This window comes from Lygodium microphyllum, unplaced genomic scaffold (assembly GCF_053477565.2).
Source record: "Lygodium microphyllum isolate KBCC unplaced genomic scaffold, Lygodium_microphyllum_v1.1.10 scaffold_57, whole genome shotgun sequence".
NCBI lineage: Eukaryota > Viridiplantae > Streptophyta > Polypodiopsida > Schizaeales > Lygodiaceae > Lygodium > Lygodium microphyllum.
Window position 1 is genome coordinate 239,834 of NW_028229540.1, and position 144,179 is coordinate 384,012.

At 41.4% G+C, this 144,179-nt stretch overlaps 1 protein-coding gene and 1 pseudogene across 1 annotated transcript; one reads left to right on the forward strand and one right to left on the reverse strand.

The window, feature by feature from the left end:
- Positions 1-29,710: 29,710 nt before the first annotated feature.
- LOC148008862 (peroxiredoxin-2E-1, chloroplastic-like) lies at positions 29,711-84,053 on the forward strand (annotated as a pseudogene).
- Positions 84,054-103,713: 19,660 nt separating this feature from the next.
- Positions 103,714-105,786, reverse strand: LOC148008863 (uncharacterized). Its single transcript, XM_087673976.1, has one exon. The coding sequence runs from the start codon at positions 105,544-105,546 to the stop codon at positions 103,930-103,932; it is 1,617 nt and encodes a 538-aa protein (XP_087530102.1). The 5' UTR covers positions 105,547-105,786; the 3' UTR covers positions 103,714-103,929.
- Between the last annotated feature and the right edge of the window lie 38,393 nt (positions 105,787-144,179).

Genomic DNA, 144,179 nt, shown 5'->3' on the forward strand with positions numbered 1-144,179 from the left:
ATAGCTTCCATGCTCTAGATCCGTGTTTTCAACATGGTACTAGAGCTCAGTCGAGCATGGCTCAGATCTCCTCTTACTCCTCTCAGCTCTGCTTAACCTTAGGACAACTTACTTTGAATACATGACTTCAGTTTCTCACTTGAACTCACACTCACTCTTTGGCAGCCATAGCCAGACTGGACCTGTAGCACTTGGATCTCCTCAATTAGAGTCTATCTTAGCTAGCTTTCTTCTAGAGATTTTTTCCCTTGTTCAAGGTGCATCACTGCATCACATCAAAGGTTGACATTACATGCTCCCTGCCCCGACATTCCGAAAAATTTCAGCTTGCTGTAATTCTGCACCACCTGGTCTTAGTTGTACAGCTCAATTTGTTTATGGGATGCCATTGCTCCTGTGAGTAGAGGGCATTTGAAGCTTGGCTTATAAGCTTCTTGCACATCAAATATTTCGACACATTATTGCATCTAGAAGTTGCAATAGCAATTGGGTTTGTCAAAAACCCTAAAGACTCCATAGTTATTTTGCTTCAAGCTCTTTTCCACTCCATTTTCTAACTTCTCCCAGCACACTGAAGGCCCTACCACTCTGATTTGACTGAGCACTGAAGTTCCCAGCAATATTTTCCCTCCAAGTTAGCAAGAAAAAGATTCAAGAGAAAACCAAACATCCATAGCCTTGAATTTCAAGCTCAAAATTTCCTCAATTTTTCATCCTTCTTAGTCAACTGGAGTTTCCATCAATCAGATCTGATAAGTTCCAGCAGCAGCAGAGCAGGCGCAAACTTCAAGAAGAAGATGTGGAGCAACCCATCTGAATTCAAGTAGTCCACCTGAAGATCAAGAAGATCACCTGAAATCAGGCAACATCAAGCCTGAAATCAAGCTAGTATCTCTTGATACTAACCTAATGCTTATTGGCACCTATGTTTCTTAACACATCCAAGAACAATTCATTTGCTAGTTTTAATTCAGTTCTTGCAATGACAAACATGAAGATTTTTAATGTGGAATGCCCAATTCATTAAAGCACTTGTAAGACTCAATCTCATTGTGTAAAAGGATAGACACTGCATGAGTATACTCGCATAAGACCTCCTTCAAAATGTTTGAGAACTTGGGCAAATAGCCAAATTCAATGGTGAAGGCTTTCATGCCTGGAAAGAAAAGACAATGTACCATCTCATGAGGAAGGATATTTGGGATCTATTCGAGGATGATACAGGAGATGCAAATAGCAAGAAGGAAGGTGATGAAGATGGATTCATTGAAGAAGTGGAGTGGAAAAAGATGAACAACAAGGCTCTAGGCATCATTGCTTGGGGACTATCTGATGATGTATTGCACCATATCTCCAGCATCAAAGATGCAAAAAGGGCACGGGATGAGCTTGAGAAGATTTTTGAAACTCAAGCTAAAAACTCTAAGGTAAAACTACTCATGCAATTCTACTAACTGGATGTAAAAGATAGTTCTTCTATGACCATGCACATTGATAAGTTCAAGAGTCTAAAAACTCAACTTGCTACTCTAAAGAAGAACATTGATGAAGATGAAGCCATAGCATTATTACTAGCAAGTGTAAATCAAGAGCCGTATGAGAACCTTGTATCTACCTTAAGTAATGTTCCAAATCTCTCACATAAGGACATTGAGCACTCTCTACTTGATGAAGAAACTAAACATAAAAACAAAGATGCAAAGGGAGTCAACACAGAAAGACAGTTTGTTGTAAACCAAAGGAAATTATGGAGCAAAAGGCCAAGGCCGAGGATTCAACTTTGATAACAAAGATCGGATGACATGTCATTATTGTGGTAAGACTGGCCACATAGCTAGTGAATGTTTCCACTGTAAAAGAGCACAACAGGTGCAGAATGGTAACCATCATCAAAATTAGTTCATGACTAAAGAAGATGTTTCCGCCATCAACAACAACTCTAATAGATTGGTTTGAAGAAATTATCTTTCCCATCGTGGATCTTATGTTTTTCCATAGTGGATTTTGTTTCCCTTAGTGGACTTGCTTTGTAAAACAAAACCCTTGCCAAAGATGTAAAGTTTCAAGCTTTAACTTGACTAGGCTGCCTATGAGCTAGTCTCTCGGGCCATGTCATCATGTAGGGGGGGCAAAAACTAGCAAGTGTAGAAACTCATCATTTGAGGGGGGTTGTTGAAAGATATGACAAATGATGTATACTCTAGGAAGAGACATCTTGAATCCCATATGCATAGTGAGGAGAGTGGAACAACCCAACTAGTATAAAGCATTATACTTGACTATCACTTTCAAGATGAGTAATGCAATATCATGCTGCTTTGTACTTTTAGTTAGTGTCATTGTCATTATCAGTCTCTTAACAAGATTGTGTTTATGAGTCCAAGCTTCCATCTTGGAACCTAATTTACTTGTGTAACATTTGATCTAGTCATTGTCCATGTCACTATTAATCTGGTCTTCATCTTCCAACCTCCATAGCTGCCATGCTCGCTCTAGATCCGTGTTTTCAACAATTTGGTATCCTTATCCTTGGCATTGAGATTAATTGCACTAAGGTGACTCCTAAAAGGCTCTTTAGTGGTGCAAATTGGTATCCTTATCCTCATTTTAATGAGTTTTCAAAGTTGCACATAGTTTGAATCCTTAATAATGGCTTCAATTTAATACCTCAAGAATATGATTACTTGGCATTGAGATTAATTGCACTAAGGTCACTCCTAGAAGGCTCTTAAGTAGTGCAATTTGGTATCCTTATTTCAATGAGTTTTTGAAGTTGCACACAGTTTGAATCCTTAATAATGGCTTCAATTTACTACCTCAAGAATATGATTATTTGGCATTGAGATTAATAATGGCTTCAATTTACTACCTCAAGAATATGATTATTTGACATTGAGATTAATTGCACTAAGGACACTGCTCTAGAAGGCTCTTCAATAGTTATTGGCTTAAGGCATCTTCTACTGTATTCTCCTTCCCTTTCGGTGACACCTAATCTCAAAATCAAATTCTTGAAGTACTTTGATGCATCTCTTTTGCTTCATAGTGAGGTTTGGTTGAGTGAATGTCCACTTCATGCTCTTCTAATTTGCGATCAAGAAAAAATTTCTTACCTAGTAAATAATGACACCAAAGCTTTAATACATGAATGACCATGAGAATTTCAAGATCATGTGTAGCATAGTTAGGTTTATTGGGTTTCAATTTGCAAGATAAGTAAATGTTGGTATATCCCTCTTGACTAAGGACACATCCTAGGGCAAATGCACTCACCTCAGTGATGATAACCTCGCACTATCTGGACAAATCTGGTAGATTTAGGGTAGATGATTTGGTTAAGCATCATTTTAACTTGCCAAAGATCTTCTGGTTTATTATCTAAACAATTTGGGCTTGCTTCTTGAGCAGTAAGGGGTGTTGTGATTAGAGCATAGTCCTTTATGACGATATGGTACTAGCCCGTAAGACCAAGGAATCCTTTGACCTCTTTGACAACTTGTGATGCTGGCCAATCTTAGATATCCTAGACTTTAGTTGGGTCAACCATAATTCCCTCTTTTGACACAATGCAGCCAAGATACCCAATTTGCCTTTTGCAAAATGCACACTTGCTCTTCTTAGTCTACAAGTTATTTTCTCTTAGCATCCCTAGGACAATTCTCAAGTGACTTGAATGTTCTTCTTCTTTCTTGGAGTAGGTCAAGACATTGTCAAAGGAGACCAAGACAAATTTATCTTGTCTTGGACTAACTTGTTGAAGATAACAAGGGTACTAGTTAGACCAAAGGACATAACTAGGAATTCATAGTGTCCATACCTAGTGTTGAGTGTTGTCTTTATTATATCATAATCTTTAATACTAATTTGACAATAATCAAATCTAAGATCTACATTGGAGAAAAGTTTTGCTCCCTATAGTCAATCTAGGGGATAGGGTACTTATTCTTGAATGTGACTTGATTTAGCCCTTTATAGTCTATGCATAGTCTAAGTGGTTCATCCTTCTTTTTAGGGAGTTGATCTAGGAGCTCATCAATCTAGGGGATAGGGTACTTATTCTTGACTGTGACTCGATTTAGCACTATGTAGTCTATGCATAGTCTAAGTGATCCATCCTTCTTTTTTGGGAATAGAATTGGCATGCCCAAAGGAGAATTGTTGGGTCGGATATTTTATCCTTGATCCAAAAAAAAGAAATCGATCCTTCATGTCATTTGCTTCAGGCATGGATATTTTGTATAGTCTCTTTACAAGATGGGTCTTGTACTAGGGACTAATTTGATTCCATGATAAACTTCCCTTTTTGGTGGTAACTTTGTTAACTACTTTGACAATATATTTGTATATTCCTTGATCCAAGAGGGTTCTTCATCTTCCTTAGGTGTTTGATATACTTTATTTAGCTTAATGAGATAAATTGGGAGTCCTTGCCATAAGCCTTTGGCTATTTGGGATGCCTTGGCAAGTTGGATCTTAGGCCTTCCCTCTTTTCCTTGAGCTGCTACTAAATCGTCATGTGGATTTTGGAAGGTTATTAATCCTTTTCCACATGAATGTTGACATCCTTTGGTAGGAGTCAATCCATTCCCAATAGGAAATTGTATGCTCTTATTTTCATAACCTTGAATTTCACACTGGTTTGCTCTATCTCTAGCACAAACATAGTTGCAAAACTTTTGGGTAAGATGTATGTTTCTCTTAAGGGGATTCCCCTAGATTCTCTCAAAAAATTAAGAAAATGACTCCTTTTAAAAAATTGCATAAAGATAAACATACAACTTTTTAAAAATTTCAATTCTGTGCATTTTTAAATAAAAACTACTATGCACAGTGGTGCACCTTATAGAACATGTAAGATACCATGTGATTTCAAAAGAAAAGGTATATTATTTAGTAAAATTTACAAGATTATATTTACAAAAAAAATAAATTATGATTTGAAAAAAAATTCTATAAGTTTAGTAAAGCAAAGGGGTCATTTTATGGCCTTATAGTATGCCAAGAAAGGGTATTCCTTAATATCATTTGAATGCATATTTTATAGATGATTTTTTATAGGTGCACCCCCCGAGTGCATGACATATACCATCAACAAACATAGAGAAAAATAGCCCTCTTGCCATCTCTCTTGTCGACAACAACACCTCCAACAAAAGATTTCACACATCATGTTTCCTACAGCATAAGAAAGGAAAAGAGAAGTTGAAACCAAAACCTTGATGTTGTAGTCAAAGAGCAAAGGAATTACAACAATAGATTTCATCTCATGATTCCCTTCTTCAACACATTGTCATCACCTCTCAAAATCACACAGGCTTCAATTCCCTATTTTAGGTCTCTTTCCTCACACTGTGTTTTTTCAATTCTTCTCTCATCTCCCATGTTTTTCCTTATTATTAAGGTCTCTCACCCATGCCAGTGGCAAACATGCCATTAAACACTTAAAAATTCTACTTGGGGTCACAAATATTGTAATGGTTAGTAGGAATGCATTTCAAAACTAAGGGAAAAAACACATTGTGAATGTGCAAGCTATCACTTGAGATTAGAAGGCATCAAAGTCAAATTCCAAAGATTTTAGCCCCAAAAAATCTCTACATAGTGTGCAATTTACACATGGGCATATTTCAAAAAGTCAAAGTGAATTTTTTTATGGTGGGTAATACACATAATCATATTGATCAAATGTTCATTACATTTGGTAAGTGTTTATCTTGGCACAATGCTTTTAGCTTATTTGAAGTGCATTATCTAGAATGCTTATATACCAAAATCAATTGTCATGAACCTAAGAGAAACATATGATTTCAAGCTTTTTGCATATGGATCAAAGGAAGAAAAGGCAAAATCTTTACACAAGTTAACTGTCCTAAGCTTTTAATTGCATTTCTAATAAAGAGAAAAAAGAAAGGTGGTAGAGTACATCTATATGGAAAGCAATTCTTTTTCAATAAGGAGTGGTTGTTTTTAAGGGGACCTAAGTTCTTGATACATATATGAAATACAGTAATGTTTGCAACAAAACAAGGACCCCTTGATTTCATCAAAGAAGACAAAGAAGAGTCCAAGAAGAGATGGAGATTGACCATGCCAAATGTATACAAGAACAGAGGCAATTAAATGAAAAAGTAAGAAAGTGTGTAGACACACACGATATGATTTAGTAAGAGGATTTTTTTGAGGATTAAGAAGAAATACTTACAAAGCTACAAAATGATAATTGGCAGCTAACAAAACCTTTTGCATGGCCTAAAAGTTTATTGCAGATCCTCTTACAAGCAGCGATGTGCAAATGTCAGAGGAGATCCAAAATATCATATATCCCAAGGAGCGAGAAATGTATATTAGTAGTGGAAGATCGAGAATAAGTGAGAAGCTATAAGAAATAAGTAGGGTGATATTAACAATATTAAGATAAGCTCACTTGTGGCAACAATGACCAAGGATGATGAGATTGATAGTATATGGCAAAAGTTTTGCAAGTTCAGAAGGTTAATACTTTACGTAGGATATGCTCTATAGAAGTACATGTAATATTCCCGAGCAATAAAAGTTAGTTGATTAGTTCAAAAGTTAGTTAGTCAATTAATAAGTTAGTAAGGTTACTAACTAAAGAAAATAATTAACTAACATTAAAAAAATAAAAATAAAATCGAGAGTTGTAACTCGCTATTTCTTATGAATTAACAAGGACCTAGCCACCCTTCATGGAAGTTATAACGTGAACAAGAGATATGAGCTATATTAATCACTAATATTAATGTGCGCAGTAAGAATGGTCTAAGAATATTAGACTTTTGGATAAGACTAGAATAATTTAGATATTTTAGATATTATCACTTAAACAAAAAGGAGATATGAGAAAATAAAGAAAAGTGATTGGCGAAATCGCGTGTGCCGCGATCGCAGTCTACAGGTAATAGACAGCACTTTGAACAGAGAAAAGAAGAAGGAGTGAACTGAGAGCTTTCTAACCAAGCGTCTTAGGGTTTTACCCCCCTTTCGGAGCCAATGAACCATCAGATTTATGATCTGAGCATCAGGTCACTAATCTTTCCAAGATCCCTCTCCACAAAGAGCTCCTCCTCTTAGCCACAACCTTTCTTCTCCAATTCACTATAAATAAGAGGCATGGGGGGCACTTAGGGAGACATAAGGAGACCCCGAGAGGCTGCGAGAGAGAAGAAGAGAGAAAGAAGGATACTCCTTCAAGAGGCTGTGAGAAGGAGAGAGAGAGAGAGAGAGAGAGAGAGAGAGAGAGAGAGAGATCAAATCCCTTGTCTCGATCTTTAACTAAGCCATATTCTCTTACGCTCTCTCATCTCAAATCTATTCCACCTTCCCTATCTCTCGAACCACTCGTGGACAATGGCTCCAAAGCGACGAAGTGGAAAAACCATGTGGACCAACGCAATCGGTCAAGCAACGGGTATTGCCAATGATACGGGAGTGCCCGAGGTTGCAGGAGTTGCCACTACCAATGGAACATCAGGTGTGGCTAATACGAGCACGAGTAAAGACGAAGTTCCTAATGTCGTCATGCTGCCAAACCAGGTTATTCATTACTAGATTATTATTTTGCTATATAAGATAATTACATAAGATATTAGCTTCCATATTCTTCACTTACAAAAATTGATAACTCATCTAGAAAACATATTAGTACAAGCATAAACAATTAATCACTATGATTTGTAGCTAGATTAATTGAGATTCTAAGTCATAGAATCAGGATAGAATTAATTGCCAAAGGTTATTGTACATATGTCTTTATGCACATTCCATATAGTTACGGTCAAATGAGACAAGGTTAAGAGTTGACTAGTGATGGTTATAGAAACTGATTGTCTATTTAGGAATCCTATAGGTCATCTCGTTGAGTTATTGACACAATATATTTCCTTAAGGGATTTTGCTTATGTTGGATAAGTGAACCCAAATGGAAAATTCATGCCTTGCTTAACATGTTATAAAAGGTGTACTCAACACTTCTTTATGGGGAGGAGAATCCTCATTAGAATGTAAGGTTACCTTAGGATAAGGTCTACCTTGGCTATGTGAAACTGTGAATTACATGTTGGGGTGATTGTCATTGCATCATTTGATACACATTTGAAATGACTGTTTGTGTTTGCTTATTGTCAAACAGAATAAAAGGAAGGATCGCGCTAGGCTACCCCCAAGCTACCGGCGAGACCCTACTCCAAGGGGGTCATGATTATCGCTACGAGAGGCTTGGACCAGCTCCGTAGGCGAAAGTTCTATATGTAGGGATAGTCTCGGACAATAGGAATTGTAGGTGCCAGAGGGGGCTCTGGCTGTAAATCCTGCTTTGTTCCAAGAATCTGATGAGCCCCTTCGTGACCCAGGATGGGATCCTGGAACCCTAAATACTAGTTATGAGGGTGGAATCTTGGTGGACAGAATATCCTTATGGAATTCTGTGTATCTTCTGCTGGGATGGAATGATGGAAATTGTAATAAACTTCCAATATAATAAAGAAGTTTTCTTTACTGTTCGAATTGCATGCGTGTTGGTGAGATAAATTATGTGAAGGAACCTGTGACTTAATGGACTAATTAAGGAAGCTAGTTGTATATGTTCCAATAAATGTGTTGTAGGTAATTTAAAAACTAAAGATGACCCATCATCAGAGGAAAGCGGGTGGGTGTACCCCTGACGGGTCCGTCCAATGGTAGGGTGGTCCCGGTTAGCTGGGAGCTTTTCTAAATCAGCAATAGAAATAGGAAGACGGCGGTAAATTGACCAACTAGTCATTAGGTAGAACCGACTTGCATTGTTTTAGGGGGTCGGAATGGGATTTTGCGTTATGGGCAAGAGGGTTGATGTACCGCACTCCCCTCCGTCTCCCATTCTCTTTGAACCAAGTGCAATGGCAAGTCTGCTTCAGATCGAGTAATCCTCCAAAAGTGAGACTTGAAATTACTGACGCTAGCTGGCTGCTAGGAGACCCATCTGATTATAGGAACCCAAATCTTCAGGTCGATCCTAGTAGGTTCAGCCGAAACTCTCCCGTTGCGAAGTAGACTTGATAGGGTCTAAGTGACAAACCCCGTGATGTTCCAAGGAAGCACCGGGCGGCATCAGTTACGGAAAACCTACTGATGGACTACTAAAAGGTGTGCAATGTATTGAGACTAGCGGACGCCTCACAGTATACTTGTTTCAAACAAAGCATAAGGATGCATTGGCAGGTGAACACATACTAGCCATAAACTTTACAGGAAATCCTAAAACAAAAATATAGTGAAGAAAGTCAAGCTAATGCACAAACACATTGAAACTTGATGAGGTGGAGATAGTAGTATATGATTTTTTCCTTATAACAACTGGACACCTTAGGAAGTCTTGCAATTCTTAAAGAGAAAGTTCCTTGTTTACATAAAGATGATGATGATTATACTAATCATGATGAGCCTAGGGAAAGAAGAAGAAGATGATGATTATGCTAATCATGATGAGCCTAGGGAAAGAAGAAGATGATGATTTTTTTCCTTATAACAACTGGACATCTTAGGAAGTCTTGCAATTCTTAAAGAGAAAGTTCCTTGTTTACATAAAGATGGTGATGATGATTTGCTAATCATGATGAGCCTAGGGAAAGAAGATATACTAGAAGCAAAGTCGAAAACTTGGAAAAGCAAGGTCTACATATAGATGAAAGCAATGCTCTTGTTGATAGTAGAGAAAATGATGCATCATGTAGCTCAAAAGGTGAATGGATAAAAGCTAGTGACACAAGAGGAAGATGAGGAAAAGTAAATGCCTTACAACCATTAAATTTATCTTTTTTAAAAAGTCTATTCTTATTGAAATTTATATCGTTTTCAAATTAATATAAATTTAGCAATTGCTTTCAAATCTCACCAACATGTGTATATAGGATCTCATAGTGAATAGTAAGTTTCACATGATGGATAAAATTTGTGTACTTCTCTTATGGTACCTTTTTAATTATTCTTTCAAAATCAAGGTACTTTTCAAGATGACAAATATGATAATGTTCAAAAAATGTAGTCGTTTTTATATCATTTTTTAAAAACATCGATGCAAAAAGTGTGATTTTGAATAATAATATAAAAAATTGGATATTTTTAAAGAGAATATTTGAAAATATTCCAAATGTTTCTCTAACCTGAAATATCATCCAAAAGGTTTGCAAAGTGTGTTCTCAATTTTAGTTGCTTTACTTTGTTGGGTAGACAGAACTTCCTTTTTATTGGGCTAGTTCAACCAGTAACTTTTTAGTAGACTAGCTGCAACTTATTAGCACACTTTGAAGAAATGAAAGAGTGGGTACTATGATAATCGATCAAAACATTAACTAGCATTTGTATTATCGAATATCGATGATTTGCACCCTTGTTGTCTAGAGCTATGTTCCTCTTTCAATTTCTTCTCAGATGGCTAGATCTTCTTCTTCATCTAGATATTTAAGGTTGGCTTGTGCTATTGCATAGGGTCCTACCTTTCTCAATGCTAGGAGTAGTCTTTTAGTCCAATGTAGTCCATGGGAATATACCTTACCCTTATCCACAAATGCCTAAAGTGCCTCAATATGGTACTCCAACCCAAGAATGGTCATAAATGGTTCCTCCAATGATGGTTGATCAGCCATAGTAGCAATGGCCTCAGATGGTTCCCCTAATGGTAAATCAACAATAAAGGAACCCTATCAACTTAGAATCAACAACAACCAATCTAACCAAGAGCTCTGAATTAGAATCAAAGTTGAAGCCCTTTTGCATCAACCTAGTTTCTACCAATGTCTTTGCCGGGATCCTGTAAATCACTTGGCCATATAGATAACAATGTGCACTCAAGGATGACTACGACCTTAGTAGAACCTTGCCACCTAGTCTCTTTGTATCCATTAGTGGGGTATATTTCATTAGGCTTACAAAGTGTGAGTAATATGCTTCTAGAGACAAGTTTTATTGCTATGTTGGAAATATTTCTTTGAGTATGTAGGATGGTAAAACTAAGTACTTGACTGATGTGTTTCATGTACCAAATATTACAAAAAACTTGGTTTTTATTGGTCAGATGGTAGAACAGGGATTGTAGGTTCGGTTCACATTTGGTGGTTGTTATGTAGAAAATGAAAAAAATGATTTATTGTAAAAGGAAAAAGTTTTATCAGGTGATATTGACTTGGTTTATGCTAGCAACAAAAAGTATCAAACTGATGATATTTTCACCCAGGCCTTGGGAGCTGAGAAGCTTCAACACTTCAAGGCTATGCTTGGAGTTCATAAGCTCATGTTGAGCTCAAGAGGGAGTGTTGAGATGCCGAGCTTTACATGAGCTGGCATCCACTACGGGTCTTGGTGATAGGATACTATTCACTAGCATGTTAGGAGACCAACATGAGGATATGCCAATGGTTCTATAGCTGGATTACACCCACATAGTCCATTCTTGGTTATGACACATTCATTGTGTCACCTTTTCTTTCCTTAGCATGTTCACACTTAGTGATCGCGTGTATATACATTGTGGTATTGTCAGATTAGTCTTTTATCATATTGGACTTATCTGTTTTGTGTGGAAGAAGAAGAAGAAGTTGGTATTGTATCCCCATTATTTTATTTTCCCATCTCTTACAAAATCCCCTAATCATGTTATATAGGCAACTCTTATTTTTTGGTGATTTTTAAAAACTTATTTTTAAACATATAAAATAATATAAAAATAGAATATTAATGTTTTATTTTTAAAAAATTTAAAAAATTATAAGATATTTGTATATTATTTATTTATTTTTTCACAAGTGTAAGGCCTCATAAAAAATTAAAATCATACCATAATCACATAATTAAATCTAGTAGTGATCATTATTTTAAATGTGAAAAACATTAAAAAAATTAAAGTTTTTAATTATAGTTTAAAAATCTTGAGAAAATCATGAAAAAGAAAACATATTTTATACTTTGTGGATAGGGGATTCAACCATTGCTAAAATCCCTTATTTGCGTTATATAAAGGCATTTCTTTTTTTTCAATGGTTTTTTAAGATACTCTTAATATGGCTTGATTTATCGATTGTTAACTAGTTTGAAGTGTAACTTAAGGAAATATCATTATAGGTAGTTTGGAGTATCTTAAGCATTATAAGGCCTGGAAAAATGTTGGCTTGTCCTTTGCTATTTTTTCTATCTATCATTACATAAATTGGATTCAAAGAGGGACTATATTTTTGAGAAGGTATTACATTAATATGTCTTTGTTACATAAATTTTATCTTCTTTAGGTACCAAAAAAATATACAAGAGGTGTTGAATAGTTACACATTTTTTGGATAATTTTATCAAATTTTTACTAATTATTATATTAGTTCACTAAATTATTTATATATACCAGAGACTATCTTTGTGAAGAGTTATTAAATAAAGTATATCTTTGCTAAATGATATATCCTATTCTTTTGAGCGATAGAAAAAGATTGAAAAGATGTTGAATAATTATATCTATTATCGTGGGCTTCTTGTAAGAATTTGACTACTAATGACTTATTCATTTAACTCCTTTGACTTATCAAACATTTGTATTATTGAATGTGAAACTATTAATGATTTATTTATCTAACTCCATTGACTTGTCAAAAGTTCATATTATTTCATATAGAAAACTTTGTATAACATCTTATAATACTCTTTAAATCATTTTTAAAAAATAGAAAAGATCATGAATGCTATACAGTAATGGAGATCTATAATCATAAGGCGTATTTTGACAAATATTTTTTGGTGAAATGTGAGATGTATTACATTTGAAGAAATATATATAATGATAAGGCATCAATAGTGTAGTGATGCTTCCAATCCTAAAATCAGTATTTGCATTTGAATTAGAATTCTGAGAGGAAGAAATAGAGTCAAGTCCTTTTTATTTCTTCCTACAAATCAAGGGGAGAGATCTTAAGAGATCGGTAAGGATAGGATAACATAGGCAACATCATCCCATGACATCAAGTCACCATTCAAGCATTGAAATCTGATAGTGCTATTAAGAATCACAATTGAGGATATTGAAATATGATAGCTTCAAAGTATCTTGCACACATGAGATCCTCTCAGTCCTAAAACTAGATATGATATACAATGTCACTAGTACTTTGATCTATTGCTAGGTTAATATTTTTGATATTTTAATATATTAAAAACTAAACAAGGAGAAGGTTTACTAGTAGTAGGAGGATTATTTGAATCAATATTTTTGTCTCCTAGAAATCCAAGTACTTCCTTTCTTCTCACTATAATATGTTGCCCTTGTCTCAAAAGTTAACATTACAACACAATAAAATGAAGATATTCTATTTTCAAGTGCCAAGATCAAGGTGAATGTTTTCACATTCTATTCTATTAGTTTGAGGTTTATCCTTAGTATATCTATCCCTATCAATTTGTGTCAACACAATGAGCCTCTTTTAACCATTTTCTTATGAATCAAATTGAAGAGATGAAAGAAAAAGCTTGGATTTGGTTAAAGTAGGATCTTATTGAATATAGGAGACGAAGTCAATAATACAACTTAGGTGTCTCGAGCTAGTTATGTATGTTAGAAATTAACGAGTTGATCTCGTTTAAGATTCGAGAAGGCCCATATCTATGTAGCTAAGTTGACAAGTTGGTCCTCTAAACTCTTTTGATAGCTGATAATCTTCTCAAGGTTTTGTGATAGGAGACAAAAGGAGACCAAAACAAACTAGCCATAAGAAATGGATGTGATTTTGGTGATAAAATTTATGATAGAGCATAATTTGTTATATGAGAATTTTTTAAAAAAGTGAAGAGGAGAGAATAGTGGTTTAAATGATTGTAGATGAAAAAACAAAAGTGTTTTTGGTGGAAAAATGTGATAGCATAATATTTAACCATTAAAAAAGAAAGAATAATGTCCGAAAAGTGACCCCTAATATGAATTAACGTCCTAAAGCATTTAATGGTTGACCTCCTAAATGAACAATATATTCTCTCATTAAGCACATTTGAATGGCCAAATTTGGAGGGTTTATCCTTCTAAAACCTTAGCTAATTAGTAACTTAACCATTCTCTTACAAGTATTTTTTTGAAGGGTTTTGGCCCTAATTTGCTTTATCTTTGCATGAAAGACAAGATTCTATACCAATTGGATGGCATAGTGACTATCACCTCAATGTGCTTTATCTTTTCATGAAAGACATGATTCCATGCTAATTGATATGGCATAGTGACTATCACATTCCAAAAAATGGATACTTGTACTATAATATCCAAATCTCCCACTAGATGAGTAAGCTACATGGATCCATGCCTTAGTGATTGCAATATACTTAGGCTTAGTGTGGTAGATAAAGCCACATATTGCTACAATCATGGAAACTCATGAGACTGTACCACCTATGAATGTGAAGATATAACCTATCATAGACCTCTTAGAGTCTACATTCCTTGCAAAATCAACACTTGCATACCCAAAGATAGATGCATCATTCCTTTTAAAGCATATGCATATAGCTTTAGTATAGTTCAAGTATCTCACGATGCTCTTCACTACTTCTCACAATGCTTCTTGCCAAGTTTTGCTATAAACTTACTTGCTACATTCCCATGGCATAAACAATGTTTAGATGTGCCCACTATAAACTTGCTTGATGTTCATTCCCACTACATAGACAATGTTTGAACGTGTAACAACCATACCATTGCTTACATCAAGCTAGCAATTGTAGATGCATAAGGAACCTTGGCCATTTCAGCCTTTAACTCATTTGACTTAGAGTTGCCCTCTTAGCTAAGTTTCAAATATGGAGACAATGGAACACTAATAGTATCACCTCTCTCCATATTGAAATACTCTAGTACTTTCCCAATGTACTCTTCTTGAGACAAATAAAGTATCTTCTTATCTCTATCATGCGTAATGTACATATGAAGAATGTGACTTGTATTTCCTAAGTCATTCATGCCAAAGGTTTCATATAGCATTTTCTTTAATGCATCCACATCCATGATAGACTTCATAGTGATTAGTATGTCATCCACATAAATTATTAATATCATAAGGCTACCATCCATAGCCCCTCCCTCCCCCCCCCACACACACACAAAGAATATAAGTAGTAATCAGTCTCACTCATATACTTATGCTACTAATTCTTGGGAATTTGTTTCAAGTCATATAAGCTTTTGTGGACCATGCATACCAATAGTTCCTTTCCTTCCACACACTAAGTTATGCCCTCCACAATAAATCGTACAATATGGGGTTTATCTTAGAAGAAATATTTTTAAAGGTTAGATATAATTATTCTTTTCTATAGTAAAGAGATTTAGATTAATTAATAAATAATTTTATAACAAAAATTAAGAGATGATACATAATATCAAAAAACAATAAATTTTAGTAGAACTAAAGTAAAATAATTATGATTAAAATAATTAATTAATCAATGGATTAGGAAAACTAAAATATGTAATGAATGAGACTGAGAGGAAAGAGAAGAAGAACTAAAAAGAGAGAAAGAGAGCAAGAAGAAGAGAAAACAAGACTAGAAGAGGAGAGAGAAATATAGAAAAGATGAGAGAAGGAAGAAAGAAGCCATGAAAGTTGGAGATGAAGGTGAAGAGTATGTTCTTGATGATAACTGGTTGCCCTAATCTGGGACTCTTACACCTTATATACCCTGATCATTGTGACTGGGTGTCTAAACCCTAGTTGGTATGTATCCCGCTTGTTACAATCCATCCCCACCTTGAAGGTTTTTTCCCTAAAAAACAAGGAGAAGTAGAGGGAGCGATGGGTGGGCTAAGGGGGGGTTGTAGAGTATTACTCTATGCCCTTTTACAATGAAAATTGGGTGGGTAAAGACTAGGGATAACATGTTGTCCAGGACCGCGGCCTGTTGAAGTAAACGGGTCATAACTTTTGATATGTCGAAACGGAGCTTATGACGAGCACTTTTAACCTATGTAGGATTCTTATGCCTAAGATTTGAATAAGTACAAAATTGTTCTAAAACAATGTGCAGTTTGCAGATAGAGGGTGGTCAAATGGGACATGACCGGCTAGTCATTAAGTTGTGGGGCCTCTTAGAGGTAGGGAAATTCATTGACAATGGTTTCTGGGCACCAAGAGGCTTCTTCCAGGGGTAGGCCTTGCCATTTGATGAGATATTCTTTAATGGATTGAGACTGTAAGTGCTTATCTTACTGCCCAATGATTGCCTCAAGGATATACTGAGTGATGCCTTCTTCATCTATATGGGGGAAGTTCTTCCAAATAGTCCACTAAGGATCCCATGAAGGGTTTCAGTTGGCTGACATGAAACACATTGTGGATTTTGGCCGTAGGGGGAAGTCCTAAGCGATAGGCCAAGTCACCAACTCTCTTTAGGATCTGGTATGGGCCATAGAAGCGATGGGCCAGCTTGTTACTGCTACCCTCTTTGAGAGTCGAGTAGCGGGACTTAGGCACTTTCAAAAGAACCAATTCCCCTTCATGGAATTCCAAATGCCTTCTTTTCTCATCAGCATAGAGTTTCATGTGTGTTTGGGCCTTTTGAAGGTTCATTTTACATTGTTGAAGTAAGGCTTGGATGAGATCCAACTCGGCCTGACTAAGGATTGATCTTATCATTAAATGAGACTGTGGGGACGGGAACATTAAACCCATATAAGCCCTTAAAAGGGAAAACTCCAATGCTAGAGTCTGTGGAGTTATTTTATGCAAACTCAGCTAAGTGGAGCCATGTATCCTAATTGTGTTGTACATCATAGCAAAAGTGACTCAAATATGTCTCAAGCCATTTGTTCACTCTTTCAATCTGGCCATAAGTTTGAGGGTGGTATGCAGTGGTTGTGGCAAGCTTGGTCCCCATGGAGGTGAAAACTGTCTACTAGAAGTTGCTCATAAACTTTGCATCCCGATCATGTACTATGACTTGTGGTAAGCCATGCAACTTGAAGACATTTTCCATAAACTGAGTGGCCACCTGAGAGGCAGTGTACTGGGTCTTAGTGGGGATAAAATGGATAGCTTTGATGAGACGATCAACTACCACATAGATATTGTTCCACCCTTTCTTGGTCGCGGGAAGGCCAGTGATAAAGTCCATTGTGATGTGAGTACATTTCTCTTCAGGGATAGGAATTCCTTATTCTATTGGCATGGAACACATTTGGTCACAAAGTCCTTGACATCCCTTTATAAGCCTTTCCAATAAAAGCTCTTGGCAATCCTATCATATGTTTTGAAAATACCCAAGTGACCAATGTTTACCGCAGCACAGAGGAACAAAAAATGGAGTAGAAGTGCGGGAGAAATGGAAGAAGGAGACAACCAAGAAGGCACAGGACAAAGAAAGGAAAAGGTGTCCTGGATGGAGGTCAGACTCTGAAAATCTGAACGACGGTGTCGCCTCGAGAAAAGAAAAGAGTAAAAGCGCGCCATTAAATATGAAGGCGCTCCCGAATCCTTGTAAAAAGAGCACCGGGTTCACTCCCGTGCCAATTGTATGCATAAGTGGGAACGGGATAAGTTAGAATGGTGGGAAATAGGAAAAGAGGGCCTAGGCTAATGGCCGGCCATGTAAAAAGTGGGGATGACCGCCCAAAAAGTAGGGCATGTATATAAAGTTCAAAACTGAATGAGAAGTTCATTCTTGGGTATGGCTAAAGCTTCTTCTTCCTCTTCTCTTGCTTCCTACCTTCTTTCTTGTGCTTGAGTGAGGGATTGAGGGCGTGTGAGAGGAAGTGAGGGAGTGAGTGTGTATGAGTGAGGGATCATGAAGAAGAAGCTCCCTATCTTCTCTCTTCATATTTCCTCCCCTTCTTCTCTTCTCTCGTCTTGTGCGGCTATGGAGGATGGAGCTTGACGGAGAGGGATTGAGGTTGCTTGAGCTTGCCACAAGGATCGTGGAGCTACCGGAGTGTGAGAGAGAGGAGGGAACTCAATCGAGCATTAAGGTAAGCTCACTACACCCACAAGGTAGGCATTGTGCGTCGGCTATGTGAGAGGTAGCCATGGCCGCTCGGCTTGAAAGGCTTGATCAATAAGCGGTCCGTAGGTCTCGGGGTAGAGCTTCGTAGCTCCCCTACATTTTGGTTCCATTGTCGGGATCGACGGAATCGAGCCTTGAGTGCCACACGCATCGTATCGAGCATGGCAGTAGGGTTTGCAGCCTAAACCGGTGCTTGAGATAGTTAGGAGGATTAGGAGGTTTTAATCCCTGGAGCAAGTAAGTATTTTGATTTGCTACTGAATGTAGAGTAGGACCATCTGTCTTTATTTCTGTTTCTGTTTTTTGTTGCAATAGGTTAAGGATAGGATAGGAAAAAGAAGGGAACACAAGGGTTCTGCTGTTACTGGAGACAGGGAAGTCGGGATGCAGATTCAGACATTTGGCTGGTGAAGTGCATGAGATTAGTCTCTGAGTCTACAACAGACTAGGGGAGGTAATAAGGGGCCCAATAGACTAGGGTGCCCACATTTGACACCCTATTTTTTGAGATGACTGTGAGACTGGGAGCCCCGGAGAGAGCGAGAGAGGGAGAGAGCTGCGGGAGATCGCGAAGTGCTGACCAATTGAGCGCCCCATCGCTTCGAGGTATGAGAGACGTTTCCCTCTGTTGCTCACATTGATTTGGAAAGTGCGGCACGATTTGATAGAGTATGCATTGACCTAAAGGCACCATGCGCAACTTGCGGGCCGTTGACCACGCCATCGAACCAGTCCGTTCGATTCCCAGAATTGAAGAACACGTCCGCTGAGCAGGGCGTGGCAGCCTTAGCCATGGCCTTACTCTCAGGATTAGGGGTCACACAAGGGGCAAAGGGACAATCTAGGATCCCTATAGTGGCGAAACAGCTAGACAAGTATGAACCTAGCAACAACCCATATAGCTTTGTGGAGCAGTTCGAACAGGTTTGTGAAGCAAATGGCCTCATAGATCCTGCACAGCGCTCCCAAGATTTTGGGCTGTGCTTAGGTGACAAAGGGAGGGTGTGGTACACCTGCCTGGATGCAACCGAGCGCGCGAACTTTGCCCATCTTAAGGACCACTTTATCAAGAGGTTCTATGAGGCAGGATACTCTGACAACCTCATCGTCCGCTTGATGAATGTCAGCCAGAGAGAAAAGGAGGACGTAAGAGACTACATCACACATGTGCGTAGCCTCTTCAAGAGGATCCCGTCCAATGAGCGACCTAATGAAAAGGCTATGTCTACAATGTTCATAAATGGAATCTGTAGCGAGGAACTCTACAAGGCCTTGGCTAGTAACTCCACCCTACATAGAGATGTGCTAGCTAGGGTGATGATGAAGCAATAAGGGTAGATGACCAGCTTAGGGAGCGAAGCATGAGGAACACCAGTTGGGACGGTGCATGCGAGAAGGCTTCAGAGCGGTCAACGACGTTGGGTGAGAGAGAGAGCTCTAGTGCATGGGATAAGGGAAAGGGAGCTGACAGGACCTGGCTGAGGTGAGAATGGAGCTTGCGCATTTGCAGGAACAAATAAGGAAGCCCACGTGAGCCCACGTGTAGTGTATACACTGTGGGTGGGGGAAACCACCTTCCAGCCGAGTGTCAAGATCCTAGATCTAGGCCATGTTCAAACTATGGTAGGTTCGGACATGACGCGTTGCACTGCAGATTGCATAGGAGGTTTCCATATGCTCAGTAATAAATTCCCTTACCTAGGCAACATGCCATCTAACTTCCTTGGCAGGGGAGCCCAGCTGGCCCTCCCAGCACCAAACGGCATGAGACCATCCATCCCTAGGCTAGAGATGAACCCAACAGGCATACCTAGACCACCAGGACCCTACGTGACCCAACCACCGAGTGATGCTCCTATTCATTATGTGGAGGAACCTAGTGAAGAAGAGAGCTACATAAACCCATACATCTCCTATGACGAGGAGGGCAATCCAGTCCTGATGGACTATCGACCAGTGCTGGTGATGGCACTAGGTAGATGAAGAGGCAGAGGCTTTGGAGGACCAAGCCAGGACCCAATCTCATGTTGGACCTGCGGTCATCTAGGCCATATATCATCATGCTGCCTAGAAAGGGAACAAGCAAATCAGGACAAGGCTGACCTTAGGTGCGCTGAATGTGGGATTACACACTTGTTTCCTGACTGCCCTAGGCGGAAGCCATCGGCGAGTCCAGCCAACGTGCCCTCTGTGCCCTTGGGGCTATTTGGGGTAGAGACCTTTGGCAGGGAGGATACACCCATCCCACTACATGTCATGACGCGAACGCAGACAAGATGAACATGCATCTCACTGCCTGGGCCAAGTAACTTGGACGCAGCCTCACTGGGAAAGAAAAGCCAGAGGAGAAGGAGAAAGAGAGCAGACGCAAGGATCACTCTTAAGACTGAGGAAGCTACAACCTTAGTGGTGGGAAGGGGGGTCACAGATGCTGAGGTAGAGACCTCCGCCCCCAAGACGGTGGAACTAGGTAGTGCCAAGGTGGGGGAATACCCTCATCCCAGGCGGCAACTCGAGGCTATCGCCAAGGTAAAGGAGTGGGTCAAGGATGCCCAAGAACACCTTAAAGATGTAGAACCCATATTGGAGGATCCGATGGAGGACCTTTCTAGTGCAAGCACACCCGATTCGACATCGCGACCTCAATCGGGGAATGTGTAACACCATGAGAGATGTCACAAAGGCAAGACCGGGAAGAAGCTTATCAACAAGCTAGCCACGACATGTGGCCAAAGAGTGGTGACCGAGGAGAAAGCCAACTACCCAGCAACCTCCTCACCACCGTAGTAACCACCCCAATGACCATTAATTTGGGAGACTTGCTTCGGTAGCACCCCCCATTGTGGCGAGAATTGAGGCACTGGGTGGAGGGGAAGGGGGAGCATGCTGACTTGCACGAGCAGGACGCAGTCACGCAAATTGCAAGCCTAACGCTGCACTCGGCTCCAAGGTCATTGCACATCAACGCCTTCTGGGAAGGCACGGATATGCATGCAGTCCTACCTGTCTTAGCCTTAGGGGACGCAACACGAAAAGGAATTGTGGACACCGGCGTAGGGGTCAGTGTCTTGAGCCACGCAGTTCTACAGGCCTAGGGAAACCCACTTGTGGAAGCGGCTAGGTTCAATGTTATATTGGCCAATGGAATGAAGGTCAGACCATTCGGGGTCTTAAAAAACTGGCTAGTAAAGATCGCAGGAGTGCATTTCTCCGTAAATTTCATCGTCATGAAGGGGGTGGACTACGACATACTGCTAGGCCAGCCATGGATGAGGAATCCATGAGTGGTTGAAGAATGGGGAAACAACCTCATATTCTTGGGAAATAGGATGGAAGCGGTAAGGGTTGAGATGGACACATGGAAAACTACCCCAGTCGACCTCGATGCTATCTCAACCATGCTAAAAGGCGATGCCCAGGCGCGCAAGCCTTATGGGATGCTGACCAAGTACATTCCCTACCCGAAGGACGAGAGGGATTGGATGCATGTCTTGGAAACCATTGACCTGCCATTCTCGGATGAGGAAGAGTTGTATAAGCAAGTGGCTAAGTCACCAAGCATGCCAGCAGAGGAGCCCACGGTGCCGCTCTGCATGATGGCGGGGAGCTCACGGGAACCAGGGAGACCGGTCTCATTCCACACCCCCACGAACAAGCTCAAGCTTCAGGGAATCGTAGAGTACCTAACCACGGAACTGAAAGGTAGCAAAGCAACTAATCTAAAGTCCCTAAGCAATCTCTTGGCTCGGCCTGAATGGGAATGGACCAAAGTGCACAATCTCAACCTATCATACAACTGGGCTTTAGTCACCAATGAAGAGGAGATCGGAGAGGAAAACCTAGGGGATGATGAGCAGTCGGAGGGGCAAGATTCTGGTGATGAGGAGTATGAGCACTGTCGCTTTGAGACGGATGAGAGCGAGGAAGGGTTTAACACGATAGATTATGACATTGAAGGGAGAGCAATTGAGCAGATTGAGGCAGACTCTACGCCGAAATGGGAAAGGGATGGAAAAGGAGTCGTGCGGATGGAATGCGATAGGACTTGGCTGGAGTAGGTGGGAGCTATGGACTATGTGCAGGCAGGGGTGGCACAATCGCTGGTAGTCCCAATATTGAAGACGGAGTCACCTACTGAACTACGACCCCCAGGTGAAACCCCTTCCTCAAGCGAGGGATGCGAGTTTAACTCGGAGTCTGAAGTCAGTATAGAGAGTGATCCCGAAATACCCCAACCCTCTAATGTCAGACACACTAAAAGGGACTTGCCAATCCACTTAAGGCGCAAGCGGATTAAGGAGGGGACCAAGAAGAAAACTAGAGACTTAGAAGGAGAGAGGCAAAAGAAGCCGCAGGACCTACCCAAATGCTTCACAAAGTTTAAGAAGGGTGATAGAGTGGTGGTTCTGCTAGGAGCAAAGAGACAAGGGCAAGCCAGGGAACCAATTGAGGGACCCGCCAGGGTCAAGGAAGTCGACCTGGGAGAAAAGGGAAAGAAACCACAACCCGTGTTCATTGCTGATGACCTGACCAAGGAGGAGGAGGCTAGGCAGGTTGCCCTCCTGCGGGACTATGTCGATGTGTTCACCTGGTCCTTGGAGGAACTGAGAGGAGTTGATCCTAGGGTTGTGACCCATAACATTCCCATGGTCCCAGAAGCGGTGCCAACAAAGCAGAGACCTTACCTTATGAATCCCAAACACGCTCATGCGGTGAAGGAAGAGATCGATAAGCTCATGAAGGCGGGATTTATATATGAGATTGAGCATATAGATTGGGTATCGCCCATAGTGATAGTTATGAAAAAGAACGGCAAGATTCGAGTGTGCGTGAATTACAAGAAGGTGAATGCCGCTACGAAGAGAGACAACTACCCTTTGCCATATACCGAGCACATGCTGGAGAGAGTAGTAGGCAAAGAAGCTTACATATTTCTGGATGGATTCTTAGGCTACAATCAAGTGCAAGTGCATCTTGACAAGAGGCACAAGACTGCCTTCGCCATGGAGTGGGGTGTCTTTGCCTACATCGTTATGCCCTTTGGGCTAATGAATGCTCCTGCAACCTTCCAACGATTGATGTGCACAATCTTCAAGGATATGCTACAACGCGAGCTGGAGGTGTTCGTGGACGACCTATGCGTACACTCCAGTTGGGCCGAACACTTAGAGAGGCTGGGAGCCATCTTCGAATGATGCGGACTATACAAACTCTCGCTGAACCCCTTGAAGTGCCACTTCTGGGTGACACACGGATGCATCCTAGGGCATGTAGCGTCACGGAATGGCATTGCCACTGACTTTTCAAAAGTCAGGGCCATTACTGACCTCCCACCGCCCACCAATTACAAGGGCGTCCAGTGTTTCTTAGGCCACACAGGATACTATCGACGCTTTGTGCTAAACTACGCACTGATTGCTAGACCATTGTACAATCTACTGATTGTATTCGAGTGGACTGAGGAATGCCAACACGTGTATGAATAGTTAAAGAAGGCTCTCACCACTGCACCCATCTTGCGAGCCCCAGACTGGAGTGTAGCATTCCATGTACACATAGATGCCTCCAAATTTGCCATCGGAGCCGTTCTATGCCAACCTAGTGAACATAGTCTTGATTACCCCGTGAGCTTTGCTAGTAGGCAGCTCACCAAAATAGAAATGAACTACTCCACTACAGAAAGGGAAGGGCTAGCCATGGTGTTCGCCGTGAAGAAATTTAGGCATTACCTGTTGGCCACACCCTTCGTTTTTTATGAGGACCATCAAGCCCTGCTGTATCTCGTAAACAAGCCATGCGCCACAGGTTGCATAGCAAGGTGGTTACTTCTCCTGCTGGAGTTTGATTTCTCAGTGATTGTGCATAAAGGGAAGCAGCACTACATGGCAGATCACATGTCCCGTATACCCATCGGGGAAGCTGCTGGCCAAGGCATCCCTGACGATTTATCGGACGCGCACCTCTTTGGCCTGTCTAGTGAAGGGGACTTGTTTAGAGCTGATTTGACACCCTACTAGGCAGACGATGTTGTCCAAGTGTTAGAAAACGGCCTGCCAGAGAGACCTATTGAGAAAGCTAGGCTAAGGAGACTCATCTTAAAAATCTAGCCATACCAATTAATTGCTAGCCAACTCTATAGGTTGGGACAGGACGGGATGTTACGTAGACGTGTGTGCGAGCACGAGATGCACGATGTATTGAGAGAGGCGCACGGCGGGATAGCTGGCGGGCACTTTAGTGGGGACACAACTACCCGTAAGATATTACAAACCCAACTCTGGTGGCCCACCCTATTCCGCGATGCCGCTAAGTTTGTCAAACACTGTGATGAATGCCAGAGGACTAAGATACCTATGCGCAAAGATATGATGGAGTTAACCCCCATAATAGCTCGACGGCCCTTCGAGAAATGGGGCATTGACTTCATCGGACCTATTAGTCCAGCGGCTCAGTACTCCCAGGCGCGCTACATCATTGTGGCACAACGGACTACCTGACGAAGTGGGCGGAGGCACGAGCCACCAGAAGGAACAACGCTAGGACCACTGCGAAGTTCCTGTGGGAACATGTCTTTTCACGGTTTGGTTGTCCAATCGAACTAGTGAGTGATCAAGGTGCACACTTCGTTAACGACGTAATATCCCACCTGCTCTCAACCTTTTTAATCATGCATAGAAGGTCTTCCCCCTACTACCCACAGGCAAATGGCCAAGCGGAGTCCACAAATAAAATCCTGGTCAACGTGCTTACTAAGTAGTATCCCCACATCACGAAGAGACTAGGATAATAAGCTGATGGCTGCCTTGTGGGCTTATCGGACAGCTTATAAGACGGCTGTCTCGCGGGCAAACACCCTTTAGGCTGACCTACGGGACGGAGGCCATTCTACCTCTAGAATTTTTTGTCCCTAGCTTGAGAATAGCAGCACAGGAGCATTGGGAGGGGAGAGAGGCTTGGACTAACCATTTAGAGGAACTAGAGCATCTCACAGAAACTCGGCTTTTATCCACCCACGCTCTAATCTGTGAAAAGGCACGACGAAAGCTGTGGTATGACAAGCACGTCAACCAGCGCAACTTAGATCACCGAGACCTCGTATTACTCTACTCGGTGAAAGGGCACAAATAGAAAATGAAATTTCGAGGGCTGGGGCCTTTCCGGGTGCATGCAATTAGCAGAACGGGCAATGTCGAGTTGGAGATGCTAGAAGGGGAAGAAATAGGCTTCTTCAATGGCAGTCGCATGAAAAAGTACTATCCCCCTTCCCATCCGCTGCACAAACCATCGATGCGCGAACCCCCCGTCACTGTCTACGTGGCCACAATCACCGAACTAACCGATAACGATGAAGAAGTAGTGGCACACGCCTACCTTCGAATCATGGTCACTGCAGAACGGACGAAGGGGCCGACTGTAATGTCTTAACACACGACCATTGGACACGCATTGGTCAGCCCAAATTACAGCCCACGAAAGCGAAACTTAGCCCATTTGGGGGCAACACTTACCCTCTCTTAGGGAAATGCCAAGCGTCTATCTCCGTCGAGTCTGGGAGTATTCCAGTCATCTTTTATGTGTTACCAAACACTAAAGGGGCCGGTGATAAATCACTACTAGGGCGCACTTTCAAAAAGCAGACAAGCTGCAATGTGGACTACAACCTAGACCGCATTCACCTGACCATGAGCAGTGTGCGTATGGTAACTACTTTCAGCAAGGGCCATCTTGTGCCTTCTACAACTGCAGAGCCATCGATGGAGACCCCCGTAGCCAAGCCTAAGGAGAAGGGTATGGATGTCTTACCCCGTACCCCAACTGCCAGAAGCAAACCCACCCTAGCCGGCCACATGGCCAGGGAGCCCACGCACATATGGGTGCCGAAACGGCGAGCGCCACCTCCTGGTAGACCACAGAAACACACTCCTAAATGCAAAAAGTATTAGTCGCAGCCTAAGAGGAAGCCCAGATGCCATCAACTTGGGTGCACCGCCACGCCACGATGGATATCGAAAGATCTCCTGTGAGCGCAGGGATACTATGAGGGCAACCCCTGGATATGGGTGCCTAAGGCCAGACACCCGAAAGAGTCAACTTTGGATAGCCCCACTCCAGCTGGACAGACCGGCAAAGGCAAAGCACAAGTCGCACGGAACGTCAAACCAACAACGGTGATGGTTAAGGCCACCCAAAACTTTCAGTGTCCCAAATCGGATGATCCATCACCATCCAGGTCAGAGGAGGGGCACACCCCCATGCCTTCTCAAATGAATTGTAGCATGCTCCCTAGGGCACAGGAGCCCGCCGCAGCGCTCCCAAATGATCCAAAGTACACAATCCCATTAACGACGCCTGCAAGGGAGTCACTACTGTCCAACTCAACTGCTCCATCACCACCAGCGGGTCTGAAACCTTCATACGAAAGATGATCCTTCCTATTAGCGGCCAAGGATCTCGCTAAGACCTCTGGGAATGACGCAATGACATGCATCAAGGAGTTGGACGACACCTTCACTACATTCGCTAGAAGCTATGAGAGACTCGACCTAGGACTTCTTGACGAACCCCTTGCTTCTGATGTTCGCTCATTGCCATGCACTTGGGAGGACTACGAGTTCATGACCATCAAGTTTTCCAAGATTGCGGTCGAGCTAATCGCTAATGGAGAGATCTTGAAGGAACAAGCTGTTCTCAGACGACTAGTCACCTCATACCGCAAGCCCACTTTCTCTACGTCGAAACGTGAACTGGAGGAGCTTGTGCAGCTTGCCAGCTCTGCTTCTCCATTCCTGCAAACTGTGGTACGCTTTATGACTCCAATGGGAGAAGAAAGGCCGTCGGATCATGACTAATGCTGAGCAAAGGAGGGCAATCAAAACAATTGAATGCGACCCTATGTACGTGGCACCTCTTTCATTCAGAGTTCTGGCCATTACACGCAACTTACACTTAGATGATCAGGTGTTGGCCCACCCGTACATTGACCAATTCCTCACAGAGGAGGAGTTGCACATTGCTAGTCGCCTCAACTCAGGAGACATCTTCCATGATGTCTTAATCTACATCACTCAAGCTTCCCCAACCAGGCGAACTTGATCACCATGCCCAGTTTGAATACAACCCTAACCTGTATACCTAGCTTATGGCCAAGTAGCTCACCCCACACAGCCCATGTGAGCCTTCCCTCCCCCGTGCCACTTAGAAAAGAGGGGGGAAGAGCATGTGATGACCAAGGGACTGACCAAGTGAAGTAGCAAGAGTGTGAAGGCTAACAGCACTCTACTAAATTCAAAAAGGAAAGAAAGCAAGGAGGAAAAGTTGTTGGTTGTTCATTATTTCTAAAAAAGTTTCATCTCCTTAAAAATCTACCTGGTAAACTGGCGCACATATTTTTTCTTGGGATATGCTAGGAATGAATCAAATCGTAACTCTAACGTTGGCTGACAGGCACATACCATGGCAGGACTGGGCAGACTTCCATTTACAGAAGTAGAGATGACAAACTATGGAATCACCATCGAAACATGGGGATTCAACTAATTTACTTTCAAGCATACCATGAACCTGGATGAGGCTATCTCGGAGGAGCTGGCCGTAAGAGAGCTGGTGAACAAATGTAGCCTCCAAAAGTATGTAGAGAAAGTCGGTCAGGCTGTCGACTACAGCATGTGCGCGGAGTTCTTGGGAAATTTCAATGAAAGACGAAGCTGTAGCATGGTCACGGTAAGGGAAGGTGATCAAGAAAGACGGGTGTAGGTGCCCCTTGATGTCGCCACTGTTGAAAGAGTCCTGGGACTCATGCTCAAAAAAGAAAGACCCCCCAAAAAGGGACGTGTACGCCATGCTGGGAGTCAAATAGGAAGATGTACACACGGTCGATGGAATTAGTCTAGCCGACATTCCGGACTTGAAGATAAGAATGCAGACTAAGATGATCCATTCTCTCTTCTCCAGCCACAGGTACAATGCCCTCATGAATAGGATCAGCATACCACTACTGGAAAGCATTGTGGCAGGAGTCCCAGAGGAGGTGGACTGGAACGGTTTCGTCCAGAAGACTATAAAGAGTTCAGCCGCCCTTCTAGCTCCAGCCGCAACGCCAGCCAGTGGGGAATCCCCAGCCTCCACTGCGCGATCCAGAAGGAAAAAACCTACCATCAGGGCCTCCACGATTAGGTATGGGGGTATACTTACAACTATCATTGACGAGGCCATCAAGGGTGCTGGCGTGGAGGGAGAGCAGATTGAGCACCAGGACTCACCACGTCGAGAGGAGGAAGTCTCAAGTGAAAGGACAGCTAGCGATGCAGGGGACCCTGAAGTACCACCCCCGCAAAAGGCCGGGCCTCAAATGCAAACAAAGGACGGCAAGGGCCAAAAGAAGGTGAAGACACTAAGCAAAAGGGAGCGAGCTGAGGTGAAGAGAGCTCAGAAAGAGTCATGTGGGTTGGAAGAACAACTGTAGAAGGAGGAGGAGGAAGAACTCGCAACAGTTAAAGAGGAGTCTAAAAGGGCAGAAGAGGAACGACAAAGAAGGGTGGAAGAGGAAGCCTACGAACTGAGCATGAAGGAACTGACCGAGTTGGCTGAGGCCACTTGCAAGTCTGTTGAAGAAGCTCACAGACCAGGAGAAATCAACCCCTATGGTCCTCACCATGAAGGCGAAGCGAGTGGCAGCGCGAGGGCAGCCCCGATGATCGTAGGCAAGGGAAAGTCATCGTTACACCCCCTACCTCCCTCCTTTGTGCCGACGCTAAGGACCCCAAATGCCCCATAGCCACCGCTTTCTCCGAACTGATGAGCATGATGCAGATGCTTATCAGTAAGGTGGCAGAGATTGTCCTAAAACTTGGTGCGAAAAGACCTGCCACCACTGATGCTGAATCCAGGAAAGACCCTAAACGACAAAAACTCGAAGCATCGACCACAGCTCCCATCCCCCTATCACCGGGAGCAGACTACGATGCCTACGTGGTTGAGCTCTTAGCGCAGCTGGAGGCGGAAAAGGAGGAAAAGAAGGTGGCCCTACTGAAGCTGGAGAAAGAAAGGGAAACCTTGGCGGCCCTGAAGCTCAAAGTTTCAAAGCAAGAGGCTAACTGATGAAGGGAGGTCAAGGCGTTACAAGACCAGCTGGAGGCAAAAAAGAAGGAGGCCGGATGAAGAACAGAACCTGGTGGCCAAGCAACTGAGTTTAAAGTTGCTGGTGCAGCAGTATGCCGACCTAGAGCAAAGAACGGCTAGACTAGAGGGGTACGGCCTATTGGCAACTCACGAAGGTGAACCGAGCGAGGGGCAGGGGGACGCCATGGCAAAGCTTCAGTATGAGCTCGAGGAGCAAAATAGGCTAGAAAGAGAGATAGAATTCCTGGCACAGGGCCGGTCCACAACCCTTGCAATGGAAGTGCAAGAACAACAACAGGAGATACAACGGCTACAAGGGGCGTTGGAAGTTGCCAATGAAGATACTGAGGCCCTCATGGCCATGGCCTTCATGCAACAGAGATTGCACCTTGTAGAAATTCAGAGCCATGAGCAGCTAGCACAGGAGAGATCAAAATGAATTAATGAGGCAGAGCATAAATTCAGTATCACAACTCAAGCGAAGGAAATCATCGAAGCGCAGCTGGCTCGGAAGTCCAGGGAGTGGCATCAACTCTGGGCTTTAACAAACGAACAACAACAGATGATGACCACATTGGCGAGTGCGATGGAAGAGGAAATAAAAAATATGGATGAAAGGGCCAACGCTTGGGAAGCAAATAACTTTGACAGAATCAGGCAATTAACAGAGTGCTTGGCAGTGGTAGAGTGTGAGAGAGTGCTTGCCCAATCTAGAGCTGAAGCAGCCAATGTATGCACCCACGCACAAAGGCAAGCCTTCCTCAGCACTGTGCTACATGTCACCCAAGCATAGGGTGATGATTCAGTGGAAAGGGTGAGAAGAAAATTGGAATTGACCACCCGGGCGCTAAGGTACAATCTTCAGGAACGGGAGCTCCCTGCTAGCACCGGACTCACCAAGGAACAAAATTCAGCTACTTGCGCAGTGCCGGCCTCTCCACTGTTGAGCTCAAGGACCTGGGATTCGAAGAGCAGGAGCTGCCCGCACCACGATCACAAACAATCCCAGCTGTGGTTGAACAAGATACCGAGTGAGGGCATCCCTCCTCCCTTCCTTTTGCTTGGAGCTCTTAGAAAACATGAATGACACCCGCTTCACAAGGTGTAACCATCCCTTTTTGTCATCCACACCTCTGAAGGCCCGAGGTGCAATTAAAGAATATCTCCAAAGCCGTGCCTTTCTATCCCAATGTCTGCGACCTCCCCGTGCTTCAACTGAGGTGATCAGCACTAGCCAAACCCCTTCCAAAAAAAAGAAAAAAAGAGAAGCACACACTTTGCTCACGGCACCTAGGGATCACCCCTAGCCCCTCTCCCCACTCCACGCTTAGGGCACATCAAGGGCAGGACTTTCAGACCTATCACCCTAAGCTCTGCACTGCACTACACCTCCAACAACGCATGAACTGGGTCCTTAAGTGTGAGACATTACCAAGGGCTTGCCCAAGGTTAAGACCCACCTCCCAGTTCCACTGCACATGCACTTACACCTCACCGTGAGACAGATACCCCCTTAGGGAGTGCACAACTTTCTCTTGTAGGCTATTCGTAACTCAGTCGAGCCGTCATTGGCTACATCTTGGCACCATATGTTCTTCAACTGATAACGGAGCCCCGATTTTTGCAGTCATTGCCGACGACAAATTCCAACTGTGTAAACAAGGCCGAGCATCGTCATGCAGATCAAAGCAAGCCGGAACCTCTCCAAATCACCAGGAACCAACACCCCACCATCTCTCATTGCAGCTCCACCTTTTTGACAGTGATCATCTATCCACCATTTCCACTTAACACCAATCCCAACTACCCTGCTGCTCCCCACCCCAGTGCCATGGGACTGGCACTCCGCTAGGAGGGGGGTAATGTTTACTGCAGCACAGAGGAACGAAAAATGGAGCAGAAGTGCGGGAGAAATGGAAGAAGGAGACAACCAAGAAGGCATAGGACAAAGAAAGGAAAAGGCATCTTGGATGGAGGTCAGACTCTGAAAATTTGAATGACGGTGTCGCCTCGAGAAAAGAAAAGAGTAAAAGTGCGCCATTAAATATGAAGGCGCTCCCGAATCCTTGTAAAAAGAGCATTGGGCTTACTCTCGTGCCAATTGTATGCATTAGTGGGAACGAGATAAGTTAGAATGGTGGGAAATAGGAAAAGAGGGCCTAGGCTAATGGCCGGCCATGTAAAAAGTGGGGATGACCACCCAAAAAGTAGGGCATGTATATAAAGTTCAAAAGTGAATGAGAAGTTCATTCTTGGGTGTGGCTAAAGCTTCTTCTTCCTCTTCTCTTGCTTCTTACCTTCTTTCTTGTGCTTGAGTGAGGGATTGAGGGAGTGTGAGAGGGAGTGAGGGAGTGAGTGTGTGTGAGTGAGGGATCGTGGAGAAGAAGCTCCCCATCTTCTCTCTTCATCTTTCCTCCCCTTCTTCTCTTCTCTCGTCTCACGTGGCTATGGAGGATGGAGCTTGACGGAGAGGGATTGAGGTTGCTTGAGCTTGCCACAAGGATCGTGGAGCTACCGGAGTGTGAGAGAGAGGAGGGAACTCGATCGAGCATCAAGGTAAGCTCACTACACCCACAAGGTAGGCATTGCGCATCGGCTATGTGAGAGGTAGCCATGGCCACTCGGCTTGAAAGGCTTGATCAATAAGCGGTCCGTAGGTCTCGGGGTAGAGCTCTGTAGCTCCCCTACAACCAACAGTGGGGCAAGAATGCATCTCTTCCATGATCTTTTGCATGAAGAAGGAAGTGTATGGGATGACAATCTTGACATGGGACCAAATAAGGCCATGCTTGAGCTAATATTGGGAGTTTTTAGCCATGACCCCATGTTGTGATTTCTGGAATATTTGGGTGAAGTGATCATCTAACAAGTAAGCCTCTTGAAGATCTTCAACCCAATCACTGTGCAATTCAAAAATAGAAGATACTCTGCATGCCCACATTCGAGATAGTGAATCAACCATAATATTATCCTTGCCTCGAGTGTGCAAAATGTCAAAATCATAGTTTTGTAAGGTTGCCACCCATCGCCTTTTCTTAGGAGTCAAAGGGGATTGAGTCAAGAAGTATTGGAGGACATGGTGGTCACTTTTTACTTGGAATCGACTGCTATACAAATAGTGGTGCCATTTCTTGATGGCATGGAGGCCAACATCTCCTGGTTATATACATTCATTTGCATCTGTTACCGGGTAATGTTACCGTGTTTTCTGCAGCACAGAGGAGTGGAAAACGGAAAAAGGAAAATAGCAAAAAAAGGCGCAGGATAAAAGCAAAAAAAGGCACCTTGATCGGTAATAACCAGGCCCTGAAAAATTTAAATGCTCGGACACGACACTTAGAAAGTCTCAGTGTCGCCCTGAGACAACAAAGGAGTAAAAGGCACACCATTAAATATGGAAGTGCTCCCGAATCCTTGTAAAAGAGCGCCAGGCTCGCTCCTGTGCAAAATGTACGCATCAGTTGGGAATCGGATAAATTAGAATGTTGGAAAATGGAAAAAAGGGCCTAGGTTACGGCCGGCCATGTAAAAAAGGGAAAAAGGGGATGACCGCCCAAAAGGGATTTAGGGTTTTGTATATAAAGTTGAAAAGTGAATGAGAAGCTCATTCTTTGGTGTGTGGCAAAAAGAGTCTTCTTCTTCCTCTCTTCTTCTCTCCTTCTTGCTTGTGTGTGTTCTTGAGAGAGGGTGAGGGAGTGAGTGTGTGTGGGAGTGAGGGATCAAGAGGGTGAAGCTCTTCACCATCTCCTCTTCTCTTCTTCTCTTCTCTTGCATGCGCGGCTATGGAGGATGGAGCTTGGAGATGGAGGAGGCTTGAGGATGCTTGAGCTAGCATCAAGAATCATGGAGCTACCGGAGTGCAAGAGAGAGGAGGGTACTCGATCAAGCATCAAGGTAAGCTCACTACACTCGTAGGATCGACGGCGTGTCGGCTAGGTGAGAGATAGCCATTAGAGCTTGCTTGAAATGCTTGAAACAATAAGCGGTCTGTGGGTCTTGGCGGTTGAGCGAAAGCTCCCACAGCATCTCCTTCGCATAAATCTTGCGGCTCTCAAATGCAATCACACCATGCTCTTGCAACAATATTGCACCAATACCCCTGCCATTGGCATCACAATGAATGGTAAACAGTTTAGAGAAGTCAAGGTAGACAAGGAAGTAAGCACATCCTTTAACTATTTGAAGTTATGATCAGTAGTGGCATCCCAAAAGAATGACTCCTCTTTTAAGCGATCAGTCAAAGGTTCTGCAATGGTGGTATAATGCTTAATGAAGTTTCTATAGAATGAAGAGAGACCAAGGAAGCCACGCAAAGAAGTGGTGTTGGAAGGAGTGGACCAGTCTCTAACACATTGCACCTTCTTTGGGTTAGCCTGTATGCCATTTTTGGTCACAATGGGTCCCAAGTACTCCATAGATGTCAGCATGATGGTACATTTTCCCTCCTTAGCAAAGAGTCGATGCTCTCTATGTGTTAGTCAACCCAAAAGGCATCACTAGAAAATGATAAAGTCCATGATCAGTCCTAAAGGCCGTTTCGACCTCATCTCCCTCCCTCATATGAATGTGATGGTAGCTAGAGCACACTTCAATCTTAGTGAAAAATCATGCCTCTTTCAACTCATCTAGCAAATCATCAATGCGTGGGATGAGGTAGTGGTTCCTCACTGTGATTTTGTTCAAATCTCTATAGTCAATGCACATGCGAAAGAAGTCATATTTCTTCTTGACTAATAGGATAGGGGATGAATAGGGGGAAGAACTCGTTTCAATGAAAACCATCTCTAACAACTCCTTGACTTGCTTTGCAACCTCTTCATGCTCACACTTGGAGAGTCTGTAAGGGGGACTTGTTTACTAGCTTGGAATGGGGCTCTAAATCAAGTGGGTGGTCCACTTGTCTCTTACGAGGAAGGGCTGTAGGCATCTGAAATAGGTCATTGTATTCCTTAAGTAAGGCCTGCAAGGATGAATCATTATATATTGTAGAGAGATGATTGGAATTATCCTTATTCAATTGCAAAACAAAGATTTGTGAGCGTTTCTTCAACTCCCTTTTGAGTTGCTTTGCTGTAATGAGCTAAAAATCAGCATGATCTTGAACTCCCTCTAGGTGGATAGGTTGTCCATGCATCATAAACTCCATGTAGAGCTGAGAGAAGTCCATAGAAAATTTTCCCAATTGTTTCATCCAATCATGGCCCAAGACAACATCAATGGGGCCCATATCAAGGGCAATTAGATCAACCAGTGCCACATAATTGTCAGCCAAGCATAAGGGAACTACGGGACATACATGTGTGCTGATTTATTCTTCTCTATTTGCTACTTGGACCTTCAAGGGTGGTGTAATGCCATAGGGATGCATTTCAGCCAATCAATGACTGATTTATTGACAAAACTATGAGTGCTATCACTGTCCACAAGGATGAAGACATGCTTTCCATGGATACTTCCTTGAATGCGGAGGGTGCTAGGGCTTCACGAACCCGTCCAAGCATCCAAGGAGATAGAGCAAACAAAAGTGGTAGGTGGGTGGGATGCCAAATCAAGTATCCATGATGGATCACTGCTCGAGTCAAAGGGAAACCCATCCTCTGGGTCATAGAACTGCTCATGATCAACATCCTCCGTAGGCTCAGCCTGGTTGGTGCGCAGGCCATCCTCATCATTGGGCCAATCTTCCATGACATACATGCTATGAACTTTAACCTTAGTTGTCTTGTACAAGCATTTGGAGGCCTGATCAACAATGTACTTATCTCCACATTTAAAGCATAGCCCCTTTTTCTTTCATTCCTTCACAACATCCGAAGAAATGAAGTATTTGCTACTGGATCCCTGGGAAGGTGATGCGATGGACTGTTTATTTTCAGCATACTTATTCTCAACATTAGAGCCAAATGCTGTCCCAAAAGTGCCCATTTTTCTTTTAGCATGGAAGGTAGGGTAAGTGGGTACTTTGGGGCTATTATTAGGCATAGAAGTGCCTCAAAAACCACCTCCGTATGGGGCTGATCGTGAAGGGATGAAGGGCTGTCCAAAACCTTGCTGAAAATGCTCATTCTTGCGGTACTTTTGTGCATATCTCTTAGCTAGTTCAATTGCATCAAACAGTGTGGTGTGTTTTTGGGCCATGACATTTGCTGATAGGCTTGGTTCCAATCCCTATATATACTTGTACAATTTAGCATCATTGCTAATGCTCTCCACATACATGGTCAAGTTCACGAACTGATTTGTGTACTCACGTACAATGAGGTTACGTTGGTCAAGAGTGTACCATCATCTTGCCAACCACTCTTTTTCCATAGGAGACATAAAAACTTGGACCATATGCATTTTAAAATCTTCCCAATCAATGAACTAATGATTCTCTCGATTGATATAGCGCCACCATGTCTTCCAACTGGAGAGAAGCAAAAAGTATTTTCTGATCATCAGTGCGAGGGTAGATATTGAAGTAGGACTTCAACTTGGACATCCATTCCTCTAAGTTAGATGGTGAGGGGGATTTCCCATTGTACTTTGTGGGGATGATCTTGTCACACAATTCATTAGGGCCATGCTGCCCATGAAACCCTTGCTGCCCATACATCCTTTGGTGGCCATACATGCCTTGTTGTCCATACATCCCATGTGGTGCATTCATCCCATATTGTCCATTATAGCCAAGCTGTCCATGATTGCCAAGCTTGCCATTGGTACCATATTGTCCATGATGGGGTTGATTCATATAGGGTTCATGGGGGCTTCGAGGGAGAGCAGGGGAATTTCGATCAAGGGTGGGGGAGGACCTCAGTGGGGTGTTGGCTATATGGTTGATGAGGGAATTCAACAGGGACTCATCTTGTACACGAGAGGGTTCACCAATCTTGTAGGTAGAGGGGGAAATTACTTTAGCACCAAGTATACCCTGTGGACCATGCAATGGCTCCTGATGTAGAGGATGTCTAGACTCATTGACCTTCTCTTGGGCTAAAGCGGTAGCTAATTGAGCAACAAGAGTAGTGAACTACTCCAAGGTTTGTTGAGTCTTCAGTTTGAGAGAGCCATGTGCTCGATTGTTTCATCAAACTTGGACATCATTTGGCGATGGTTGGTGACCATATCATTATGCCGTTCCATATGACGAAGCTCATGTTGACAGAGGGTGTGATTGAGCAGGGTGTATAGGTGCGTTTTAGGCATTTTCTCCTATATGTCACCATGATAATCCTGTGCCAAGCTTGGTTCCTCATTCATGGAGGTCCGGCAGCATCTAATCTCCCTCTGGAGTTCCTCTTGGGCCTTTCTTTTGCCCTTCTAGCCAGCCATTTGGATGTAGTCCATAGGACCTACTTTCAGTAAAAAGGGCGTAACTTTTTGTAGGAAAATCCAATTGATGAGATTTTTGGCTCAGGCTAGAGGGGACAAAGTCCTCTTTGAGATGAGCTATTAACCTTTGTGTCAAAAAATGATCAAAAATTTTTGCAATGGAATTACTATGTCCTGTCCTGGACCCTGTCCACAGTGACCCTAGTGCACAAAAATGGGCATAACTTGCAAATTCTAGCTCCGATTGGCGAGGTTTTTGATTCAAACCAGAGGGGGAAAAGCCCTCTTAGAGGTGAGCTATAGGGTTCACTCCCAAATTCAAAATAGAAATTTCTGCATTAGGATCTTCTTGGCTGTCATGCAGGACTGTGACCAAAAACATTGCCTGGCTATTATTGCAAAAGCCTTATATGGATGGGGGAGCATAGTTAGAGAGGCCTAATCAGCAATATAAATAGCATCCTGAGCATACTGAGCATTATCCCAAGCATCATTGCATACCCATCTTCTCTGCCATCAATGCATAAGTAAATTCACTACCATACATCTCTTCTAACTACATACACTTCAAGTGTATGGGTGCCATTAGCATTGAGGAGGTGTCCAAGGGGAATCATTGCATTAGGGAAAGTGGAGATCATGGGGAAGTACCTGCACCTGCATACAAATATCGGGCTCCCAATCACTAGGAAGTGAGCAAAGTTCCCCTCGGGCTGGATTGTGCACCCCTTCAAGGTCTTAAGTGGTAAGGGAGGGTCACCTCTCTTTTGTCTTACCACCTCGCCTAGCATCGGCCTTTTTCCTTAGCCACCGAAGTATACATGGCAGTCATTTTTATTAAGTACTCAGTATGAGATGCATTGGAAAGGAGACATTGGGCCGTTTCATGAGACGCAAGGAATGGACAAGGGTTGGGTTAGGGGTTACCTTGGCAATCCAGTGACTCATTGGCTGCTATTTACCCAATTTATAATGGCTATTATTCACTTTGAGGCTTATCCTAGGGCAGAAGACAAAATGGGGTTTTATGTCAGCCAATACAATGAATTTTCAGGATAAGATATGAGGCATTCATGTAAAGGGGATTGAGTTACTGAGCCTATGCAATCTTTAATCTCCCCAACAAGGGATTAAGCTCAGCAAGTAGCTAAATTTAAGAGATTAAGATCAGATTGACATACCTCTACAATGCTTGGAGAGACCGTTGAATTATAGCTCATCATGATGTTAATTTTCTCTGTCAATCAAGCCTGGTTGGTTGGGGCATTCCCATGGAAGAAGACTTCAGCATTTGAATGCTCCCAATGATGATGATAGCTCACGTGCTTGTTCCCGAGCTTGAGCTTCAAAGAAGGAAAGCTTCAAGTGAAGCTTTCATGGCTGCCCACAAAGCTCCCATACATGTCGAGCTTCATGTCTTCAATCCGGGTAAGGAAGTCATTCACGGGCTGAAGGGCTTGTGGGGGTTGAGGTCTCAAGATCAGAGATAGCTTCAGTTGAAGAATCCATGGCTGCCCAAACTGTCCCAAACTGTCCAGCTTCGTGGAAGTTGATTCCGGGGCTCAAGAGTGGCAAGGGGGAAGAGAGAGGTGTGCTGAATTAGTGCCCAGGAGTGGCAAGGAGTGCCAAGGATAGCAAGAGGGGAAGGGCTAAAGGACTAGAGTAGGCAAGGCAGGCAGTGCAAAATGCACTGCAAATTGCAGGGGTTGCCCTGTAGGCCTTTTGGGCAGCAACCCTACCACTCCACTACTTGATCTATAGCTTGTGGGGTCAGGAACAATGTCCCAGGGCTGGTTGATGCTGGGGAGAAAACCTCATACCAAGTCTTGGGGGTTTTTGGGATTGGCAGCCATGGTAGCTTGCAGGAGAAGAGAGAGAAGGAGGGCTGGAGCAAAAAGGAACTGGGGTTTTGCCCTCTTCCAACTCTTGGAACTCTAAACTTGGTCTAGAACCATGGCAACCATGGTAGCTTGCAGGAGAAGAGAGAGAAGGAGGGCTGGAGCAAAAAGTAACTAGGGTTTTGCCCTCTTCCAACTCTTGGAACTCTAAACTTGGTCTAGAACCCCTACATTTTTCATGAAAAGAAGTGACAACCTACTATTTTAATTGTTTTACCTCTATATATGTCGGAGTCTATATATGTCGGAGTCTCCAATCATAGCTCCTGCTTGCTCCAAAAAACTGAAGTTAATTGCAATCCTTCTTGTTGTACTTGTACTTGTAAGCTGAGTAACTAGGATTTTTGGGATTTGAAAAGGAAGAAAGGGGAAAGAAGAAAAGGACCAAAGCTTGAAGCTCTGATACTACTTGTAATAAATGAGACTGAGAGGAGAGAGAAGAAGAGCTGAAGAGAGAGAATGAGAGCAAGAAGAAGAGAAAAGAAGACTAGAAGAGGAGAGAGAAAGATAGAAAAGAGGAGAGAAGGAAGGAGGAAGTCATGGAAGTTGGAGATGAAGGTGAAGAGTATGTTCTTGATAATAACTGGTTGCCCTAATCTGGGACTCCTACACCTTATATACCCCGGTCCAGTGTGACTGGGTGTCTAAACCCTAGTCGGTGTGTATCCCGCTTGTTACAAAATATGCTATTTATTAGAGTAGATAATTTATTTAGAGAATAACATTCTTGAAAAATCATGTGAATGAAATTTATAATGGATTTATTATAAAGTATGATTAAAATAACACAATAAAAATGATTATAACAAAATGTCTAATAATATAAATAGTTTATGTGTAAGTAAATTATTTATTAAAAAAGTCTACTTAATTTAATTGATAAGTAGAATTGCTAGGAAATGAAGAACATTGCTTGAAAATTCTAGTTGTTGTGATTTATAATTGAAATATTCTAAGTTAAGTCCATGGTTTAGATATAGACAACATTGATTTGCATTGTGTTTGCCCAAGGGCTTCACTAGGTTTTTTACACTTAATCTGATTTTTTTCACCTACAAGTGCCTAACCAACAATAGATAGGAGGTCACATGTAGAAAGTTTGTTAAGATGACAAAAGCTCAACATGTGCAAACATTGATGATGGATTGTCTAGTTAGATGGGTCCCCATATCTGCACTTAGCACACTGGTGGTCATTATGATCCTCATATGGCCATTGACTTATCACTTATTATATTAGATTAGTTATACTTATCTACAACTGGCATATATTATAGTGTCAATCAATTAGTATAGTCAGTTATGCAGTGTTTAACTTAATAGATCGCTTTTCTTTATGTTGTATTTATCAATACTTTGTATATATTACATTTTGTAAGGAAGAAGGAAAAAAAACTAGCAAAAAAACATTTTTGCCTCCATCTCTATTTTAGTGCTCTTGAGTGGGCTTCCTCTTGTGTGTATTGTGTGTGTTTAGAGGTATATGAGCTCAAGCAAGTCCCCCCATGGTGTGATTTGTGACATGGTATCAAAGCAATGTCATAAGAGAGGTTGGTTTTGAAGAGTGAAGTAAAGGATAATGAGCAAGGATTCAAGCAAGCAAGCAATTGGTAAGAAGCTCTTTCATTCTCTCTCTCTTTCCCATGGATAGTGCTTGTAGAGGAACCAAAAGTAGAGCAAAGTAAAAATCTTAGATTGTTGTGAGATTTGGTGTGAAGAGAAATGGTCTGCATTTTTCAAATCATTCCTTTAGAAATGGGAACTCCAACAGTCACAATGTGTGACCAGGCCTTCCTTTATTCAAAATGTCATTTAAAAAAAAAGAATTAAGTGACGATGATGTGCACCCACCACCTATAGTTTGCAGTGGCGGGTACTGTCAGTGTAGTAATACATGGGTGGCTAGGCAGAGGCGCCTTTATGTTAAAGATGCGGGATTTAGGACATGGCAGTGAGTTATGGTGGATGGAAGGAGAAGTGTGGACTCATGATGGAGAAGACAAAGACACTGTTTGTTACACAAGTGAATTAGGTTCCAAGATTGAGACTTGGACTCATAAACACAATCTTGTGTATGTGGACAATGACACTGACACTTCACTAAAAAGAAAAGAGTACTATCATTGCATTAAGAAAAGGAAGCAAGTACAATGCTTTATAGGAAAGTAAGAAACTACAGTAGGCACCACTGTGCATATGGGATAGGTAAGCCTGCATGTCCTTGGCCCTGAAGCTCCATACAAAGAGACTGTCAATGAGTGTGATTGCTGAATCTCAACACCCCTCCTCAATCACAACTAGAAAGGCACAAAGTGTGTAGAGGCTGTAATGAGAACCACCTGCAAAGTGTAGGCACACCACAAACATGGTAGACACCAAAGGCTGTCTCGCAGAAAAGGCTAAGTGTGGGCACCAAAACATGATGGACATCCAGAGGCTGTAATAGGGGCCTCATAAAGTGTACAAGGACTGTAATGCCAAGTTACATGAGGAGTTTTCAAAGCTTATGACAATAAGCATTAGGGCAAGGAAATACAAGGCTTTTAAAACAATCTATCAGAGTAATGAGAATAGAAGGACTGATTCGTTCGATCGTTCTTCAATCTTCTCAGGTCCTTCCCCTCCTTGATTTGGTGCCGGGACAGTGGGTCAGAGTGGGCTTTAGCTTGGTTTAGTGGCAGGAGTGAGAAAATGAGAAAAAATGAGCTTGGAAGATTTTGGCTATGGTGGAATTAGGGTTTCTGAGACAGGGGCCTGGTTTTTCAGCTGCTGTGACCTCAATACTTGATCATTTTCAAAACTTTTTACATGTCTAGGAAGCTTATGTCAAGGAATATCAAAGCCCCATGGAGATAGTCCAGATCGCGGGCAGTACGGCGCAGGCAGAGCACTCGATCAGAATCGACGCAGTTCAGGACAGGCGCAGTCGATTTCTGTAATGCCGGGGCCAGAGAGCAACAATGTCATCAGTTATTGTGATAGGGAGTTGCGCCTAGTGTTGGGGAACATCTTCCAAGAAGTGGTCATAGGCTGATTTGACCTGTAGAGGGAGATCTCAGCCCTCTATCAGAGGTATGTCTAGGCTAGCTATGGTGGCCATAGGACAGAAACACAGAAGAATGACAATGCTGGAGCTATAGGAGCCCAATGTTGGATTGTTATGCAACAGAGGGAAGCTCAGGGAGTTTAGAAACAATCCTCTAGAAGAGAGCTTGGGGAGATATTGCCTGGTTCAAGAGATCTAAGAGCTCAAAGGCAGGTAGGTGTAGGTTTGGCTATGGCTGCCAAACAAGGCAGTGAGAAAAAAGAGTAGAAGATGAAGTCTTGAGCTAGACTGAGCTCAAGCTGAGCTAGATGAAAGTGAAATGGAGCTGAAGGAGTAGCGCCATGCCCGTCTGTGCTCTGATACCATGTTAAAGATGCGGGATCTAGGACATGCTAGTGAGTTATGGTGGATGGAAGGAGAAGTGTGGACTCATGATGGAGAAGACAAAGACACTGTTTGTTACACAAGTGAATTAGGTTCCAAGATTGAGACTTGGACTCATAAACACAATCTTGTGTATGTGGACAATGACACTGACACTTCACTGAAAAGAAAAGAGTACTATCATTGCATTAAGAAAAGGAAGCAAGTACAATGCTTTATAGGAAAGTAGGAAACTGTAGTAGGCACCACTGTGCATATGGGATAGGTAAGCCTGCATGTCCTTGGCCCTGAAGCTCCATACAAAGAGGCTGTCAATGAGTGTGATTTGCTGAATTTCAACACTTTACCCCCAACAACCTCCCACTTAAAGATGAATCTGCCCCAGTGAGGAGTGAAAAAGAGAAAGAAAAGATAGTACAGTGTACACATGTACAACGTGATGAGGAAAAACGTCATCTTATCCAACACCCATCAATCTCCTGAGGAAGGCAAAGCACTTAGTAGTGAGGCTTTTCTTGAGCAGATCGATAGGATTTTCATCAGTGGAGATCCTGACAAGGTCAACAGACTTGTCCTCCATGACCCCACGTATGAAGTGATACCTCATCTCAATGTGTTTCATCTTCTCATGGAAGACTAGATTCTTGGCCAACTGAATAGCACTCATAAAATTCGAATGCAGTGTAGGTATAGAATCAATCCCAAGGTCATGAACTAAACTGCCCAACCATATGGCCTCCTTGCAAGCCTCAATGACTGCAATATTCTCGAACTCAGTGGTAGAGAGAGTCGTACACTTTTGAACCCTGGACATCCAAGAGACAGCACCTCCAGCATAGGTGAATACATAGCCAGAAGTGGACTTAATGGGGAGGTGGATCTAACCACAGACAAGCCTAGGTGACATCCCACACTTGAGGACCCCATTCATGCAAAGGGAGGTGCGGTGCAAGTAGCTTAGGGTGACAGGTCTAACCATAGGCGAGTGTTACCTCCCTAGGTATGTTCTACCCTTGATGGGCCCGAAGCGTGAAGTGGGGGATCAAAAGGGCTAGGGGTTTAGGAGCAGAGCCCCGACCGAAGCCACCGGGCATGCCTAACTTGAGGACCCCTAGGTGCAGTGATCGTGTTTTATGTGGTGCTAAGTGCTTCCTCAAGTGAGTCATTTTTTCCATGTCCTTGTGTGATGTTCTTCTTGCTTTTTCTTTCATGCTTTTCTTTTTCTTCTTTTGCTTCTTCTTCTTTAAAAAAATATATAAAAAAAGTATTACACTAGTAGGATGATAGCTAGTGCCTAATTCTCATCGTCTGAATTAGGTGGAGAAGGGGATCGGATGGATTTGCTAAAAAATTTCTAGCTTTGCATGTATCCTTTAAGATTCCTTTATTTTGCTAGAATTCGGCTTCTTTAGTTCCCCAAAGAGTGGGGTTTTTCTCTCTTTCTTCCAGTCACTTTTGTCCTAGTCGGCTACCAATCCCAATCACCTCCTCCATCACCTTGAGTGGTAAGACCCTCCATAGACTGTTGGGCATGAGAAAGTTGAAAGTGAATGGCTCTTTTTCTCTTTCATGTCGCTCCCAAACTACCAGTTCTGTGTGGAATCCTACGGGAATGTCATCAGGGCATGGTGGGAGGGGCGCGGATGGCTGCACGACTGGCTTGGCCCTTAGCTGCTTTCTAGTTTCTTCTACTATTTTTTTCCTTCTTTCCCTGAGCGCGGCTTGTCTTTCCGTAGATGTGTCTACTAGTTGTTGCTCTTGGGAATGCGCCGAGGGGGGCTGTGAGATCACCTCTTCTCTAAACTTTTCCATATCGAATTGAAGTTCAGCTTCATCCCCCTGCCGGTCTCCTTGTTGTGTTCCCTCTTCAAACCCTATTGCATCAATTTCTTGGGGGGTTAGGTACTTTCATTGATCATCCAGGCTCAGCTTAACCTTCACAGGTTGGGGTGGCATCTGTAGCCCTGCGTGCAGAGCTCTGCGTGTGATACTGAGTTTCTTCTTAACCACCTCCAATAACTCTCCTTTTTTTGGGCGGGTGATGTCCATCAGTGTATCTAGGAAGGCCCTTTGCTGGTATTAAAGGCTACATGGGCGGCTTCTGCTTTGCTCTCTGCAAGGATCTTCTCTTTCTCTACTAGAGCCAGATGCCGTGCCAGTGTCTTCACCCTTCTTTCATTTTGCCTTGCCCATTCCTCGGCTCTCTTCTTCATCTCTTCCATGTTCTCACCTTGCCTTTAGACCAGGGACATGAGTTTCTGCTCTTGGTCCTTTAGCTCTTTGCTCATGGTTTCCTGTTCTTTCTTTCCTTGGTCTAGCTTGTCGGTCATGGTTTTGATCTCTTTCTGATGCTGCTCTAACTCCTACTTTCTTTCCTCGTCCCTGGCGGTAAACTCAGCCATAAGCTTTTCGATCTGATCGGTTTTTGCAGTCAACTCTTCATGTTGCACGATCAGGAGCTTGTATTCTCTTTGCATCTTCATGAGTTCCTGTGTTTCATCCTCCAGCTCTGCTGCCTCCAGCCCTCTTTCTTGTCATCCTTAGCCTTCAGCTCCTGTTTGAGATCACAGATCTCCCTTTATTGCATGGCTATTACTCGGGTCTTTTCAAGTTGAAATGCAGTCACCGACTCTTTTTCTACCACCAACTCAGCCACAGCTATCTTTCTTTCCTCCTTAGCCTTCTCCAATTGAGAGAGCAGCTCAGTGACGTACTCGTCATAATTAGCTGGTGGCGTCATTTTTGTTGAGATATCGAGCTCCACTCGTGATATGCCAGGGTGAGATATCGAGCTCCACTCGTGATATGCCAGGGTGACTGTTGTTGAGATATCGAGCTCCACTCGTGATATGCCAGGGTGACCGTTGTGCATTTATGTCACCGACTTGTTAGTTGCAGATGCGGTTGGTACACCGCCCATGAATAATAGCTAGATGACAGCTATCCTTATCTACTCTAGTTCGTGGCTCAGTTAGTATGCCACCTTAGTTAGTCGAGTTTGTTTTGAGACCCATATATAGGGTTCTTCTATTTCTATGTACTTGAGTTCTTTTGGCTTACATAACTAAGAAGAGGAAAACTGTTTCAGCCTCCACCTGTGTGTGTATTCCCCCATTGTGCAAGCAAGAAAGCTACAAGTGAGACTCCTTCCTTCTCTTCCACAATCTTGACATGGTATCAGAGCCTTGTTCGTGGTAAGGAGCTCAAGAAAGCAAACCAAGTTCGCGGTGTTCTGGTAAGAGGACCAGTGTTGCTTTCATTTTTCTGTTTTGGGAGCAAGTCTCTGAAGGTAGCACAACCGGAAAGTGCAAGAGTGCATTGTCTCAGATTGAGATGCCCTTCGCGGTGTAGCAAGAGAGCAGTATATGCTACGGGAATGGGCTTTAGCCCGGGGTTGCTCTGTTTTTTTGATTTGAGGCCATTTCAGGGCCTGTTTTGGAGGCGGAAGTTTTCTGCACACACTCAGGAAAAAGCCCTATTTTATGCTGTGCGACCACTGTTCTACAGGTCAGTGAAAAGTTACTGTAGAAATTGCATCGTATGCCTGTGCGCAGAGACATTGGGAGTTACAAAATCATCCTTATTGCTTGTTGATGCAAAATCGTCACTAGGAAGTGACTGTGTGGTCAAATATCACTTTCGTAAGTTTTGCAGATTTGCTCTTGTGAGGTTGAAGCTGTGTTCTTTGCAATGATAACATTTTTTGCAGTGTTCTGTAATGGCGTCTGATTCTCTTTCACAGATTGTCACTGAAAAGCTTGACAAGAACAACTTCCAAGCATGGAAGTTCAGAATGACGAATTTCCTTATGGGAAAAGGATATTGGGAATTCGTTGCAGGAAATGAAGAAGAACCAGTTCTTCCTGATGTTCCCAATCAACAGCAAATGCAGGCATTTAAAGCATGGCATGAGAGAGCCATGAAAGTTATGTACTGGCTATCTATCAACATTTAAGACTCTATGATTGTGCATATTCAAGATGCAAGTACGCCAAAGGAGGCATGGGATACTTTGTCAAAAATGTATAGCACAAATACGCAAGCTAGGAAAATGCAGCTCAAGCAAGAGTTGCACAATGTGCAAAGAGAAAGTATGAGCATCAATGACTACCACATGAAGGTGAAGAAGATTGCAGATGCACTTGCTTCCATTGGGTCGCTAGTGGAAGATGATGATTTAGTTTATGTGACCTTGAATGGTCTAGGAAAGGATTATGCACAGTTCCGAACATCCATTTCCATCCGTGAAAGATTTCCTGATTTTGAGGAGTTGATTGCTCTTCTAATTTCTGAGGAGCAGAGAAATGGTGGTACATCTTCTTCAGGAGGAACTTCAAAAGAAGCTGTCTTCTACTCAAATGCTGGAAGAGGTAGAGGCAGAGGTAGAGGAGGCTGATCTAGAGGCCGTGATAGAAATCAGAATATGCAGCAAACTCAAGAAAACCAGTCCTATGGAGGAGGACATGGTAACTCTAAAGGTAGGGGGAGCCAAAGAGGTCATGGTGGATGGCAAAGAGGCCAAAATGCAAATAGCAATGTTGAATGCTACTACTGTGGTAAAATGGGTCATATGGCTAAAGACTGCTATAAAAAGCAGAATGACATCGTGAATGGAAAATTGCAACAAGGAAATTATGCATCTTCTAGTAGACAGGGTGATGACAGAAATGAGCATTTGTTTATGGTGCAGCACATGAACAATTCTGTGACAAGTGCAAAAGAAAGAAACGATGTGTGGTATGTTGACTCAGGTGCATCAAACCACATGACATGTCATGCAGAATGGATGCAGGATACAAGGAAAATGGAAAAACCAGGATTTATGGAGACTGGTGATGATACTGCACATCCTATTGTGCAGATTGGAAAAATTCCTTTGTCTATGCAGGATGGGAAAAAGAAATACCTCTCGGATGTATTTCATGTTCCGAATATCACCAAGAACCTAGTTTCTGTTGGTCAAATGGTTGAGTAGGGCTTGCAAGTCAGATTTAATTCTCATGGACGCTTTGTTGAGGATATGAAAAATAAAGGTTGCTTGATAGCAAAAGGAAAAAAGAAGGGCAAAATGTTTATATTGAATGCAGACATGCCTGAATTGAGTATAGCAATGTTTGCACATGGGACCAGTGTAGTTGCAGATATTGAAATCTGGCATAAACGCATTGGTCATGTTAATGTACAGCGACTTAAATCAATGCAAGCCCAAAATATTGTTGCAGGATTGCCTAAATTCAAGGTTGCAGAAATGCATAAAGTATGTGAAGCCTGTCAGTTTGGAAAACAAGCAAGGAAACCATTTCCTAGACATGTTCAAGAGAGTAAGAAGCCATTGGAATTAATCCACTCTGATGTGTGGACTACTAAAGCTGCATCTCTTGGAGGCTGTAATTATTTTGTCACTTTTATTGATGACTATAGCAAAAAAGTTTGGGTGTATTTTATGAAAAAGAAAAGTGAAGTTTTTGGGCATTTCAAAACTCTTAAAGCTATGGTTGAAAAAGAAATAGGCCTGCAAATAAAATTCCTAAGGTCAGATGGAGGGGGAGAGTACCTCTCAAATGAGTTTGCAAGGTTCCTGCAGGAGCATGGCATAAAGCAGCAATATTCATGCAGTCATACCCCACAACAAAATGGAATTGCAGAAAGGAAAAACAGGCATATTGGAGAGGTATCTCGTGCATGCTCAATGAAAAAGACCTGCCAGATTTTTATTGGGCTGAGGCAGTTGCTACAGTAGTTTACATAATGAATAGGACTCCCACTGCAGCAATACATGGGATGACTCCAGAGGAGAGGTACACTGGTAGGAAACCAGATATTTCTCATTTGAAAATTTTTGGTTGCATTGCCTATGTTCATGTGCCAGATGAGTTGAGATCCAAGTTGGATCCAAAAGCTGATAAGTGCATCTTTATTGGTTACTCTTTGCAGCAGAAAGGGTATAGATGCTATAACCCTTCTACTCGTAAGTTTACAGTGAGCAGATGTTGTTTTTGATGAGATGAGTAGCTGGTATAAACCAGTAAATGTGATTGATAATGTAGATGCACAAAATAGTAATGCTGCACAGAATTCATAGCAGCAGTCATAAGATATTAGTGGACATGGAGCGTCCTCTAGCAGTGGTTCACATTCTTCACCATGGACAGGCAGATTGACATCGGGAGAATCTTCTCAAAGCAATCCAGATAGTGGTATGCAAGTATCACGAAAAGGAAAAGAGAAGGTAGATCAGCCCATGTTTGATGTGAATGCAGGTCACTCTTATGTGGATGGTGAATCCAGTGGCTCAGAACAGAGCATTGATGATGAGTTGGGTATTCCTTCTATTGTTACACCTGGAGTAAGGAAGACCAGGGATGATTTGAGAGCACCTGGGAGTGAACCTACTTTGCGCAGGTCTACCAGAGCTAGATATCCTATGGATAGGCTGAAATATGATGGATTTACAACCACTCACTATGCATATATGGTCAAAGTGATACAGGAACCAGAACCCACTTCTTTTGAGCAAGCCATGGGAAAAGAAAAATGGGAGAAAGCCATGGATGAAGAAATGGATGCCTTGGAAGCAAATGCTACATGGGAATTGGTACCTTTGCCTAAAGATAAGAATGCAATTGGTTGTAAGTGGGTTTATAAGGTGAAACACAATGCAGATGGTTCTGTGAATAGATACAAGGCAAGATTAGTAGTCAAGGGGTATGCACAAACATATGGCCTTGATTATGAAGAAACATTCAGTCCGGTTGCAAGGATGGCAACCGTAAGAGCAGTCATTGCTATGGCTGCATCAAAGGGATGGTCTTTACATCAGATGGATGTAAAGAATGCCTTCTTGCATGGTGATTTGCAAGAAGAGGTCTATATGGAGCAGCCACCAGGTTATGTGCATGCTGTTCATCCTGAGTTTGTTTGCAGGTTGAAGAAAGTCTTGTATGGCTTGAAACAAGCACCTAGAGCATGGTCTTACAAGATAGGACAATATCTTGTCACTATTGGCTTTCAGATTTCCAAGGCAAATTTCTCACTTTATGTGAGAAAAACAGAGAAAGGTATTATGCTACTTGTCATTTATGTTGATGATTTGATTATGACAGGTGACAGTGATGAAGATATCCTTCATGTGAAAATGCTATTGAAGCAGAAGTTTGAGATGAAGGATTTGGGAAAGCTGCGTTATTTCTTGGGCATTGAGGTGATTAGGTCACCAAGTGGGATACGGCTCTTGCAGAGGCAGTATGGATTGGACATGTTGTCCAAATATGGGATGACAGGCTGTAAGCCTATTTCAGTTCCTTTGGAGTAGAATGTGAAGCTGAGCGCAGATGCAGGTGAGCTTCTGGAAGACCCTATTATGTACAGACGCATAGTAGGAAGTTTGATTTATATGACTATTACCAGGCCAGATTTGAGCTATGCTGTTGGATTGGTAAGTCAGTTTATGCAGGCTCCAAAGAAACCGCATTTGGATGCAGCTAGACGCATACTCAGGTATGTGAAGTCCACATTGCAGTATGGACTAGTTTATGAGATTGGGGTTTAGATACAGTTGTATGGATACACTGATGCTGATTGGGCTGGTAGTATTTCTGATAGACGATCTACCAGTGGATATGTGTTCTCTTTTGGGAGTGCTGCAGTCACTTGGAGCAGCAAGAAACAGCCTACAGTTGCCTTGTCGAGCAGAGAGGCTGAGTACAGAGGCGTAGCAATGGCTGCATGTGAGGTAGCTTGGTTGCATAAGCTACTTTATGAGATGCATCAGCCTACAGATGGACCAGTTGTCATTTATTGTGACAACATGAGTAGTATACACTTGGGAAATAACCTAGTCTATCATGCTAGAACAAAGCACATTGAGGTGCATTATCACTATGTGCGGGAGAGGGTTTTACTAGGTCTTATTGATCTAGTTTATGTCAGCATAGAGGATTAGGTAGCTGACATATTCACGAAGGCATTGGGCGCAGAGAAGCTGCGCAAGTTTAGAGACCTGCTTGGTGTGCAGGAATTGGGATTGAGCTTGAGGGGGAGTGTTGAGATATCGAGCTCCACTCGTGATATGCCATGGTGACCGTTGTGCATTTATGTCGCCGACTTGTCAGTTTGCAGATGCGGTTGGTACACCGCCCATGAATAATAGCTAGATGACAGCTATCCTTATCTACTCTAGTTCATGGCTCAGTTAGTATGCCACCTTAGTTAGTTGAGTTTGTTTTGAGACCCATATATAGGGTTCTTCTATTTCTATGTACTTGAGTTTTTTTGGCTTACACAACTAAGAACAGGAAAATTGTTTTCAGCCTCCACGTGTGTGTGTATTCCCCCATTGTGCAAGCAAGAAAGCTACAAGTGAGAATCCTTCCTTCTCTCCCACAATCTTGACAATTGTTGTGTGGATGGAAGTGGTTGAGGCCTCCACTTTCTGGCGCTTCAGATCCTGCCTTGACTCGGCATGCGTGGCCGGCCTTTTCTGCCCTATGGTTGTGGTCTCGGTGCTCTTCCCTTGGGCCAATTCTTTGTTAATAAAGTACTGCATCCACGCCACGAAGTTTGAGACATCTGCGCTGGTGGGGATGCTTGGGGTGAGGGTTGTTGCTTCGGTGGAAGGCACCAAGAGGGTCGGAATAGAGTGGATGGGAGCCTTGCCTTTGCCCTTAGTGACGTCCAACGGTACAATTTCTAGCACCTGCATGCTAGAACCGGACCCCTCCTCTCTAGGTGCTAGAATCGGATGGGAGTCTTGCCTTTGCCCTCAGTGTGACAGCCAGCGGTACAATTTCTAGCACTTGCATGCTAGAACCAGACCCCTCCTCTCTGAGTGGGCTCATAGCCCCTAGGTCATCTGCCTTGCTTTACTTTTCGATTGACCGGCATGTAGCTTCGGCCAAGTCTTCCTCCTCCTTCCTTCTTAGCTCCTCCTCTTCTTCAGCAGCTCTTCTCTCACTCTCTTTCTCTGTTTTCCTAGACTCTTCTTCCAATCTATCTGCTTCATGTTTTTTCTTCTTCTCCCTCTCTTCGGCCTCCTTGAGGGATTCCCTCTTTGCCCTCTCTAAATCCTCTTTCTCTTTTTTCTGGCCTTTGTCCTGCTTCTTCTTTTGTGTCGTCTTTTTAATAGGTTTCTTTGCTGTCTTCTTGCTCATCTGTTCCTTCTATTCTTCCCCTTCTTCTTCACTCTCAGTTCTGTCTCACTGGTGGATACCTCTTTGTCCTGGTGAGGAAGCGATCTCTCGGGTGTTTCTCCTTCTCCTTTCTCTGCATCCTGAGCCTATTTTATTGCCTCCTAAATGAGGGCAGTTAAAATGCTTTCATAGCCAATGAATGAGGCTTTGGATGAGGCCTTCTTTCTTTCTGTGGTCCTGGACATTGGGGAATCCCCATCTGCTAGTTTACTGCCCAAAGTTAGCGCTTTTGCCGCCTGGTCAATGGTCTTACGTACACTGGCATTCCAGTCGACTTTGTCCAAGGTGCAAGCTGCCACATTCTCCAGCACATACACACTAATTCGATGCATCAAGAGTTGTAGTGTTGGCTGGAGAAGAGCGCTGGGCTGGAGAAGAGTGCATGCATTAGCTTTGCTTGTAGACGGGCTTTCAGATCAGGAATGTCCTGGATGCTGATGCCATCATTGGTCAACACTTCTTTCCTCTTCATCTTAAGCATGGCATAAAAATCTCTCTTATGCTTTTTCTCTACTTTCGGCTCCAACCCCAATACCTTTTCCACCAAGGCTAAGTTTAAGTGTACATGCACCTGCTTGGCCTTTTCTCCCCTTCCCACCGTCACGGTGCCGCACTCCTGGTCTGGGTTGTATGTCCTGAGGAACTCCACACACTTCGTGTGGTTAGGCTCTTGTGCAAACTTCTCAAGGTACTTTGTGAGGTTGCACTGCTTGACAACTCTCTTGCCTTTTTCCTCCTTGGCCACCACACCCTCTATGTTATGGACGGTTTGAAATTTGAGCTGGTTGTAGGCGTGGTTTTCTAGGGTAATGCGATATTGCGTCCTTTCCTCCTCCGTGAATGGGAGTCGGTGGGCACGGTCTTGCTGCGACATCTTTCATTCTTGTCATGAACCCAAGTTTTCATTAGTGCTTTCAAAATAATAATTTGCTGGAAAAGAAAGGTGTTTATTGAATGAAAGCATTAAAATCCAATGTAGATTCTTCCCTTCAGATCTGACTTTTTTTCCATTTATTTCAAAGTTCTCGTGCCATTTTCCCTACCTCACTCGTTTTTTACATGTTTATGCATTTGCTTGATTTTCCTTGGTTTTGGTTTGATTCACCTTACCCCCCTCCCCTTCGAGCTTGAGAAGAATCCTTCCTAGGATTGAAAGTTAGGAGGTCAAGGGCATTCTGCAATGTGGTCTAGGATTTACCTGCATAGGAGCCAAGTATAGAAATTGGGATTGTACTCTAATTGAGCTTTGTGGTTTAGATCAAAGGGTCGAATGCCTACCTGTGTGATGTATGTGAGAACATCTATTAGGAAGTCACTGGAATCGACATGGCTAGCAATATGTAACTCTTCCTCAGTCAATAGGTGATTGAGGTAGGGGTGTCCTTTGATGTGCTCTTCCATGGGTTGGCCACAAAGAGTGGTTAATACTCTATACGAGGTTGGTGCAACGTAAGTGGGGTCGTACTCTGCTGTTTTGATTGCGCGGCGCTGCTCAGCATTGGTCATTATTTGGCATCCTTCAACTTCCCATTGCAATCGAAGAGTGTACCAGTGCCTTAAGAACGGGGATTTAGTATCAGCAAGTTTTGATAATTCTGGGATTTCTTGGTCAGTAATGGCAGAAGTGGTTCATTTATCATAGGATGTGATGAGGTACTATTTGATGGCTTGCTCTTTGGATATCTCGCTGGTGAGCAATTCAGCAGCGGAGTTAGAAGTTTTTGCGAATGCAAATTCAAATGTCTCCCAAGAACAAGGCATCGTTCGAACTTCATTTGCAAAGGGTTCTTACAGTAGGCCTAAATCCAAGCGATCATAGCTCAGAGCTAACGACATGAAAGTGGCATCAAGTCATCTAATGCAATCAACCACATCCTCCTCTGTGTCCTCAGCCAGATCAGTGGCTAGTGTAAAGAATGATTTCGGCTCATAAGGGGGTCGAAGGCCTGTTGGCGGTTGGGGTTTGATAGAACTAGAGCCTTTGACAACAAATAGTTGCGGTTGCGAGTGTTCTTGAGATTGCGGTTGGACCTCTTGAATTAGGGCTGGGGTAGTAGCAGTGACGTCTGACGGACTGCTGCCTTCGGTATGGATCAGGGAAGTCTAAGCGGCTCTATCGAGTGTTGATTCATGTGACAGTGTTTGTCGTTTGGGTCGACAGGCTTGTTCGACTTTCTTGGGCATATGTACAGATGAGCTTGATGAATATGGGTCTTGAAAGTGATGCGGCTTCTGGCTTTGAGGTTTTATGGGGCTTGGTGTGATCAAACTTGAGGGCGGTGTGCGAGTAGTGCCTTTGACTGTGCTGGCCTTAGGAATCCATATCCAGGCATTTCCCTCATAGTAGCCTTGCACATGCAAGAGGGCTTTAGGGACCCATCTTGAACATGCATCAATTTCTATAACTGCACCTTGGCCTCCTAGGTTTAGAGTTGCTGGTGTTATGAGGACATGAGTGTCGACTCCTAGGCGGTTGTTGTAGTTGCTTTGGCCTCCATTGAAGCCTAGGCTGTTGGACCTTAGCCTTTGTTGCTGTGAGCGGCGATTCTAGAGATTCGGTGTCCTCCTTAGACTTGGCTGCAAACAGTTCTACCGGTGGTCTTGCAGAATTTGACGAGGTCGTGTAGCCCTTGCTGAAGGCTATAACAATGTGAATATTACCTATGGTGAGGTGGATACACTGTGATTCATAATCAACATTGCAGTGAGTTTGCTTCTTGAAGGTTTGCCCTAGTAGCGATTCCGTGCATGCGTCTTTAGCATTTGGCAATACATAGAAGATCATTGGTAAAGTCTCAGACCTCGATAGAAAATGACGACCCTGCACTTGTCGAGAAGTGCGTATGAGCGGCCCCCATATGGGCTTAATTTGGCATTGGTGGGCTGTAGTGGTGGTTTGCCCAATTGGGTCCAATGATCACGAGTTAAGACATTGAAGTCTGCTCCCTCGTCGATCAAGGCACTGAAAGCGCATGTTCGCTTGGCAGTGACCATGATGTATAGGTATGCAGGTTCTATGGCTTCCTCATCCTCATCATCCATTTCAGTGATCGTGGCTACTCATACTTTGACAGGTGGTTCTAACATTGGTGGCTCATGCAGAGGATGTGTGGGAGGGTAGTACTTCTTGAACGACTACCATTGAAGAAGCCTATGCCCTCGCCATCTAGAGTCTCGAGCTCAACGCTGCCAGTTTGACTGATTGCACGAACTTTGAAAGGTCCAAGACCTCTAAACTTCATTTTCTACTTATGCCCCTTAATTGAGTATAGGAGTACTAAGTCTCCCTATTCAAAATCGTACTGCTTGACGTGCTTGTCAAACCAGCTCTTGCATCGTGCCTTCTCACATATGAGTGCGTGAGTGGCTAGAAGACAAGTTTTTGAGAGGCATTTGAGCTCAACGAGGCATTGCATCCATGCCTCCTTTCCTTCCCATCATTCCTGAAGTGCTATTCACTCAGGCTAGGAACGAAGAACTCTACAGGGAGAATTGCTTCAGTTCCGTAGGTCAACCTAAAGGGAGTCTGGCCAATAGTCGTTTTATAAGTTGTACGGTACACCCACAAGGTTGCCATCAGCTTGTTATCCCAGTTGTTGCGCGAAGCACAGACTACTTTGGTCAGGACATTTATAAAAATCTTATTTGTGGATTCCGCCTCGCCATTTGCTTGATGGTAGTATGGAGAGGATTTTCGATGGATAATTAGAAAGATGGATAGAAGATGCGCTATCACTTCATTGATGAAGTGTGTGCCCTGGTCACTGACTAGTTTGATGGGGCAGCCGAATCGTGAAATCACCTGCTCCCAGAAGAACTTGGTAGTCGTTCTAGCAACTTGGTAGTCATGCTAGAACTTGGCAGTCGTTCTAGCATCGTTCTTTTGTATCGCTCTCACTTTTGCCCATTTTGTTAGGTAGTCTGTTGGCCACAATGATGTATTTGGCCTAGAATACTGTGCAACTGGGTTGATGGGTCTTATGAAGTCAATTTTTCATTTTTCGAAGGGTTGTCATGCGATGATTGGGGTCAACTCCATTTGATCCTTGCAAATCGGGACCTTTGTCCAATGCTTAACGAATCGTGCTGCATCATGAAATAATGTTGGCCACCATAGTTGAGACTGCAACACCTTGTGGGGTGTCATGTCTCCACTAAAGTGCCCACCAACGATTCCACTGTGCACCTCTGAGAGCACATCCTGCATCTCATGCTTGCACACACATCTACGTAGTAGTCCATCTTGCCCTAGTCAATATAGCTGGCCTGCTATCAACTGGTAGGGTTGGATCTGGAGGATGAGTCGCCTAAGTCTTGCCTTTTCTATCGGTCGCTTAGGCAGTCCATGTTCAAGCACTCGGACTATGTCATCTGCCCAATATGGCATTAGATCAGCCTTAAATAAATCTCTCTCTCACTGGAAAGGTTAAAGAGATGGGCGTCAGGCAATTCATCGGCAATGCCTTCTCCAACGGCCTCTCCCGTGGGGATGTGTGACATATGGTCAGCCATGTAGTGCTGTTTTCCTTTCCATACAACCACAAACAAGTCAAACTCCAAAAGAAGAAGGAGCCACTGAGCTATGCGTCCTGTAGCACAAGGTTTATTCACTAGATATAGCAAGGCTTGATGGTCCATAAAGAAGGTAAATGGTGTAGCCAATAGGTAATGCCGGAATTTCTTCACAGCAAACACCATGGCCAAGCCCTCTCTCTGTGTCGTCGAGTAATTCATTTCCATCTCAGTGAGTTGTCTGCTAGCAAAGCTCATTGGGTAGTCTAGGTTGTGTTCGCTAGGTTGGCACAACACTGCCCTGACTACTATGGTTAGAGCCTTCTTCAACTCTTCATATGCTCGTTGGCATGCTTCACTCCATTCAAAGACAATCAGTAGCTTGTATAAAGGTCTGGCAATCAACGCATAATTCAACACAAACCGTCGATAGTATCCCGTATGGCGTAAGAAGCATTGAACTCCCTTATAGTTGATTGGGGGCGAAAGATAACCCTGACTTTCGAGAAATCAGTGGTGGCAATGCCGTTCTTTGACACCATGTGCCCTAGGATGCATCCATGCTTCACCCAAAACTGGCACTTTAAGGGGTTTAGGGAGAGACGATATAGGCGACACTGCTCAAAGATTGCTCGGAGTTTGTCTAATTGTTCTCTCCAGGTCGAGTGAACACACAAGCCATCTATGAAGATTTCCAACTCTTTGCAAAGCATGTCTTTAAATATGGCGCATATGAGGCGTTGGAAGGTGGCGGGGGCATTAGTCAACCTGAAGGGCATGACTATGTAAGCAAAGATGCCCCATTTAGTGGTGAAGGCAGTCTTATGCCTGCCGACAGGATGCACTTGCACCTAATTGTATCTTGAGAAGCCATCCAAAAAACTGTAGGCTTCCTTGTTAGCCACTCTTTCAAGCATGTACTCAATGTATGGCAATGGATAGTTGTCCCTCTTAGTAGCAGCGTTCACCTTCTTGTAATTGACACACACTCTGATTTTTCCATCCTTCTTCATGACAATGACTATGGGTGATACCCAGTCCGTGTGCTCAATTTTGTAAATGAATTCATCAGCTTGTCAATTTCTTCGTTGATCGCGTGAGCATGTTTTGGATTCATAGGGTATGGTCGCTGCTTGACCAATGTAGCATCTGGCATCATGGGTATGTTATGAGTCACTACACTCGGATCTACCCCCTTAAGCTCTTCTAAGGACCAAGCCAATACGTCTATGTACTCTCGCAAGAGAGCGACAAGACTCGTTTCCTCTTCCTCAATCAAGTCATTGCAATGAAGACTAGTCGGGGTGTCTCCCCTTCCTAGGCTAGGTTCACCTCCTTGACCTTGGTTGGTTCGGTTCACTCATTTTCCCTTGATGTTTGGCACCCAACAAGATCACTATCCTATCCCCTTTCTTGAATTTCGTAAATCTTTTAGAGAGGTCCTGCGGTTTTCTTTGTTCTTCCGTTCGTGTGTCCCTGGGTTATTTTATCATTTCCTCTTTCAACTGTCTGCATCTCAAGTGGATGGGTAGGTCCCCCTTGGTGCGTCTGGCTTGGCCGGCCTAAGTATCTCTGGATCGCAATCTAAACTTACCTCGGACTCAAAGTCAAACTCCCCGTCTTCGCTAGAAGAGGTGGTCTCCCGTGGTGGTTGCAACTCAGATGGTGACTCTGTCCTAAGCACTGGTGTTGTACCGGATTGGGCTAGGCCTACTTGATCGAAATCTATGGCTCCTATGTGTTCCAACCTATTTCCTGTCCCTCAGTGTCATATTCTATAGTATCCATCTCATCCTCGCTTTCATCACTCAAAGATCGGCAGTCTTCATATTCATCGTTGGAGTCCTCTTCATCAGGCTGCTTGTCGTCTCCTAGGTCTTGGTATATCTCTTGTCTTTGATCGAGGTTGTATATGAGGTTCAAGTCATGCACCCTGGTCCATTGCCACTTGGATTCATCTAAGAGATCCTCGAGTGGTTTGAAGTTTGCTACTGGATTGCTTACTAGCTTGCTCATTTAATATTCCAGAATCTCCTGGGGTTCCCTCTTGTTATTTGGCACTTGGAAGGTGACATGTTTAGGTCTCCCCTGAAGGGTTCCTGCCATCATGCAAACTGGTACGAAGTGTGCATCTTTAGACTTACCGATTGTCTTGATGGCTTGCTCATATGCCTCATGATTCGAGAATGGCAAGTCGATTGTAGCAAGGACATGCATCCAATCTCGCTCGTCCTTTGGGCATGGAATATACTTGGTCAAGGGTCCATAGGACTTCTTGACTTGAGCATTCCCTTTAAGCATCACGGAGATGGCATCCAAGTCGACTGGTGAGGTCTTCCATGTGTCCATCTCTACCCTCACGGTGTCCGTTCTATTGCCAAGGAAGATTAAGCCGGTACCCCAATCTTTGATGACTTTGGCATTGCTCATCCAGGGTCGGCCTAATAGGATATCGTAGTCCACACCCTTCATGACTATAAAGTCAACCGAGAACTGGACACCTGCGATTTTCACTGGCCAGTTTTTTAGCATCCCGAATGGTTTCACTCTCATACCATTTGCTAGTGTGACATTGAACTTAGCAGTCTCAATTGGTGGGTTTTCCCAAGTATAAAGCACTGCATGGCTAAGCACACTAACCCCAGCTCCCGTGTCTATGATCCCCTTTCTTATTGTGTTGCCTAGGGCTAGTACTGGTAAGACTGCATTCATCTCGGTGCCCTCCCAGAAGGCATTAACGTGCAAGGAATTTGGCATAGAGTCCAGAGTCAGTATTTGTGTCTTTGTATCACGGTCATGCAGATCAACATCTTGCTCTCGTGATCCTTCAACCCACTATTTCAGGTCTTGTCATAGGGTGGGATGCTGCTTAAGCAGGTCTCCCAGACTTAGTGTCACAGGGGTGATCACCAACGTGGTAAGGAGGTCGTTGGCTGCTCGTCTCTCTCCTAAAATCCAGATTGTCCTAGCCAATGGCCGTGATTGATTTGCGGGCCTGCAGCATCAAGACTTGGCCTAAGCGGTACTGCTTGTGGTGCGATCGCATCCCCTAACTTTCGTCGAGGGGGTGAGACTAGCATGCTTATGTTGGAGAGATCATTGATCTTGTCCTCTAAGAGGGGCTCAGCATCCTTTAGGTGCCGTTGGGCCTCTTTCACCCATTCCTTCACTTTCTCTATGGCCTCTAGTTGGCGCTTCGAATGCGGGTATTCCCCTATCTTAGCACTTCCCTTTTCAACCATCTTAGGGGCCTGAATTTTCTGCCTCTGCATCAGTGACCTTCTTTCCAGCAGGTAGAGTAGTAGCACTCTCAATTTTCAGTGCAACCTTAGCTTCAGGCCTCTTTTTTCTTTGCCTAAGGCTCTTCTTCCCTATCGATGTTGCATTGAGGTTGCTAGGCCCTGGCAATGATATGCCGCCCTGCTTCGTCTGGGCACGAGTCATGATTCGCAATGGGATAGGTGTGGCCTCCCCATTGAGATTATCGACACCAAACAGTCCCAATGTGACAGATGGCACGTTGGCTGAACTGGAAGATGGTTTTCACTTTGGGCAATCGACGAAGAGATGAGTGATCTCACACTCAACGCACCTTAGGTCAGCTTTGTCTCTGTTCTACTGCTCCCTCTTAGGGCAGCGTGATGAGACATGCCCTAGGTGACCATAAGTCCAACAGATGATTGGATCCTGCGTCTGCCCTCCTAGGCCTCTACCTTGTCCTCTTCCTAATGCCATCACCGGTACTAGTCGATAGTCCATAAGGACTGCATTGCCCTCGTCGTCGTGCGAGATGTAAGGGTATATGTAAGTCTCTTCCTCATTCGGCTCTTCCACATAGTGGACTGGAGCATCACTTGGTGGATGGGCCATGTAGGGACCAGGCGGTCTAGGTATGCATGTAGGGTTTATGTCCATCCTAGGAACAACCAACTTAATGTCGTTAGGCACAGGAATGGCCAATGGGGCTCCCCTTGCGAAGAATGGCTGCAGCCTATTCACTAGGTAGGGCTAGCCGTATGGTTGCGAGTATGAAAGTCTTCTTGGTAATCTACAATGCGCGACGTCGTGAACCTACCGAAATTAGGCAAGGTCTTGACCTAAGGTCTCGACACTCAACTGGCAAGTGGTTTCTGCCACAGTGCACACATTGGACGTGTGGGCTCGTTGGTCGTCTCAACATGTCTTGCAGCTTGGCTATCTCCATCTTTACATCAACCAAGTCTTGGTTTGTCTCGGTGGCTTTCCCCTTATCTTGGGTGGTTGGGCTTGATCGTTCACTAGAGGTTGAATCTCTCTCTGAGATCCACGAGTTGATTTCTTTTGAGTTTAAGCTGCTGGAGCTTCTCTCTTTCAGCTGGTCATCAACTCTGATGGCTTCCTAAAAAACCCTAGCTAGCGCGTCTCATTGCAAGCTTGAGTTGCCTGCCAAAGCCTTATACAGTTCCTCATTTCAAATTCCGTTGATGAATATAGTTGACACTGCTCTTTCAGTTGGTCGTTCACCCATAGGGATTCTCTTGAAGAGACTCCTCACGTGGGTCACGTAATCGCGAATTTCCTCCTTCTCCTTCTGCTTGACATTCATCAGTCACACTAGTAGATTGTCGGAGTATCCAGGCTTGGAAAATCTCTTGACGAAGAGATTCTTGAGGCCGTTGAAGTTGGTTCACTCTGCGGCATCTAAACTCGTATACCAAGTCCTACCCTTGTCACCTAAGTAGAGCCCGAATGCTTGAGAGCACCGACTCAGGTCGGTGAGGCCGTTGGCTTTGCAGACTTGCTCGAATTGCTCAAAGAAATTGTATGGATCGTCATGGGGCTGGTACTTGTCGAGCTGCTTTGCAACGATTGGGATTTTGGACTGGCTCTTGGAGCCTTGGTTTGCTCCTAATCCTGCTAGCAGTGATGTCGCTAGTGCTGCGGCACTTTGCTCTGCCTACTGTGTTGTCTAGCAGTTGCTTTATGAGAAGCTCGCCTAGTGTTAAGTCTCCTTCCAGGGCTCTCTCGTGATCAGTTCGGTTTCTACCGGCTAGGTTCAGCACCCGTTGTACCTCACTCAATTCTGTGCTTTGCCTTTGGCTCATAGCCTGCTAGTCTCTTTTGTACTCTACTATGCTTTGCAATGCCTTGTGGGCTAGCTTCCTCTCCTCTTCTAAGTCTGCGATAATAGCATCTGCTGTCCTACCGCAGTGCTCATACTGGGCGTATGCATCGTAGCTACTAACCAACTATTGAATTGCCTATGGGAAGACTCCTAAGTCGAGTTCCTCGTTCGGCCTATAGTTTAGGTTTTCTTCTGCCATCGTTGTGTTCTCGTGCTCTACCAAGCTATCGATTAGGTTGAGTGTCAAATCCACCTCTTTTGCGTCGCTTGCTTGGTCCTACTCCATGTGTCGATAGTCTGTCTATGTCTTTGGGTCTTCTCCTATTGGTGGGTTCCTTGAATTGTTTATCTGAGTGAGTTCCTTGACTTATTAAATACAATCCTCAATTTATCTCCTCTCAGTGTGTGTGTTCCTTCCCGTGCACTTGTGATCAATCATGCTTTCAGTTTTCCTTAAGTGTACTTCAAGTGCGAAAATTCAAGGTGAGTGTGGCAAACAATATCTAAGCGTCTTACGCACTCGTGCTTCATTTTGGGCCTGATAGACTTGTCGATAATTCTTTGGCCGTCTTGACAGGGTTTTGGGTTTTCTTGCTATGTTGCCTTGCTCGTTCTTGGTTCAGTCATGGTTTATGGCTCAGCTGGTTGTCTCTAGGACTCTAGGTCTCACGACAGCCTATGCAAGTTGCTAAGCGGCTGCACCTTATGATTTTGCCTATTCCTTGCACTAGAATCGAGTTTTGAGAGTCAAGAGGACTCGCGACAGGTTGTGCGGCTGAAGCTCTAGTTGGGTCTGGTCAAATGTTTGGAAAATTTGGAAAAGTCCACACTCAACCCAACTTGTCCGAATTGCAGGGGCCGAGTGGGTGACTTGGATGGGTCGAGGCGCATGGGTTGAGGGCCAAATGGATGACTCGAATAGGGTGGACTCGGATGGGCCGAGGTGTTGACTCGGATGGGCCAAAAAGGTCCACTCAGACGGGGTTAGCCGCTTGGACAGGCCGAGTTGCACACGACGAGACAGCACCGAGGGGATTTTGATCAAAACTGACGATTTAGCTAACCATTTTGCACACCTTCCAGATCACAACTAGGGTACCAGGGGAAGTGATTGATCTACCTAAAGCGATCGGTAGGCTCTCTGGCAACAATTTCAAATCGATTCTCTGCGGGCTCTCTCTCTCTCTCTCTCTCTCTCTCTCTCTCTCACTGCAAGGGTTGCAAATGAGCTCTCCCTTGGCCTCTTGGCTCTTAAACCCCTTCCCGGGTAAGGTTTGGATGCTCCTAATCACTCACTTGCCGACATTAAGCATCCCAAGCAATCTTTTTGCCATTTTTGCATGATTTGTGCCCTGTTTTGCCCTATTTTGCCCTATTTTGCAACGGTAAACCCTACCCTTTTCTGTTTCGATTTCTTAATCCTAACCTATGCTAAATGCAACAAGAATCGAAAGCAAAAAATTGAAATGATTTCTCTATGTTTTCCAATAATCAAACAAACAAAATAGCCGAAAATACTTACTTGCTTCGAATATTAAAAAACCCAACTTCCTACCTATCTCAAGCTCCGGTTCGGGGATGAATCTCTTACTTCGATGCTTGATATGAGGTGCGCAAGTGCTCAAGCTTGAATCCGCTGGTCCCGGCAATGGAACCAAAATGTAGAGGGAGCTCATGCTCAACTACCAAGACCCAAGGACTGCTTATTGTTTTAAGCATTTCAAGCGAGCTCTAATGGCTCTCTCTCACCTAGCCAACGCGCTGTCGATCCTACGAGTGTAGTGAGCTTACATTGATGCCGAAATGAGTTGCCTCCTCTCTCGCACACGTCGGTAGCTCCACAATCCTAGATGCTAGCTCAAGCATCCTCAAGCCTTCTCCATCTCCAAGATCCATCCACCATGGCTGTGCGCGCGAGAAAAGAGAAGAGAAGAGAATAGGAGATGGTGAAGAGCTTCACCCTCTTGATCCCTCACTCCCACACACTCACTCCCTCACACTCTCACACTCCCTCTCTCAAGAGCACACACACTCACTCCCTCACACTCACACACACACTCTCTCAAGAGCACACACAAGCAAGGAGAAGAGAAGAAGAGAAGAAGAAGAGAACTCTTGTTAGCCACACTCTCTCACACACACTCACTCCCTCACACTCTCACACTCCCTCTCTCAAGAGCACACACAAGCAAGGAGAAGAGAAGAAGAGAAGAAGAAGAGAACTCTTGTTAGCCACACACCCAAAGAATGAGCTTCCATTCACTTTTTGAACTTTATATACAAAACCCTAAATTCTCATGGGCGCCCATCCCTTTTTACATGACCGGCCATTGTGGCAAGGTCCCTTTTTCTAATTCCCTCTTCTTACTTCATGGCCTCAACCTATACCCATCTATTCTTTTACAAATGGCATAGGAGGGAGCCTGGCTCCCTTTTACAAGAGCTTTTCGAGCTTTTTGAGGCGCCTTTCAGTTAAAATTGCACTTTTTGCCTCAGCTTAGCTTTAGAGGCCGCCAGCATGTCTTTGCTCTTTTTCCATATTTTTTTTGCTTTTTCCTTCATTTCTCTGCTATCTTTCTCCGCCATCTCAACTTGGGGTTAACAAACAATCACATAGTATTCATATTCATTATCTTCATAGTTCTCTCTCAATCTCTCATAGATAGATACATTGTTTTGATAGAATTGGTTATCTCCGACTCTCTCATTCTCTCTCAATCAATAATACATCATCTCCTCACTACAATACTCAATAATGACTCGCAATAATCCTCTCTTGGCCGTGGATACAACTCCCAAAAGGCATGGGAGGTATGAAAGGGCACTAGAGCCACTATAATGTCTCTTCATAGCTCACTACTATCACTTCACTTCAATATTCTCTTCAGTCGTTAGCAGCTACTTCTTCCATTTTTTTTAGCTCTTTTGAACTTAGATTCATCATTTCCAAAAGTTAGAAACCTTTCCCAAAGTACACCCTCATATCACAGAACACATAAATAAGATCTACAGAGCATCTACAAAATAGAAACAGAGCATGAACAGAGGCTCTACAGAGGGTTAACAGAGAACATTAGAATCTCATAACTCATACTAAAACCATCCCAAACAATCAAAAACTATTCAATAAGCTTTCAAAAGACCTAAACCTTCATCAATCATCAATCCATGCTTCATACAGAAGAAAATCAAAACAAAATAGAAGGTATTAGAACCAATCAAAACCTGAACAGAACTTATAAGAACATCACAGAGCCTCATATTTCTACTGAAAATCATCATGATCTTCCAAAACATAATCAATATCATCTAAAAACACTTTCAAACACTTTGAAAACAACTAAACATCACTCAAAATCCATCAAAAATCAACCATTTAGGTCTCAAAAACATAAAAAATCAACCATGAAATCTAGTCATTTTAGCATTCAACATATCCCTACACTTAGAAAGGAAGCGTTCTCGTGACCTAAGGAAAAGAAGAATATAAGGTCACTAAAGAGCTCAATTCGATCTTCTTTAGTATTGTCAATAATCACCCAACCACGACCCCAACAAGTAATCTATATGTCGGATAATACTGCAACAAAAGGAAAACACCCTTGTGGATATTATGTCCATTTTTGTAAAAATTTGATAGCAACACAAACTCATAAAGGATATAAGAGTTTTCTTGAAATCATCATCATCTTTTGCTGGCTTTTAATCCAATATCGTCTTCATCAATCTAGCTTCAACTTCAGCTCCATTCAACAAAGATAAACACGATACACATACCACAACTCACACGACTTACACAAACAATATCTGAATGACACCTCGTTGAAAGGAAAAAGATAGATAGATGTATTTTGATCAAGCATCAAAGTTACAAAGAATAACGGATCAATGAAGATGATCCCTTTTAAAGGATTGATGATTTTTAAACATTTCTAGGGATAAAGATTCATCCACAAAGGTTTTTGGAGGATTTTGCAAGAATTGTAAACAACACATTCTCTCCAGTAGGATAACAAATCTGCTTGGCAAGCAAAAGCATGAAAATAAAGCACATCTAGCTAATGGGTATCCACATCTATAGTGACATCCAAACATAACTTTGGCACTTGCTTTTGATCACCATGAGAGTGATAGTGCATAAAGGCTAGATACCATGAAAAATGAGCAGTCAGTCTCACTGATGGATCCAAAGATTGAGAATGAAGCTGAGGAAAACGCAAATAGTTGTGAAAGGCTTGATTTGCAATCTTCCATTCTCGTGGAATCACATGCCAGTTAATTTGGGGTCCCATCAAAGAATCTCCAGCACTCTAGCTTCTTCTTCTCAGGATTGTCTAATCAAATCCTTCATATTCTGTAACCAATTGAGGGGGAGTCTGAATAAAAGATGAAGGAGATGCGAATGGAATAAGGGATAAAGGATGAAGAGAAGGATAAGTGAAATCGTAAAAAGAAGAATAAGATAAGGTAGGAGAATCCGGCAATTTAGCAGTATCAGAAAGGAAGGGAGTAAGGAAATGTGGTGGAAACATGGACAGGAAATGAAAAGATGGGGGAGAACAAGGAAGAAGGGGAAAAAATACCCGATCGATGATAAAATGACATTACATAAAAATAGGAATATGGGGTGTATCTTCAGGTTTAAATAGAAGGTGTAAAATGACCTGTGGAGTATTCTGGAAAAGAGACAGATAAGTGTCATACCTATGAGCCATTTGTTGATAGTAGGGATGGAACTGATGGTCCTAAGGCAGAATGTCTAGCATAGGCCTCAAAAAGTAAAGGATCAAAAGGAGGTTGCTTGGAAAGATAGGATAATAGATCCACCCTCAATTGGTTGACATTTTGCACATGAGACAAAGCCTTTAACTGTCTTTGATTTAAAATAACAGAATCCAACATAGGATTCCAAGAATCCTCTGGACAGCAGTCAACTACTCTAGAAGAATACTTTTGAAACATTTCATCAATCTTAAGCTCCAACTAATGTACATAGAGTACTAATTGCAAAACTACATCTCCAACATACCAAGAGAGGTCTTCATTATCAGGAATTAACAAGTCACCTCTGAGGTATGTATAGGACATCAACATTGAATCTGGGACTATTGAATCCTCAAACATGATCCTGACCACTTCAGACAACAGATCCACAGACCAGGTTCCACTCCAGCCATCCTCTAAAGCAAATAAATCCATGGTTGAAATTTTAACATAAAAGGCCAACTTCTGTTGTTGATAATGAACAAAGAAAGAGTGGGCAGGAGGAACAAACTCCATAAACTGCTCAAAATTAGTCCATAAGATATCCATTCTAGACTTCAATCTCTCAACCTTGGCGTGAAATAAAGGACATAAACTGGCATTCTGTTGAAGAGGAGCCAAGTCCTGCTGAGACATAGAAGGAATCATGGGGACACTAGGACTTGGAGGAATGGATCGTGATTGCGCCAGTTGGTCCTTCAACTGTTTAATTTGGGAGGGTTGGGATTCCACTGTACTGTGAGAAATCTACAAGTCTGACAGTTTCGTATCCAGAAGAGTCTTAAACTCTTGAGCTTCTTTGGACATTTTCTCTTTCTCTTCAGAAACCCTGGTGACCTTTGAATGAGCTTTTGCTAACTGATCTTTCAAAGAGGATATTTCTTCTCTCTAGGTCTCAATCATTTTGGTTTGCTGCTCCATCTGCTTAAACAGATCGGAAAGAGTGTCTTTGGCAGAGGCTAGCTCTGTGGTTACCTTATTCATTTGGTCTTTGGATTGCATCAATTCTTCATAAAAAGAAGAATATAATTGTTGAGCACAAGCTGTTTACTGAGAGTTCACTGGATGTCTTTGCAAAGGAAAGAAATGGCATCCCTTGTCACGAAGCGGTTCAGTGAAGGAACTGATATATCCAAAGAACCCTCTCGATGTGCCCTGAATAAGTTGTTGCATGTAAGGTAGGCAGGGAGTTCACTTCTAGAGGTAGTAGGAACTGACATTGAAGGAATGACCAGGGGAATTGTCTCTGCTACACGCTTCAAGCGCTTCCGCTGAATGACTAGTGGAGGGGGGGAGTTAGTATCCTCTATGTCAATGGGTTTAGAATCTTTTGAAGGTGGAGGGGGAGGGATTGGATCAGATGGAGGAGGAGGTAAAACACCCTTTTTAAGGCTTGAATATGTCAAAAAAGCATATAGATAGGAACCAAAGGTTACATTGGTAACATTCCCTCTAGTCACCTTGACAAAATGTTGGTCCATCTTCATAATAAGTGCTCCAGTCAATGGAAACCCCTCTTAAAACCATCCTGGAAGCTGTGAAAAGCTCCTTGGACAAGTAGTGAGATGGTGTCTTGGTAGGCATGAACCTATCCTAAAGGAATTGGCGGACTAGCTTCCAGAGAGGATCAATGATCATTGAGAAAGACACTCCTGAAGTGTTAATCACCTTCTTGACATCAAGGACTTCTTTTGTCTACTTCTGTAACAGCTTGAGGATGTCTTCATTTGAGAATAATTGTCCAGCTATGACAAAGGGTTCCCCTTTGTAGGGAAGGGGCAAAGCCTTCCCTAACCTTCTAGGTGTTAGGACCATGGAAGTACCACGAACCAAATCCAATTTCTTATTGTATGATGCAAGAAACTCATCACAAAGGGCTAGATCATCTGGAATCAGAGGGAGAGGAGCAGCCACAAAAGATGCAAGGCCAGTTCGCAATGGCTCAAAAGTCAGTAGGAAAGAATAATCCCTATTGATCAATGGGATGTACTGAGCAAGAGGAGGCGTACGGGGTGCCATTCAGATAGTAAACACACAACACAACTCACAAACAAAAGGAATGCCTAAGAGTATGTGTGTGTATGTGCAAGGATACTGAATGCGCACATATCAATCCCACAATGCAAATGAATCTCAAAAGAGAAAAGTCAACAATTGAAAAACATTTAAACATGGTAAGCTCATAAAAAACCAAACCATCACCTCATTTAAAAATAATTAAGAAACATGTGGTATTTGGTTAGATTTTTGGCAAGACAATACTAGATTTTTCCAACATTTTTCCTTTTATGTTTGGTGTTTAACATGTTTTTTTTTCAAGAATTTCGCCGAAAAATACCATTTTGTAAAGCATGTTCAACTTTGAGAAAAAACTCAAAATTAAACAAAAAGGTGGATGGAAATTTTTAATTATTTTTATATTTTGATATTCATTTATTTTTAACCATTTTGGACCAATTTTTAATGGATTTTAAATGACTTTTGAAGTGTTTGATTTTTTTTTGCGATTTATTTGTGGAATTTTAGCTTTGAAAAATAATTCAAAAAGTGTATATTTGGTCAAAGGAATTTTCAGCTATTTTTTGGAAAATTTTAGGAAATCTAATTAATTTGTTTTATTTTTATGTGTTTTTAAGGGGTTTTTATAGTTTTTAATGAAAAATGGGATATTCGGCTGTGTGTGAACAACAACTTGTGCTCGGACGGAATGCACCACTGCACGGAGAAGTCCAGATGTGCATCCTCGGGCGTGAACACGTATGGACGACTCCCAGACTTCGACACGAGCACATTTGTGATGCGTGCAAACACCCTCACGAACACCTGCAAGCAAGGTGGTGGAATGAGGGGGTGGTGAGGACCCGTTGGTTACACCAAAATGGAGGTATAGTCATCAGCGGGGTGTTGGTAGTTGTTGGCAAGTTGCTACCAGAGAACAGGGGCTAAGAGGGCTCTACGGGTTTCGGTAGGGAAACGGGGGCTAAGAGGGGTGTTTGTTGGAAGGGGGGGGGGGTGGTGGGAAGGGGGGGTGGAAAAGGGGGCTAAGGGGAAGTGTAGGGGGGTGGGGCTAGGTTAGGGTAAGGGGTGGGGGGTTAGTTAGCGGGTTGGGGGGGGGGGGGGGTTATGTTAGGGGTGGGGATTAGGTTTAGTGGGGCGTTTAGGGATAATGGGGTAATGGGTAGGAGGGGTGGGCGGGGCATGGAATGGGAAGGGTATGGGGTAGCGAGGGTTGGCCGGCATAGGAATGGGAGGGTAATGGGGGCGGGCGGGACATGTGACAATGGGGTGAGGATGGGCAGTGCGGCGCGACGAGGGCCTTGGTGGTGAGGATAGCGTAGCGACAGCGAAGAAGGCAGATGGTGGGCAGTGGCGGGTGAGCGACGGCGGCTAAGGTGCGTGGCGGGGCGGCGTTGAGACTAGCGGGCATCAGCGGCACGAAGGGAGGAGGGGGGAGGTGGCGGCTGTAGGGAAAAGGAGGGGGGAGGTGGCAGTTGTGAGGAGAGGGAGGGAAGACGAGGAGGCAGAGAAGGAGGAAGAGAGGAGGAGAGGGAGGACGAAGGAGAAGTGGAGGAGGAAGGGAGAAGGAGGAGGAAGGGAGGAGGAGATGGGGAGAGAGGGGAGGAAGAAGAGGGGGGAGATGGAGTCGGGGAGAGAGAAAGAGAGGGAGAGAGAGAGAGAGAGAAAATGAAAGAGAGAGAGAGAGGGAGGAATGAGAGGGGGGAAACCGTCAGGTGGGGAGGGGGAAATGAGGTTTTTAAAAAAATAAAATTAAGATAAATAATTAAGAAGAGGAGAATAATAATAATAATTAAAAAAAAGAAAAAACAAGGACGCCCCCTTGGCCCGTGCATAAGCGCGGTGGGACGAGGTTAAAAAATTTGCAGTGGCAGGAAGCAATGGGGGCCAGGATGGCAGCATGGGGGCAGGCTGACGTGATGGATGGAATGTCATGAGGAAACATTGAAAAAATGACGGTCATGTGTGATGCGAGAGGCAGGACAGGTGCAAATTGGACGGAAAAATTCATAAAACCCAAACCGTGCGCCAAAACGAAAAGCTATAAAAAGGAAAATTGGTCCGAAAGTAGAGAGGAAGACATCGGAAAAGGGAAATGGGGTATCCGAGAACAATTTAGGGAGTTCACATGGGAAAAACACATACGAAAAGGGATATCAAAAACTTCAATCGCCAAAACAAAGCATTGAAAAAAGGAAAAATGTGGGAAAAATCATGTCGGACAAGTCTATCATGTCAAAACACAGTTCTGATGAAGATAATACTTGTTCACATGGAAAAAACCAAAAAATTACCCTCGAAACAAGACAGGGAAATTAATAGAAGAAGATCCGTGATGACACCCAAAGAAGCATAAAAACAAGGCACAAAAGAATCCAAGCATGCATCATATTTTTATTTTTTGTCAAGAGAATAATACTACATTGTTACAAAATCACCAAAAAGAGATAGAGATATGAGGGGGCCACATCCACATCCACACACACCATAATAAATAAATGGTATACACAAAAGTGTTACGTGCATGCATTTGTGAAGGGTAGGAATACTCAAAATTAAAGGCCAAAGGTCTTATAATATCAAATGTATCAAAGTTTCAAAGAAATAATAAAAATACGAAGGGGTGTGCTTTTTGGGGAAGAGGTGGGATGGAGTGCACGAATGGTTATGTGCCTCTCTCCCTTCCCTCTCTTGTCCAATTTGCATATTTCCTTTTTGGTGGTGCAAAAAGTTGTTCTCTCTCCTCTCTCTTCTGTCTTTTGTGCAGAAATTCCTCTTTTCCTTTTTGTTTTTGTATAATGGTTGAAGCTATGGATGAAGATGATGAAGATAACGAATCAATTCATTATTAAGTGGAATATTTATGGTTTCTTTTCAGTTTTGAGATTAATGGCTCAGCCATGTGCATAGATTTTGCATGCTTCTACCTTGGTTTCATGTTTATTTCCTGCCGTGGGAGGGTTGCTGTCAATTCGGGCACCGGGAAGAAGGGCAATAAAAAGGAAGAATGTCCAGACAACAGTGTGTCATAGGACTATCACGTTGGAATGCATTTTTGGGGGGGTTAGGGGGCATTCACACATGGAAAAAATAAGAAAATGGAGCTCGAAAACTCCAATAAAGATTAATAACAAAAAATCCAGAGGGTGAAACAGGGCGGAGGAAAAAGGAGAATTGTGCAAAAAGGGTCGTACAAGGCTATCTAGTCAGAATTGAATTCCGAGGAGAATAGGGCAGGTTCACACGGAAAAAGGTCAAAAACGTACGCGAAAAGGGCACGAAACCACACAAAAATGAATAACAGACAAATCGTACATCGGAATGACAGGTGGGTAAAAGGAAAAATGTCTAGGGGAAGGCTTAGGATAGGGCTGGCATATCAGATCAACATTCTGAAATAATAAAGGAGTGTTCACATGGAAAAACATCCAATTGGTGAGAATTGCTTCAAAAATTAATAACACAAAAACAGTAAGCCGGAATAGGGGGATTAAAAAGAAAAAGTGTGTCATGGGAAGGGACGAATAGGGCTATGAGATTGGATTGAGAGTATGGTGAACTTAGGGTGTGTTCACATAGAAAAGGAAAAAAATGGCACAATAAAAGCAACTGCAAGGGAAACGGCCTCAACAACAGGGGGTACGAGGGTGGGTCGGTGGGAAAGGGACCCCATCAGGGTAGAACTAGTACGTGGTAGACATGCATGATTAGGTAATGACATATACAGGGGGTATGCATAGCAGACGTGCAGGGACGCATCCCCATACTTAAGATTGTACCGGTTAGGGTAGATTGATTGACACGGCCTAGGACTTGTCAACTGACTGGACACTGACGTCCCCACACTTAAGACATAACATGCACTGACAAACAAAAAGGTAGGGTTAGGAACACTTGGCCCATTTTGTAGATGGTTGAAGAAAACCATTGTTGTTGATGTAGGAAGATCGCAGCCATCGGCAAGAGGTACCACGTCTCACCACAGAACACGTCCAGCATGGCAGGGACCATGTATCAGCACCCAGGGAGATAGCTTTGTCGGTAGAGTATGTCGATTCAAGTGTCGATGACAAAGAATAGAATTCTCAGCGCACGGGTACGCAAGAGGATGATAGAATGGTCGCTCACCCCATGACGCACATCGCTCAATGAATAAGTATGAAATCCCATAACTCACTCCCGGTTTAGAATTAAACACGGGGAAAATGATTGGGAGGGAGTATGCCAGTGTGCACAATTGATGGTGTATCCATGCGTTTCAACTATCTGGCATAGATGCAAGCAGCAAGGCTAGGGAGCCTTATCGTGCAGTGTACAGAACAAGGTGACGTGGCTTGTGATGGTGGCAGAGACCCATCCTGTGGGAACATAGGGAAATAAAAAGCGTACCTGACTCCAATGTCGTTATGTTCCTCAATCCGCACCTCTCAATGATTGTTTTGAGGACACACCAGTCACACTCAACCCCCCTCTGATGACTGACACTTTGTTGGAGAATATAGGAGGGTAGCCCATTCCTTATACCTATTGAGGTAAGCTTTACAATCACTTATGCAGAGGTTGTATGCCTTGTGTGCATTTGATGGTGCAACTGTGCATCCCACCCTATGTCGGCATACGGTGCAAGAAGAAAGGCCAAGGAGCCTTATAGTGCAGTGCACATGAACAGATCGTGCTTTGTGCATTGAGAGGCCCAACCCGTGCGTGCAACACTCCATTCACACATCGTACCTCTCATTTGAATTGAAGGGAAAGGACTGGTCATATCACCCCGCCCTCTGTCTCACACTCATTGATAGATACAGAGGGCAGACCATAATCACATTCCCATCTGGTTAGGATGAAAGCTCACATTGCTTAAGGGGTTGTCGATGAAGATCGCTTTGTCTCTTATTGTTATCAGGGCGTTAATAATAAGGCATACCTAGGGAGGTAGCCAACATGTCTAGTAATTTGATGATTTGTATGAAAGATTGTTCGTTAAAGAGGGTCAGACGGCGGACTGATGAAGTTGCAGGTATAGTGAACCAAGGGAGGTGGCTTAAAATTGTATCTAAAGAAGTTTTGCTAATGAGTCAACTATCCGGAACTATGGGGTGTTACCACCATTTCCATAGCCAGCTTCTCGCCCAAGGGTGTTTATCATCTTTTCTTGAAACCAGGCCTACTGTGACAGGGAATTGCTTCCTTTTCTCCCATAACAGTTTGTTTTTTTTTCTTTTTCGTCCTACTCCCGAGGGTGTTTCCACCTTGCCTCGAAGAGTAGGTCAGCATGATAGGGAGCTAAGTTCTTTTCTCCCATGCCTAATATATCTTTTTTTTGTGTGTTTTTGTTTTTTTTTTTCATGAATAAAGAGAATCGTAGAAATACCATATGTCAGGACCATCCACATCACCACTGCTGGATCAGACGAGAGGAGAACAGAGTAAGGATGGAAGGTGTATGGGAGGGGCTAGCAGAACAAGACTGCCTCATGAGGAAGATCATAAGGGCTATTAGGAGCACGAAGAGAAGGACAGTGTGACGCCCAAAAGGGAAAGGGTGGGTCGACTATGATTGTCAAGATCTCCAAGGAGGAAAATACTTCTTCAGGCGATAGCCATTGATCAGAAAGTGATGCTCAGAAGCGTCGACAGCTTGCACTTGGACATAACCATTAGGATTGACAATAAGTACCTCATAGAGACCCATACAACGTTGTTGAAGCTTGCCAGAAAACTTGCCAAATCGAGAATCATAAACTAGGACAAGTTCGCCTTCTTTGAAATCCTTGTGCTTGTGATGAAGCTGTCATGATAGGCCTTGCATCACGCTTGAGTGGTTTCCATGCACTCTAGGACCATTTGCCAAATCTGATCCAAACATTCCAAATGCAGCAGGCGGCGCTGGAGAGATTCATCATCTCCGAGGCATTCTTTGACTGCCACTCACAAAGAGGGAAACTCTAGCTCAAGAGGGAAGATGGCTTCTGTGCCATACACCAATTGGAAAGGAGTTTATCCTGTAGCTGCCTTATAAGAGGTTTTGTATGCCTAGAGGGCCTTTGTAAGTCGATCATCCCAATCGCGATGATGGGTGACAATCATCCTTGTTAGGATGGAGCAGAGGATGTGATTGGTGACTTCGACTTGGCCATTGGCTTTGGGATAATAAGGAGTGGACTTAGATGGCGAATCTTGTATAGCTTTGTCAACTCTTCCGTAATCTTGTTAAGGAAGTGCATACCTCGATCACTCATGAGCTCTAGGGGATTGCCAAAATGGGTGAGGATATTCTCGTACATGAACAGGGCTATGCTGTTGCCATCATCTCACTTCAAAGCTTCACAACACTTGGTGACATAATCCATACATACTAGGATGTATCTGTTCTACTTCCGTCTGGTGGGTGGATCAATGGGACCCAGAAATCAATCCCCCACTTCTCCAACGGCTTCAGGGAAAGAATAGGCTATAGTGGCATGGCATTGGATTTGGTAGGCCTTCCCATTCACTGACAAGCATCACATCTCTTGCAGTAGTCATAAGCATCCTTATAGAGGGTTGACCACCAATATCCTGCAAGTAAGGCCTTTTTGGCTATCGCTTCTCCAGTGAAGTGTCCATCACATGGCTTGTCATGATAAGCCTTAAGAACAATCCTGATCTCATCTCCTGCAACACATCTTCGCAGCACTTCATCTTTGCCCTTCTTGTATAGTGCACCGCCTAGCAAGGTGTAGGGGGCTAATTCCAACAGAAGCTTCTTCTTCTCACAGCTTGAGATGCCAGGGGGATACTGTTGAGTTGCTAGGAGGTTCACTATGTCTGCATACTAGGGAGTTACAGTCTCAACCAAGAATAAGGAAGCGTCAGGGAGGTTTGGATCATCCTGTTCCTCTTCTGCAGTTTGAGGGATCCGTGATGACAGATGATCGACTAGGGCATGGGAATGGCCAGGCTTAGTGATAACTTCAAAATTGAACTCCTGGGAATAGGAACAACCATCTCATCATTTGTCCTTTGACATCCGCTTTGTTCATCAGGAAGGACATGGCTTCATGCTCCATGTAGAATTTGAAATGTGTCGACAGCAGATAGTGTCGAAACTTCTCTAATGTAAACACCATTGCTAAGCACTCAAACTCTATCAATGTATAGTTTCGTTCTCTATCAGTGACCTTTCGGCTTGCATAATATATTGGTTGATCCAACTTGGAAGAACCCTTCTGGCATAAGACAACGCCTAGCCCTTCGACCGATGCATCTATGTGAACATGGAACTCCTTTGTCTAGTCAGGAGGCTACAGGATGGGTGCTCTAATGAGCATTATTTTAGGGTATTGAAAGCCTCTTCTCAGTCATCAGTCCAAAGGAAATCCGCATCTTTCCTTAGGAGCTTGTGCAAAAGGGATGCCTTGGTTGCAAAATGTGCAATAAATCTTCTGTATAGCCCGCATGGCCAAGAAATCCTCTCAATTGCTTGAGGTTTGTTGGTGCTGTCAAGGTAGAAATCTTCTCTATCTTCGCTCGGTCTGTTGCGATACCTTGTGTAGAGACAATATGGCCCAAAAGAACCCCTAATGAGATACCAAAGATGGGGTTGAGAGAAATCCCATACTCTCGGCATCTGTCAAAACATTGCTCTAGGTATCCCCAATGCTCCCAGATTAGGCTATAGACACAGAAGTAATCAAGATATACCTCAATGAAATCATGCATATGGTTTTGGAAGGCAGTCATCATTACTCGTTGGAAGGTGGCAAGAGCATTACAGAGCCCAAATGGCATCACTCTATAAGCATAGGTTCCCCATTCTGTTGTGAAGGTTGTTTTGGATTATCCTCTTTCACGATTTGGACTTGGTTGTATTCGCTGAATCCATCCAAGAGAGGGAATACAACTCATGGCCTGCCCACTGTGTCCAACAGTTGGTCTATGAATGGGATAGGAAAATGATCATTCTTTGTCTTCGAATTCATCTTTCAAAATTCCACACATATTCGAAGTTTCCCGTTCTTCTTGGGTACGACCACAATGGGCAAAACCCATTCACTGTCAGCCAATGGGATAAATGAACTCTGCTTCAAGGAGCTTCAATAATTCAGCCTTCACTAGAGCCAAATAATTGGGATTCATATGCCTCTGTCTCTGCCTCACAGGTTTGGCATCAGGCTCTAGATCGATGTGGTGTTGGCATACTATGGGATCAATCCCCTTTAGATCTTTATACGACCAAGCAAACATGTCTAAGTTCTCCTTTAGTAAGTCTTCTTCTGGACGATTTAGACCCACATTTAGGTGACATTCAGTACCGTCAGCATCAAAGAATGTCAATTTTCTTTCACCTTCCACTTCGCAGATAAAAGTCCCACAGATTGCTTCTGGTGACTCCTTCAAGGGAGTAGTGTCATCGTCTGATGTTCCACTAGAACCAGTGTCCTCCTTCTAAATAGATGACTCATTTGTTTGTTGGGACTGCTGGAAGGGTATCAGAGCTTTGTTTGTTTCTATGTGAGTGGTGATTTCTTATAGACTTAAGGATTCATCTTCAGAAGGTGCGTCCAGGAATGTCACATAGCATTGACCTTCTATAAGCCATGGCTCTGATGGCTCTGGCTTCTGTTGGCAAGGGACATCATCATCATATTTTCTCCAGAATGAATGGTTAGGGCGACAGGAGCCACTAGTGAACTTAATTTTTATACATTTGATTCATTGCTTATGAAGATTTTGCATGCTTTGTGATCCATTGGTCAACCCAAGTGGAATCATGGTCATTCCATCCAACACCTCGAGATCCTTGGCCTCTGAGGTCTCTGTAGGGACATCAACAAGATCATCTGCTATTAGAGGAACTTCTTCAATTGCACTTTCATAACGTGCTTCTTTTTCTTTCTCATCATTTTCATCCTCTTCCTTTGGAGGCTCTGTAGGAGAAGAACAGGTCCTTTGTCTTTGTGTCTGCTTCTGCTTCTACCTCTGTCTCTGGCTCTCTCTCTACTTCTGTCTCTACTTCTGACTCGGTCTTTGACTCTATGATTGCCATGTAATAGGGAGAACAGTACATCCATGCTTCTATTTCTCTATTAGAGGTGATTTCAAAAGTCAACTCGGGTTGAGGCAAGAGGTATTTTCCCATGGACAAAGACTTTGCTTCCTTCGGTAGTTGGCTTACAGTGCCCACTGTTAGGGACTGTGCCTCTATTTTCTTAGGAAAGATCTATTTGACAACCTCTTCGTCTCCTGATGTACCTTCTATTACTTCATTGGAGGAGTCTATTATGACTTCGATGGACATAGATCCATTGCCTTTTTGCGATCCATAGAACTTCAACACCACTTTATTGGGTCCTCTGTCTAGGGTTAGGGTTCCTTTGAACCAGTCCATCCTTGCTCTTGCTTCGAAAAGCCAAGGTCTTCCCAACAGCAGAAGGTATGAGGTCCCATAAGAATTTGGTTTGACCACAAAATATGTTAGCCAATAGTCTCTTCTTGCAAGGGTTATTTTTACGTATGGGAGGATGCCCAATAGTTTGATTCTGCTTTGGTCTGCCAATCTGATAAGCCACTATGTAGGTTGAATTCCTTGCAAACCCAGATCCTTCATTGTCACATCTGTCATTATGTTTACTGATGAGCCTCCATCAATCAATGCATCTGAAATAAAGCATCCTTCTATCCATACACTAATCTCTGGGGTTCCAGGATCTAGGAAGGCATTAGCCACATCCACTTCCTTCACAGGTTTTGAGGCTCTATTGGGCTTTGTTGTTGTTGGGTTCACAATCCTTAGGCTGCGTTTTCTTGTCAAGATGCTTTTGAATATTTTTCGGCATCTGGAATACATCACCAGTAACACGGAATGTTAGGTTTGGTTTAAAGGTATCTAGGTCTTTAACCGGATCATACTCTTTAATAGGATCCACATGCTTTTCCAATTGACTAGGAAATGGGGCCACACCCACTTTTATCTTCTCTTTTTCTTCTATGAGCGGCAACATATATGCTTCTTCTTCATGAGGAGGTACTTTTTCATCCTCTATTTCTTGGACCTCTGGACCTGTCTCTGCAACAGTCTCTGTAGCTCTCTGTGGCTCTGTAGTGCTTCGTACTTCCTTATTATGGATTGCATTGTTCTGATTTTCTTGAGGAAGGTTGAACTTCACAGTCTTGGTAGAAGGAACGTTCTCTTTTGGAACTACGGGTTCTCCTTTCTTTCTTTGTGTTATTGCGGCCACTTCCAATTCCACCAAATTGGAAGCAGGTTCTTGGTCTTCTGTTGGGTATCAGAAGTAGATGGGATGGAGGGGGGCCTTACCCTTGCCCTCGATGACCGTGGATGGCATGGATTCAAGTACTTGTGTGCTTGATCCGGGTCTATCTTTCCTAGGCGGACTTTAAGGTCCCTAGGTCATCGAATCAACTCTGTTGTTCTATCGATCGGCGAATTGCTTCGGCCATGTCTTCTTCCTCTTGTCTTCTCAACTATGCCTCCTCTTCCATAGCTTTTCTTTCTCTCTCTTCTTCTATTTTCCTTGCCTCCTCGGCCAACCTTTCAACTTCTTCCTTCTCCTTCTTTTTCCACTCCGTCGCCTCTCTCAGGGATTCCTTTTTTGCTCTTTCTAGATCTTCTTCTTCCTTTTTCCTGCCCGCCTTCTGTTTCTTCTTTTGAGTTGCCTTCCCAGTGAACTCCCTTGTTTTTCTTCGTTCAGATTGAGCCTCTTGCTCCTCCTTCTCTATCTTGATTTCTATCAGGTCACTCAATTGCTCCTTTTTTGATGGGTCAATGACCTATCTGGGGTCTCATCTGCTCCTTTGCTTCTCTCTTGGGCCTCTTTCACAGCCTCCTAGATGATGGCCGCCAGTATGCTTCCATACCCGATGAAGGAGGCTTTCGAGAGGAAGGTTTCTTCCTCTCTGTATTCTTAGATGAGAGGGATTCTCCACCTGCCTGTTTGTTGCCCAAGGCCAGTGCTTTGGCCACTTGGTCTATTGTTTTGTGCACATAGCCATTCCAATCCACCTCGTCCAAGATGTGGGCTGCCACATTCTCAAGCATAGGTACACTGATCCAGTGCATAAGGGAATTGTAGCGTTGGCTTGAGAAAAGGGCATGCACTAACTTTTCCTGTAGGCGAATCTCAGCATTGGAGATGTCTTGTAAGCTGATGCCATCGTTTGTCAAGACTTCTGCCTATTCATCTTCAGCAGGGCATACACATCCCTTTTATGTTTTTTCTCCACCCTAGGTTCCAGTCCCAGTGCTTTCTCCACCAAGGCCTAGGTTAGCGGTACATGCACTTGCCGGGCATTGTTCCCCCTTCCCACCATCACCATTCCGCACTCTCGGTTGGGGTTCTTGTGGTCAGGATCCTGTGAAAACTCCACACACTTCGTGTGGTCAGGTTCCTGTACAAACTTTTCTAGGTACTTGTGGAGGTGGCACTGTTCCACTATCCTCCTTGCGGCCGGCTCCTTAGCCACCATCTTCTCAAGGTTCTGAATGCTGTGGAATTTTAGCTGATTGTAAGCTCGATTTTCTAGGCTGATGTACTGTGCTCTCTCTTCTTCTGTGAAGGGGAGTCGGTGGGCACGATCTTGTTGTGACATCTATCGTCCCTATCATGAACCATACTTTCCATTAGTGCTATAACTAATATACATACAAGAATTTGCTGAAAATAAAGATTTAATGTTTGTTGAATGACAGCATTAAACTCCAATACAAATTCTTTCCTTTAGACTTGGTTTGTGACATCCCTCTTGCATCACCCATTTCTTAGGTGTTTATTGTGTTTACTTGATCTTGATTGGTTTTAATTTGATTCACCTTCACCTATTCACCTTCACGCTACCTCGTACCCTCTCCCCTTCTAGATTGAGAAGAATCCTTCCTAGGATCGAAGGTTAAGAGATCCAGGGCATTCAGTGTTCGGGTATAAGGTTTACTTGCGCATGAGCCAAGTATAGAATTCTAGGTTGTATTCCAACTGAGCCTTGGGGCCCAGATCGAAGGGTCGAGTACTTACGTGTGTGATGTAAGTGAGGACATCGGTTAGGAAATCGTTGGAATCGACGCGGCTAGCGATGTGGAGCTCTTCCTTGGTCAAGAGGCGATCAAGATATGGGTATCCCTTGATGTGCTCTTCCATGGATTGGCCACAAAGAGTGGTTAATACTCTATATGAGGTGGGTGTGATGTAGGTTGGGCCATACTCCAATGTCTTGATTGTGCGGCACTGCTCAACATTGGTCATGATTTGGCATCCTTCGAGTTCCCATTGCAATCACAAAGTATACCAGTTTAGTAAAAATGGGGAATTGGTATCAGCTAACGCTTTCAACTCCTTGACTTCTTTGTCAGTGATGGAGGAAATCACATGCTTATCATAAGATGTAATGAGGCATTGTTTGATGGCTTGGTCTCTTGATATCTCAGCGCATAGAAACTCCATAGCTGAGTGGGGTGTTTTGACAAATGAGAATTCTAATGTTACCTAGGAATAAGGCATCGTGCGAACTTCCATCACTAAGGGCTCTTGCAGCAGGCCTAAGTCCAAGCGGTCATGACTTAGGGCTAGTGACATGAATGTGGCATCGAAGTGTCTAAGACAAGCAATAACGACATCCCCTGTGTCTTTGGCTAGGTCTGCGGCTAGAGTTAAGAATGATATCTGCTTGTAAGATGGTTTAAGACCTGCAGCAGGTGGCTGGGGTTTGATGGGGCTAGTAAGCACGGCGGCAAATGGTGGTAGTTGCCCATGAAGCGGTGGTTGAGTCCGTGGATAAGCATTGGAGTAGTGGCTACTACGGATGGGCTGCTACACTCGGATTGGGTTTGGAAAGTCTTATCGTCATTAGCAGGGGTTGAAGGGGGTAACGTTGTTTGGGGTTTGGGCCGATAGTCTTGACTCTTCAAAGCTCATGCGTGGGTGAGCTGGTAGGAGGTGGGCTCGAGAAACGCTGCGGCTTCTGGTTCCGAGGTTCCACGGGGCTCGGGGTGATTAAACGAGAGGGTGGCATTTGAGTGATGTTGTGGGCCGCTCTGGTCTTAGGGATCCATAGCCAGGCATTTCCCTCATAGTATCCTTGCACGTGCAAGAGGGCTTTAGGAACCCTTCTTGGCTTGATCATGCTTTGATTTCTGTAATTGCATCTCGGTCTCCTAGGTTTAGAGTTTCTTGAGTTACGAAGACATGGACATCTACTCCTAGGCAGCGGTCACGGTTGTTTAGGCCTCCATTAAAACTCAGGTTGTTGGACCTTAGCTTTTGCTGTTGTGAGCGGTGGCCCGTGAGGCTTGGTGCATGGTGGCTGAGCCCTACCCCCCTCCGTAGACTTTGCTGCGAGTATTTCTATCGGTAGCCTTGCCATATGACCCATTTTACCACAATAGTAGCATTCAACATTGATGTTTGCATTTTGGCCTCTTTGCCATCCACCACGACCTCTTTGGCTCCCCTTGCCTCTAGAGTTACCACGTTCTCCTCCATAGGACTGGTTTTCTTGAGTTTACTGCATATTTTGATTTCTACCACGGCCTCTAGATCGGCCTCCTCTACCTCTGCTCTACCTCTTCCAGCATTTGAGTAGAAGACAGCTTCTTTTGAAGTTCCTCCTGAAGAAGATGCACCACCATTTCTCTGCTCCTCAGAAATTAGAAGAGCAATCAACTCCTCAAAATCAGGAAATCTTTCACGGACGGAAATGGATGTTCGGAACTGTGCATAATCCTTTCCTAGACCATTCAAGGTCACAGAAACTAAATCATCATCTTCCACTGGCGACCCAATGGAAGCAAGTGCATCTGCAATCTTCTTCACCTTCATGTAGTAGTCATTGATGCTCATACTTTCTCTTTGCACATTGTGCAACTCTTGCTTGAGCTGCATTTTCCTGGCTTGCGTATTTGTGCTATACATTTTTGACAGAGTATCCCATGCCTCCTTTGGCGTACTTGCATCCTGAATATGCACAATCATAGAGTCTGAAATACTGATAGACAGCCAATACATAACTTTTCTGGCTCTCTCATGCCATCCTTTAAATGCCTGTATTTGCTGTTGATTGGGAACATTAGGAAGAACTGGTTCTTCTTCATTTCCTGCAACGAATTCCTAATATCCTTTTCCCATAAGGAAATTCGTCATTCTAAACTTCCATGCTTGGAAGTTGTTCTTGTCAAGCTTTTCAGTGACAATCTGTGAAAGAGAATCAGATGGCATTACAGAACACTGCAAAAAATTCTGTCACTGCAAAAAACACAGCTTCAGCCTCACAAGGGCAAATCTGCAAAACTGACGAAAGTGGTATTTGACCACACAGTCACTTCCTAGTGACAATTTTGCATCAATAGGCAACAAGGATGATTCTGTAACTCCCAATGTCTCTGCGCATAGGCATACGATGCAATTTCTATAGTAACTTTTCATCGACCTGTAGAACAATGGTCGCACAGCAAAAACAGGGCCTTTTCCTGAGTGCGTGCGGAAAACTTCCGCCTCTAAAACAGGCACCGAAATGGCCTCAAATCAAAAAAATAGGGCAACCAAGGGCTAAAGCCCTTACCCGCAATATATACTGCCCTCTTGCTACACCACGAAGGGTCTCTCAATCTGAGACAATGCACTCTTGCACTTTCCGGCTGTGCTACCTGCAGAGACTTGCTCCCAAAACAGAAAAATGAAAGCAACACTGGTCCTCTTACCAGAACACCACGAACTTGGTTTGCTTTCTTGAGCTCCTTACCACGAACAAGGCTCTGATACCATGTCAAGATTATGGGAGCGAAGGAAGGAGTCTCACTTGTAGCTTTCTTGCTTGCACAATGGGGGAATACACACAGGTGGAGGCTGAAAACAGTTTTCATCTTCTTAGTTGTGTAAGCCAAAAAGAACTCAAGTATACAGAAATAGAAGAACCCTATATATGGGTCTCAAAACCAAACTCAACTAACTAAGGTGGCATACTAACTGAGCCACGAACTAGAGTAGATAAGGATAGCTGTCATCTAGCTATTATTCATGGGCGGTGTACCAACCGCATCTATAGCTAACAAGTCAGTGACATAAATGCACAACGGTCACCCTGGCATATCACGAGTGGAGCTTGATATCTCAACATGTTTAACATTGCATGAGCTAGAAGCCTTGTAGGAATTCAAGGGGGGCAACCCACATCCTTAGGCATAGTTATCTAGAGGATAAACTAGCACCAAGGGGGGCGGAAGGGGGGGGAGGGGGGGATTAAAATGTATGTGATCCTAGAGATACATGTAACCAAATCCGATAAGCAAAGGGAGCAGTATGTACCCAAGCTGAAAACCTATATGCATGCAAGCATCAAACCTGTGGCACCATTCCTTAGGAACATAATTTTGGTGAATTTGGAAAACTTTCAAGTCTCATTTTTTATTATTTAGAACATTGGGACTCAAAAAAAGATGCCTTTTGTTGAGAATAGCAAATGATGCTTGCCCATAAAGGCTGAATCTATGCCCTGAAGAGGCTAGGAGATATGACAAAGATGTATGCTCTAGAAGCTCTAGGAAGGGATGCCCAAAATCCCATATGCATAGTGAGTACAATGATACTATCCAAAAGCTATAAAAGCATGTACTTGTTGACACTCATTTTAATGCAAGAAGTACTTTCATTCTGTGTCGCTCAAGATTTTGTTTATGAGTCCAAGTTAATCTATCTTGGAACCTAATTCACTTGAGTTATAATTCTTTATCTCAATCATGTTTTATGTTTATAACCTTCATCCGCCATAGCTAGCATAGCTCTAGATCCGTGTTTCTCAACATGGTATCAAAGACATGGTGAGCTATGACTAGCTACAGTAGAGTATAATCCTTCTTTAGCCCTGTTTTTATTATGAATGGATAGTAGGAATTGAACCTCCCTTAAGGCTATTTGCCATATCCACACCTTAGGCCTCATTGTCTTAAGAAGAAGAAGAAGAGAAGAAGAAGAAACAAACCAGAAATCGAGGAGAGGGCAAGCAAGCATGATGATGGCCAAGGCTATGGTGTCTCCTCTAGCATCGCCGTCAGTGCTGCTGCAGAGGTCTTCTTCCACAAGCCTGCCCTGCATGCTTACCAGATTCAAGTCCTTCGGCTTCGTGTCCTCTGCCTTTCTCTACAACTCAGGATTATTGAACATGCACAGGCAGTCCATCAATTCTCCCCACAGCATTGTTGCCATCGGCTGACATGGCCTTGCGTCCATAGCCTTTGCTTCCATCTCAATAGCTGCCGCTCCCATCTATGTTGGAGAGAAGCTACCAGAGGCCACCTTCACCTACCTCGACAAGGATGGCCAATTCCAGACCGTCTCCATCAGTGACCTCACTAAGGGCAAGAAGGCTATCTTCTTTGCTATGCCTGGAGCCTTCACCCCCACTTGCTCCCAGAAGCACGTGCCAAGGGTGTAGACACCATCACGTGTATTTTAGTCAATGATGCCTTTGTCATGCAAGCAAGGGGGAAAGCATTGGGGTGGGTGACAAGGTTCTATTGTGCTGTCAGATGAAAACCTTGGATTCACCAAAGCCATGGGAGCAACCTTGGATTTGAGGGGCAAGCCTGTGGGGCTTGGTGTCCAGTCAAGCCGATACTCGCTGCTCGCAGAGGATGGGATGGTGAAAGTGTTGCACTTGGAGGAAGGTGGATCCTTTAGCACCAGTGGAGCAGAAGACATCCTCAAAGCACTTTGATTGTCTCGACATGTTCATGCTCAATAATTTCCTCAGGGAAGCTGAGTGTAGGTTCTTTTTCCACGTTGAGTTCACATGTAATGCTGGTATAGCTAATACCCAAAACTCTAAAATCATATGCACTTTTTCTAGCACAATCTTTGTAGTAGACTGCTGCTGTCGACAAAGAATTTTCCTTAGTGGATGTAATTTCCCAAAGTGGATTTAAAACCCTTACCAAGAATATAAAGTTTCAAGCCTTAACTTGATTAGGCTACCAAAGAGCTAGTTTCCTGGTCCATGTCTATATGTAGGGGGGGCAAAAGCCAGCAAGGGTAGAGACTCATCATTTGAGGGGGGGTGTTGAGAATAGCAAATGATGCTTGCCCATAAAGGTTGAATCTATGCCCTGAAGAGGCTAGGAGATATGACAAATCTATCCCAAAGCTATAAAAGTATGTACTTGTTGACACTCATTTTTAATACAAGAAGTACTTTCATTCTGTGTCACTCAAGATTGTGTTTATGAGTCCAAGTTAATCTATCTTGGAACCTAATTCACTTGAGTTATAATTCTTTATCTCAATCATGTTTTATATTTATAACCTCCGTCCGTCATAGCTAGCATAGCTCTAGATCGTGTTTCTCAACACCTTTAAGTCACCCAAAGCTACCATCTAATACATAATTGGAGACCTTATGAAAAAATGGAATCTATTGAGCTATTAAACACCAAATTCAGAGCCATGATGTGAGAGTTATAGCAAAGAGAAAGTTTTGACCATAAGTCCTAAACTTATGGGAAATTCCCAAATTCACTAATGGTATATTAAGGTGCCTGCTTAAGGCCATAAAGGCTCTTTCTCAACTTGCATACTAGGTGTTCCCTTCTGAAGAGCACCCTGCCACGGCACAAATAGAACCACGAACCGGCCAAGAGAGGCTGCAAATACATTTGTTGGCCACAAAACCTGCAAGAAAACTCTCATTCTTCTCACCAAGAACCATACTCTCCAAACACACAAGAGGAAGGCACACAAGAAATTGAACAATTCTTCCATCCTCACCCTCTTCCTCTTCCTCACTCTCCATGAGATCTTGCAAAGGAGCACAAGAGAGGGAAACAAGAACAAGAAGGCAAGTGTTGTGCCAAAATGAGAGAGGGAGAAATGAACCGTGAGAGGAGAAGATAAAGGAAGAGAGAGGGTGTAACCACCTCAACCTCCCACCTCCCAAATCCCACGGCTGCAACCACCTCCTTTTCCTTTCTTGAATTATAAAAATTCAAAGTTGCATACATTGGACTAAGGTCTAAGGACCTTTCAATTTTTGGAATGAGACAAAAGGGTTTGACCTTTCCTTTCCTTTCAACATTTTTTTAAATGTGAGCCTTTTGGACTACACATTTTACATTGCTTCATATTTTGAATTTTAACAAAGGGGTACAATTGCAATGAGTCATTTTACAAAAAATTGTTTCCATGTGAGCACATTTTTGTGCCTTTATTTGCATTGATTTCCTGGTCATCATTTCCTCCCACACTTAAGTGTGAAGCGTCCCCGCGAACAAATTTGAAGAAGGACCATGATCAAATCCTTGAAAAACTTCATCTTCAATCTTCGGTCTTCATTTTTTTCTTCATCATCTTTGAATTGCCATTGGATAAGGAGGGAAATAACACACAAAATAGAATCACAACTAGGACGTTGAGCCTAGGTTATAAAACACTCCAAACAAAACTCGAAAGATAGGGCTTTTCAACAATTTGTGAACAAGAGCAACATCACACTCAATATAGAATGAAAGATAACCACCAATGAAGCACATAAGAAAACCCAAAAAAGATATATAAATGAAGTACACCCTTACAAAAGATATTGATTTAGAGTTCTCCCACCCAGTTGTTGTTAAAAAGGAAAAAAGATGTGGGTTTTATTACCAAAAACAACAAAAGAAAAGGAAAAATAAATCTTGGTGTGTTGGAGGGTATTGTGGGTGGAAGAAAGAATGAATTCAAGATAGAAAAGAAATAGCATATGAACTACCAACAAAGTAGTTGTGGAAATATCAATCCTTAAGGTTTTTTTTTAATTGCAAAATATATCTGTTTGTAATAGCCAACGTTGGAAATAAAGAAGGAAAGGATAATGTTTTTTTCAGGCACCGATGGATGATTGGCCTGCGTGGACGTATGGAGGAAAAGACAACGTGAAAAAAGACAGACGGATGTCGTGAGGAGAAGGCGATGGAGTTGCCGATGTTGTCAAGCGAAAGGGCAGCTGAATCTCTCGAGATAACTGCTGGGAGGCTCAAGGAGCCGGGAAGAGAGAGAGAGAGAGCAAGTCTATATGCTTCACCAGGACTGCCTCATCACGCAGGTGACTATCACGAGATGCTGGTCACGGTCCATCAGACGATGAGAGATTACAGTGTGCTCATGGTGTCGTTGATGCTGCTGTGCCTCGTACTTGCATCAGAGTCTCTGCTCTCTGTGCAGGCCGCCTCCCCCCCTCGCCGCCACCTTCTTGTCTATTAGGATCCGCTGGCCATCGTCAAGAATGGCGGCGCCATTAACCCTGCATCACGACTTTATACAATGTCCTCGAGGAAGGTGAGCAAGGCGGACATCACTGTGTGTAACCTTCTATTCTTTTCTTCTTGATACATTCTTTAGTATGCACATTGACCTTTAACAGCATCCTTTGAAACTTGTAATGGCTGAAATGGTACTTCAAAGCCCATTCTTTCTTGCAAGCTCCATAACCACCTCAATTTCCCGGCCAGTGCACCAAATGAAGAGCACCCTGCCACGGCACAAATAGAACCACGAACTGGCCAAGAGAGGCTGTAAATACATTTGCTGGCCACAAAACCTGCAAGAAAACTCTCATTCTTCTCACCAAGAACCATACTCTCCAAACACACAAGAGGAAGGCACACAAGAAATTGAACAATTCTTCCATCCTCACCCTCTTCCTCTTCCTCACTCTCCATGAGATCTTGCAAAGGAGCACAAGAGAGGGAAACAAGAACAAGAAGGCAAGTGTTGTGCCAAAATGAGAGAGGGAGAAATGAACCGTGAGAGGAGAAGATAAAGGAAGAGAGAGGGTGTAACCACCTCAACCTCCCACCTCCCAAATCCCATGGCTGCAACCACCTCCTTTTCCTTTCTTGAATTATAAAAATTCAAATTTTCATACATTGGACTAAGGTCTAAGGACCTTTCAATTTTTGGAATGAGACAAAAGGGTTTGACCTTTCCTTTCCTTTCAACATTTTTTTAAATGTGAGCCTTTTGGACTACACATTTTACATTGCTTCATATTTGGAATTTTAACAAAGGGGTACAATTGCAATGAGTCATTTTACAAAAAATTGTTTCCGTGTGAGCACATTTTTCTGCCTTTATTTGCATTGATTTCCTGGTCATCACCTTCACTTTTTTTCCAAAGCCCTTCGGCTACTATATATAAATCTCATCATGCAAGTCCCCATGTAAGAAAGCCATCTTGACATCCATTTGATAGAGATCCAGGTCTAGCTGCACACAACCAAAGCCAAAACCAAGCATAGGGTAGTAATCTTGACTATAGGAGAGAAGAATTCATCGAAGTCAATACCATACTCTTGCTTAAAACCCTTAGTAACCAATCTGGCATTATAGGCTGGCATGGAGCATCTAGGGGTACCTTTCAACTTGTACCTCCACTTGCATAGCAAAGCACTCTTTCCACTAGGCAAAGGAATCAACTCCTATATATGATTTTTTTGCAATGAGTAATACTTTGACTGCATAGTCCTCTCCCAAGAGTGAGTATCACTTATGCGCATGGCCTCATCATAGTTAAGAGGCTCACCATAGCATAATCCGTAGTGGGTGCAAACTGATCAAGCTAACGTTTATCTCAAGGACATTTCCTCAAAAGAAGTTGTGGGGCTTGTATGTCCTCTCTAACATCAAGGTCCTCAATCATTGGAGCATTAGCTATTGCAAAATGTCTAGCTAGTTGTACAGTAACTTGAGGTTTCTCTTGAAATATCACCCTGCATACCTCAATGACTTGCTCAGGCTTCTTGTGCATTTTCTCCTCATGGAAAACAACATGATGGCTGCATATGACCTTTTGAGCCTGCAGATACCATAAGTAATATCCCATCTCATTTACATCTCCATAGCCAAGAAAGATGCATTTCACGAACTTAGGATCCAGTTTATTATGTTTGTCCTTGGGAACATGGCAGAAAGCCTCACAACCAAAGGTACACAAATGAGCATATGATGGAGGTTTTCCAAACCATACCTTCGTTGCAACTTGATTGTCAAGAGCAGTACATGGGAATTAATTAATCAAATGTATGATAGTAGTAATTGCCTTAGCCCAAAAGTATTGAGGTGAACCTACCTGACTAAGCCTACTATTTATGGAGTCACTCCTAAATCATCATGTTCATGTGCTTAGCAATATTATTCTAAAGTGGGATGCACATGATGGTGAACTAATGCTTAATACCTCTCTCATAAAAAACTATTCAAAGGATTTAGATACATACTTGCCCCATTCTCAGATCATAAGCATTTCATTTGATACCCAAAGTGGTTCTTAACAAAAGTAAGCCAACACTGAAACATATACAAGATTTTTGATTTTTTGCTTTATGGGGTATGCCTAGACCTTATATGAGTAATCATCAATGAAAGTAACAAAATACTTTGCACCATCTAATGATTTGCAGGGTGGCATAGGCCCATAAACATTAGAATGAACAAGGGCCTGAGGCTCACCCATGTGTGTAACGCTACTTTGCAAACTATGAGTCTACATGCCATAAAGACAATGATCACAAGAATCAAAACACTTATAGTCAAGGGGTGGCAGATACCACAAATAGGATGTAGTAATACATGGGTAATGTAAGCACACATTGTGTCCTTCAAAAAATTGAAAACCACACATGTAGGTTTCCATAATGATTGTTACTAAGATTTAGACATTTTATATACTACATTGGATATGAGATTAAAAGTATAACCCCATGAAAATTTGATACATTTGAAACCAAACCAAATGCAAATTCTACTAGGAGAAAATAACATTGATTCTTTTATTCTTGGATGTGAAATAAATTAAAATTATGAAGGACAAAGAAGTAGCATTCTCTTATAGATTCTTGGTGTAAGGTGCCCGCCCATCGGCTTTCCAGGCACTCTTTTAGCGGTCTATCGAGAAATGAATCTAAGTGTCGCTGCCCGGCACTCCCAAGGAATGTTCCGAGTTTTGTCACCTAGGGTTTCCCGAATCCGCCTTGCAACGGAATGTTCACCGACTGAACCCACTAGGATCGACCTGAAATTTGGGTTCCTAGTTGTCAAGGTCTCATGATAGCATTCTAGCGTCGGGTTTTGGACATCCTACTTTACGCAGAGATACCCAATCCAAAGCAGACCCATGCTGCACTTGGTTCAAAGAGAATGGGAAACGAGAGGGATGCACTGCTCACCATAGGGCATAGTCCCATTCCAGTCCCCTAAAACGGCATGAATCGAGGTTCTATCCTAACAATTTCTAAGGTCGAAGACGGTAAACCTTGTGAGAAGTCTCCTAGCTTTTTGGGACCACCCTGCCGTAGGACAGACCCGTCGGGGGTTCCGCCCACTCACTTCCCTTAATAGCTTTAGTTTTTTAATTAGGTCCTACCACATTTATGTGTGACGCTTAAAGTCAGCTTCATTAATTAAGCCTTTTAGGGAACAGAGTTCGTTCACATAACTTATAGCACAAACACAAAAACAGAGCAAAGCAATCTATTGACAAACAAGTTCCTTAACTTATCTTCAAGTTAATCTTTGTCTCCCGCCCATACAGGAGAAATTATGTGTCGCTTTTGTCCAACAGAAGTATCCCTTCTGCCCTGCAAAAGTAACTAGTCCAATTCACATGGCACCACAAACTCAATCCTTTATCTAGAATAGGATCTCCCAACATGCCCAGATGTTGGGGGCCACGGAGGTCTTCAACTCCATTCTAGACCTAGCAAGGGGTGTCCAGAGCTCTAACTGACCCGCAAGCTATCTAGGAGCGAAACATCATTCCCGTGGTTGGCCTTTTCACCACTCGACCTTCGGCCCATGAATCGAGTAGTGCCCTCTCGGGTTAATCTGCGGTGCAATCATGGAGGTGATCCACCCGTGCAATATATCCTTCCTTAATTAAATCCTTTAAGAATCAAGCACAAACAAGGCATTCAGCCCTAATATCATTTTCCAAGAAAACATCCCTTTATTCCCATGGCGACTTGTCATCACAGACCCTTGCCATGCATTTACCATAAATCACAAGCAGTTAGAATAATCATCCAAACAACAACTAACAACCAGTTAAATGTAAAAGCATTTACGATGTTGTTCGATCAACCAACAAAACCAATTGCATTCTTTCCATTCAATGCAAGAATAGACGATATAACATTTCCATCGTATATTTGCTCTCCCCCTTGGGATCTAAGAGCAATACTATGCAAAAATGTTTCTTAACACTTCCTTCCTTCGGCTAGGGCATATGTTAAGGGTTCAAACACTATTCATGATGTAAGTTCTATAGGTCACTTACCTTGATTGATAACCCAACCCTGGATTTGGATTGGCAAAAGTCATCGTTATCGAACGGATCTCAAGACATCTTAGTTTTAACCCTTATGATTAATTTCTTGTACTAGCTCTTAGTTAAGTCATGAGGCAACTAGAAAATTATCCTCATATATAAAACATGTTATAGGCATAACGTGTAAATACTTGATAAGATAAGTGCGAGATGATCTCAAGTAATTAGACTCCAACAGGCCTTGCATTGACCTAGAATCTAGTTTTTCTTAATATTTGGGCTCTTAGACTAAGTACTTTTGAAGTATTTAAACTTTAAACTAGTACTTTCTATTCATGATTCTCAATGTCATATTCTTTTAGTAATTATACTATTTGTAACATAACCCTTGACTATACTTAAATCTAGCACTTGTATGCACAATCTTTTAATGTCATTATTTTGACGACTATGCCATTCATAACGCTTGACTAATTATTTCTTGTAATTGCTCTACTAGCAAATAAGTCATATGTAACTAGATGCAATTATCTTCCCTTGATATATGCACTTCACAAACTCCCTCTTTCGAATAGGTGAGCTAAAATTTATCATTTCCCATGACCTATACTCGCGCATTGTAGTATGGGGCCTAACGTATCTCATACGAGAATCAAAGCAAGAATCTATCAATTTGAAAATACATTACTTACGACCAGAACCGCAGTTGGATTGACAGTGATGCCTTTGCCCGAAGCCTTGTTGTTGGTTGCATGATTGTCATCCTCACGCAACATTCTTCGCATGGAGGCCATCATCCACAGGTAGACTCAAGAGATTAAGAAGGTGGAATAGATTCAAGATGGGAGAGCGTAAGAGAAGATGGTTAAGTCGAGGACCGAGATAGAGGGAATTGTGCTAATTCTCTTCCTTGTAGCCTCTCGAGGTGACTCTTCTCTCTCTCTCTCTCTCTCTCTCTCTCAAACTCTCTTTCAAGCTCTTCCTCACAATCTCTTGGAGGGGTATCCTTCTCTCTACCTCTCTCTCGTAGCCTCTCGGGGTCTCCTTATGCTTTCTTATGCCTCTCCCATGCCTCATATTTATAGTGAATTAGAGAAGAGGGCTTGTGGTTGAGAAGTAGAGCTCTTTGTGGAGGGGGATCTTGGAAAGATCAGTGATCTGATGCTCAGATCATAAATCTAATAGTTCCATTGGTTCCGAAAGGGGGGTAAAACTCCAAGACACTTGCTTAGAAAGCTCTTAGTTCACTCCTTCTTCTTTTCTCTGTTCAAAGTAATGTCCTGCATGTGTACTGCAATCGCAGTGCGCGCGATTTCACAAATCCTCTCTTTATTATTTTCTTTTTATAAAATCTCCAAACTAACTAAAATATCACTTGTCTTTTCTTTTAAATGACATCCAGTTCTAAAAATCTCCATATCTTTTTTTAGGATAATATCTAAAATATCCAAAATATACTAGTTTTGCCCAAAATCTAATATTTTTAGACCATCCAAACTATACACATTAACCTAGTGATTAATATAACTCATAAGTCTCGTTCACATTGTAATTTACATGAAGGGTGGCTATGGTCCTTTTCAATCCGAGAAAAATATTAGATTTATGACTCTCGATTTTCTAAATAAAATATTTTAAATTAAATAAAAATTATTAATAATTAATATTAGTTAGTTTTTACCTTAGTTAGTCTTTAGTTAGTAATCTTACTAACTTATTAATTGACTAACTAACTTTCAAACTAACCAACTAACTTTTATTGTGTGGAAATATTACACTTGGAAGCGAATGGTAACTAGAACTACTAGGAAATGAAAATTTTGGTTTAATTTATAACATGAAATATTCTAAGTCAAGTCCATGCTCTATATGTTCAATAGAATTGATCACCATTACACCTCCCCAAGGACTTTGCTGGGGCTCTTATATCCAATCTGATCTTTTTACACCTACAACCACCACCTGACCAACATCTAGGTAGAGGTCATGTGTAGAAGGTTCCCCATATGGCAAAGTGAGACCTAGGTGGCTTTGGTCACTTTTGGTGGTGCTCATACCCTGGTCCTATGATAGAAAATATGTATGAGTACAAGTCATGTGTAGAAGGTTCCCCATATGGCAAAGCAAGAACTAGGTGGCTTTGGTCAATTTTGGTGGTGCTCATACTCGGTCCTATGATAGAAAATATGTATGAGTATGATGTGGTGTGCATTGGGAGGCCGAAACTATAGGTAGGGTAATTTTCCTTCAATAGGGTGGATCTTTTTGTAATCATGGCTCTGAGCAAAATCAATATTATAGATATTATAAATATCAAATCAATTGTTTGGAAAAGAATGAGAAGCTAGCCTTTGGAATGATAAGATAAAAAGAGCATTGATACTTCTTGATTCCCTTAATGGCCATTGTACTTAGTCTCCATCTAAGTGGAAGCTTCTTTATAACTACTTTAGGTCTAGCTACCTTTTTTTACACAAAAAGAAATCTAAAAACTCAATGAATAAGGTTGAGAGTGGACTCCTAAAATATGGTGCTTCTACATGCTTCAACTCCATCTACTTGCATCTCTATAAAACTTAAGGATGGGAATGAGCATGTTGTGTTCTTCTACATGCTTCAACTCCATTTACCTACATCTCTGTAAACTTAAGGATTAGAATGAGCGTGTTGTGTTCTTTTGAAAAAATGAGTATACTCCTTATAGTTAATTTGTAAGTCTTTATTTTCTATTATTCATATTTTCATTTTATGGAGTAAATAGACAAAAGAATACAAGATAGGTCACAGAATAGGGGTTAGTTGACTACGAAAAGGTAGACTGGAAAGGCATAGAGAAGAGGATACAATAGAGATCTAAGAGAAGTGGAGTGGAGTAGAAGAGCTTAGAGAAGTGGAATGGAGTAGAAGAGGATACAATAGAGCTCTGAGAGAAGGAACGTCCAAGGTTTTTTGAATGTTAGAAGAGAAGTAGAATAGGGTAGAAGAGCTTAAAGATTCCAAGGGTTTTTGAATATTAGAAAATTCAATTTTACCTCTAGTTTTTTTTTTTAAATTATGAAAATTGACCAAAAATTTTGTGTCTTGACCAAAAGCTAGTATATAAAAACTCCCTAAAAGATATTGAAAGAAACTCTTGATATTTTACGTTTCTCATTTTCTATTAAAAATGAAGTATGTCATATCTACTAATCATTTGGCATTGGAAATGAAACATCACACTTCCACGACTAATCTTTATTTGAATATAAAATTTTATAAAATAGGACTATTGAATGAGGAGAGATAAGGAATGTGAGCAATTTTTTTGTGGATAATATAACAAAGACAAAACAAGATTAAGAAGGTGGAGAGAAAAGAGGATTATTTTATATTCTTCTCTCCAATTTTCTTTGTTTTGAAGAGAGAGTAAGGGGCTAAAGGGGCTAAAAGAAAGTTCATTTTTTCCAAATCTCCTTCTTAAGGTCAACATTTAAGAATGATGTTGATTTAATATCCATTTGGTAAAGTGGCCGCTTCTTGTGAGTGGTCACTATAAGTGTTGTGCGAGTTATTCTAGCAATTGGAGCAAATGATTCTCGGAAATCAAATCCTTTAACTTGTGAAATCCTTGTGTAACCAATCTAGCTTTGTGCTTTTCTAAGATTTCATTAGCCTTGTACTTTACCTTCAAGACCCACTTGGTGCCAATAACTTAACTCTTGGATGGCTTATCAAGTAGCTTCCAAGTGTCATTCTTCATTATGTGGTCGTACTTAGCTTGCATCACTCCATGCTAAATTTGTTAACTACTTCTTGCAAGTCTAAGGATTCGAGCCTTTACTTCTCTCATAATCTTAGCCATCAATGTCATATTGACTACATGAGCAAAAGCCTATCTTTGTTCCTCATTCTATGAGATTTAATGGTCCATTTTACTTTTCCTCAATAAATGTAGACACGATTATTTCAATCATAGAGTTGTGTCATCCATCACAACAATAATTTTTTTAATGGTGTGATGGCATGTTGGTGAAATTTCTCCTCATCATTTGAAGATGATGCTTTCTCCTCTTGGAAAATTTTCATAATGAAGTAATTTTTGTTTGATAGAGATAGCTCTTGGGACCACTTCATAGTAAAGAGTATTTCGTTGCTTTTAATAATCAAGTGGAAGAACTTACCTTTTGCTCCACTGTATATGGAAATTCTTTGAACACCACAGGGCTTGCTATAATTGTTTCTTTATCTTGTTGATATAGTTTGTAAGCCTTTTGCTTATCATTATAACCCATGAAGATATATTTGGTGCTTTTTGGTTTTAAGTTGTTTTTATTATTCTTTAGAACATGTGCAAAACATTCATCCAGAAGTTCTAAAATGTGACATATGGTTTTTTAATCATTGTAGGCTACCTCATGGGTGCAAAAAGTACCAATGTTGAGAAACAAAAGAAACCATATTTTTTCATCTAGAGTCATGGTGTAGCTCTAATTGAGAATGTAGGTTACAGGATTAATAACTTTAGCCCAAACCTGGTTAGGGAATCCCTTGCTCTTAAGCATACACCTTGCCATTTTAATAATGATGTGATTCAAGCATTCAACAATACCATTCTGCTAAGAATATCTTTGCTCTTATAATAGACTTCAAACTCCTTAGTTGAACTCACCATATCATTTGTTCTAAATTTCTTCACATTTCTTTTCTATTTCATTTTCCACAAGGTTTAGCCCTTCTTTAAACTTACCAAAAGCTTGATCTTTATCAAGAAGGAATTCCAACAATATTTTCCTATTGTAGTCATCAATGAACAACACTGCTGGAACTCCTTGCCAAGTCCCCCATCCCACTACACAACCATCCCAAATCAAATGCTTCATTGACTCCTCCCCCACACGGGCACTTCCCATTGGAAATTCCTCTTATCAAGTTTATGAGATATCATTAGAGCTTGTGTGAGCACGCTCTAGGAACATACTATGTCTTGAAGGGTGGTTTCAAGGCCCAAACACCTTTTAAAATACATGCCAATCATTTGGAGAAGTCCATCTCCCACACCTTACCAATCCCTCACACAACAACATTCATGTTTATTAGTAGCCTATTGACTTTTGTTGATGGAGTCCACTTGAAATCTCTTTATCACCAAACCTAAGAGAGGGAATCCTCTCACTTCTATCTTAATTATGTCTTCATATTATTAACACAATTTTCCTAGCTACAAAGTCCCATGCATGCCTAAAAGCCCTTGAGAGATTCCATTTGCTCAAACTCTACTCCACTATCAACATCTTATCATGAGTCTAGCCATTACTCCACTCTAAAGATTCCTTTCTTCATTGAAGATATTGTGGTTGAAACACCAATGACTGAAAGATGATGTCTTCTCTATGTAAGCTTAGAACAAAACTATCCTATTATGCCTTAATGAGAACTTTCCTTCCAAGAAGTAAGCAAGTTGAAAATAATCATTGAGCTCTAATCACGGTGGATATCGCATGAGGAGCAAAGAAATCTAAAATTCGGAGGCCCAATGCCTCACAAAACCTCCTATACTTGGATACATAATATATTCTAACATCAAGGTCTATGGTATTTCCTAATCCCAACATCTTCTTAGCAATTTCACTCTAGCATCAACTTCAAAGTCCACGCTTATTAGTTGCAAATTGCCATCCTCTAGCCCATTTCTTAAGTGTTCAATGATAATAGAAGCCAAACATATAGGCTTCCCAAACTTTCCCCATAAGAATCTCATGTCTTTTGAAGCCTCTAATTCTAGTGCATAAGTGGAACATAGAATCTCAAATCTAGGTAAATGGAGACTTTCAAAATCTTGGGACTAATATGCAATGGTCATGCCATGGATTTCCAATTGTTGACCTTCTTTTTTAGCCTCTTTAGGATCCAATAAATTTTAGTTACTGAGTCACTAAATTGAAACCCCATAGGGAATCCCAAATACCTAAAGACAACACCTCTATTCACAATCTTTCCTGACCATCTGAACCCTCACAAAAATTCCTCAATCAAAGTGATCAAGCAAGATTTTTTGAATTTATCTTAAAGCCTACTACTTTTTCCTAAACTCCAAAATGTGCATGGCACTATTCAAATTGGTCCTACTTGCTTGGAGTATCATTAGCATATTTTTGGCCAGCTACCAATTTCTTCCCCTTTTAATGAATTTCTTCAACTTTTCCTTCTTGCACCATTTTATCAAAATAAGGAAAAAGAAGTAGATGCATGGTCACAACAAACAGTAAGGGACTCAATGCCCATTTTATCAATAAGGAAAAAGAGTTGATGCATAGTCACAACAAATAGTAAGGAACTCAAAGCACATACTTGTCTAGATTATCCACCTCCCCCCCCTTCTGAAGAACTTAAGGATCCACGAGAGAACCATTAACTACAAAAGATACCTATGCACTTCTTGCAAGCATAAAGGGAAGATTATAAACCTTTTCAACAAAGCCCCTTCTACTCATTACTTGCTTTAGGCACTTCCAATCAACCTTGTTCAAAGCTTTTTTTACATTAATGTAAAGCTAAATAGAAACTTTGGCTAGACATAGATGCCATTCTAATGCCATAATAACATTAAAAACTTTATTCAAGATAGTTGAACCCTTGATACATCTAGATTCATGCAAATTAATGCACCTTTGCAAAATAGGTGTCAATCTCTTAACCATTGCTTTGGTAGATATTTTGCATTAGAAAAAGTTTGGACTAAAAAATGGGCCCCTTAGGGTTTGACTCACTCTCTCTCCTAAAAAATGGGGCCATGGTGAAATGTTTGCAAACAAACTCCAAATTTATTGGATCATGGAAGAAGAATGCACTCTTTGAGGTCTTTTGGTTGATCTATAGCATGCCAAGAAATTATTCATATTTCAAAAGTGTCCAAAACCCCTTGATGCAGCATCTATAGTTTATAGGTTTCACATCAGGGGGTCATATCAATTTAATCTTTTGAAATTTGGAGAATCTCATGGCATGTTATAGATCAACAAAATGAGCTTGAAGAATACATTCTAGATATCCAAGGCTTGACAAATTTGGAGTTTGTTTGTAAAAATTTCATAGTGGCCCCATTTTTAGGAGAGAGAGTGTGTCAAACCCCCTAATGGACCCATTTTTTAGCCCAAAAGTTTACTAATGGTAGGTTAGTCCTATTAATGATATAGACCTCCAATGATTCAACTAAGTGCATTGAGTTAGCTTGGCTACAAGAGAAATTATATGCCTAGTCGAGGTTCTAGCGTTTTTCACAATAAAAGTTAGCTAGCTTAGGTAACCCTTGACTTTTTGTCAAACATCATTTTTATAGAGATACTAACAAATTTAGGAGATTTTCTAGTGCCAAGGCTCCTCAATGCTCTTTTAAGCTCTTCTTAGTTCTGCAATTATGTCCTAGACAAGAACATCATTATTGTTTCAAACATCACTTTTTCTATACCAATTCTAGGATTACCTTGGTAGATCCCTAATCATATAGGATATGTTGCTGAGATAGGGGACAAAAATACTTTCCACAAACATTGTGTTTTACCACCAACCATTTATGTTAACCAATGAAACTAGAAAACTCAAAAGAGCAAAGCATTACAATAATAGAAGAATGAACAAATATAAGGCAAATGTAGTCAACCTCCAAGGATACAATAAGAGGTAGCCAATCCCTACTATTACTATAGTACCATCAATCTAATCTAAGCAATAACCTCGATAACTCAAGGAGTTGAAGTTCAACTTACCATCATTGATTTGTGAGCAATCTTTGGCACCAACTAGTCTCAAGTGGTCCATGACTTCTTCACGCATTTCTATCTCACTTTTGTGAGTCATAGCTGGATGAGTTGAAGCATCCAAATTCTCCAACACCATATTGAAGCTTACCCCCAATAAGCCTCTAGCAATAGTTAGGCCGGCTAAAGTTTCCATAACATTTTCATCAACCTTGCCTTATTGAAGCCATATTGATGTTGATGATGTCTAAAGCTTCATGAAAATTCTTGAATCTTGAGAGTTGAATCTAAGTTGTAGGTTTCTATTGCATGCCTTGACAAATGTGGCACAACTTGAATCTCCACACTTAATCCCACCAAAAAAGCATTGAATATATTTCCTATGAGAAAACAAATTACTACTTTGTGTGTGAAGCTTGTGCTCCTACACTAGGACCATGTCAAAGTTGCCTTGCATGTTCCACCTCCAAAATGGGCCTCTCTTAATCTCTCAATTGGTGCCCTTAACATTAAAAGATGCTAGTTTAAGGTAGTCCTATGCTCCCATCAAATGAGTTCCAATCATTAGTTTATCTTTCAAAGCCTTTATCACCTCTTTCTAGAGCAACCTTCTCATTGAACCAAAAATTAACCAGAATGCCATTGTTTTTACCCAATCTTCTTGCATTGTTTATGTAGCTCATCATCCCAAATGTCTAGCCCCATGGAGCTTGACTCCATCTTAACTACAAGCCATTTGCATTTTGACATCAATTCCTATATATTCTTGATCTAACTAATCCAAGGGTGTCCAATTAATATTAACAAAGGTTTTCACCTTTCCATTGCTTCCCTTGGGAATAGAGACTTTGTTCTAGAATTTAATGAGGTAGCCTTAACTAGGTGCTCTTTGGCCCCTCCATCTTCTACTTTGCTATCATAGATTTCCCTTTTTGATTTTTTATTGGTTGTTATCTATCACCATCTTTTGACATGTCATTATTAATTCCTCCATTCTTATGATGTAGATTTCTTTGCTTGCACTTTTCTTTCCTTATTCTCACCTTTAACCAAAGGTAATGCTCTTTTTTAATTGTAACATGTGCTAGCAACTTGCTCTAGTTGATTTTGGATCTAAGCTCTCCAAGGTATGTCAACATTAATGTCCAAAACTCTAATTTTTGGTCTCCAGTGTCCCATAAGAGGTAGAGTCTAATCCTAAATAGGATGGCCAATGGAGGTATGTATAGAGGTCTACCCAACCCATTTGCAAAGTCAATGAACAAGTTCCAAAACTAGGTTGGCAACCTTGGGATCTCCACCCATACTAGGCACTCCTTAATGCAATCATGCACCTTGCCTCAACTACCTGCCATGGCATAATGTACACGATTCCAAAGTAAAAACCATAAGCCAACATCTTTTGTGTCGCCTCTTTCTTGTCAAATACCACCTCGAAGAATCCCCTTCCTCCATAAAATATTCGATCAACCACACCATCACCTTTGAATATGTTGTTGAACCATGTAGCTATGTCCATGGGCTTGGGTGGCTTGCTCATGAAGAGCACCAAAACCACTTTTGAACTAAACCTAAGCACATTAGCACATACCTTTTTTAAGTCTAGTGTGACTCTCTTTGATGTACCTTCCATGTTCTTCTCCATGTTCCTTTGAAGGAATGTTGCAAACCAATTTCAAAAGCACTTGAATGTTTACCTCAAGTCAAAGATATATGTCCTCCTTCGAGTTATTTGGATGAATGTCTTTGTTGATGAAGCTTTCTCAACTCATTGTCGCAATCATCCTCTCCATTTCTCTCATGCAAGCTTAACAATCTCTACTTGAATCAAATTTGCACTCATTCACACTTTTCATCTTGGACATTTCTTCATCAGTATCCCTCTACCAATGATTAGTTCTATAAATAGCCACATGCAAAGCCCCATGTTGAGCTCTAAATGGGAGACTTTGCCATGTGCAAGTCTACCATTAATGCAACATGCACAAAATAAAACACACCTCCCCACTATGCCCATCTAGAGCATTCCACTTTATCATTCAATTACTTCATTATATATCTTGATTCTATTGTATCCTAAGTTGTTCAAGTTTTTTGTGTATGTTATCTAGTTTTTTATTTTCTTCTCATTATAGGTAAAGTAAAACAACATGTATTTTTATTTCCTGCAAGTTGGTTTATGGTGATGTGTTTAATACCTAGATATGGATTGATGTATTAGAATTTAGAAGCATTTAAAGAGCATTAAATCTATGGGCACAATGGAGAGTACATGTGATTGGATCACTTCCTAAAATGTGGCATTTTTTAAAAGAATTGCAAAAATAAAGTTAATATTAGTAATGTATTCACATCATCAATGATGTAGATTGCAGTAACCAATAGTCATATGAGTCCTTATAAGTGATAATATTCACATGATAATTTCCTTTCAATGCCCACAATACTTGTGGCATAAGCCTTGACATTGCCCTTCATCAAAAAGTTATCTTATTCAAGCAAAAGGAATATAAATGGTTCTCAACCTCATTCGAACAAATGTATTTTAAATGGTGATTAACTTAGTTCTCAGAGGGCTTAATGCTTTATTGATTTCAAGCACAATATTAATTGATAGGGTTCTTTATTGTTTTCAATTGTATTTCTTCAATCACATTAAATATAGCATGTTAATGATGTAGCTCACATAGGCTTTATGAGTGTAAATCAGATCACAAAACCTACTCATCATCATGAAACAACTTTACTATTTTGCACTCATCATGGATCCTCTGCTGAGACATGTTGACAATTAGGTTGCTGGAGGAACTATCAAAGGGTTGCACTCATCATGGATCCTCTGCTGAGACATGTTGACAAATAGGTTGCTGGAGGAACTATCAAAGGGTTGCTTCTCCTTGACGGCACCCACATGGCAGCGCAGTTTTTTGCAGATGAGAATGCAAGTGTAGTTCAGGCTGAGAAGAGTTTGGTGGATAACCTGATGCATCTATATCAGGAGTTTGCAGCACTATGAGCTTCTAAAATCAGCACTATCAAAATGGAGCTCTTACCATTGTCATACAATGAGCCAAGCTCATGGGCTGTTGGAGTATGGCTTTAGGCTGGTCAAATGTGGTGAAATTATCAGGTACCTAGGATGCCCTGTTGGTGTTGGGATATCTTCTAAACCAGCGTTTCCAATGGTTCAGGGAAAGGATCCAGAGTAAACTCGAGAAATGGCAAAAACAACAACTCTCTCTGACTAGAAGGCTAGTTGTAGCAAAGATCATTCTGACCTCTTTGATGGTCTTTATGGCCACCATTCCACCGAAGCTCCTGGGAGCAGATGGACGGTATGCAAAAGCTCCTGGGAGCAGATGAACTGATAAAAGAGAGGGAGGATTTGGGTTGGACTCTATGTATGCAAAAGCTCGATCATTAGCACTCTCATCCCTCAAGAGGACTGAGAGTAACCAGCTGTGGGCAGTCCTTATGAGGGAATGGATGAGCAAGGCAAGAATGTGGGGTAAAGATTGGCCTGGTTCTTGCTAGTTTGATGTATTGGGAGGGGATCTTAAAATCAAACTGCATTAGTCCCAGGTTGGGAAGGATCTTGTCTTGCTCTGGAACTCGATCCTGAGGGAGTTCAAGTGCACTTGTGATCCCCCCAACATCGGGAAGACCCCTCTTTATTGCTAAGCGTATGGCTCTCTCCATTTCCGTACGACCCTCAGGTTGCGCCAGTGCACAAGCAACCCAAAATGGCTAGAAGGATTGCATTGAAAGCTATCAAGAGGTGGGCGGATATCTGGAATGACAGTGCCAAGTCCTGGATGAATGTGCACGAAGTTCAGGAGCTCTTTAAGCTCAATGACTCAGAATCGCCAATGAATGGTTCTTGAGAGTTATGGAGCAGCTTAAGCTGGAGTTTCCACCTCCTGGGAAACCATGACATGCTCGTATTCTGAAATCCATGGTTAATCTTACAGGAAAGAGGGCGTGGACCCTGATGAAGGCAAGAGAGTTTAAAGATAAGTCACCTCAGGTTGTCATGCAAACGTGGGCAACTTGGAGCAAGCGATTCCCTCATGCTAGGATGGCATCATGGAAGAGATGCTTAAAATGAGTTTGGAAAGTAACTCAGCCAAATAGATTAAACACACTTCTGTGGAGACTGGTTTTGAACAAGCTCCCTGTTAGAGCCAGGTTAAGCAAGATGCTTAAGATCCCCCCCTTATTGTATATGGTGCAGAAACAAAGAGGAAATAGCAGAGCACTTGTTCTGGGAGTGCCCAGGGGTCTAATCAATCTAGTCTTCAGTAAAGAAATGGTTGAGGCAAGCCAACTTGAAGGATGTAGTCACAATGAAGATGGCTCTTTTTGGTGACTCGGGAGTAGTTAATAAGGCAACACTATTGCTGTTAAGTACTGTAAGAGCAGTTGTGCTCAAGTTTATTTGGTCTCATAGGAATGCTGCCATTTTTAGGTAAGGAAAAAGAATGCCCCTAGCAGAAGCCATCCCTGGATTGAAAATGTAGTTGACAGTGTTTCTGAGAAAGATCAAAAACACCCATTGGGTGTTTAAATTGTTTTGTAAGAAGTTGAGTGTTTTGGCCTAGTGCCTGATCTATAGAAATATGCTGTAAATTTTCTCACTTTTTAATGGCAAATGACCACACATTATTTTTAAAAAAACTTACAATTTACATTGGGCTAAATATGTAGAAGCCTAATTGGCCACTCCTTTCACTTTTCTTAGGAGGGCTTTGTTTGAGATTACTGGTTATTCAACCATGGATAGTAGTATGATAAGTTAACCAGCCAACAAGAATAAAAAGTAAACAAGCACAATAATATGACAAAGACAAGGATCCCTTTTCCTTTTCACTATTAGTGAAAGTAAAATTTTTGCTTCCAATTTCCAAATATCATGAAATATTTATATAAGATCTAGGATTTCCCATTTGAATGCCAAGAAATTGTGCATAGAGTGTCCATATCTTGGGAGTGGGCAATGCTGGTAAGAACCAAATAGATTATGGGTTAGGATGATGAAAGCTATGAAACAACTTGCCTTGCATCATACTATTAGTTGGAAGTGGTCTCTACTAGAAGACACAAAACAATTCAATGTAGAATCATATTATTTGTGGGGCTTAATTATGGCTTTTTGGTAAGGAAAAAAGTTAAATTCTAGATATGATGTTTTGCATGGAAGGACAGGTACTTAGAATGCATCTAGTTTTTTGCTCAATTGTTTTACTTAAATTTTTTTTGCTCAATTGTTTGACTTGCTAGGTTTAGCAAGCAAAACTTGTTCAAATTACGGAGCGGGAAGCTCAAGTCATTGGGTTGATCCTAGGTATCTCCCCAAGTATATAAATATTTTTGCATTTAGAAAACAAAAGCCATATAGACAATAGATGTTTACCCCTTTGGACACTTGCAAAGAATTCCCATATCTTGAAGTGGGCAATGTTTGTAAGCTGCACATGGACAATATCAATTATGTTTGCCACAGTGGTTTGTTAATTTACCTCCATTAATGTTTGCTTCAATGGCTAATCCATTGACACCCAAGGCTACGTACAAGTTCTGTAGGAAGCATGATTCACAAAATCCATGATACCAATGACAAGCATGAAGGCCAAGAGCACAATGAAGACCACAGTCTGCACCTTGAAGGACCAATGGTCGAAGCAGGGCATGCGATTCCCTAGAGCATGCACCCCTTTGGACAGCAACACGCCATGGAATGTGAACTGCGAGACCGCAATGTATTGATAGAAGAGCTGCATTGAGAACTGCAGCAGCTTTGAGGGCACCTTATAGGCCACCTTCACCTTGTAAGGCAGAAAAGACAGCACCAGTAGACCTAGTATGATGCAAGACCATCCTACCACCACTATCTTGTTGGATTTGTACTGAAACACTTCATTGAACTGGGCCCCTTCCAGACATGAAGAATATGAGCTGGCATTGTATGGAGGTGACTTCGGTGGAGTGGGATACGAGCCTAAGCCACCCTCTTCTTCTGGTTTTAAGTCACCACCTGCTGGTTTTCTCAACACTTTGGTTGCATTGGGTCCAAAACGGCCTTCACTTGATGTAGTCTTCTGTGGCATGGGACCTGAATTGCATCCATTTGATGTCGTGCTCGGTGTGGATGCATGTACATCCGTATAAGGTGATTGAGATGGAGGTATATCAACTAAGCCTAACTCTGATGCAAACTGACGTGACTGCAATGCATAGGGATGAGCGTTGCCATCTTGTAATTGCGCCGGAGTGGTGGGTTCTCTGTAAGAATTACACTGTGCTAGTTTAATGTTAGTCAAATGCTGATGTGGGGCGGCATCCAGTTCCCCTAATGCTGATGTGGGTGAGGACATCTCTGAGGTGCATGGATGCATGGATGCATCAGTAACTGCCCCTGTGGGCATCCCTGAAGCAGCATCAGGAACTACCCCTGATTCCAATGAGCCCACCTGAGAATGTACATCAATGTGGGCTGAGTCCAGTGGGACCAAACCCACAGAAGAGTGTGCAGAGTCCAACTGAGCCAAAGCCACAGGAGAGAGCCAGAACCTGGAGGCCGTCCTGCCGAGCCGGCGCAGGTCTGGGGCGCCGGAGTGAGGGTAAGGGTGAGGGTAAGGGTAAGGGTCCACCTGGATCTTGTTGGCAATCCACTTGGAGACAATGACTCTGAAGAGGCCCAGGATGGCCAGGGGGGCAGTCATGTTGGGCAGGTAAGGGATGCCCTCAGTGGAGATGGCGTACTGGAGACCCAGGATGCCCTGGTAGGCAGAACTGACAGTAAGGATGCCCTGGGTGCTGAGAGGGCCAGTGACCTCCAGCCTCCTCACTTCGAAGGAGCACAGCCTCTCTGTGACCAGGAAGGGCACACAGGGCATGAAAGGGTGCCCCTCATGGTTGATGATGGCCAGCTGCCTCTTGCCCCAGCAGCCCTTTGAGATGCACCGGTAGGCAAAGATGGAGTAGTACCTCCATGACAGGTTGATGGGGTTGTAGTACCTGCATAGCCAGAAGAGCCTGGTTGAGAGAAGGGCTCCCCTCAGGGTGGTGTCTACCCCTCCTGCCAGCAGATGGGTTGCTATGACTACAAAGAAGGATCTTATGGCGATGGCAAAGAGGTAGAAGTCGGTGGGGTAGGAACATCCAGGTGGGTTCTGGCTCATGTCTTGCGCAGATACACACACTCTCTCTCAGGTGCTAAAACTGCATGTTTTATTTCTTAACAACCAACCATATGGGAAAGACATGCGAGAGAGAGAGAGAGAGAGAGAGAGAGAGAGAGAGAGAGAGATGCTTCGAAAGATTGAGCTTCAATTGTCCATCCAGTCGTCCATGGATTGTCTCATATTGAAAAAACAATGGATTGACTGATATTGAGAAAAACAATGGATTGTTGTTTAATATGAAAAAGACAAGGAATTTTTTCTTTGATATGAAAAGTACTATCTCAAGTAAGAGCATTGTTTCTTTTTTCTTTGGCATGAGAGAGAGACAGACAGACAGACAGACAGACAGAAAGAGCACCATTTTTCTTCAATTTCCTAAAATAAACTCTACTTTCTCTAAAAGTAAGGTATTTTACACATTTCGAAGCTAAGTGGACCACTTAAGTGAAGTTAGCAATGGGTTTTTTTTAGGGACTTGCACCACCTTGTCACCACACCATTATATAAGCACATGCCCTAAAGGGCAATGCCAACAAAGGTTTAATATATCTGAATTGTAAATTTTTTTTTTAAAACCCATCAAAATTTAATTGTAGAAATTGTAAATATGTGCAATTTGGTTCAAACATTCATCGAAAATTTTGAGTTAAAATTTTATGTATTTGCTGTTAAACGTATTTTGTGAACACTAGTGGTGCCAATGGAGAGAGAGAGAGAGAGAGAGAGAGAGAGAGAGCTCTAATGAAAAACAAAAGGGAGCAAGAGAATTTTACCATTTCGCGAGTAAATAATATACAAAGATGAAAGGAAAGAATCCAAGTGACATGTCTCGGTGAACTTTGGTTAACTTATAATAATTCTATCGCTTTAGACCAAGAGGATACTCTAGACTTTACTCATCTATTATCTTTCTTCACCCTTGTTTATATATTTCAAGCACTTTCATCAACCAATGAAAACTACAATAATACCTTTCAACCTTGGAGAGCAAGTATCAATACTACAACTAAGTATTATTGATCAAGAATTCACATTGACCAAGAAATGGAATGGAGAAATGACACAATTGATATTATTGATCAAGAATTCACATTGACCAAGAAATGGAATGGAGAAATGACACAATTGATGCACAGGCCAAAACTCTTTGGAGAGAGCAAGTTGTCCAAGACAACTCTCAATTGAACACAAATGGTTAGGCTTAGGGCCTACTTTTAAACAAAGTGCACGGCCACATCAACAGTGAAAAAGCAGTGAATGAGTTGTCATCCAATTAGTTTTTGCAAATTGACATACACCCTAGTGAATGGGTTGTCATCCAATTACTTTTTGCATATTGACATACACCAACTGACAAAATAAGTCAAATGACATGTGGCATTCTCATGGTAGGAATTCCTATCCAACCCCAAGTGAACAATATCATTGAGTTGCTTAAACACCTACAATGAATTGCGCTCACATTTCACATGTCTTAGCACATAGTATGTTCACTATACAAGAAAAGGGTTCCTCTTATGTAAAGCATTACCTTGAGCATGTAACAAGAAGACCAAAGTGAATGGCATATAGAGAAGTTAGTTAAGGGTTGAAATGTAGAAGCTTCACTCTAAGATATTCAAAAGCAATGTGTGCTTGAAGTAATAAGTCTTATCTTAATATTCAAGGCAATGTGTGCTTGAAACAATAAGCCTCACATTAAGATTCGTATGTACATTTAGGATGGCTAAACATTTAAACAATTGATTCTGAAGTGGCACCACCAAAAGATCAAGAAATCTTGTGGTGTGCTCAATTTGGTGGGCATTTAGAACCGGCAAGCTTTATGCTTATGGGTAATATCTCTTAGGATGGCTAGACTTGTGGTGGCAGCCTACAAATTGTTGGTTAGTGAGCTTTGTAGCTTAGCTTGTAAAGAAAGTTTTTGCATAATGTGACTATTAAATAGGAGCAAACCATTCATCCAAATGTTTTCATTAGAGAGCAAGAAATAGGGATTAATGTTGATAGCAATGACTTATTTGCACAAATATCTTGTGATTTTGACCAAGGAATATCAAATTGTCTTGCTTAATACAAAATGCAAGGTGTGCTACTTATTAGGGTGCATTCTCAAGCCTCTAGAGTAATGTCAAACCCTCTTAACATGTTCATGCCCCACAAGTGAACCCTTGGGACCTTGCCACTCAAGTTTAAGCTCAATGTTGAGATTGGCCAAATGTAATTAAACTAAAGTAAAATTGACTATGAGCTTGGTATCGACTTGGCTAGAAGTCGTTGTCATGTATCTATTTTCATCACACAAGCACAATGAAATTTAAAATGAGTTAACTCAAATGGCAGTGTCACTTTGATTTCTTCCACAAGATGATGCTTGTTGACTTACACATCATTCCGTACAACTCTAGTGAGCCATGGAAAGGAATGTTTAGATGCTAGCGACCCTTTGAAGGTTTTTTGAGATTGTGGTGGTTGTTTGGTATTTTTCTAGATAGAAATTTCAAACAAGTTGAAGAGTCAATACCCATACACACTTAAATAAGCTATTGATTGAAGCATGACTATATGTCTTGGTTTAATGAGAGATATGATCTCTCCCTCCCTCTTTATTTGGGATTCATATGCATGTCTTATGGTGGACAAAGGCAAAACACTCTTGATGAGAGAAACATGGATTGTAATAATTCTCTAGTGCACGGATTGAAGAGGCCATGATTTTAGCTTTAGCTTTTTGTTCCATGCATTTTATGCATGAGTTGCATGTTGAAAATAGAATGTCACCATAGTAACCATTTTAGTGTAGATGTAACAACTAACATGTTGGTTCTTGAATGCAACAAGTTCATTTTTCAATTGTCACTTTTATGCCCCCAATCAACCTCCTCTAGAGCCTTCCCTTATATTTCATCAAGGAGCCTTACAAAAGCAAATGAAACGTCAATTGCCAAAATGTATATCTCATTGCATTAAGTATGCAGTGGCATGTTTCTTAAGCTAAATAAATCTTGTTTATGCATAGAGATCTATAAAATGGTATTCGTGAGACCTTGGCCCACAACTTCAACAACTTGGGGCAAATGGAAATACAAAGTAGGAACTCTCAATTCGCTTCCATATATGTGTAAATAATCACATGTGCACATGTCTCTCGCTTAATGCATTTAGCTAGTCCATATACATGCCAACTAAAGACTTACTTCACATATACATGCCAACTAAAGACTTACTTCATAACCATATCTTCACTTAGTTTCTTATTTTCTTAGACCATTAAAAAGACAAGATATAACATATGGTTTCCCAATTCTTTAAACAAATTTGAGATAGCTAGAAGATCCCCTTTTCATATTGATATATATAATTTATCATGTTGGCACCACTAATCCTTTATAAAGTGGGAATATGTTAGTTTTGACATTGTAGAATCACAATGCGACTCTTGGTCATAGAAAGGCACTCACAATCAACATTCTATAGGTGTATGAGATTATCATTCAAATGGTGGTGTATATGAATTGGTGTGAAGGAGTCTTATACCTAAAGACTTAGTGTTTGAATGCTCCAATTTATAAAATGGCTTCTTTGTGACATGCTTTAGTTTTCGGTATAGGCATGGAGTAAGCTCACACCCTAGTGTGGCAACATGGACTCGTAAGAATTTAGCTTCAAATCATGGGTGTTTATGTATTGGTTTGCTCATAGCTCCATATTTTGGCCTTACATCCAAGCACACAAGAATTGTAGATCCAACTAATGGGGAGGCATTTGGACTATCACCTTTTCCCTACCTTAGCATGAGCCAAGTGCTCACATTGCTATCAAGGAGAATTTGAACATGATTGGCATAGCACACATTGCATATAAGGACAAGGCTTCGAGGGTGGTTCCACAAGTAGTGCTATTGGCTTCAAGCCAACATGTGTGGCCTTGAGTTGTTGAATGACTAATAATCTTAACTAAGTAAGACAACCAAATGAGAATCATCTAAGCTTGCACAAGGCTTCTCGATGAATCAGCTAGGCTTGCACAAGGCTTCTCAATGAATTGTGTATACATATTTGATAATTAGATTATTTCTTAGATTTTGTTTCTTTGATGTCTCTCCCTCTAGGTGGTTGCTCAAGGAGATTATTGAGGGAACCTTAAGCATCCTTGGCACAAGTCTATGGTTGTGTGCTAACAACTCAACTTACATATTTATTGATTTTAATTTGGTAGGTTACATTATTTATAGCTATTACATGGTAATCCTAAGGGTGCATGGATATGTATCTTATGATTTGTTGCATGTTGGGCAAGCAATGTTTGCTAGAGAGACTTGAAACTAACCATGGTGCTCAAAAGTTGTTAAAAACCACATCCTTGATGAAGAGCTTGAGTTTTACCATAAGTAAATAATAGCCCTTGCCCTTCACACTATCCTTATAAATGCATAGGAGACCACCGAAACATGTCATGCACCTAGCTCTCTTGACACACTGTTATTTCCCAACATTATCCCCACCAACTCAGGTAGAGCTCTTGTAAATTAGGCAACACATGCAAATTTGGCTATGGAAGCTAGTAGGAGGTAGGGATAACATTACATTGTATGTAATAGTGCTAGTGGAAGATGGGGAGGAAATGTTATACACAATTGACAAGTTGTTACATGCACTCTATAGATTGGAAAGAATTTGGGCTAAATGCGAAGATATGTAAATTTACATTGATACAAGAGCAAAACATATCTTCTTTATCTCATTATGTTGCTTTCTATAGCTCTCAGTTCATGCTACGTGTCTCTTTATAGAAGGCATCAGAATTTGAAAGGTTACCAGACAATCATGAATCAAAGGTGTATTAGGACGGTGGAACTTGCTTGCCCTGGCAACATCGTGCAATGATTGTTGATCTCAATTGCTGCCTAGCTTGCACCATCACCAAGCTTATGACCTACATTCATCAAGGTGGCCTCTCCCCAGCTGCTATTGACTTCATCACGCCTACCATCTTGCTTCCACGATTGCAACATGCCACCCTTACTATAGTCTAGGGCCAGCCATGAGCCAAGGAGGCTACTATTGGTTTGGGGTCTCACAGTTGTGACCCACAATCCTAGGTGATAGCCAAGAGCCTACATGGCTATGAGTGTAATGATCCCACATGTTGCAAGTGCCAAGATCCTATGTGAATGTGAGTGATAGGGATTGCAAAGACGTGATTATGTTTTTGCAATCTCATAATAATAACACGTCATTAACTTTGCAATTTTACATTACTAATATTAAAAATAATATTAATCAGGTGAAACTTGCTATGCTAATTAACCATGAGGGGTTTTTGTATACCTTGGTGAGCCCATTGGGTTATTTTGGAAGCCCATCGAGATATGGAGAAAACTCGGTGGGCTTAAAATCCTTTTAAAAAACCCTACATATAGAAGGCCCCAATTGGGTTTCTCACTTTTTCAACTTCCAAGTGAGTCTCTTAGGGAGTACATCCTTTTTGGGTGAAGAACTCTTTTATGAGGCAACCTTGAGAGTATCTCGTGCATCAAATGAATGGTTCTAATAAATTTTTGATGAGCCATGTTTCATTCTTTGCATAAAGATACTTAAAAATAAGGAATCAAAGCATTTCCAAATAAGATCAAGTTACTTGTTCTAGTGAGAGCAAGAGGTAATCCTTGATTGTTTACTTGACTTGGTTCTTGTTTTCAAAAAAACATTGGAGCAATCACAAAAGTGCTTTATATATTGGGTATTTGGTTCTCTCATGGGACATAGATATCTTAGATATGAAGCATTGACTTAGACAATAGCAATTAAACATGTGGGAACTTTTTTGAATGAGCTAACATCCTAGCTTGGGTAATGTTAGTTCATGGTATGGTTATTGTTTGATGATACTTGGACTATGATTGTTTATTAATTACTTATGTAAATTATAATATAAGTGAATTATAATGTAAACATATTATGTAAATTACTATTAAAGATCACATATCTAGAGCATGGTAGCTATGGAGGTTGGAAGATGAAGACTATGTTTGTGTTGTCATAGACAAAGAGAGACCGGTTGTTACACAAGTGAATTAGGTTCCAAGATAGATTAGCTTGGACTCATAAAGACAATCTTGTGTAATGAACTAGCACTGACAAGATACTAAGTGAAAGTACAAAGCATCATAATATTGTATTCATTCCATTGTCAAGTACAATGCTTTATAGAAGTTGAGTTGTTCCACTCTCCTCACTGTGCATATGGGATTCAGGTCATCTCTTCTTGGAGCATAAATCATTTGTCTATCTCTCAACACCCCCCCTCAAATGATGAGTCCCTACACTTGTTGTTGGCTTTTGCCCCCCTACATGATAACATGGCCTGGGAGACTAGCTTATAGGTAGCCTAGTCAAGTTAAAGCTTGAGACTTTACATGTTTGGCAAGGGTTTTTACAAATCAAATCCACTAAGGGAAACATAGAGATCCACTATGGGAACAAATTCCTCAGAACAATCTGTCAAATTTGTTGATGGTAGCAGAAGCATCTTCTTCTTCTTCTTCATTCATGAATTGACTTTGGTGGTGGTCATTTTGCATCTGTTGTGCTCTTTTCTTGTGAAAGCATTCATTAACAATATGGCTAGTTTTACCACAATAATGGCATGTCATCCGACTTTTGTTGTCGGTGTTGAATCCTCGACCTCTTCCTTTGGGTCCAATAGCTCCTTTGGTGTATAGAAGATTTTCCCTTGAGCTGGTCTCTTTTACATCTTTGTTTTTAAATTTGCTTTCTCCATCAAGCAGTGAGTGCTCAATGTCTTTGAGTGAGAGACTGGGAACATTACTTAGTGTAGAAACAAGGCTCTCATATGGTTCATGATTAACACTGGCAAGTAGCACTGGTATTGCCTCATCCTCATCAATGTTCTTTTTAAGAGTTGCTAGCCGAGTTTTAAGGCTCTTGAACTTATTGAAGTGTACAGTCATAGATGAATTGTCTTTTACATCCAACTTATAAAACTGCATAAGTAATTTTACCTTCGAGTTCTTTGCTTGTGTACCAAAGATCTTGTCAAGTTCTTCCCATGCCTTCTTTGCAACCTTGATGCCAAAGATGTGGTGTAGTACATCATCTAATAAACCCATGCAATAATACCTAGAGCTTTGTCGTTCGTCTTCTTCCATGCCTTTGTTTTAGGTTGGTCTTCTACAACATCTTCTTTCTTGTCATGTGCTTCTTCTTCCTCATCTTCAAACAAGTCCCACAAGTCTTTCCACATAAGGTGGTACACGGTCTTCTCCTTCCAAGCATGAAAGCCTTCCCCATTAAACTTTGCTATCTGTTCCACTTCAGCCATCTTAGTAGGAGGTCTTATCACGAGTACTCTCGGGTAGTGTCTATCCTTTTAGAAGAAGATTGATATTTACAAGGGATTTGATCAATGTGACTTTAAATCATTACATAAACAGAGGATAATCTTGAAAACAAGAATCAGAAGGTGAGCTACTTTTAAGTAAGCTAAAACTCAAGTGCCAAGAAACACTATTTGAGTATCAATAGATACTATGTTTTGAATGAAGACCTTGATGTTGATGCTTAGGTTTCTCAAACCTTCCTCTTACTAAAGTCTTTGCTAGAGACTGAGTTCAGACTCAGATCAAGGTGGCAGGCACTAGAGTGAGAAAAATGAGGGGTTTTATGAGTTCTTAGTGTAAATGAGCTATGGTGGAATTAGGGTTACACAGACATGTGACTGATTTTTCGATTGGTGCAGCTTGTAGGCGCATTCATATCATGAATCCTCTGATGAGGAAGAAGCTTATGGCCCAAGCTTCCAAAGCCCTATGGTCTTGGTAAGCATTGTGTTGCGTGCAGAGAGTACCAGCATACGAATGATCAGCATGCACATTTCAGGGCAGCACGTCAAATTTTATCAATGCTAGAGTCCAGAAGCAACAATGTCCCACTGTGATGTACCAGCCAAGAGCGCACCGAGTTTAAGGATGTTTCTTCAGAAGAGAGCTTGGGGAGATATATCATGTATGTGGAGATCCAACTCCTCCAAGTAATGTAGGTGATGTTGTCCACAGACATAGATATGGCAACAACTTTGAAAATAGGCAATGTTGAGGCTATAGTTGCCCAATGTCATTGATTGAGGTGCAAGGGAGGAGCTCCACAAGCAGAGAAACCCCTTCTCTAGAAGGAAGTCTAGAGAAATTTTGCCTATGAAGATAGATATAGAAGCTTCAAGCTGACATGGTACTCTTGGCTATGGCTGCCATGGAAGCTTTGTTGAAGGTAGAAATGTAAATAGAGTTGGAGATGAGATCCAACACTCAACCTGAGCTAAGAAGAGATGGAGATGAGCTAAGCCATGCCTGACTGGGCTCTGATACCATGTTGAAGATCATGGATCTAGAGCATGGTAGCTATGGAGGTTGAAAGATGAAGACTATGTTCATGTTGTCATAGACAAAGAGAGACCGGTCGTTACACAAGTGAATAAGGTTCCAATATAGATTAGCTTGGACTCATAAAGACAATCTTATGTAATGAACTAACACTGACAAGATACTAAGTGAAAGTACAAAGCATCATAATATTGTATTCATTCCATTGTCAAGTACAATGCTTTATAAAAGTTTAGTTGTTCCACTCTCCTCACTGTGCATATGGGATTCAGGTCATCTCTTCCTGGAGCATACATCATTTGTCTATCTCTCAACAATTACCGTGTGTGTGTGTGTGTGTGTGTGTGTGTGTGTGTGTGTGTGTGTGACTTTGTAAGAATTGCAACTTAAGGTAGCCCAAGGGATGCACCAAATCGGCATATGCATAAATTACAATATAAATGAATTATAAATATGTAAATTTCTTGTGCAAGTTACAATATAAGTACGTGTACACAATATATATGCATGTGTCAATGCATGTCATCTGCCAAAAAAGCTATTAATGTTCAAAGTATTCTTGTTATTAATATTTAGATTATTATTGCATGTTTACTTATTTTTTAAATAATTAATTCGTGTTAGATGCATTATGTATTCATTAAAAGAACACAAAACATTTATTACAAATTTTCATTTTATGGTAAAAATGAGTCATGTGTGTCAAAATGATATAGTAATACCATTCACATATAGATTGTTGTATTGCTTCTTTATTTGTTTGTTTCCTTGTTTGTTTCTCATCAAGAGTCAATATCTTATGGAGGCACTTACACATTTTTTATAGAGTCTTCTTTATCTATCTATGTATTTGAGTGAATGTGGATCATTGGTGTTTAGTGAGAAGAGTCTCAAAAGCGAGATAGGGAAGAAATTTCTAGAAAAAGTTATGGTTAGATTGTAAAAAGATTTATTCTTAGATAATCATGAATTCAAGTGTAGTCTAAAAACTTTCAAAGATATTACTAGCCCATTTATCCATAATTATTATATTGATGCGTTGAATATACTCCCATGAATAAATAAATGTACAAATGATAGTTTTTCTCTCTTCAAAATACTTTATGAAGGAGAGTTGATGATATACATAGAGTTTGTTGAGACAAAAGGCCAAGCACATTTTCATACATATATCTCTTATCCACAAAGTGGCAAAATGACTGTCAACTTTGAGGATTAGAGGTGCTTGTATGAAAGTCAAAAAACTATCATTCATGAAATTATTTATTCTTGAGAGATTTTTTAACATATCACCAAAATAATAATGAATGAATGAGCTTGGACTCATGTCTTTGAAGCTTTTTAAACTACTTTTGAATTTGTGATCATGTAAGTATGAGTTTTTTAATAATCCAAACCCACCTTTACCAAGAAGGTTCTCCTCATTCTTGCTCATGGTTTTAAGTACTATTTATGCTCTCATTTCTATTTTAAAAATCTCTTCACTATTTAGCTAGTGATGTATGCAAGGTGTTGGAGTGGAATTTATTCCATATCAACAAATACGAGTATTAAGTCTTTCCATGTGCCACAATACAAACACATATACACACAAAATCACAATCAAGGTGAACCATATCATGACATGTATAATAGATATCAATTAGCAAGCTTTCCATTATCATGCATGCACATGTGCAATGTGCATGCTATGTGCAATATGCATGCATACACACAATGAGTCATGGAAAAAGATTATATCATCAATCTTTGTGATATATATATGCCAAGTTCATGACATATGCCAATCGAATGTCCCTTTCATCATGCATGTGTATATATGCATACACACATACACATACATCTTCATGTGTGCACAATAAGTGCTAGGAGAAGATTGCCACTCATGACATGCATACATTGAATTCATGGTGCATGCCCATCAGTAGAGGCCTTCCCTACCATACACACCACACCAAGAGAGAGAGGGGGGGATTACCCAAAAGAGAAAGAATGAGATCTAAACAGCCCAACATTGACAAAGATGAGTATAAATTCTTTCCATGTGCCACAACATATATATACACACACACACACACACACACACAAAAACTCGATCATACAAATAATGTGTAATAAAGGAGAATTATCTCATAGCATGGATAATGCATATCAATTAGCAAGCTTTCTCTTATCATGCATGTGTATGTGGAGTGTGCATGCATTCACATAGTGAGTGATAGAAAGGATTACCTCATTAGTCCTCATGACATGCATATGCGAGTTCATGACACATGCCAGTTGGATGGCCCTTTCATTATGCACATGTATATCTAGACACACATACACATATACTAAATGGTAGGAGAAGATTGGTACCCATGACATATTATTGCCAAATTCACAATGCATACCAATGAGCAAGCCTTCCCTATCAACATACACCACACAACAAAAGAGAGAGATAGGGATCGCAGTGATGTGATTACATTTTTGTGATCTCATAATAATAGCATGTCATTAACTCTACAATTTTACATTAATAATGCTAAAAATAATATTGATCGATTTTGCATGTTAAAGCAAAGAGATACGATTTTGCACTCATTTTTATACTTTGGAGTCCTTGATTTGAAACAAGAGTATTATGATAAAGACATTCTCATCCATGGATATGTGCGACTAAGAGGTTGAGCAAAGTGTATAGGTGAGGGATAAGGTTGCTCAATTGTGCTCTTATTGTCTAAACAAGGATAAATAGTGGTGGTCTATGATTGAGGAATATCATGTAATTTATGTACAAAATGTATGCTATATATAGCATGGATGAGAATGTGGTAAACATGAAAAACTATGGATGACACGGTGGATTGTGCAAGAGAGTTTAGAGTCACTTGAGGATATGAAAAGCTCCATTTTAAAGCCCTAGTAATAAGAAAAATTCAAGGCATCTCATAGAAAGATATTGTTAAAAAATATTTAGAGGAGATGGGTTGCAGTTTATAAACCATTACATGGTGTTCCATATCTATTAGATCCTACATATTGGAGCCTAGACATATGGAGCTATGTGTGCAAGTAAAGAAGGTGCTCTATGGGATGAAGCAAGCACCTAGAGCATGGTCTGACAATATCATAGAGTATCTTGTCAACATTGGCTTTTATATTTTTTATGCTGATCACTCACTTTATGTGAGAAAGGGAGATATAGGTTTGGATAGTGATAGTGAGATTCATGATGTTGAGGACCTTTTGAAAAAGAAGTTTAAGATGAAGGATTTGGGTGAGCTATGGTACTTTCTTGGTATTGAGGTTATCAAATATGATAATGTTATATGGTTGTCCCCAAGGTAGTATGGCTTGGATATGTTGTTCAAGTATGGTATGATAGTGTGTAAGCCTCTTTCAGTGCCATTGAAGCAAAATGTGAAGTTGAGTATTGATGTTGGGGATGAGATAGAAGGCCCTACAATGTTTAGGAGGATAGTGGGGAGTCTAATTTACATGAGTATCACAAGGCCAAGGCCTTGTTAGTCAATTTATGCAGATGCCTAGAAAGCCTCATTTAGATGGAGTTGACTCATATAAAGTCCACTTTGCAAATGGACCTCTTATGAGGTAGGTAAGGATATACAGGTGTTTGGATATACATATGCATATTAGGCCACTAGCATGTTTGATAGAAGATCTAACATTGAATTTATGTTTTCCCTTGGTAGTGTAGTAGTTACATGGAGTAGCAAAAGCAACCTACAGTTGCTTTATTAATAAGTACAGAGGTCGTGAGCACAAAGGTGCTGCTATGGCACCATGTGAGGTGGTATAGCTATAAAAGTTATTTAGTGATTTAGATGTGCAAGGAGATGGTCTAGTTGTCATTCACTATAACAACATGAGCAACATATAATTAGTTAGGAACCTAGTGTTCCATGTTGGAACAAAATACATTGAGGTGCATTACCACTTTACGAGAGAGAAGGTACTTGCAAGAGAATTGGCTTGGTTTATGTCAGTGTATATGTCAACACACAGGATCAGTTAGTTGACATCTACACAAAGGTATTAGGTGCAGAGAAGCTTCGAAAATTTCAAAGCTTACTTGGAGTTATAGAGATACAGTTGAGCTTGAGGGGGAGTGTTAAGAATGCCTATTTAGATGGGTTTGCACATCTACACTTAGCACATCAATGGTCATTACAATCCTCACATTGCCACTAACTTATCACTTATTATATTTAGTTTGTTGCACCTACCTATAGTTGGCATAGTTATAGTACCAATCAATTAGTATAATTTGTTATACATTGTTTGACTTAGTAGGCCACTTTCCTTTATGTTTTGTATTATCTATACTTTATGTATATCGTATTATGTGAAAAAGAAGAAGAAACTAGCAAGAAAACGTTTTTGGCCTCCATCTCTCTTCTTGTATTCTTGACTTAGCTTCCTCTTGTATGTATGGTGTGTGCTTGGCACAATAGCTCAAGCAATTCCTCCCACCACACAATTCTTGACGTTTTATTCTTAAAATTGGTTTTCTTCCTTTGTTTCCTTGTTTTGGGCGAGATCTAGGCTTTGGCCAACAAAGGTGGTGACATGGATCGTTTAGGTAACCAAATTCATTGGTTTCTTGCATGATACACTTGACTCATGCAAGACTTTGGAGACCCCTCACAACATTGTACTAACTCTCCATCAATGTCTGTGGTGGTATCCCCAATATCTTGACCTCTTTTTTCATGGCGGTCTTTCTTTGGCAACATTAGGGACTACATTGGAGCTATTGGATCAATATTTAATTTGTCACTCAAACCATGGAAATTTCAAGACTCGATTTTCCTCATGTGCACTTAGCAAGTCTTTAAGAACTTCCATACTTTCCTCTCTAGGATTTTGTGTTGGGTCGCTTGCCCTTGTGTATTGACAAGGTTGCCTTTGCCAAATTTTGTGAGTATCTTGACACGAAATAGGGTCAAATGTATTCAATGTGCCTCGTAGTCCACATCACACTTAGTTGTGCACTTGAATGGTCTTCCAAGTAGAATTTCATTTCTGACATCCTCTCAACCTAGAAGCATAGAACATAATCGGCAAGCTTGCCATTTCTAAGGTCATCCCAATTTTACATTTTCCTAGGAGAAAGTATGGGGATCCCCTGTATGGGTTGATTGTTGCATCAATCTACACAAGTTTGGGTTCTTTGATCATGGTCCATGCATTGTAGGTAAGGATATCATGGCCTTCTCCTTCATCAATGAAAGGTTCTTTGTCAATAGAATTGGCTTTGTTTAATGAGGCTTGTGCTTCAAATCATTTAATTCAATACTCAACACACATACATGCCAATATATGACATTCAAGTGATTCGAGCCATTCTCATGATTCCTCTCTCCATCTTTAAGGTTCTCCACTCACTCTTGTCGAGCTAGAAGCCTTATTGTATGGACCTTTCAAGAAAAAAATTAAGATAAATTAAAATAATTATGGAGGTATGCTTACTACATGAAACCTAGGGATCCTCAAGTTAGGTGTATCCCATGGCCTCAATCAGTGCTGACCCTAAAGAGCCTCACCCTATCACATCAACCCTCTTCACAAAGGATATGGTGAGGACAATGTGGGTGGATCATAAGGTGTATAGGTTCAACACCATATCTATGCAATTGACATTTTAGCCATTCTGCTTGCATTCATGTTTAACAAGGCACGAGGTGGAGGGCTTTTCAAACAAGTGAACCATGCATACCATTGTGCCTATTTACAAGTTTTGGAGATCCTATACATCCAAACAATTACATGACTATCATAGTGGGCCCCACACTAGCCAAGACCTATGGAATACTTGTTACTCAAATAGTAAATAGAATGACTACCTTGAACAGTAATTTGGCTGACCTCAAACACTCAAAACAATGCTCAAGTTCAAGGAGAATGCCAATCAAGTGAGCAATGATTTGGAGCTCAGCAAGAGCTAGAGAAGATGCATGTCAAAGATAGGAGAAGTCCAATCAAGCACAAATCATGCTGGCTCCTCGCAAGGTACTACTATCTACTATTGAGCTTAAAGGTCACTTGTTGAGAGTTCAAAATGTTTAGGGAAGGCCCTGATCAATGCTAGAAGGGGTAGAGCTAATTGGAGAAGCAATGGACCGATGCATACCTTAATGAGGTACTACTATCTACTATTGAGCTTAAAGGTCACTTGTTGAGAGTTCAAAATGTTTAGGGAAGGCCCTGATCAATGCTAGAAGGGGTAGAGCTAATTGGAGAAGCAATGGACCGATGCATACCTTAATGAGTGACTACCATGGAAACCAAGACAGAAGCTCTTTTCTTGAGGTGAAGTGAATGTTAGTAAAGTTCCTCATATGGCCCCTCTGATACCAATTGAAGGTGGAATAGGAGTTAGAGCACAAGAAGAAGCAAGATCTATGGAGGTTCAAGTAAGAGAGATCAAGATGGTGTGTGAGAAGTCTAACAATCACAATGTGTGATCTGCCTTCCCTTATTCTATTATCATAGAAAGAATAAATAATAAAGTGATAGTGATGGGCAATCGCCACATGTAGTGTATATGTATGTGGGCATTGTATACAAACTAAATGTGGGTGGCTAACCACATGTAGCCTTTAACCCCCAACAAAAAGAGAAGTAGATAAAGAAGGAGAATGAGATGGAGAGAAGCTCATGAAGCTCTCACCTTGGATGAAAAGAAGAGAAGAAATGCAAAAGGAAATGCAAGTTTCACTCTCTCAAGATTCTCACTCACATTCTCAATCTCCCCTTTCTTAATGTTTGCATAACATAATGCATATGGAAGTAAGAAGAAGAAAAAGAAGACTCTCAAATTTGCACACATCCTAATGAGTAGTTCTATTCCTTTTATACATGCTTTGGATTTTAGGATTCCACCTATAAATTGGGCACCATTTCCAACTTTTGGGTTGATTAGTCTTCTCCACTTTATGTGTACATGTTCATTATTTGCATTGATCCCCTTGAGTGAATAGAAGGCTAGTGCATACAACCTCTTACAAATATGGATCTTTAATCCTAAGCTACCCTATCTCTCAAAATAATATTACAAATAGATGTATAATAATAAAATCTAATGCACTACATCAATCACATGTAGTAAGTGACAATGCCTAAATTTGTATAATGCCAACTAAAGAACATAATCTTTTCTTAAATTAATTATAGCACATTACAATTCCACTTGATTAGCATCCTTCTTTGCCATTATGGTTAACATTATCCCCCTCCTAGATGAGTGCCAATCACATGGCCCTCATCATCACATGTATTAGGCTTCAACATGCAACAGTATCATGGAATGCTCAAGAACATCAGATATTGGTCTAGGAGTAGTAGTTGTTGATGAGGGATGTTACTTCATATAGTGGTTGGTGTTTGGAAGTGTTGGGGGGTGATGAAAGTGCTAAAGACCTCATGCATAGAAATGAGAACTTAACTGATGGTCCCCTTTGGTTGGATAAAACTTGGATGAGCATAGATTTGTGCATGGCACCAGGTGAAAGAATCATTGCTAATGAACATGTGATAGTGCAAGAATCATCACACTCTTTTATACCTATAACAGAAAACTCTAACATGATCTCTCCCTAGGGGAAATACTCGTCTCCTTTTTTTGTGCACATGACATAATTTTGATAGTTTGGAAGATGGGTCAGAAACAAAAAACATTATCCCATAATTGCAAACCCAAATTGTGTATAGATTTCTTGCAACTGCTTATGTGAGTACACATGCTTAATTAGGTAATGCATACTTAGGTAAGTACTGAGTTAGAAGACGGCTCCACTAGTTCTTTGTAATGAAGTAAGGAGCAACTTTGAAGATTTTTTTGCTATCAAGGAGAGAATAGTTTAAGAAAATCATATGAGAACACCATTGTTGATTGGTCATTGCTATCATCACTGTAGATGTAGTCATGAAAATGATTTGGTATGTTGGTGGTCTATAATATATCTTGCACTACTAGTTGCATTTTGTATCTCATTTACTACCTGGATATCCCTAGTAGTGGGAGCTTTGTGTTTTTCTCATTTGCCTACAATTATACATTGATTTACTAAATTTTATGGATAGCCATGTTGAAATTCAATTTTGAGCAGGTTTCTTTGAGAGAAAACACTTGTATTCAGCAGTCTAGTGCTTCTTGCTTGTGGACAGCAGTGTATTGGCTCAGTCTTCCTCCTCTTAGTTTTGGGACTAGTTTACTGTTATATAGCAGCCCATATTCTCTTTGGTTAGCAAACATAATGGCAAGTGTTTCAAATCTTTCCAACAATGATAGTAGCTATCCTTAACATAAAGAAGTTGGATGGAAATAACTTTTAGTACTGGAAGACTTAGAATTGGCAAATATTGGTGCAAAAGAGACAAGTTAGGCCATTGCAAACCAAGGGTATAAAGCAAGAAGATTGGAATAGAGATGATTAAGAAGAGCTTGATGAGCTATGCAAGTTCATCATTATCATATCTTTGTTTAAGTTAGTTTATTTCAATGTTATTGTGACTAAAGATTATGCTTATGATATATGAAAAAAGATATATAATATTTATGACACTAGTCAAAGTCTTGCTTCATGGTTGTATTGATTGAACGAGTTAGTGGACCTTTGTATGAAGGAGGGCGCTCCTATGTCAACTCTTTTGAATGAGTTCCACTCCATTTTCAACCAACTTATCTCGCAAGCTATTCAATTTGAGGATAATATTAAGCCTTTATTCTTGCTTTCACACTTCTTGAGTTGTGGGATATCTTCCATAGAGAGTGCATTGCTTTTTACAAAGGAAGTGCTTATGAAGAACGTTGATGCAGCATATACTTCTCATGCACTTCTAGTTAGAGATAGATGTGATGGTAAAGGAAATGGTAGTTGTGGTAGATACTCACAGTCCAACAAGGGTAAGTCTTAAATCTCGTGGTGGGTAGTCATACAATAAGTTGAGTGGTCCTCTAAGTCCTCTCTTACTTGTCATTATTATGGGCAACATGGTCACATAAGACCACAATGCCATAAAATGCACAATGATAGGTGTGAAAAAAGTAAAGGGAGAGTGTGGGATAATACTAAGTCTTCTAATGAGATCGCAGCATTGTTAAGTTCATGATTAAGATTTAGGAGATAAATGCCTTGGAGTACATTTTAGATTATTACATACTTGCTACTTCTTCACTTTCGACTACTCAATTGATTGATATTGAGTATACTTACCGTCAGTTTGGCTTCTTGATTTAGTGGCTTTCTTTCATGTTATCTAACATCGTCATTAGTTTTATATCTACCACACTCTTACATGTTTGGTTAGACTGGGTAATGATCACATATGTATTATTGTTGGCATAGTTAATGTGAGATTGCAGTTTGGTATTGGTGCTCCATTCGTGATGTGTGATGTTCATCATGTCTTGACTTTGATTAAAAGACTTACCTCAGCTAGCTAGTTGGGTGATGACAAGTATCATGTATCTTTTGGTGATTCTGCATGGAAGATTGCATGTGGCAAATCTTATTTTTGCTAAAGATGCCAAGGTTAGTAGCCTATATCCCTTGCTTGTATCTTGATTTGTTAATCATGTTTTGGTCATGATCAATCTTCCACATGTATCCCTTTGGCATCATTGTCTTGGGCATATGTCTTTTAGAGCAATGAAATTCAGAACTTTAAACAAGAAAAGGGGGTTGTCTTTGATGAGGTATTCCCCCCTATGGTCAAGATGACTACCTTGCACTTGGTTTTGACCTTGGTTGCACAGTTAGATTTGCAGCTTTATCACATGGATGTAAAAATAGCTTTCTTACATAAGGACTAGCGTGAAGACATTTATATGCAGCAACCTAAGGCCTTTATGAAAAGGGCAAGTAACACCTAGTGTGCAAGTTGAGAAAGAGTCTTTATGGACTTAACAAGGAACCTAGGGAATGGGACTATAAGTTTGATGCTTTTATGCATTTGTAGGATTATTCTCACAATGATATGGATCCATGTCTTTCAAGAAGAAGGCTCATGATTGTAGTCTTATCACTTTGGTACTATATGTTGATGATATGCTAATTATTGGGAGTTCTTGTATTGAGCTAGATGGTTTGAAGACTCATTTCAAGAAAATCTTTGAGATGAAGGATATGGGACATACCTCTCGTATGCTTAGTATTCACATTATCTGCTATCACTCTAAGGAACTTCTCTCCTTGTCCCAAAAGGAGTACATCCATAGAGTATTTAAGCGATTCCATATGCATGTGGTAAGCCTATTCATTTCCCATTACCTTCTCATACAAAATTCAATCAGGCTAATTGTTCCCAATTAGATTATGAGAAGGTTGAGATGGCCAAGATCCCATATGCATCCATAGTGGCCAACTTGATGTATGCCATGGTAGCCACACTAGACCTAACATAGCATTTATAATGGGAGTTGTGGCTTGTTATATTGTGACACTTGTCAAGTGACATTGGGATGCTATGAAGGGTATCATAAGATACCTTAAGAGAATTGTAGATATGTGCATTTGTTATGTTGGTTAGGATACTAGAGTCATAGGCTACACAAACTCTGATTATGCAGGATATCCAAATAGTAGGAAGTCCACCTATGTCCATGTCTTCACCTTTGCTAGAGGTGATGTTTCTTAGATGTCCAGAGTGTAGAAATGCATGGCCTTTTCTATTATCAACATTGAGTACATTGCATCCAGTGAGGCCATCTAGTTTGGCATGTAATCCATTTTGTCATGTGAAAACTAAGCATATTGAAGTCTATTTTACCACTTTATTAAAGAGGTGATTGATGAAAAATCAATAAATCTTGTCAAGATCTTGACTGATAAGATCTTGCTGATTAAAAGTCTCCTAATGGAGCATTATACCTTTCTTAGAAAGTTGATAGGCGTATGATGAAATGACACCTGTTTCTCATCCTATTGTACTTATGTGTACTTTATCACCTTTTTCCTTTTTGCTCTACACTCAAGCACATTCACCTTTAAATGGGAGGTTATTGGGGGTTAAAGGCCTTCTATGCCTAGCTACCTACATTACTTTGTACATAGTGCCCGCACACATGTACACTACATGTTGTGACTGCTCATCACTGTCACTTTATTCTTTATTCTTTCTATGATAATAGAATAATGGTTACCATACAATGTCTTGCTCTCTCTTGCTTGAATCTTCATAGCTCTTGCTTCCTCCTACTTTTGATTGCGCTCTTAGTCTTGCTTCAAATTTTCAATTTTTTCTTCTCCATGGAGTACTTGAGGTGTAGAGCATAAATAAAGGAGTGAGGGCATCAGACAAGGGTATGCCATCCAAATCATGTGTCCATCTTCAAGGTATTGCAAGTGTGTAAAGGTAAGAAGGTGAGCCCAGTACAAGCTTTCTATTGTTCCTTTCTTACCTATATGAGAGAGTGAGGATACAATGGATAACATTGGGATCAGAGAGTGAGTCAGCTATGTGAGAGAGATGGTTGATCCATGAGCATTGAAGCTCCTAAAACTTTGATAGCTAGGGATAATGTGAGAATACATGGATCTAAAGCATGGCTATGGTGGTTCAAAGATGGGAAGAAGACTCATGTAGACATAGACTTAGACACTGACTGCCACACAAGTGAATTAGGTTTCAAGATTGAGACTTGAACTCATAAACACAATATTGTGTGTGGACAATGACATAGACACTTTACTATAAAGAAAAGAGTACTATCATTGCATTAAGAAAAGAAAGCAAGTACAATGCTTTATAGGAAAGTAGGAAACTGTAGTAGGCACCACTGTGCATATGGGATAGGTAAGCTTGCATGTCCTTTGCCCTGAAGCTCCATACAAAGAGGCTGTTAGTGAGTGTGATTGTTGAATCTCAACACCCCTCCTCAATCACAACTAGAAAGGCACAAAGTGTGTAGAGGCTGTAATGAGAACCACCTGCAAAGTGTGGGCACACCACAAACATGGTAGACACCAGAGGCTGTCGCAGAAAAGGCTAAGTGTGGGCACCAAAACATGATGGACATCCAGAGGCTGTAACAAGGGCCTCACAAAGTGTACAGGGACTGTAGTGCCAAGTTACATGAGGAGTTTACAAAGCTTATGGCAAGAAGCATTAGGGCTAGGAAATACAAGGCTTTTAAAACAGTCTATCAGAGTAATGAGAGTAGAAGGACTGATGAGGCTTGTCCTTCCAATCCTGGTGGTCTTCATCTTCATCTTCATCTTTTGGTCCATGGTCTTCTTCTTCTTTCACAGTTGCAAGATAGGCCTTTTGGGACCTCTTCCTAGCATGACAAAACTTCTCAGTGTGTCCGGTCCTTTTGCAGAAGTCACAGAAGAGCGGTTCCTTTTTACCTTTGTATTTGTTGTTTACATATAACATTTTTTCATCCTTTGAAGTGCTAGGCTCTTCTTTGCCTTTAAGTTTCTTTTCTTCCACTAGCAGAGAGGCTTTAATATCAACAAGTTGAGGATCAAGCATATTGGTTAGAGTGGTTGATACATTATCATAGGCAGGAGGTAGACTTTTTAACAAGATACCAATACAAACATCTTCATCCATTTTTAGCTTTATCCCTACAAGTTGAGTAAGCAGGCTTTCCATGTAGTTCAGATGGGATGCCAGGGATGTATGACGCTTCATATCAAGTTGGAAAAATTCAATCAATAGACCATACTTAGATGACTTTGACTATGCACCAAATAAAGTATCCAATTTGTCCCAAGTGTCATGGGACGTGTCACAGGCATCCACATGATGGTTGTAGCTGTCATCCAATTCCATCTTAATGATGGCTTGTGCCTTGTCATCATTCTTCTGCCAAGTAACTGCAAGGTCCATATCTTGAGGTTTCTTTTCTTTGCCATTTGTGATGGCCCAGAGACCCTTCTTCATCAGGATGAGCTTGATGCGAGTTTGCCAGGTGTGAAACTCGACTCCCTTGAACCGAGCATTTGGAGAGTCTTTTCCCATGTTGGATGGCTGGAGCAGCAGCAAATCAGCTCCAAGATTCTCAGATGTTACAAGTGAAGGAGTAGATTACAATGTGTCAAGAGACACAAGTAATGGTAGTGTGAAAACACACTATGTAGAGACTTGATGTTGAGCTTGAATCTTCCTTGCTCGGGGTCATCGATCCTTCTTCAATCTTCTCAGGTCCTTCCCCTCCTTAATTTGGTGCTAGGACAGTAGATTAGAGTGGCACTGCTTGGTTACTCCAGGTGGCAGGAGAGAGAAAATGATGAGATTTTAGAGCTTTGATGAAACTGGCTATGGTTGACAATTTAGGGTTTCAGAGAGGGGCCTGATTTTTTGCAAATTGCAGGAGCTATGGTCGATCATTTCCAAAAAAAAAAACATGGAAATGTAGCTCTTTTCAAGACCTATCAAAGCCCTATGATCTTTGTCATCATCGCGACGTGTGCAGGCGGAATTCGACGTACGAACAACAGACGATGCAATCTGGACAGCGAGCTTTTATTCACGCAATGCTGGAGCACACAATGAGCAATGTCGAACTTTGATGCGGTACAAAGGGGCACCCAGGGCAGAGGAGAAGTTGTCTTGAAGAAAGTACTCAAAGATATGCTCTAGTTTGAGAGATCCAGAAGCTCCAAGGAGGCAGGGTGCAGGTTTGGCTATGGCAGACAAGAAGCTCAAGTAAGGGTAAAGTTGAAAATGAAGTCCTGAGCTGACAGTGAGCTGGGTAGAGATGATCAGAGGTGAGATGAGACTAGAGAGGCAGTGCCAGCTGGGCTCTGATACCATGTGAGAATACATGGATCTAGAGCATGGCTATGGTGGTTCAAAGACGGGAAGAAGACTCATGTAGACATAGACTTAGACACTGACTATCACACAAGTGAATTAGGTTTCAAGATTGAGACTTGAACTCATAAACACAATCTTGTGTGTGGACAATGACACAGACACTTTACTAGAAAGAAAAGAGTACTATCATTGCATTAAGAAAAGAAAGCAAGTACAATGCTTTATAGGAAAGTAGGAAACTGCAGTAGGCACCACTGTGCATATGGGATAGGTAAGCCTGCATGTCCTTTGCCCTGAAGCTCCATACAAAGAGGCTGTTAGTGAGTGTGATTCCTGAATCTCAATAGATAAGAGGTGGCTAAAGAGGGTTAGATGAGAGAAGTGGGATGTAGGTAGATCCTATTTGAGAGGGTTAGAAGGAAATCATGGATAAGGAATGGTGGTCAACATTATAAGAGGGAATAGTTAAAGGTAACAAGGGATGGACAAGGAGTAAAGAGGTGGGCCTGAATAAAGCATGATGGATGAGGATAATGGACTATGTGTGGAGGTTAGCAATGATTACAAAAATAAGCAAAATTAGAGGGCATAAATGCTGGGCAAAAGGATAGATGGGGATAGGCAAGGATCGAGTGCAAAGCTAGAGTAGGATCCACTTTAGGATAGAGTAGGGGTAGATGTGAATAGGCAAGGATAGAGTGTAAACATAGAGAATGATCCACTTTAGGATAGAGTAGGGATAGATGAAGATAATGGAAGGTAAGTGAGGAATTTAATTAAGAGTATAATAAGATAGGTAAAGGTGGGGAGGTAGTAGCAAACGTGGATGAAGGATAGAGGGGGATAGATGAAGATCAAATTAGGCACTATTAGAAGTGCGCATCAACAAAACCACATTGAGGGTGTTAATATGCTTGAGGGGCTTGATTTGAATGAAGATGAAATTTATGTGCTCTCACCTAGATTTGGAAATAGTTTTTGAAGCATACATGGATAAGTTCTATTCCAAGCTTGCAATACTAGAATTGATTAACATGCAATATAATACCAAAGTCCAATAGATGCTAAAGTTTCAATTTCATTGATGGATTGTGATATGGATACAGTTTATATGTCAATTAAAGCCTAGAGATCATTTGAGGCATTTCATGAGCCTCAAATCTCTCCATTATGCTTGGAGTTATCCCTGTGGTCCTTTCACTTCTCCCTAGACTAATTAGATGACTTGATTGATTAAATTGTGGATAGGGGTATTTTCAAGGTTTGTAGTTTTGCTAAGATTGGGGTTTGTACTAGATGTGGGCATTGTGAGGTCTCGTCCACTACGCAAGAGCATGTGCTTACATTGTGGATTATTTCAAGTCCTAGGTACCAGTTTAATTGTTACTTTGTCTCTTGTTTCTAGGTCTCCTACCTTTGGTTGAATATTGAGTAAGCATGATTTATTACAATTCGGCTAGTGCATGTGAATTGTGAACAAATTTTTATTCTTTCCAAACAATTTGTGATTTCAAAGAACAATAACTTTACATCATTTATTGGATAGTTAGTACACGAGGAGTTGTTCTACTCTTTCCCTATCTTGTTTGGTTTTCTTGGTTATTGTGATTTGGCCCTTCTCAAAGCATGCTCATTTTTCTCCTTTGGTTCACTTGCACCAGTCATATGGATGAGGGTTTATATGTTTATAAGGGTGTGACTTGACCTATGTGCCCTATACCTATATGTGTGGGATGGGTGCAAGGGAGTTATTCTGTACTAGTGCAACATACATGCAATGTCCTAAGGAATGTGTATCGTATTTATGTGTAGTATGAACATATGAAGCTGGATTTCGGTGCCTCATGCAAATCATGCAATGTGCTAGGATTATTGTGTGGGGGTGAATTTTGTGCTCAATGGAAGTGCATGAGGTCAATATAGTGAGAGACAAGTTATGCCCTAAGGTAGGCAGTTTTGTGGGTCACACCCTTACCTCATGTTGGTAATGGTCATGTAGAGTGGATGTATAAGTGCATGGAGGGGTAATGGTTATGTACACATGCTACCACTCGAGGGTGCACACAATTGCATAAGATTTGATTATGCAAATTGTATACCAATGCACTATGGTGATGTGTACCAAGTGTGTGCATATGTGAATGGGATTACATTCAATGATTACTATACACATGTCTCATTATTGTACTAGCCATACTATGCTAATGCTAGACTACATAGAATGCTTGTGTAGAAATGAAATTTTTATTTATCTTAATTGTAATTTCCACAAGCCTTTTAAATGCAACTATTCATTCACCGATTTCAAAAAAAATATCAACTCACTCCTACACTATAATCAAGACCACACACCCTCTAGGCTTAAGACTTCCAATTGGCATGCTAAAGATCATCCATGCTATTTCTTTCCTTCCTTATCAATCAGGAAATTAGTGCATAGACCTCTCTCTCCCCCATCCATGAGTGCAAACTCTCCCTTCCTATAGTGTGAATGTCACCTATGGAGACTGGAGGGAATCCTTACTTTACCATTAATACATTAACTGGCCAACCCTGAATGTCTTGTTAAATATTACACATGCCATGCATTCAGTTGATAGCTTATTCCTCTCGTTATAAGCTGCGGATCTAGAGCATGACACAAGCTATGGTGGTTGAAATATGGATACCAAACTCATAATGACATGAACAAGTAGAGACAAATTGTTACACAAGTGAATTAGGTTCCAAGATAGATTAGCTTGGACTCATGAACACAATCTTATGTAAGATCGATAATGACACTACACTTAACTGAAAGTACAAAGCATCATGTCATTGTATTCATTTCATAATCAACTACAATGCTTTATAGACTTTGAGTTGTTCCACTCTCCTCACTGTGCATATGGGATTCATGACAACTCTTCTTGGAGCATACATCATTTGTCTATTTCTCAACAGCCCCCCTCAAATGATGAGTCCCTACACTCATTGGCTTTTGCCCCCCTATATGATAACATGGCTCGGAAGACTAGCTCATAGGCAGCCTAGTCAAGTTAAAGCTTGAGACTTTACATCTTTGGGAAGGGTTTTACAAATCAAATCCACTAAGGGAAACATAGAGATCCACTATGGGAACAAATTCCTTAGAACAACCTTTCAGAGTTGTTGATAGTAGAGAAAGTATCTTTTTCTTCTTCTTCATTCATAAATTGACTTTAGTGATGGTCATTCTACATCTGCTGTGTTCTTTTCTTGTGGAAGCATTCACTGACAATATGGCCAATTTTACCACAATATTGACATGTCATCCGACTCCTATTGTCAGTGTTGAATCCTCCACCTCTTCCCTTGGGTCCAGTAGCTCCTTTGGTGTATAGAAGATTTTCCCTTGAGTTGGTCTCTTTTACATCTTTGCTTTTAAATTTGCTTTCTCCATCAAGCAATGAGTGCTCAATATCTTTGAGTGAGAGACTTGAAACATTACTTAAAGTGGACACAAGGTTCTCATATGGATCCTTGTTTACACTTGCAAGCAGTACAACTATTGCTTCATCTTCATCAATATTCTTCTTAAGAGTTGCAAGGTGGGTTTGTAGGCTCTTGAACTTGTTAATGTGTGTGGTCATAGAAGCATTGTCTTTGATATCTAGTTTATAAACTGCATGAGTAGTTTTACCTTTGAGTTCTCTGCTTGGGTACCAAACATTCTATCAAGTTCCTCCCAAGCAGTTCTAGCATTTCTAATGCCAGATATATGATGTAGTACATCATCACTTAGTCCCCAGGCAATGATGCCTAGTGCCTTGTTATTCATTTTCTTCCATTCTTTGGATTTGAGCTGATCTTCTTCAATGAACCCGTCTTCATCATCTTCCCCCTTGCTATCTGCATCATCTTCAAACAGGTCTCACAAGTCCTTTTGCATTAGGTGATACATGGTCTTCTCCTTCTAGGCGTGAAATCCTTCACCATTGAATTTAGCTATTTGCTCAAGCTCAGTCTTTTTTTTAAAGGAGGTCTTACCATGAGAATACTCGGGCAGTGTCTATCCTTTTGTAAAGATGCTTACAGGAAATTTGATTGACAAGGCTTTTGTAGATGAACCACTAAGCAATGGAAGCAATTTCAAGATGTTATTCTAAAATTCAAGAGTATTGCCTTGATGTTCAGTAAGGACTGTCCTGAAGGTATAGCAGTAAATCAGTACCAAGGACTTTCAGAACTAGCCAAATTGAGCTGATTTGATGTGTCAACAAACATAAGCATTGGCAGTGAAGAATAGTATCAAGAGATACTTTGTTTGTAGTTTGTTGTGCTTGATTTCTCCCCTTCTTATTGATTTAAAATGCTGGGAACTGGTTGAAGACTTAGATCAGACTATCAAACACTTGAGTGACCTGAGAGAGAAGAGATCTATGAGCTTGATGAAAATGGCTATGGCTTCTAGTTCTAGGGTTTCTACAGTAGCCTAGTTTTTTGCTCTGTGTGAACTGCACACTTGATCGTTCTTAAAACTTTTTACATGGCAATGAAGCTTATCTCATGGGCTGCAAAAGCCCTATGGTGGTTGCGAGAATTGCATTGTGTATCGTGAGCATAGTTGTACGAATCGTCACACTGTTGCAGACTGCACCATTTCTGAAGATCACGCAATGCCACCTTCTGTACATGGTAATGTCACTGTCCGATGTGATAGCAGGGAGCGCCTTAAGCTAAGGAGTAACTTTGGTGAAGGAAGCAAGAGCTGACACAACCTTTATGGTGAGATCTGAATGCTCAACTGAAGGTAGGTGCAGTTTGGCTATGGCTGCCAAGGAGGGCATTGAGAAGAAGTAGGAACTGGGGTTCCAGACTTGTCCTGAGTTGATCAGAGCTCAAGTTGAGCTAGGTAAGAGTGAAATGAAGCTGGAGAATTAGTGCCATGCCTGACTGGGCTCTGATACTATGTTACAAGGTATGGATCTAGAGCATGACACAAGCTATGGTGGTTGAAATATGGATACCAAACTCATAATGACATGAACAAGTAGAGACAAACTGTTACACAAGTGAATTAGGTTCCAAGATAGATTAGCTTGGACTCATAAATACAATCTTATGTAAGATCGATAATGACACTACACTTAACTGAAAGTACAAAGCATCATGACATTGTATTCATTTCATAGTCAAGTACAATGCTTTATAGACTTTGAGTTGTTCCCCTCTCCTCACTGTGCATATGGGATTCATGACAACTCTTCTTGGAGCATACATCATTTGTCTATTTCCCAACAGCCCCCCTCAAATGATGAGTCCCTACACTCGCTGGCTTTTGCCCCCCTATATGATAACATGGCTCGGAAGACTAGCTCATAGGTAGCCTAGTCAAGTTAAAGCTTGAGACTTTACATCTTTGGGAAGGGTTTTACAAATCAAATCCACTAAGGGAAACATAGAGATCCACTATGGGAACAAATTCCTTAGAACAACCTTTTAGAGTTGTTGATAGTAGCAAAAGTATCTTTTTCTTCTTCTTCATTCATAAATTGACTTTGGTGATGGTCATTCTACATATGCTGTGTTCTTTTCTTGTGGAAGCATTCACTGACAATATGGCCAATTTTACCACAATATTGACATGTCATCCGACTCCTATTGTCAGTGTTGAATCCTCCACCTCTTCCCTTGGGTCCAGTAGCTCCTTTGGTGTATAGAAGATTTTCCCTTGAGTTGGTCTCTTTTACATCTTTGCTTTTAAATTTGCTTTCTCCATCAAGCAATGAGTGCTCAATATATTTGAGTGAGAGACTTGAAACATTACTTAAAGTGGACACAAGGTTCTCATATGGATCCTTGTTTACACTTGCAAGCAGTACAACTATTGCTTCATCTTCATCAATATTCTTCTTAAGAGTTGCAAGGTGGGTTTTTAGGCTCTTGAACTTGTTAATGTGTGTGGTCATAGAAGCATTGTCTTTGATATCTAGTTTATAAACTGCATGAGTAGTTTTACCTTTGAGTTCTCTGCTTGGGTACCAAACATTCTATCAAGTTCCTCCCAAGCGGTTCTAGCATTTCTAATGCTAGATATATGATGTAGTACATCATCACTTAGTCCCCAGGCAATGATGCCTAGTGCCTTGTTATTCATTTTCTTCCATTCTTTGGTTTTGAGCTGATCTTCTTCAATGAGCCCGTCTTCATCATCTTCCCCCTTGCTATCTGCATCATCTTCAAACAGGTCTCACAAGTCCTTTTGCATTAGGTGATACATGGTCTTCTCCTCCTAGGCGTGAAATCCTTCACCATTGAATTTAGCTATTTGCTCAAGCTCAGCCTTTTTTTTAAAGGAGGTCTTACCACGAGAATACTCGGGCACTGTCTATCCTTTTGTAAAGATGCTTACAGGAAATTTGATTGACAAGGCTTTTGTAGATGAACCACTAAGCAATGGAAGCAATTTCAAGATGTTATTCTAAAATTCAAGAGTATTGCCTTGACGTTCAGTAAGGACTGTCCTGAAGGTATAGCAGTAAATCAGTACCAAGGACTTTCAGAACTAGCCAAATTGAGCTGATTTGATGTGTCAACAAACATAAGCATTGGCAGTGAAGAATAGTATCAAGAGATACTTTGTTTGTAGTTTGTTGTGCTTGATTTCTCCCCTTCTTATTGATTTAAAATGCTGGGAACTAGTTGAAGACTTAGATCAGACTATCAAACACTTGAGTGACCTGAGAGAGAAGAGATCTATGAGCTTGATGAAAATGGCTATGGCTTCTAGTTCTAGGGTTTCTACAACAGCCTAGTTTTTTGCTCTGTGTGAACTACACACTTGATCGTTCTTAAAACTTTTTACATGGCAATGAAGCTTATCTCATGGGCTGCAAAAGCCCTATGGTGGCTGTGAGAATTGCATTGTGTATCGTGAGCATAGTTGTACGAATCGTCACACTGCTGCAGACTGCACCGTTTCTGAAGATCACGCAATGCCACCTTCTGTAGATGGTAATGTCACTGTCCGATGTGATAGCAGGGAGCGCCTTAAGCTAAGGAGTAACTTTCGTGAAGGAAGCAAGAGCTGACACAACCTTTATGGTGAGATCTGAATGCTCAACTGAAGGTAGGTGCAGTTTGGCTATGGCTGCCAAGCAGGGCATTGAGAAGGAGTAGGAACTGGGGTTCCAGACTTGTCCTGAGTTGATCAGAGCTCAAGTTGAGCTAGGTAAGAGTGAAATGAAGCTGGAGAATTAGTGCCATGCCTGACTGGGCTTTGATACTATGTTACAAGGTATGGATCTAGAGCATGACACAAGCTATGGTGGTTGAAATATGGATACCAAACTCATAATGACATGAACAAGTAGAGACAAACTGTTACACAAGTGAATTAGGTTCCAAGATAGATTAGCTTGGACTCATAAATACAATCTTATGTAAGATCAATAATGACACTACACTTAACTGAAAGTACAAAGCATCATGACATTGTATTCATTTCATAGTCAAGTACAATGCTTTATAGACTTTGAGTTGTTCCCCTCTCCTCACTGTGCATATGGGATTCATGACAACTCTTCTTGGAGCATACATCATTTGTCTATTTCTCAACAGCCCCCCTCAAATGATGAGTCCCTACACTCGCTCGCTTTTGCCCCCCTATATGATAACATGGCTCGGAAGACTAGCTCATAGGTAGCTTAGTCAAGTTAAAGCTTGAGACTTTACATCTTTGGGAAGGGTTTTACAAATCAAATCCACTAAGGGAAACATAGAGATCCACTATGGGAACAAATTCCTTAGAACAAACCTTCAGAGTTGTTGATAGTAGCAAAAGTATCTTTTTCTTCTTCTTCATTCATAAATTGACTTTGATGATGGTCATTCTACATCTGCTGTGTTCTTTTCTTGTGGAAGCATTCACTGACAATATGGCCAATTTTACCACAATATTGACATGTCATCCGACTCCTATTGTCAGTGTTGAATCCTCCACCTCTTCCCTTGGGTCCAGTAGCTCCTTTGGTGTATAGAATATTTTCCCTTGAGTTGGTCTCTTTTACATCTTTGCTTTTAAATTTGCTTTCTCCATCAAGCAATGAGTGCTCAATATCTTTGAGTGAGAGACTTGAAACATTACTTAAAGTGGACACAAGGTTCTCATATGGATCCTTGTTTACACTTGCAAGCAGTACAACTATTGCTTCATCTTCATCAATATTCTTCTTAAGAGTTGCAAGGTGGGTTTGTAGGCTCTTGAACTTGTTAATGTGTGTGGTCATAGAAGCATTGTCTTTGATATCTAGTTTATAAACTGCATGAGTAGTTTTACCTTTGAGTTCTTTGCTTGGGTACCAAACATTCTATCAAGTTCCTCCCAAGCGGTTCTAGCATTTCTAATGCCAGATATATGATGTAGTACATCATCACTTAGTCCCCAGGCAATGATGCCTAGTGCCTTGTTATTCATTTTCTTCCATTCTTTGGTTTTGAGCTGATCTTCTTCAATGAACCCGTCTTCATCATCTTCCCCCTTGCTATCTGCATCATCTTCAAACAGGTCTCACAAGTCCTTTTGCATTAGGTGATACATGGTCTTCTCCTTCTAGGCGTGAAATCCTTCACCATTGAATTTAGCTATTTGCTCAAGCTCAGTCTTTTTTTTAAAGGAGGTCTTACCACGAGAATACTCGGGCACTGTCTATCCTTTTGTAAAGATGCTTACAGGAAATTTGATTGACAAGGCTTTTGTAGATGAACCACTAAGCAATGGAAGCAATTTCAAGATGTTATTCTAAAATTCAAGAGTATTGCCTTGACGTTCAGTAAGGACTGCCCTGAAGGTATAGCAGTAAATCAGTACCAAGGACTTTCAGAACTAGCCAAATTGAGCTGATTTGATGTGTCAACAAACACAAGCATTGGCAGTCAAGAATAGTATCAAGAGATACTTTGTTTGTAGTTTGTTGTGCTTGATTTCTCCCCTTCTTATTGATTTAAAATGCTGGGAACTGGTTGAAGACTTAGATCAGACTATCAAACACTTGAGTGACCTGAGAGAGAAGAGATCTATGAGCTTGATGAAAATGGCTATGGCTTCCAGTTCTAGGGTTTCTACAGCAGCCTAGTTTTTTGCTCTGTGTGAACTGAACACTTGATCGTTCTTAAAACTTTTTACATGGCAATAAAGCTTATCTCATGGGCTGCAAAAGCCCTATGGTGGCTGTGAGAATTGCATTGTGTATCGTGAGCATAATTGTACGAATCGTCACACTGTTGCAGACACCACCATTTCTGAAGATCACGCAATGCCACCTTCTATAGATGGTAATTTCACTGTCCGATGTGATAGCAGGGAGCGCCTTAAGCTAAGGAGTAACTTTGGTGAAGGAAGCAAGAGCTGACACAACCTTTATGGTGAGATATGAATGCTCAACTGAAGGTAGGTGCAGTTTGGCTATGGCTGCCAAGCAGGGCATTGAGAAGGAGTAGGAACTGGGGTTCCAGACTTGTCCTGAGTTGATCAGAGCTCAAGTTGAGCTAGGTAAGAGTGAAATGAAGCTGGAGAATTAGTGCCATGCCTGACTGGGCTCTGATACTATTTTACAAGGTATGGATCTAGAGCATGACACAAGCTATGGTGGTTGAAATATGGATACCAAACTCATAATGACATGAACAAGTAGAGACAAACTGTTACACAAGTGAATTAGGTTCCAAGATAGATTAGCTTGGACTCATAAATACAATCTTATGTAAGATCGATAATGACACTACACTTAACTGAAAGTACAAAGCATCATGACATTGTATTCATTTCATAGTCAAGTACAATGCTTTATAGACTTTGAGTTGTTCCCCTCTCCTCACTGTGCATATGGGATTCATGACAACTCTTCTTGGAGCATACATCATTTGTCTATTTCTCAACAGCCCCCCTCAAATGATGAGTCCCTACACTCGCTGGCTTTTGCCCCCCTATATGATAACATGGCTCGGAAGACTAGCTCATAGGTAGCCTAGTCAAGTTAAAGCTTGAGACTTTACATCTTTGGGAAGGGTTTTACAAATCAAATCCACTAAGGGAAACATAGAGATCCACTATGGGAACAAATTCCTTAGAACAACCTTTCAGAGTTGTTGATAGTAGCAAAAGTATCTTTTTCTTCTTCTTCATTCATAAATTGACTTTGGTGATGGTCATTCTACATCTGCTGTGTTCTTTTCTTGTGGAAGCATTCACTGACAATATGGCCAATTTTACCACAATATTGACATGTCATCCGACTCCTATTGTCAGTGTTGAATCCTCCACCTCTTCCCTTGGGTCCAGTAGCTCCTTTGGTGTATAGAAGATTTTCCCTTGAGTTGGTCTCTTTTACATCTTTGCTTTTAAATTTGCTTTCTCCATCAAGCAATGAGTGCTCAATATCTTTGAGTGAGAGACTTGAAACATTACTTAAAGTGGACACAAGGTTCTCATATGGATCCTTGTTTACACTTGCAAGCAGTACAGCTATTGCTTCATCTTCATCAATATTCTTCTTAAGAGTTGCAAGGTGGGTTTTTAGGCTCTTGAACTTGTTAATGTGTGTGGTCATAGAAGCATTGTCTTTGATATCTAGTTTATAAACTGCATGAGTAGTTTTACCTTTGAGTTCTTTGCTTGGGTACCAAACATTCTATGAAGTTCCTCCCAAGCGGTTCTAGCATTTCTAATGCTAGATATATGATGTAGTACATCATCACTTAGTCCCCAGGCAATGATGCCTAGTGCCTTGTTATTCATTTTCTTCCATTCTTTGGTTTTGAGCTGATCTTCTTCAATGAACCCGTCTTCATCATCTTCCCCCTTGCTATCTACATCATCTTCAAACAGGTCTCACAAGTCCTTTTGCATTAGGTGATACATGGTCTTCTCCTTCTAGGCATGAAATCCTTCACCATTGAATTTAGCTATTTGCTCAAGCTCGGTCTTTTTTTTAAAGGAGGTCTTACCACGAGAATACTCGAGCAGTGTCTATCCTTTTGTAAAGATGCTTACAGGAAATTTGATTGACAAGGCTTTTATAGATGAACCACTAAGCAATGGAAGCAATTTCAAGATGCTATTCTAAAATTCAAGAGTATTGCCTTGACGTTCAGTAAGGACTGCCCTGAAGGTATAGCAGTAAATCAGTACCAAGGACTTTCAGAACTAGCCAAATTGAGCTGATTTGATGTGTCAACAAACACAAGCATTGGCAGTGAAGAATAGTATCAAGAGATACTTTGTTTGTAGTTTGTTGTGCTTGATTTATCCCCTTCTTATTGATTTAAAATGCTGGGAACTGGTTGAAGACTTAGATCAGACTATCAAACACGTGAGTGACCTAAGAGAGAAGAGATCTATGAGCTTGATGAAAATGGCTATGGCTTCTAGTTCTAGGGTTTCTACAGCAGCCTAGTTTTTTGCTCTGTGTGAACTGCACACTTGATCGTTCTTAAAACTTTTTACATGGCAATGAAGCTTATCTCATGGGCTGCAAAAGCCCTATGGTGGCTGCGAGAATTGCATTGTGTATCGTGAGCATAGTTGTACGAATCGTCACACTGTTGCAGAGTGCACCGTTTCTGAAGATCACGCAATGCCACCTTCTGTAGATGGTAATGTCACTGTCCGATGTGATAGCAGGGAGCGTCTTAAGCTAAGGAGTAACTTTGGTGAAGGAAGCAAGAGCTAACACAACCTTTATGGTGAGATCTGAATGCTCAACTGAAGGTAGGTGTAGTTTGGCTATGGCTGCCAAGCAGGGCATTGAGAAGGAGTAGGAACTGGGGTTCCAGACTTGTCCTGAGTTGATCAGAGCTCAAGTTGAGCTAGGTAAGAGTGAAATAAAGCTGGAGAATTAGTGCCATGCCCAACTGGTCTCTGATACTATGTTACAAGGTATGGATCTAGAGCATGACACAAGCTATGGTGGTTGAAAGATGGAGACCAAACTCATAATGACATGAACAAGTAGAGACAAACTGTTACACAAGTGAATTGGGTTCCAAGATAGATTAGCTTGGACTCATAAACACAATCTTGTGTAAGATCGACAATGACACTACACTTAATTGAAAGTACAAAGCATCATGACATTGTATTCATTTCATAGTCAAGTACAATGCTTTATAGACTTTGATTTGTTCCACTCTCCTCACTGTGCATATGGGATTAAGGATAGCTCTTCTTGGAGCATACATCATTTGTCTATTTCTCAATACCTCTCCTGATGTTGCATGTCCATGGTTACTTGGGCTATTCTGGAAGTTCCTCCTTCTACAATGGTGGATCTCTCTTCATGTCCAATGATCCTCAGCTCCTTCTCTCTGAGTGACACTTTCTTATACCCACTAGTGATACTCCACTATTGCATACATGCATAGACGAGAAGGGGTAGGAAAAGGAAAGTGGAGGGATGATGGCAGGTATGAAGATGATCACATGTAAATCTTTTAGCTATCTTTTTCATGTTGCAGTTATTGAGGTCAGGGTACTTCTAGTGATGCAAAATTGTGAACAACAAGTAGATGATACTGTGGAAACCTGGACATGTGTTGCTACAAGGATTTATAGTAGCAGCAGATGCACCAAAGATTATTGTGATGATGACATTGATTTGCTACTATCATTTCTCCTTAGGTTGTGATGATGACACCAAATTGCTAATTGTGGTGCTGTTGTGATTGGTGTTTTTGCTGCTTTTGGTGGTTATGCTACTGCTCATGATACCTAGGGCCATGATGATGATGATGATGATGATGATTATGATTATGATTATGGAATGATGGTTCAAACCAATAGTGATGGTGCTTGCTCTAGGAAATCGTGATGGATGCAGTCGGCTTGTTGATTGAGACAATGATGATGATAAGATGACGATGGAAGCAAACAACCTATAAATTGCATTGATGATGATGATGGTGATGATGAGTAGCAGGGGAAGGAGATGGCTCTGAGGAGACATAGACAACAACATTCGATTAGAGGGGAAGATGATTACCACCAAAAAAGGAAGGTTGAAAGAGTGGCACACTTGCTACTATTTTGTAATACCACTCTTTTATTGCTTTTGCTTTTAAAGCCTATGGCTTGAAAAATCAAGCCCAAGCCCTTATTCATGCATAGGGGACTCTTTCTCTTCCCTTACATCATTATTTCCTTTTTTATGTCTATCGCTTGTATTTATAGCTTGTAATGGTTCCATCTAATTCAAATCTTCAAGCAATGTGACTCATGGTGGATAATTTTACCACTTCCATTTTGAGAAATCTATGTGTGTTAAATCAAAAACATGACTCCAATATTACATTCTAGTAAAAAGAAATTAATATAAATAATAAAAGAGATAGAGAGGTATTTCTCATCTAAATATTAAAATATTGTAAAGTATTTCTAAAGCACTCCAATATTACATTGTTTCTTTATTGCTATAGAAAGAACTCAATCTATTTGAAATCTTAATCAAACTATATCATGCCATCCTATCCCATCTAAACCTAAATCTTTTTTTTAAATACACAATGGTCCTAATTATTGTGTGCACATTTTGGAGTGATGTTTCCACCTCAACACATGATAACATGAGCCACTTTATGACCAATGCACCCTAGGTCCTAGCAATGGAACCAATGTCGTGCAATACAGACTCAACAACGAGATTATGGGCACGGTCCTATCGCTTTAGGAGCTTCGATCACAAAGCATGATAGCTATCTCTCACCTAGCCTCTTGCATGTTATGAATGCTATGATCTATTTGTAATAAGTATATATGCCTTCCTTCGAGGATGAAAGATGCACCTTGCAAGTCTACAATTCATAATGCACTCCATTCATCCTCAAACCATCTATGGCCTTTGCATACAAAAGTGATGCATGGGCATAGGCATGAGAGAGCACTACAAAGAAGAAAGGAGGCTTCATAACTTGGTCCCTCACACTCACACTCTCATTTCCTTTCTCTCAATCCTACCCTCTCCATCACTCTCTCTCTCTCACAATGGCAAAAAAACAAGAAGACAAGAACAAAAAGTTTGCACACAAATGAATAGCTCATTCTATTCAATCTCATCCTTTGAATACACCTTTTTAGGGTTAGGATTTTCACATCCCCCTTGAGCATCCAACCCCTCTTTTGGGCCTTGTGATCAGCCATTTCTCTTATATGCACTTAGACTAGTTAATTAGAAATGAGTTGCACAAGCTTGATCTTTGGTGTCTCTCAATCATAAGTACAATTTACAGGGGAGGGAGCCCGGCTCTTGTTATAGCATTCCCTACAATGGTTTCTTTTAAAACATGATAATTTTTTCCAAAAAAGTGTAGGCCTTCATTATCTTCTTTTTTTCCTTCATTCCTTTGCTTTCATGTGGTTAACAACATCAGAACTTCCAAATCATACATTTAATTTAAATGAGAGTGTCATCTTTATTTTAAAGGAGAATATCATGTAGCAACCATATAAGCTATGCAAAAGGCCCAAAGAGGAAAAATGAAGCTTCTCATTCTACTAAGTTTGATGCTCGTTAACAATATTATCTTCCTTTCAGCCACACCATTTTGCTGAGGTGTATACCTGCATGTCAATTGCCTTTCGATACCATGATCTCTCAAGAAATCACAAAACTCATATGACATGTATTCTCCACCATTATTTGACCTCAAACATTTTATGTAGCATCCAAACTGATTTTCAACCATAGATTTAAATTCCAAGAACTTTTCAAATGCTTCACTTTTATGTGCATAAAGTACACCCAAGTCATCCTGCTAAAATCATCAATGAAAGTATATAGAATCTATATTTTCCGCTCATGGAAACATTCTAACATGGGCCCCAAATATCTGAGTGTATTATTTCCAAAGATGCACATTTTTTCTTGGCCATGGATACCACTTAGAGAGTTCATGAGTATAATTCTCTAACAAGTACGTCTATATACATATATATATATATATATAAGTCTCCAATGCCCTCTGCAAAGCAAACTGTAGTAAGAAATAAATACAACAACAAAAAAGTATAAGTTAACCCTTTTGAAAAATTTCATACATTTTTATGTAAGGAAAAAAGAAATGGTAGTTTGTGATGTAATCTATTTGAAAAACATCGCTATGTTTGAACCAGATCTTGAAAACAATTCCATGGATGATAGTGGATCAACAATAAATTTACTTTTAAAGATATCTTAGCTAAGAGAAGAAACCAATACCATATAGCCAATAGTAAAAACACAAGAAAGTTATTTGCAATCAACAATACAATCCTTCTAAATACTTAAAATTTTTTAGAACCAAAATACCTTATCTTATGCAACAATAAACTACAGAGTCAAACAATTGAATATATTTTTTAATCTAACATGTACTTGTCCTTTGGAGATATGCTAAGATAGTCTTCTTCTTTAGAGGTGCAAGAAACATTGTCAACCATTTGGTCATACACTTTATCCATCGTCTCATAATTAATAGGGCTAAGCAAAGAGATTTTTCTCTTGCAAATCTCATCCTCAATTTCTATGACCTCTTGTGTTTTTGCTTCTCCAAACTCATCCTAAGATGCACCTCTTGTTGGGTATAGGTGAGTCACATCCTCGACCTTTGGCTCTTTAACATTCCTGGACAATTTTGAGGGAATGTAAGGATCTGAAAGGCTTTCTAATCAGTATAGTAGGCAAGGGTCTCAATACCTTGTTGAACCTTTACCTGATTTTGTTGACCATGCTAAAATCTTTATTCATCAAGGTAATCTTATGAGCATGAGCAATGGCAATGTAAGCACCATTCATAAAGGCAATAACAAAATCTTTAGCTGCCTCCTGAAGACAAAGAATTACTATAACCTACCATTCTTTTGAAAGAGGAATTCAATGGACACTCTTGAAAATAGAAATATCCTTGACAACTCTGATAAAATATATATTTGGAATGATGTGTTGTGTGGCTCTTTGGACCTTACTTATCTCACTAAAATAGTTCTACATATAGTAGAACCTAGACCTCCTCTTTCTCTTTATTAGCTTGGAAGGTTCACTACCTTGAGTAGAAGAGGTTCCAACTTGATCAGTTTGCTAATTAAGTGCCATGGGGAAGGTTGGAACCTTGCTAGTTGGAGGAGAGGAGTGTCCACCAAGATCAAAGGGTTGGTCATTAGCCACAAGGGGTGTTGCTACCTTACCTTGAGCCTTGAGCATGAGGAGAAGATATAGTCTCTACACTAGATTGCTTTAACTGCATAGCTAGAATTTGAACAAAACCAGGAGTATGGGGGATCTCAAGGGCAATACCCTCTAGAAGATCTAATGGCCTAGCCTCTGGTCCACTATCCTTGCTATTTATATAAACTTTCCTTGATGTCTGCTTTATCCTTACCATTGACCTTGGCAAAAAATGACAGCACAAACAAACTAGAAATATCTAACTAACAGTACTAAGTGAAGATGATATGGCACGAGAG

Coding starts and splice junctions, on each gene's coding strand:
- LOC148008863 (XM_087673976.1), bottom strand. CDS start 105,546: ATGAGCCAGAACCCACCTGGATGTTCCTACCCCACCGACTTCTACCTC.